Below are 144179 nucleotides of genomic sequence, written 5' to 3' on the forward strand. Positions count from 1 at the left end.
ACAACAAGCCCCTATTTTTTTTCTTCTGTTGTGTTTCTAAAGCAGCCTGGTAGAATGGATAGCCCAGATTCAAGTTCTGCCTCCTGCCACACACAAACTGTGTGACCTTAGACAAGTCTATTAACTTCTCAGTGATCTAGGCAGCTGTCTAAGACTATAAATTGAGGGCATTTCCTAGGCTAATGAAATTACAGGTCCAGGCCCTATTCCCTTATTAGACTATCAGCTAACATAATGACAAAGCTTGGACGAAGGAAAAATGCAATTCCCTTCCTTAATTGCAGAGATGAGAGGTGATGAGTTTGGACTATTGCATATTCCGTCAGACTTGTTAGATTTGTTGACTGGTTTTGCTGAACTACATTATTTCTCTCTTAAAAAAATCTTTCATGCAAAGGAAGAATCTTTTTGTGCTTTGCAGCTAATCTATGCCACTAACTGATCAAGCCAGTGAAGGTGTTCTAGCCTCCTGTGTCTGATTGTGATGGGGTGGACTCTCATCTCTGATACCCACACAATGCTGACAATAGAATTATGAGACTATCACACATGTGGCGTTGAGAAGCTATCAGTATTGCCTGTACTCTATAGTCTTGCCAAACTGTTTTCTCGGTTTCTCATACATAGTATTAGAAATATTCCATTTCCCACCTTTGCCCGGAATGCAATTCCTGCCTCACATCCGTCTCAGAGACTCCCTTACTTCCTTTAAGTCACAACATAAATAACACCTTTGACATGCTAGTGTCTTTGTATTGATTCTCTATGTATTTATATATGTACATGGTGTTTCTCCCAATATAATGTAAACTTTTAAGTAGTTGTTTTTTTCATCCCCAGTAGATCAACTAGGATTTATTAATCACTAACTGTGTGCCAGCTAGGTGGAGAAGCTGATACTGTACTTGGCCTGGAGTCAGGAAGACATCTCCTGAGTTCAAACCTGGTCTTAGACACTATGTGACCCTTAACCTTGTTTGCCTCAGTTTCCTCATCTGTAAAATGAGCTGGAGAAGGAAATGGGAAACTACTTAAGTATCTTTGCCAAGAAAACCCCAAAAGAGGGCATGAAAAGTCAGATACAACTAAAAAATGACTAAAGAAGTCCTACCTGCCAGCCTACACATGCTTGTTCATCCCATCCCCTTATCTCTAATCTCATTTTTTATGATGTGGTGATAGGAGAGGCACTGAGATGAATGGCCCATTCTCTTTTATAAATGTGTACTTGTCAGATTTGTCTTTCTCTTATTACAAAGTTGTTTTTAAAAATTGCTGGTGTCAAGATATTAGGAGACACTCTGTTTAGAGGTAAGGCCCAGCAAAACAGGCTGCACTCCAAGTTTGATATAACAACAATCCTTTGCACTCAGGCACAGCAAAACCCCGGAATTGGAACTTGTGATTTCTCTATTTCCCAGGAGATCCTGGCCTGAGAGCTGGGGCTACAGCTGACACGCTATAGCAGAAAGTGATCAATCACATCTCCTGACACTCTGAACAATCCCTGTACCTGTAATTGCTAAGTGAACTGAACCAGGTTATGCACTTCTGTTCCCACCATGCTAACTCTGGTTCTGTACCCTACTGAATGATCACAAGGCTCAATGACTCTTATGACTTGAGACGATCACAAGGCTCAATAATTCTAATAACTTGGGGACAGTTCCCACAGAACCCAAGAATGCCTATACTGTCCAAAAAATGCCTGCATGCATGGGCCTGACATGGGAACTGTTAACTCAAGACCTAAGAATGACTGTGTTAAGTCCTGCCTTTTTGTGGTTTTCATGCTTAGAAACCCTATACCAGCCATAAGCCATAAGCCTTCCTTCTCAGGAGGACTTCCGCTTGCAAGCATTTTCCTCACTTTGAAATTAAACTTCTGTTTGATTCCTGACTCTCCTGTCTGTGGCCTGCTTTGTTTGGCTCTGGCCACCCACAGGTTAAGAGACCTGCTCTGGTCTGGTTGGCACTGGTAATTTGAATCCTGCAATAATCCTCAGTGATCAGCCTGGCAATGTGTTTTCTGCCTTGGTATTATTTAACAAAATGCTTTAATGGACAGCTAGGTGGTGCAGTAGATAGAGCATCAGCCCTGAAGTCAGGAGGACCTGAGTTCAAACGTAGCCTCAGACCACACACTTGACACTTACTAGCTGTGTGACCCTGGGCAAGTCACTTAACCCTAATTGCTTTTAAAAAAATGCTCTTAATTATTTTATTTTTTTTAAAGGCACCTAGAGACCACAAGATAGGCCTCTGCATAAGCACTATGGGCAAACATGAGAGGCAAAGCACAGTACAAGGACCTTGGTTTCTGCATTAGTATCATTCCTCGTAGAAATGATGAAACGCTGCTTACAGAATGGGCAACAGGTCCATAATACACACAGGACTATCACAACAAACAAAGTTGCAATAGCTGAATGAAGAAACCCAGTATGGCTGTAGCTTTAGGGGTGTGAAGACCTTTGGCAGGATCCATGATGTTCAGGGGTCTGGCAAGCACTTCCTATACATCTTTCAAACAACTGAGTTTGGATAAGGGCAGGCTTGTAGAAGCATTTCCTCAACCTATAGAACTAATCTTCACTTCATTGAATTTTTCCTTCACCGTTAGCACAAGTTTTTATTATGTAATTCCAATTAATTGCAATACCGTTACCTTGTTACTTTTAGGATTCTTAAGAAAGCTTAAAATGTATGATCTGTTCCAGTACCTTTTGGTGAGTTTTGCTTGTAGTTTACCTAAACAATTAAATTCTGTTATATCATTCACAGAAGAAAATACAGTGGCAACACAAAATATTCTTCCAAATTAAATTTTACTTACTTTTAAGTTGCTCCCTGATTTAAACAAGCTTCTTCCTTTTCATGGTCTATAAAAGAGTTAATAGTAGGCAGTTCTTAAAATTTAAACTGCAAACTCATTTTTTTCCTTCATTTTGGAACTTTATTGATACTACTTTCAAACTAGCTTCCCCCTTCCCGTCCTTCTCCCCTCCCCCCAATCAATGAAACCGCTTTCCTCCTTTGTACTAAAATAACAAATCTGTCACTCTCCAGGGAGAAGTATGATAAAAGGCCTAAGTGCTGTTTCCTTGTAATTTTCACAGTTCTTTCTTATTTGTCCTTAAAACAAATTCTACAGAGTAGCGCCCCAAAACTCACTAAGACATTTCAGCATTCATAAAAACATTTAAACTACAATTTGAAGATTCACAATACAGAATTATATTTCAGTCACAGCTTTAGTCTCCAATTAGTTTTTAATGCCATAATTCTCACAGAACGCCTCCCCCACCCCACACTCTCACCCTCAGGCCACTCAGATAATCCTGATAGGCATGTATTTCTAAGTGGGGATATACTAGTGTTATCTCAGAGGTGAGTTTACAATCCTGGTAGAAGCAGATTTCTAAAAGAGGATCAAAGCACATGAGACTGCCCTTTCCTATGCTTGGATTGCTATATTCCGTGGTCATCCCTGACAAGAGGGCTAGGATTACAACTATGAAAGGGGGTGGGGCATCATGGGCTCACTCAAGTTAACTAGGTGGTAATGGCTAAATTCTACACAGTGATCTAGAGTAGAACAAGAAAAAAGCCTTCTTAGTGTTCATTACCCTTCACACTTGACATCCTATTTCCATTCTCTATGCCTCTGTCCACAGTCTGGGTTTCTCCTTCCCTAAACTTAACAGAATATCTTCCTTTCTATAAGTCTCAGGTTAAGTACCACTCCTACATAAGGCCTTTCCTGATTTGCACTCCTCTGGTACTTTACATCTGATACTATACTTCCCCTTTTAGGGAAAAAATTAGCCTAACCTACATGGTGGTGGAGACCCTGGTAGATATTGATCCCATCACACTTCGTATTTATTTTGTATATTTATCTATATCTATCTATCTATTTATCTATCTATCTATATATACACATTATATATATATGTATATGTATATATACATATTGTTTCCACTGATGAAATACAAATTCCATGAGGGCCCAATTATTTTTGTCTCTGTACACCTTGCTGTGCCACATAGTAAACCTGGAACTTAATAAAAATGGTTGTTGATGGTCTGAAGTACACTGCCCAAATAGTATTGTAAGGTAAGTATATGGAATAATGATCTGTCTAGTGAATATGCTCCTTTCCTTCTTTGTTTCTCAGAATCTCTACTTTTCTTCAAGGTTCAGCTCAAGTATTTTTATTTTTTTTTTTTTAGGCAATTGGGGTTAAGTGATTTCCCCAGGGTCACACAGCTAGTAAATGTCAAGTGTTTGGTCTGAGGCTGGATTTGAACTCAGGTTGTCCTGACTTCAGGGCCAGTGCTCTATCCACTGCATCACCTAGCTGCCCCTCAAGTATTTTTATGTAAGGCTTTGATTCCCTCCCACCTCCTCAGCTGCCAGTCTTCCCAATCACTTTTAATCCATTCTGGATAATTTGTATATACATATATATGTGTGTATGTGTGTGTGTGTATCTGTACAAACACATACACAATTAACATTTTCGGGGAAAGCTGAAAGATCTAAAATAAATACTGATGAATTATCAGTATTTCTATATACTGCCAAAAAAAATACAGCAGGAAAAGTAAAAAAGAGAAATTCTATTTAAAAATTAATAACGACACAAAGTATAATCATCAAAATAACTTGGTCCTGGATAAGAAAGAGAGAGGGCCATCAGTAGAACAGATTAGGTACACAATATATTGAAGCAAATGAGCACAGTAACCCAGTGTTTAATAAATCCAAAGATTCTAGCTACTGGGCAAGACCTCAATATTTGAAAAAAGCTGTTGGAAAAACTGGAAACCAGTTTTACTGAAAACAGGTATAAATCAACATCTCACACTATTTACCAAGACAAGCTCCAATGGGTATGTGACTTAAACATAAAGGGTGACATTAATAAAAATAGGAGCATGGAAGAAATAACCTATTACATCTATGGATGGGGAATAGTTCATGACCAAACAAAATATAGAAAGATTCACATTAAGTAAAATGGACAATTTTGATTATGTAAAAGTAAAATGTGTTTGCGCAAACAAAACCAATGCATTTAACATTAGAAGAGAAGAAGGAAATTGGGGAGAAAAAAATCTTTGCCAAAAGTTTTTCTGATAAATGTCTCTTTTCTAAGATACATAGGGAAGTGTTTCAAATGTATAAGATTAAAAGTTATTCCCTGACTGATAAATGGTAAAAATATACAAATAGGAAGATTTCTGAGAAAAATATATGAGCTACCCATAGCCATATAAAAAAAATATTCCATATCTCTACTAATTAGATAAGTGCAAATTAAAGTAACTCTGAGGTGTTGCCTTACACCATCAGACTGCTAAATTGACAAAAAAGGAAAATGACAAAGTCCATCTGGAGTGTGGCCTGGAGAGAACCAAGTATGACTGCCTTGTGTGCCCTCCTTCAATGGAGGTTCTAGGAGTAGCCATCCAAATCACAGGAAGAGTAGAGGCAGAGGGGTACTTCTAATGTGTGGATTCTAGGGATGGAGTGAGCTTCTGGATGAGTTCAGGCATGGTAGAGGAATTATAGAGTATCATCCGGGGAAGAGTGAGAGTTCCAGCCAAACTGCTCTACCCATTGCTCACCACGAAGAACATGCCATTCTTTGTCTCTGTGCCTTTGAACAAGGCTGTCCTTCAAGCTGGAACGCACAACCTTCTCGTCCTTTCCTCTTTTTTTCCCTTTAATTTTGTTTCATTGTCAAGCATTTATTTTTCTTCCTCCCTCCATCCTGAAAAATAAAAATGAAACTTTTATAACAAATACAATCAATGAGTACAACAAATTCCCGTAGCGATCATGTCCAAAATGTGTTTCATTCTTAATATTAGTCCATCACCTCTATGTCAAGAGGTGGGTAACGTTCTTCATCCCTAGTCCTCTGGAATGAATCATGGTTGATCACGGAATTGATTAGAGTTCTTAAGCCTTTCAAAATTGCTTGTTTTTATAATCCTAGGAGTCTCTGTGGTAGTTTTGGGCAGGAAAGGAATTGTTTCTGAGTTTAGTTCTTCTGCCCTACGACAATTCATACAGTTTTCTTTCCTGGACACATCACTTTCAGTGCCCAAATCTGGGTGAGAATCTAACTGGTGGATGGTCTCTTTTCCTCAGCCAAACACTAACATGCTCATCATACAGAACAGGAGGCTTTTCAGGCAGAATTTGAATCCAGATCTTCTGACTCCCCGTTGAATTCTCTATCCACAACACCTTACTGCTTCTGTCTATCTTGAAGAAGTCTTCAGAAGTCTATTGCTATAAGTTCCTTATGAAAATGGTATAGGAAAGAAGAACCAGAGAACATAGGACGCTTCCCGAGTCACTTGAGTGATGCTTTACTTGGTGACTTACTGGTGTTTGGTCTGGACAAGATTTATGTAACACAGCTGAATTTTGCCTATGCTTTTCTTTTTTAAAATTAATTTATTTTGATTTATCAACCATCACTTCCACAAGCTTTTGAATTTTAAATATTTCTCCCCCTTCCTCCATCCCTCCCTCCCCACCGTCTGGTGCACAATCTGATATAGGCTATACATATACATTCCTATTAAACATATTTTCACATTAGTGATGTTGTAAATAAGACTTAGAACCAATTGGAGGAACCACCAGAAAGAAGAAACAAAACTCAACAAAAGAAAAAAATAGTAAACTTCTATCTGCATTCAAACTCTATAGTTCTTTCTTTGGATGTAGATAGCATTTTCCATCACAAGGCCTTTGGAGAGGCCTTTGGCGATGTCTTGGGTCCTCGTATTGCTGGGAAGGATTAAGTTTATCAATATTAGTCATTGCACAACGTTTGCCTATGCTTTTACATGAAGTATAATCAGGGTTCATACTGGTTGCTCAGTCCTGTCAGAGTCTTACTTAACTCTTTTTGGATTTCCTTGGCAAAGATATTGGAATGGTTTGTCATGTCCTTTTCCAGCTCTTGGGGCCAACAGGGTTAAGTGACTTTCCCATGGTCACATAGCTGGAAAGTGTCTGAGGCCAAATTTGAACTCAGGAAGATGGAAGATGAGTTTGATTCCAGACCTGGCACTCTATCCACTGTGCCGCCTAGCGCTATTCAAATAATACTAATGATTGACATTTGAATAGCACTTTAAGGGTTTTGCCTTGTCTATCTCATTCCGGCAGTATTCCTGTGAAGCAAGGCACTACTGGCCTCATTTTTACAAATTTGGCAACTGAGGAATAGAGAGGTTAAATGACTAGCCCGGGTGTGAAGTTTGGATTCAGTAAAAGGGGTGCACTTGAGGACCCAGAGGGCCACGTGGGGCCTCCGGGCTGCAGGGTCCCCACCCCTGGACTAAGATGGTGAAAGTCGGCAAACTGAGGTCTCCAGACTTCAGCCCCACACTGCGTCCTTTCCACCGGTCTGTCTACTCCTCAAGCATACCAATCAGGGGCCTCACAACGCAATGCAATTAGAGCGGGCAGGACTAGAGGGCCCTGAACACCTCCTCCAAACGCACCTGAGTCACGGCCTCTGGCGGCGACGCAGCCCCCCCGCAACTCCTCGCCTCATTCCAGGTGGAGGAACCTCACGTGACGCTGCCGCGCAGGCGCAAACAGCCGAGGCCGGTGGCGGCCATGGGGGACGCTACCTGCGTTACGGCGGGCGGGGAGGATCCCTACCGGGTCAGTGAGGAGGCCCAGGTGGCTCCGCATCTTTCCCTTTCTTTTCCAGAGCCTTGCAGCTGTTTATGTTATTCCGTGTCTAGGAGACGGCTCCACATTTGAACTGCCCTGCTCTGGTGGCGGCCCAGTCGTGTTTGTGTAAGGGTGGGGGCGGGGTGGGGGAAGCGGAGGCTCCCGGGATTCCCCGAAGGTGCGGGGGGGGGGGCCAAGGAGCGGAGAGGGGAAGGGGGCGCCCGGACCTGCCCGGCCTGGTGGCACCTTCGGAGAAACACTCCTCTTGTTTGGGGGCGCCCTCGAAAAACTGCCTTCTTCGGTTGTTTGGGGGACCCCAGCGAAAATCAGCCTTCCTAGTTTGAGGGGAGTGGGGAAAGGGGACCGGCCGGGCTAACAACCTTTTTAATCTTTGAAATGGGAGATGGGGAAAGAACCGTCCTGGGCGGCCTGATATATTTATACTTTTCGAACCCCCTGTTGTTTCCGGTTATTCTACAAATAAAAGCATTTGTATTTTCAGAGGCAGCAAAGTTTGCACCGTTACTCGGTGATGCACACTGGTGGGAGTTGGAATCCATTTATACCTCATTCTGTGTGATTCTTGTTTATGCACTTAAATTCTCTGTTTTTGAAAACCCAAAGTGGATGAGAGGCCAGCTTTGGGCCTGATTCCTTAGGGGGACAACCTAAGGCCATTCGTGAGATTTTTTTTTTTCTTTTTAACCAAGGAACACTTAGAGACTGTGAATGCAAACCAAAGTCCGTGGGGCATTGTTATTTTTACTGTGGGAGTTATGAGATGGGAAAATTCATTCAAGAAATGGTTGTTGAACATCTAGAAAAGGAAGTGTTGATTACAGAGAGAGTTCGTTAAGAACAGGCTGTGCCAGACTAATTGCCATTTATGATAGGGTTACTGAACCGGGAGGTGAGGAGAATGCTGTAGAACTCATTTGCACAGATTTTTAGCAAAGCTGATAAAAGTATATCATGCTATTTATGTGGAGGAGATGGAGAGATGTAGATTAGCTGATAGTACAGTTGGATGATTCAGAACTTGGGGGGGCAGCTGGACTTACTTGTCAGGAGGACTTTAGTGATGTATTTTAGGAATCTGTCCTTAGCCTTGTGCTGTTACATTTCAATCAATGACTTAGATAGTAATACAACTTTCTTGTCAGATTTGCAGGTGATATAAAGCTGGGAGGGATAACTAACATACTAGATGATAGAGTCAGTATCCAAAACAAATCTTGACAGGTTAGAGTAGTAGAGTAGAATCTAATAAGATAGAATGCAGTAGGGTTAAATTTAAGGTCGTATACTTGGGTGCAAGAAATCACGTTCACAAATACAAGTTGGAAGAGGCATAGTTTTCCTTATCTAAAAGAAATCTGGAGATTTTAATGGACTGTTAAGTGTAATACGAATTAGCAATCGTATATGTCAGCCTAGTGTCCATTGAGAGCCGCTATGCTGCTGCAGAACCTCCCTGGAAAGGGTGGGGGGGCGGGTGGGTAGGAGGCAAAGGAGGGAAAGGTGTCTGCTTCATTAGTGCAAGCTACAGTCCAGGTGATGAGCAAGAGCAAGCTGCAGACCCCCGGGCAGCCCTGACCCTGACACCAGCAGCTGTGCATAAGATAAACCCACAATGTAGGTCTGAAGGTTGGGTTCTGGATCAGAGGTTGTAATGGACTTTCTTACACTTTAGAATATGCCAAGACAAAAGGAGAGTCTGATGAAAAAGTTGTTCAGGATGGAATTAGAGTGTTCATTGAAAAGAAAGCACAGTTAACAGTATATGGCAGCCTTCAGAGCTAAAAAGAGCTTGTGCTACATTCATAGAAACATAGGAATAAAGAGTTGATGATCCCACTAGGCAGTTAGGTGGCAAAGTGAGTAGAGTGCTGGGCCTGGAGTTAGGAAGACTCATCTTCCTGAGTTCAAACCCTGCCTCAGACACTTACTAGTCAGTGTAACCCTGGGCAAGTCCCTTAACCCTGTTTGCCGAGTTTCCTCATCTATAAACTGAGCTGGAGAAGGAAATGGCAAACCACTCCAGTATTTCTGCCAAGAAAACCTCAAATGGGATCACCAAAGATCGAACATAACTGAACAACAACAATAACAATGCCACTGGGTTCTGCCCTGCTTAGATTTATCTGGAACGTTATGTTCTGTTTTGAATGTTGAAGTTTAAGAGGTTGTTGATAAACTGAAGAATACTCAGAGGAAGGCAGTGGAATACTAAAGAGCCTTGAGTCCATGTCATATGAAAATCTGTCAAAAGAACTGGGAATATTTAGATTAAAGGAGAAAAGACTCAAGGAGGACATGATAGCTCTCCCCAAGTGTTTGTGGAGTTGTGTAGAAGGATCAGATTTGTTCAGTTTGGTCCTAAACAGTAGAACTTGGAGGGTAGAGCCCCCAGCTGGTAGAAGTTACAAAGAAGCAAATTAAGATTTGATGTCAGTTAAAAGTGTGATGAGGTGGTGGATTTTCCTTCCAAGGTCTTCAAGCATAGGCTGTGTGACCATTTGTCATGCTTGTTTATAATAGGAATTCTTTTCAGGTATAGGTTGGACCAGATGGTCACTGAAGTCCTTGCTCACCCTCAGATTGTGTCAGTGTGATTCTGTGTGTCACCCACATACTTGCTGGCTCAGTGCAACACACTGCTTTCTGGGCAAAATGGCACATAGATAATAGGGAGTATGTGAAGTCTACTGAGGTTGACTCTACTATGGGTGAGCCATGAATATTGTATAATATGTGACGATGTGTTACATAAATAGTACATATATATCTAGTGTGATTCACAGGGGCTGTTTTTTGACTGGGAAGATAACATGATGGGGACGTTAATTTTACCAGCTCTTCAGGGGCAGCAGAAAAGCTCCTCTGTTCTACAGGCATACCTTGGAGATATTATGGGTTTGGTTCCAGACCACCACAATAAAGCAAGTCATGAATTTTTTGGTTTCCCAGTGCATATATTTATACTATACTGTAGTCCATTAAGTGTGTTATGTTTACATTAACAATGTACATACTTTAATTAAGAATACTTTATGGGGCAGCTAGGTGGCACAGTGGGTAGAGCACCGGCCCTGAAGTCAGGAGGACCTGAGTTCAAATGTGGCCTCAGACCAAACACTTGACACTTACTAGCTGTGTGACCCTGGGCAAGTCACTTAACCCCAATTGCCTAAAACAAAAACAAAAACAAGAATACTTTATTGCTAAAATAAATGCTAACCATCAGCAAGTTATAATACTTTTTGCTGGTGGAGGGTCTTGCCTTGATGCCAGTGGCTGCTGACTAATCATAGTGGTGGTTGCTGAAGGCTGGGATAACTGTGCCAATTTCTTAAAATAAGACAGCAGTGAAGTTTGCCACATTGATTGAGTTTTCCTTTCACGAAAGATTTCTATGTAGGATGCGATGTTGTTTGATAACATTTTACCCACAGTAGAACTTATTTCAAAATTGGACTCATTCTCAAACTCTGCGGCTGCTTTATCGACTAAGTTTGCATAATGTTCTTCAGTGTTGTGTCTCAGAGAATAAAGAGGCCTGAGGAGAGGGAGATAGGAATGTCCAAAGGAGCAATCAGAACACACACAACATTTATTGAGCTTGCTGTCATCTATGGGTGCAGTTTGAGGGGCTCTGAAACAATTGCAATAGTAACATCAAAGATCACTGATCACACACCATCATCATAATGAAAAATTTGAAATATTACAAGAATTACTAAAATGTGACAGAGGCATTATGTGAGCACATTTTGTTGGAAAAATAGTGCTGATAGATTATCTTGATGGTGCCTTTGAATTGTAAAAAAAAACCCCACAATATCTGCAAAGGGCAATAAAATGAAGCACAATAAAATGAGGCATGCCTGTATTCGCATCTTCTTCTGGAGCACTGCAGGCCACCTATGAAATCTGTAGCAAGACTTTCATGAGGTCATAGACCAAGAGCTAACAGAGTGACCTTGAGTGATTTGCCCAAGGTCATTGTTAGCTGGTGTTTTGTTTTTGTGTTTTAAAGAATATAGTTTATTCTGTATTAAGCAGTTGGGGTTAAGTGACTTGCCTAGGATCACACAGCTAGTGTCAAGTATCTGAGGCCAGATTTGAACCCAGGCCCTTCTGATTCCAGGGCCAGTGCTCTATCCACTATGCCACCTAGCAGCTGCTAGCAGGTGTTTTAAAATCTAAGTCCTCTGATTCCAGAGTCAGTGCTCTTTCCACTATATCATTACTGCTTCTATCAAATGTACATGTGGTACAGATATTTCAGTAGGGTGTCAGTTCATTGGTCCCTAGAAAAAAGACAGCATATTTTAGAGGATCAACAGTTAACTTAGCGTTTATAGATCTTAGTACTCTCTGCCACCTTTTTCACCAGTCCATTACCTTTATTGTAAAAGTGGCACCAGATTGTATATGACTGAGAGCCATTACAATTTTTTCTCTATTTTATAAGTTGTCATGGCCAAAAAATTCAGTGGCTAATCTGTGAGCAACGAATGTCTTCTTACCACACAGGTCTCTAAGCCATTAAAGCTTGGTAGAAAGTGCTAGAGTTTGCTTTCCCATGGCATAGCCTTTGAAAACCCAGTGTTTCTTCCATGGAATTGAAACAAGACTTTTGTGTAATACAAGAAAATGTTCATTTTATAGGATTTTTTAATATTCTGGTTTTCAGGATGTAGAGATCTTGTTTACATTTTTCAGTGTTCCTTAATGATTTTTATTTTATCAGTTTTTATTAGGAAAGAATTAAAATTTTATGAATTAGCTGAGTCTTTGGTAGAAAATTTAAGAATCCTCTCTACTATATATTTTTAATTTTGAAGTTGTAAGTTTTGTTTCTTACCAAAGGCAATTTAAGTTTAATTAAACACCTACTTTGTACAATGTGAGGTTACAAAGTTAAAAAAAAAAGAAATAACTATCCTCAAAGAATTTATGTTTTTAAAAAATGTCTAGAAAACAAAAAAACAAGAAAAAAGTAATGGAAAATGATTATATGGCTTTTGTTTTTACATATTTTAATTATTTGTCTATCTTGGATATCAGATCTTTATCAGAGGTCCTCGATACAAGGATTTTTTTCCCCAGTCGACTGTTTCCCATATTGTCCTATTTGTACGAATTTTGTTCATTACAAAGCTTTTCAATTTCATATAATTAAAATTATATGTTTTATAATTTGTAATTGCTTCTAACCTTATTTGATTAATAATTTATTCCTTAGACATTCTATTTATTTAAAGGTATGATCTTTAGTACTCAGATAATAGCTATATTTTGAATTGTGTCATATCTTCCCATGCCTCCCCCATATTCATCATATTTATTATTTCTTAGAGTACAATTGTTTCATTACACTAACGTACTGCAGTTTGTTAGCCATTCCCTACTCTACTTTGTAGATACTAGTGTAAACCTAATTTTGACCAGACTGCTTTCCAGTTTTCTCAGCGATTCTTATCAAATAGGGAATTCTTTCCTAGATGATTTATGTTTTCAAATTTATAGAACACTTAGTTATTGAATTAAATTATTTGATTCTTTTTCTAGTTCCATTGAACTACACCTCTGTTTCTTAACATACCAAATAATTATGTTATGTTATATAATTATGTTTACATTTTTTAATAATAGAGTTTGAGAACTGGAGATGCTATCTTCCCTTTAAGCCTACATTTTTCACTAATTCTCTTGATACTCAAGATTTTTTGTTCCACAAAATGAATTTTATTATTTTGTCTAACTCTTTAAAATATCCCTTTGGTAATTTGATTAGTACAACACTAAAACTGTAAATTACAGCACATTGTACTTAATGGTTGTTTAATGACTTCATATGTATAGTTACAAGCAATGCATATATTATTATTTTGTTTCTGCTTTATTCACTGCATGCCATGTAAGTTTTCCACATTTCTTTGTATTTTACATATTTACTGTTCCTTTCAGTACAATGGTATTACCTTATATTCCTATCCCACAAATTTTTCAGCCATTCCCAAATGATCAGATTCATAGTTTATTTGCAGCTTTTTGCTATTACAAATAGTGTGGCTATGAATATTTTAATAGATATATGTCTTCTTGTGTATCTGTTTACACCTCCTTAGGGTGTAAACCTAACAGTAAAATCCCTGAGGCAGAAAAGGTCTGTTCAGGTTTTATTGCTTTCCAAAATGGTTTTACCACTCTACCAGCATTTTTTCCACAGCTCTTCTGGCATTGAATTTTAAAATCTTTTACCATCTTTGTCAGTTTGATTTGTCAATTTGATGTTTCTCAGGTAAAATATCTCAGTTGTTTTAATTTGTATTTCTTTGATTATTAGTGACTTTTGACACTTTCAAATGTTTGCTAAAAACTTCTTTTTTCTAATAACTAGCTCATCATTTTTAATATTACATTACAAAATAAAGATACGTACATGAAGTTCTTTACATTCATTTAACAATCATATATGAGTTTCTTAAAAGCATATATCCAGAAAAATGCAAAGAAAAATATGCAGAATAGTAAGAAATATGAGAAACATTCCAGTTCTCAGAAAAATAAAAAATGTATAGAACTGTATTTGGGCCATGGATAATCTAAAGAGAGGAACAATGTACATTCTTTTTAATATTTTTCCATAGTTTATTTGACATGTACTTTTTGTGTTCTCATAAGGAAAATACATTGCTGAGATTTCAGTGGTCACTTCTATCAGCAAACATATTCATCATATAGGCTGCAGATTATGTAATTCTTGACTTTTTTTTAATTAATTAATTAGTTTAGTTTTAGTTTTCAGCATTCACTTCCATAAGATTTTGAGTTCTAAATTTTCTCCTCCCTTCCCTGCCCCCTCCTCAAGATAGCATGCAGTCTGATATAGGCTCTACATATATAGTCGTATTAAACATAATTTCACGTTAGTCATGTTGTAAAGAAGAATTAAAACCAATGGGGGGAACCACAAGAAAGAAGAATCAAAACAAAATAACAAAAGAAAAGGATAGCAAATAGTATGCTTCCATCTGCATTCCGATTCCTAAGTTCTTTCTCTGGAAGTGGATAGCATTTTCCATCATGAGTCTTTTGGAGTTGTCTTAGATCCTTATTTTGCTGAGAAGAGCTGAGTCTATCAAAGTTAGTCATTGCATAGTGTGGCTGTTACTTTGTACAGTGTTCTCCTGATTCTGCTTACTTCACTCAGCATCAGTTCATGTAAGTCTTTCCAGGTTTTTCTGAAGTCTGCCTACTCATCATTTCCATTACATTCATATACCACAGCTTGTTCAGCCATTCCCCAATTGATGGACATCCCTTCAGTTTCCAATTTTTTGCACCACAAAAAGAGCTGCTATAAATATTTTTGTACATGTGAGTCCTTTTCCCATTTTATGATCTCTTTGGGATACAGACCTAGAAGTGGTATTGCTGGGTCAAAGGGTATGCACAGTTTTATAGCCCTTTGGGCATAGTCCAAATTACTCTCCAGAATGATTAGATCAGTTCACAACTCCACCAACAGTACATTGGTGTTCCAATTTTCCTACATCTTCTCTTGACTTTTCTTTTAACTAGTACCTAAAACTTACAGTAGAATGATATATAAACAGTGTAATTAGAAATCTTATCCCTGAGGAATAGAATAAAAAAATGCCTCTTTAGAAAATTCGGACAAATATTTTTCACATTCGAAAACTATCAAAGGAACACAAGTAGAACAAACAGTACACATTTTTATTCTAAGTAAATATCAAGTTTGGTTGCGTTCCCTCCCACCCCCTGAGCCCAGTACTAGGGGTGTGGAACCTGTGGCCTTGAGGCTACATGTGGCCCTATAGGTCCTCAGATGTGGCCTTTTGACTGAATCCAAACTTCACAGGACAAATCCCCTTAATAAAAGGATTTGTTCTGTAAAACTTGGCCTCAGTCGAAAGGCCGCACCCAAGGACCTAGAAGGACACATGTGGCCCTGAGACTGCAAGTGTCCCACCCTTGGAGCCTCTTTGAAGAAACTAAAAATCACCAAATGACATTGAAATAAATAATATTAGGCATTTTCTTTTTCTGTATTTGAAAACCAGGTGAAAAAAGTCTAAGTAGGGCATCTAGGTGGTGCTATGGATAGAATACTGGGCCTAGAGTGAGGAAGCCTCATCTTCCTAAGTTCAAATCTAGCCTCTGAGACTTACTAGTTGTATAACCTTGGCCAAATCACTTAACCTTGTTTGCCTCAGTTTCCTTATCTGTAAAACATGCTGGAGATGGAAATTGTAAACCACTCAAGTATCTTTGCCAAGAAAATCCCAAATGGGGCTATGACGAGTCAGACATGACTGAAAACAACTGAACAATAACAACAATGTCTAAGTGGGAAAAATACTTGCAAGATGGCCTAAGTACTTTAGAAACACATTTATAATTAATTTGTTTCATGTGCAATTTGACTAATCTGATTTTATATTACAGTTATGTAACTTGTGGTAATGAAAAAAAGTCATCAATATACTACCTGTAAGATAAATTATTTAAGGATACACACAAATAATATTTATTATAGTCTCTTGGATAAGCCTTCATCATTGTCTTTTTTCTGCAGTATTTCTGTATTCAGCAAAAAAAAGTCTGAATTGTGAATACTGCTTGTGAAGTAGACTTAGTGGCCAAATGATATAATGGAGGAAAGTGCTATAATTTCTATGTGTGCTGGGATATTTACCCATTTACTAAATTTCTTAGCTACTTCACAGTTATTTCTGCTAACTTTGTTGCCATCATTTTTCCTGAACTGACCAAATACATTGTCCTTTGTTAGTATCCTTAATGTTTTCTAACAGAGTAAGGGCTGTATTTATTTAAATTTGCTTGAAGGAATTTAGAGAACAGTTGTTCATAGTTAGCTAGATAAGTAGACCAGTCTTTCATCATGAAGATTTCTGAGGTCAGTGATTGCTAACTGAAATCTCAGCAGGCTTAGAGCTAGCAAACACTTCACATTGTATGAAATCTAAGTGAAATTGCTGCATAGTTCCTTGCTTAAGTTTTTAACACTATCAAAACCTCAGCATCATATGTGACTGCTCATTTTTCTCCACCCCATATATCAAAATCAGTTGCACAGTGTCTATCTCCCCAATGTCTCTTAATTCTGACCTCTTCTAACTCATACAGTTACCATCTTATACCATTTTTACCTATTGCAATGGTCACTAATTGGTCTTTTTTCAAGTCTCTCACAACTCCAGTACAGATGGATTCACTACACATGGCTTTTCTTTTCTTTTCTTTTTTTTTGGTGAGGCAATTGGGGTTAAGTGACTTGCTCAGGGTCACACAGCTAGTACGTATCAAGTGTCTGAGGCTGGATTTGAACTCAGGTCCTCCTGACTCCAGGCCTGGTGCTCTATCCACTGTGCCACCTAGCTGTCCCATGGCTTTTCTTTAAGCATGGATTCAATCATGTAACATCCCTTTTCAGTCAACTCCAGTAGTTTCTTATTGCCTCTAGGATAAAATATAAACTTTAAAAAAGCTTTTAAAACCTGAAACAACTGAGCCCCAAATGACTTTTCTGTCATTGTTTTTTGATTCAGAGAATCATCTGTGTAGAGTTTATCATTGAACCCGTGGGAACAGATGAAGTCACCAAGTAATATAGTATAGAAAAGCAAGAGAAGACACTTGGCAGTGAATGAACATGATCTGGAGGACAGTTAACAGCAATGCAATCTGTGGAGTGGTCAGACGGATGGGAGAAAGTGTCCACGAAAAGAGGGTATTTGTCAGAGTCAAAGGAGAAGTCAAGAAAGATGAAGACAGAAAAAGACATTAGACTTGGCAATTGAGAGATCATATCTTTGGAGAGGAGTTGAATGATGAGATAAGAAGCCAGACTACAGAGTGTTTAGAAAAGAGAGAAAGGAGAAGCATTTATTATAGATATCTTTCTCATAAAAGGGAGGAGAGACGTAGGACAATATCTGGTGGGAATGGAGGGATCAAGTGAATTTTTTAAAGATAGGGATGCTTGTAGGAATGTTTGTAGAGAATGAGAGTTGATAGAGATCAAAGATTTAGAAGAGGAAGAAGAAAGCCAAATTACCAGTATCAAAAATGAAAAAAAGGTAAATTTGCAGCTAGTGAAGAAGAAATAAAAGCAATTATTATGACTGTTTTTGCCCAACTATATATATGCCAATAAAACCGACAATCTAAATGAATGTTTAAAAAAATATAAATTACCCAGATTAACAGAACAAGAAATAGAATATTTAAATAACCTGACCATAGAAAAAGAAATTGAACAAGTTATGAGTGAACTCCCAATGGGGGGAAAACAGACATAGATGGATTTGGGGTGAATTCTACCAAACATTTAAAGAGCCATTGCAATACTACATGAACTATTTGAAAAAAAGGTAAAAAGGCATCCTACCAAATTCCTTCTATGACACAAATATGATCTTGATATCCAAACTAGGGAGTGTCAAAACAGAAAAAAAGCTACAAATTTTCCTAATGAATTTCGATGCAAAATTTTTTAAATGAAATATTGGCAAGGAAATTGCAGCAATATATTTGAATTATATAAAATCGACCATATTAATAACAAAAACAAAAATCATATAATCATTTCTGTTGAAGCAGAAAAAGTTCTGACAAAGTATAACACCTGTTCCTGTTAGAAGAATAGGAATAAGGGGGCAGCTAGGTGCTGCAGTGGATAAAGCTCCAGCCTTGGGGTCAAGAGGACCTGAGTTCAAATGTGGCCTCAGACACATGACACTAGCTGTATGACTCTGGGCAAGTCACTTAACCCCATTGCTTAGCCAAAAAAACCCCCAAAAAACAAAAAAAACCCCACAAATGGGGTCATGAAGAGTCAGACACAACTGAAATGACATGGTGCATGTAGAGGGAGGGATATGACTTGGTAAGAAGGGTCACTTCTTCAGTGGAAATCAGTGTGAAGGAGAAGATAACGGAGGAAGGTTTTTGAGTGATTTGAAATGAGAAGGATAGAAGGCAGTGCTCTTGGTAAACAACCCTCAGCTTTTTCCAGTGAAGCATGAGATGAAAGCCTCAGCAGAGAGTATGGGAGGAAGCCTTATGGATAAATCGAAATGTCTGGAAAAGCATCTGTGTAGAGTGAGATAGTAAGTAGATCAGGAAGGAGCAGAGTGAATGCCTCACTGTAGTGAGGGCTCAGTAGAAACGAGATAACAAATTTATAGTGGACTAAGTCAATACAGTTTCATGATTTTCTCCAGCTTTTTTCAGCAGTACAGTAATAGTAGTGAAGGAGCCATACAAGGTTGGCAGGATATCATCAGTCATAAAACAAGGGGTCAAGAAATTAAAGAGTAAAGGATAGTATAAAGTTTATCTGGTTCATTATGGGTCAAAATATGGAAGAGAGGAGAGTACATAATTAAGGTTATAAGGATCACAAACAGTGGTAGGGGTTGTAAGGCACAAAATGCAATGATAAAGATTATAATTGTTTGTTTTGGTGAGGGATTCAGGTTTAAGTGACTTGCCCAGGGTCACACAGCTAGGAATTGTCAAGTGTCTGAGGCCGGATTTGAACTCAGGTCCTCCTGACTCCAGGGCTGGTGCTCTATCCACTGCACCACCTAGCTTTCCCAAAAGATTATAATTGGATAGATGAATTTTTGAGTTTATATACAGAGAAGTAGAGCTTAATGTCAATGCCATGGCCTTCTCTGTGTGGAGCTGAGGTAGAGTAGCAGTTATGTCATGGCATCCAAGTAAATTTAGGAACTAAGTATGTTTGAGAGAACTAAATATGTATGCTGAAGTCCCCTGGTATGAGAGTAGAACTTGTGAAGAGAAAGGCTATGAGCTAGCCCTGAACTCGTTGAGAAAGGAAGAATGTCCTAGGAGCTAATAGATAATAGATACGATGATCTAGATTGGATGACGAATTAGGATAGTGAAGACCTCAAAGGAAAACAGATTGGTGAGTGATGGTGGTGGAAGGAAAGTCAGGAAGTGATAATGAAGAATAAGGAGTATTCTAACTCCTCCATTGGACCACTGAGGCAACCAGGGAATTAATCATCTTTGACCACGTACTGAGTCATATATACCCAGAAATAGGGATTATTTGCAGGTAGGTGGTTCAATGAATAGAATGCCAGGCCTGGAGATAGGAACACTCATCTTTTTTTTTTCATTTGCTTTTTGGTGAGCGTTTGGGATTAAGTGTCAAGTGTCTGAGGCTGGAGTTTAACTCAGGTCCTCCTGACTCCAAGGCTGGAATCCACTGCACCACCTAGCTGCCCCAACGCTCTTCTTCTTGAGTTCAAATCTGGCTTCAGACACTTAATAGCTATGTGACCTTGGGCAAGTTACTTAACCCTGTTTGCCTCAGTTTCCCCATCTGTAAAATGAGCTGGAGAAGGAAATGGCAAACTGCTTAAGTATCTTTGCCAAGAAAATTCCAAAAGGGGTCATGAAGAGTTAGATACGACTGAAAACAACTGAACAACAACAACTACAAAAGAGAAATGATAATTGAAACAACTCAGGTACCATATCACCTATCAGACTGGCTAAATTGACAAAAAAGGAAAATGACACGTTTTGTAGAGTCTGTGGGAAAAAATGTACTTTTTGATCCAGTGACACTGGCCTCCTGGCTCCTCCACAAACAAGACACTCCATTTTTTTCTTGAACAATGTCTTTGACATTCCATTTCTCATCTCTAGGCATTTTCTCTGTCTCCCGTTCCTGGAGTACTCTCCCTCCTCTGTTCTGACTACTGCGCTACCTGGCTTCCTTTGGGTGCCAAATAAATTCTCATCTGTTACTAGAAGCCTCCTCCAACCTTTACTCTGTTAATTATTTGCCATTTGGTCTTTATATAACGTACTCTGTGTACATTTGTTTGCATGTTGTCTCCCCCATTACATTGTAGCCTCCTTGGGGGTATGTATTATCTTTTGCCTCTTTTTGTATCCCCAGTGCTTAGCACAGTGCCCGCCATATAATACGCACTTAAATGTTTGTTGATTGATTGAATGGCTGAACAAGTTATGGTATGTAAATGTTATAGAATATTACTGTTTTGTGAGAAATGATAAAAGAGATGATTTCAGAAAAACCTGAGAAGACTTGTATGAAATGATGCAAAGGGAAGTGAGCAGAATCAGGAGAACAATTTATATAATAACAACAATATTGTGAAGACAACTTTGAAAGACTTAGGAACTTTTATCAACATAATCATCACAGATTTCATGATGAAGTATACTATCCACCTCCAGACAGAGAAGTGATGGACTCAGAGTGGAGACTGAATTATCACTATCTTTGTTTCTTCCTTTGTTGTTGCAATTCACTTTCTGCATTCATATTTTCCCCCCTTAATTTAGGGAGAAATATATTAAATTTAAGAAGGCTATGTATACTTTATCCCCAGTTCATACAGTTATCAAGGTGTTTGCTATATGCTCTCTTATCTTTATTTGTGTAAGTTTTTTTACCTCCTATATTAAGCTGTTTTTTCCTCTAAATTCTTTCTTATTTAATTTATGATATACTTTTAGCTGTCATTTCATCTCTTCTAGGAATTCTAATAGAACTCGTGGCCAACCTATAAATTTATCTGAGGCTCTTCTTGGTAGTTTCTGTGAGTTACTTTGTTCCTCTTGACATGTCCTGGCTGTCACTAGATGTCATAGGCATCTTCTGTTTATATTTACAGCTTTACTTCCCAAAATGGAGCTTTTTGTCAGGGCTAGGCTCTGATTGCTCCTGTATTTTGAAAGGATGGCGGACCCCTGTTTCCTCTACATTAGTGTTGTCTAATTTTGGTTGCTGGACCTTCTGCTGGTATTTGCTGTGCACAAAAGGTTGCAGTTCCTAGGCTCACTCATAGCCTCATGGTGCAGAGTGCTGAGCTCTTCCAGGCTTTTAGTGGTAGCTTAGATAAGTGCATATAATCTTTAAGAGCCACCAGGATGAGCAGACTGATCAGTCACCTTCTTGGTAAAAGGTTTGTTGCTCTGCTGTCTCCTATCTCTATTTCTGAACCTACAGCTCCGTAAGTGCTTAACAACATAGGGGTTTCCTTCACAGCAGAACTTAGGTCTTTTGATCCTGGAATCTGGGTTGTCCTTGCCCTGCCTGGGACTTTCCAAGATCTCCTGGTTCCTGCATCTGGGGACTCCCAGGTGGGACATTCTGAGTTGTGGGAGTTGCAAGGTCTCTCAATGATATGTTTGCCTTATCCGGAGTATCTGTGCTCCATTTTTTAGTGCCTGCAGACTTCTGAATATCCACTTATACTAATAAGTGGACCAAGGTACTTACTGTAGTTTATTTCTTAATCATTATTAAATTTGGTTTTTTTTTATCTTTTCTTGAGTATGTGTATGGGGTTAGTACTGTTCTGCTTTTATTCACTCTGACACCTTGATTAAAAATTCCCTACTTTAATTTTTAATAGGTGGATACTAAAGAAGAATTTGTTCAAGTCAGAAAGAGAGAGCTAGAGCGGCTGACAACAGAAGTGATGCAGTTACGAGACTTTTTACCCAAAATACTAAATGGAGATATGTTGGAAAGCTTCCAGCGACTGGATGCTGTAGAAACAAGTAAGTCCTATTTTACAGAAATGGCAATAACAATTCAACAAATAAATGATATTATTTTATATATGAAAATAATCATAAAGAAATTTGTGATTTATTACCAAACTCTGACAAGCTAGAAATTTATGTTATGTTCCATTTTCCACTTCCAATTTATTATGTAACCTTATGTTTTGGGTTTTTTTGTTTTTGTTTCTTTAAAAATTTTTTTTGTTAAATACTAAAACTTAAATACACAATGAGGAAAGGAAAAGAAGCATAAACTTAAATATTGAAACGTAAGTATAAAATAAGAAAAGAAAAAAAATATTGCCATGTGCACAGCAGAATGTAAGAGAGGATTCAAAATATGTAGCAATAAATTTCCATTTCAAGAAAGCCTGTTTAGTAAGTACTACATTGTGTTGAGTGCTGTCCCTCATTTCTTTGCTTCCTTGTAATTTTTCTGCTGTGTACTTTTTATTTTGTTTTTTTCCCCCTCCTCCTCCCCTCCCCCCCATGAAGGCAACAATTAATTGCTGATATAAACGTATATACACATATACATATATAAACATACACACAAAGATATATATACATACATATAGTTACATGCACATGCATATACTTAAATATCTATAATCATACTCATATATAGACAAATACATTCATATGCATTTATGGAAGACTGTACCATACTTAATTGTCTTCTGTTTCTCTGAGGGTGGATAACCTCTTGATAAGTCCAAATCTCTCCACAATTTTCCAAGTCTACCAACTTGTCGTTTCCTATACCACAGCAATATTCCAGCCATATACTGTCTAGTTATTTTAGGTAGTCCAAAACAACACTGATGGATATGACTGACACGTAGTGTAGTTGCCCTGTGTTTCTCTTTTGATTAAATCTATTTTAGCCTTAACTTTGTCTGAGATCGTGATTACCACCCCTACTCCTTTTTCTCTAACAAATTCTACTCTTGATCTTTATTTTATATTTATGCGTATCTCTTTCCTATCCCTCCTGACTCCTCTACTTTACTTTTACCTGCTACCTTACTCTCCTATTACTTGAACTGCCCCCACCCCTCAAGGATGACTCCCTTATCCACCCATTCCCATTAATCTAAACTCCCTTCTATACCCCCCTTTATTCCTATTCCCTCACCCTCCCTTCTAAAGGTCCCTCCCTTATACTCTCCCCCTTCCCTATCCCTTTAGCATTTTATTTCTTTCTGAATTTAGAAGGCTTTTATACTCTTTTAGATATATATGTATTGTTTCCTCTTGAACCCATTCCCAGTGAAAGTAGGTTTCCAGAACTACCAGCCCTACTCTCTTATCTAATTCCTCTGTGTCAGTTCTTCCTCTCACACCTCATTTATATAAGATAATTATTCTTTTTAGCTGTTCCTAAATGGTTTTACTTTTTAAAATCATATGATACTCAGGTCTACCCCAATCTTTTTTTGTTGTTGTTTTAGGCAGTTGGGGTTAAGTGACTTGCTCAGGGTCACACAGCTAGTACATGTCAAATGTTTGGTCTGAGTTTGAACTCAGGTCCTCCTGACTTCAGAGCCAGTGCCCAGTCTTTCTTATAAACTATCCAATTACTAATAACCATTTTAGACATATGCTTCCTCGTATAAAAGGTAAACAGTCTTGTCCTTATTGAGTCCTTTGTAATTAGTCTTTGATAAGTACCTTATATTTCTCTTGGATCTTATATGTCAAATCTTCTATTGAGTTCGGGTTTTTTTTAAACAAAATCCTGAAAGTCTGACAATTTATTAAATGTCCGTTTTTTTCATTCAGGATTATGCTTAGCTTTGATGAGTATGATATTTTTGCCAGAACCCCAGTTCTTTTACTCTTTGATATATAGTGTTTCAAGACCTGTGGTCTTTTAGTGTTGCCGCTGCTGTATCTTGTGTGATTCTGATTGTGGTGCTGCTATATTTAAATTTTTTGTTGTTATTGTTGCACATAATATTTTATCCTTGACCTGAGGGTTTCAGAATTTGACTATGCTATTCCTGTGAATTTCCCTTGTAGGATCTCTTCCAGGTGGTGATTGGCGGATTTTTCCTGTTTCTACTTTCCTCTTTTGTTCTAACATTTCAGGACAATTTTCTTCCATTATTTCTTATATCAAGATTCTTTTTTTGATCATAGCTTTCAGGTAGTCTTATTATTCTTATGTTTTCTTTTCTTGATCTATTCTCCAGATCAGTTGTTTTTCTTATGAAATATTTCATATTCTTTTCTATTTTTTCATTCTTTATATTTTGTTTTATTATTTCTTGGTCTCTTATGACTTCGCTGGCTTCCCCTTGCCCAGTTCTGGTTTTCAAGGAGTTGTTTTCTTCCTTAAGATTCTGGATCTCTTTTTTTAATTGGCTGCCTTTCTTTTTATAATCTTGTTTTTCTTAGATCTTATTTCATTTTATTTTTTAGTTTTTCCTCAATCTCTCTCATTTGATTTTTAGTTTTTTTAAAGTCCTATGAATTCTTATTGGGCAAGTTGATGTTATTCTTTGAGGTAGGAGAAAAAATTACCATTTTTTTGCTTTTGTATCCTTCTCTGAAGAGAACCCTGGTCTTCTCTCTTCCCGTAGTAACTTTCTATGGTTGGATTCTTTCTCCTTTGCCTGCTTATTTATTCATTTTTTTCTATTTGTAGCAGCTTATTTTTGGTAATTACCTCTAGTTTTGGGGTATGAGGATTGGTGCCTCTGGCTTCAGATCCTTCTTCAGTTCTTCCCTCTGGCCTGGAACTGAAACCAAGACTTCCATCCTCTAGTAAGTGCTCACAGCCAGTGGTATCCCTGCCCCACTGCTTCTGCCCTCAGTGCGTATGTGCTGGTTTCTTCTCGCCCCAACCACATCTCCTCAGCATGACTGGGTCTGATGTTCCTTATCAGCAGAGGTTCTTCCCCTGGCTTAGGCACCCAACTGCCCTCACTGTCCCAGGAGTAAAGTTCCTCTGGCTGGGGCAGAGGCTGCCTCCCAATCCAGCTAACCCCAGGGTTTGCTGCTTGTTGTTTAAGTGGAATTAGCCTGGAGGTGTTTATTCTTCACAAGGACCAAACTTCTTCCTGGGATTTTTCTTCAGCTCTTTTCTGATTGTCCCAGGGAGACCACTGTTCTGCCCCTACTTTTATTTTTACTGCTTTATGTTTGCCCTGAGGTGTTATTTTATCTTGTTTTTGTGGGAGATATTTGGAGAGCATGGAATTTTCTGACCTACCTTTCCATCATCCTGAATCTTCTCCATTTTTGTTTTTTAAAATTATATTTGGCTTTGTTAATTTACTCAAGCATGAGTTTGGTGCATGAGGCATAAAACATGGAGATGTATGCTTGCCAAAGTATTCACCATTGTGATGGAGGAGACATAGTACATTTAAAGAAGGAATTCCCGGGGAAGTTTGAGGTCTTTTAGGTTCTCAATTTGTGGATGGCATCTACATCAAGTCCCCCCTGAATTGCAGAACCTCTTAGGAGAGAGCTTTAATTACTCAATGTAGTTTGGCCTTTCCATAAAAGCAAGACCTATAGATGAAAATAACCATTGTCCAGATTTCAGCATGAATTTGGATGAGACACTGTCTTGAAATTATCCCTTAGTATATGCTATACATTTGAGAAATATTGTACAGTTAGAATAATGAGTTGGGCTCAGAGTTGAAAAGGAGGGGAATGGGCTGGATTGCTTTTGGGAAATTTAAAAATTCTTTTACTAACCCACAAGCTTCTCATGAAAGCACAGGTCTATCTTTTCAGTGCCAACATTTAATTGGTAGGTTTCCAGAGACTTGGAATACCACTGCCTCTGAAGAAGTGAAGATGAGAATCACACAGAGGGCAATGGAGAAACTTATGAGTGTAAGCAGACTGTACCATATATGGTATATAACCAGTATATGACTACACCATATCACCAGCACATAACCAGTAGGAATTCTGAAGAAGAACATGAGTAAAGGATGTCATCAATGAATTGTTTGACAAGAAGAGAATATAGCACAAAAGCAAGTGGTGGTGGGTGGACAGCCAGAGTGCTGTACTGGTATCCTTGTGATGTTGGGACAGTCAGTCAATTAAACATTTATTAAATGCCTGTTATGTGCCAGGCATTGTGCTTAGCACTGGGGATACAAAAGGAGACAAAAGACAGTCTCTGTCCTCAAGAAGCTAATAGTGTAATAGAGGGAGATATCAAGCAAACAAAATGTACAAACAAGATAAACATAGGATAAAAAGGAAGTAATTAAAAGAGGGACAGCACCAGAATATATTTATTTATTTATTTGTTTATTTTGGTGAGGCCATTGGGATTAAGTGACTTGCCCAGAGTCACACAGCTAGAAAGTGTTGTGTGTCTGAGGCCAGATTTGAACTTAGGTCCTCTTGACTCCAGGGCTGGTGCTCTATCCACTGCACCACCTAGCTGTCTCCTGGACAGCACTAGAATTAAGAGGGACTGGGAAATACTTCATGTAGAAGATTGAATTTTAATTGGGACTTGAAGGAAATTAGAGAAAGCCATAGGCAGATATTAGGAGGGAGAGCATTCCAGGGATGAAGGACAGCTAGAGAAAACTCCCCAATCTGAGAGATAGAGTATCAAGGGTGTTATTTGAGTAAGACAAAGGCCAATGTTACTGGATTGAAGAGTAGGTTGCAGTGTGTAAGGTGTAAGAAGACTGGAAAGGTGAGGTAGGCATGGAGAGGTTTGTTATGAAGGTGCCAAACAGAGGATTTTATGTTTGCTCTGAGAGGCAATAGGGAACCACTAGAGTTTATGGAATGGGCGGTATCAACAGGCTATATCAATGGGGATGGGGGAGGGGTGAGAGATAGTGAGGAATCAAGGATGACATATGCCTAGGTTGAGAGCCTGAGGGAGTGGGAAGATGGCGTTCCCCTCAACAATAATAGGAAAGTTGTGTGTGTGTGTGTGGTGGGGAGAGTGGTTTAGGGGAATAAGTTTTGGACATTTTGAGTTTAAGAAGTCTATTAGACATCCGTTTCGAGATTTCTGAAAGGCAGTTGGAGAAGCAAAACCGGAGGTCAGCAGAGAGATTAGGGCAAGATAGGTAGATTTAAGACTTGTCATCATAGCCATCATAATTAAATCCATAAGTGCTGTTGAGATCACTAAGTTAAATAATATAGAAGGAGAAGAGAAGACCTGGGACAGAACCCTGGTGGAGAAATCTACATACAGTTAGAGGTTTTGACCTAGATGAGGATCCAGCAAAGAAGACTGAGGAGAGATCAGATAGGTAAGAAGAGAACCAGGAGAAAGTGGTGTACTCTAAACCCAGAGAGAAGAGTATTAAAGAAGAGAGAGTGATCAATAGTATCAAAAAGCTGCAGAGAAGTCAAGAAGAATGAGGGTTGAGAAAAAGCTATTGAATTTGGCTATTGAGATAATTGGTAGCTTTGGAGAAGGCAGTTTCAGTGGAATGATGAGATCAAAAGATGAATTGAAAGAGTTAAGAAGAGAGTGAAAAGAGAGGAAAGTGGAGGCACCTATTATAGATGACCTTTTTGAGGAGTTTAGCTGCAAAGAGAGGAAGAGAAATAGGATGATAGTAGGGATGGAAGGGTCAAGTGAGTTTGGTTTTTGGGTTTTTTTTGAGGATGGGGGAGACATGGGAATATTTGTAGGCTGTAAGGAGGGAACCTACTTACCTACTCTAGAGAGAAATTGAAGATAAATGTGGGAATGACAGAAGAGGCTATTTTTAAAAAATATATTTCATTAAATATTTCCCAATTACACTTAAATATTCATTTTTTAAAATTTTGGGTTCCAAATTCTCTCTTTCCCTTCTGTTGTTTCCCCACCCCTTGAGAAGGCAAGCAATAGGATATCAGTTATCCATGTGAGGTCATGCAAAACATATTTCCATGTTACTCATGTTGCAAAAGAAAACAGCCCCCCATACAAGAAAAATTAAGAAAAATTAAAAAATATGTGTCAGTCTGCACTCAGACTCCATCAATTCTCTCTGGAAGTGGATAGCATTTTTCATCATGGGTCCTTTGAAATTGTCTCGGATCATTGTCTTGATCAAAGTAGCTAAGTCTTTCACAACTGATCAGCATTACATCGTTACTGTTACTGTGTACAGTGTTTTCCTGGTTCTGGTCACTTTACTCTGCATCAGTTCTTATAGATCTTCCCAGGTTTTTCTGAAACCATCCCGCTCATCATTTCTTACAGCACAATAGTATTCCAACACAATCATACACCACAGTTTGTTCAGCCATTCCCCAATTCATGGGCATAGAGGGGGAAATCTGTTGAAGGGGATAGAGTGGGATGGGCTTACTTGTACAGGTGGTGGGCTGTGGTAAGGAGTAACGCTGCCTCTTTGTGTATGACAAGGGCGAAGGAAGAAATAGTGATATCTTAGTGATATGAGATAAGGAAGAGGAAGCTCACAGTGAATGGCCCCAGTTTTTTTCTGTAAAATATGAGGTTCTCAGCTGAGAAGGGAGGAAGGGGAGTCATGGGAGATTTATGAAAAGATGAAAAGCTTTGAAAAAGCTGCTGTGATGTGTGTGACAGTGAGTTGATAAGGCAGTTATAGAAGGATTTCCTTGTGACTTTGAAGGCCTTGTTGAGGTTGTGTAACATAAATTTGTAGTGGACACTGTTGGAACTGTTGTTTGATTTTCTTCATCTGCATTCAACAGCACACATGTAGGAATAAAGGTAACAGATGGTTGGAGTGATCTAAGGCTGAGTGAGGTTTGGTAGGGTGCATTTAGTGATATGATAAGGAGACCAGGGACTGAAGAGAAGAAGACAATGTAGAGTTGAAATGGTTCATCAAAGGATCAGAGGAGGAGAGAGATGACCTGGGAGACAAGAGAGAGGGATTGGAGATGGTGGTGTGGACAAAGAATAGGGGTTGGTAAGGAAAAGCAGAGGAAAAGGTTGAAAGCCAATAGATCTCAAGGGATTTCAGAGTTCTTCAACATGGAGGTGATACATTTGTGGGTGATGGCAAATGCAAGGGTGTGACCATTTTGGGGTATGGCTGAATTATGGTAGAAGAGTAGGTAATAGGAAGTGAGTAGTTTGAGGAACTGAGTGGTTAAGGTGTTTGAGAGAGTTACTGTGTATGTTGAAGTTCCCTAGTATGAGAGCAGGAATTGGAGAGGAGAGAAAAATTATGAGCCATGTACCACTCATTGAGGATGGAAGGTCTGTAGACAGTAACTACCAGGATTTTGATTGAGTAGTAATAGGAATAGCATGGACCTCAAAGCAGGAAAATTTACTGAGTGATGGAGTTGGGGGAAACCTGAAAGTTGCAATGGGGAGCAGGGAATATTCCAACTTCCTTGCCTCAGCCAAGGATAATGAATGAAGATGCAGCCAGTACTGACACAGAGACAATATGTCATTGTGAAGAGCCAGATTTCAGGGATGTACAGAAAATGGAAGGAGTGGGAGAGGAAAAGATTCAGGATGAAGATAAGTTTGTTGCCTATGGAACAAGTATTCCAGAGGCCTCAGTGCAATGGGTGGGTAGTGTTAGGTTGTACTTTGAGGTGGAATAGTTGAAGGGGATGGAAATAAGGAATTAGAAGATGAAGAATGGGGTTTGGAGGATGACTTAAGGGATTCAGAAAGACTTGGATGTGTAGAGTATGACCTTATGTGAGAATATTCATCACTGAATGGAAAGTGCTACTTCTCTTCCCGGGAGGAGGCTGGAGATCAGGCAGGAAGCAAGTGCAAGATGAGATGGAAGACATATGGTCAGATGGGAGGCCCTGTTTCACTACTCCTCTTCCCTTTGAAACCTGGATATTAGGCAGGAAAGGGAGCAGTAGGAGATAGAAATCAAATCTGCACAGCAGGAGAAGGAAGTCCTGCTCCCCACTGACTTTCCTCTTCCCTGAAAAGACAGGTGCAGAAGGAGATGGAAGATTTGAAGTCAAAGAGAAGGTTGCTTCTCTTTGCCCCAAGTTCTCCACATCAGGCTGGCTTTAGGAGGTGGAAGTTATCTTGTGCTGGCACAGATAGAAGTTGTTTCACTAACCTCTAGTGTCCTTCCCTCAGGGGACAGGCAGCAGGAGATGGAAGTCTCCATCAGAGGAAGTTCTCATTCCTCTTCTCATATGAGGCTGTAGATCAGGTGGACTCAGCAGGAAGTGGAAATCTCCTGGTGCAGGGGGAAGTCTGGTTGGGATGTAGCATTTTCTGTAGCAAATTTTGAGAGAACGTAGACAAAAGTCACACAGATTGGGCTGTCATGGGGCAGTGGGATATACTGTATAAGAAGGCTGGAAAGGTTGGGGAGGGGGAAGTTAGGTTGTGAAAGACTTTGAATGCCAAACAAAGGCAGTGTGTACCAATCTTTTTTAGTCCATGACATAACTATATGTAAGAATTTAATTACTAGGGCATTTGTCTTATTTTTTTATATATTCTTTTTATATCTCCAGGTACTAACTGATGATATACATTCAGATATGCATACACATATCTTCTCTGTCCCATTGGGAAGGGGACTAGGGGCAATTTTGTGACATGACAGATTGTCATGTTAAATTTCATGAAGAATTGATTTAAAAATATTGGCCAATAGCATGTCTTAATTCTATAGTCAGCGTATTGGTTTGTTTTGTTAAGTTGAGCTTTTTTGCAAGGGGTTCTATTGTATATGTGGGGATTGTGATTAAAAGTAATAGCAATGTAAAAAAGCATCAATAAAACAATTTAGAAGTCTCAATTTCTCTTTAGATAGATATTTTTCTGTTTCATATGAAAAGATTTTTAATAGACTGTTTTTAGGATTATCATAAAATAATGCTTATTAAATCTTTTGTGCTCCCATCATTACTTCCACAGATCTCTAATCTCATCAATATGAGTACATCATTAGTGGATATTGTAGCCCATCCACATCCCATTATATAAAATTCTTGTCCATGGTTTCCTACATAACTTTTTAGGAAGATTTACCCAATATATGTGGAGGTATATTTTATGGGTACCAGTCTGGTACTCACTTTGGCCGTATTTTTGTCCTCTTAGCCAATCTCCTTCCATTTGTCATAATATATTTTCTTATGCTACTTCTATTGAATGATAGCTTATATTTGGAAACATGTCATAGTAGTCTTTTTATGTGTACCGTGAATCTTTCCATTGTCCTGTGGATCACCTGCAACTTCTGTTCTCATATTCATTATATAGCATTATATTTTCATAAATTGCATAGCATCGTAAGGAGAATATTTAAGTTGAAAAGATGGACTTTGGGGGTGGGCTCACCTTGGGGTTGTTGAAAGCAACCACATGATTTCTTTAACTCGCTTAACTCTCCATCTTATTTTATGTCATAGGCTGTACAATAGGTATTCTTCATCAATTTAGCAATTGATCATGTTTTTCCTGTAGGAATTGTTAGGAATTCTTTTTGCCATATCTTTGAGGAGGCCCTATAATATTTTGAGGTTTAATGTAATCAGTACAAGCAAGGTTTTATAGGGATTTCAAAAGTATGTCTCCCTTGGCACAAATAGCATGTTTTCTCTGGACTGTATCTCTCATAAGGTTTTGAGACAAACTTTGGCCATCCAAAGATTTCTTTTTTTTTTACTTAAGAGACAGAAGTAAGGAAGGGAATACATTTCAGGTATGGGAGACAGCCTGTGCAGAAGCACAGAGAAGGAATATACGATCATAAATATTGAGCTGGAAGAAACCTCAGACATCTTCTAAGACAGTAGGACCAAGGAAGTTAAGTTACTTGCCCAAAGTCATGCAGGTAGTAATCATTAGAAATGGTATTTGAACCCAGGTATTCTGACTCCATTCTGGATTGAGTGTTGTGTGTAAGGAACAACAAGAAGGCCAATTTAGGTAGACTCCAGAGTGTGTGAAAGTGAGTAATTGATTAAGTGTGGAAATCTGGTTTGGAGCCAGGTGGCTGAAAGCTTTAAATGCCAAACAGAATCAGTGAAGAAACTAATCAAGACCAATTAGTAGCTTTATGTTTGATTGTAGAAATAAGGGAACTGCAGGAGTTTAGTATATAGAGGAGTGACATTGTCAGACCTGTGCTTTGGGAAAACTATTTTGACATCTATATGGAAGATTGAATGGAAGACAGGAGATACTTGAGGCAGGGAGGCCAATTAAAAGGCTGTTTTAATAGTCCAGGTAAGATATGATAAGGACCTGAATTAGCTTCATGGCTATGTGAGTAGGGAAAAGTGAATGGATATGAGATATGTTGTAGAGCAGTGGTGTTAAACTCAAATAGAAATGGGGGTCACTAATCTGTATATAATGATCCCTGCATCCCTCACTAAGGGACACATGTTGACTTATTTAAAAATATAATACTAGCTGTATTTTATTGTATTTTTATTTCTTTTGTTAAATATTTCCCAATTGCATTTTAATGTAGTTTGAACTGTACTTGAGAGTTTTGTGGGCCACATGTAGCCCAGGGATCTTGAGATCTGAGAGGTTGAGACCCCTCAAAGACTAGAGTACAGGACAGGGTCATCTGGAATGAATTCACAGATTCAAGCATTCTTTAAGTCAAGTTGGCAAAAAGTTTATTGTTACGCTTTTCAGTGGGCAAGGATTCTTAAGGAACTTGTGAGAGACTGAGGATGGAGCTAGGGTATATATGGAAAGGACCATGGGAAAGGAATACCAGGGATACTGATTAGGTAATCTAAAGGTCCAGGTGTCTTTGGGAACTATGGATGGGAAAGTGTAGGGAGTATACCAGACAGGGAGGGAGATGTCAGAATCTGGCAGGAGGAAGAGTCCCTGGGCCAGCCAGGGACAAAACTCCTTGGGCCAGACAAGACACCCCTCTCTCTCTGCCCTGATTAGAGAATGCTCTGCAGCAAGGGAAAGTTTTCTGACAAGACAGGAGCTTACTAAGGAATTGGGAGGCTTCCAGAGACTTGTTCTTAGGGCTGAGGCCTGAGCAGCTCAGCACTCTCTCACCCAGCTTTGTGTAGCTGCACCAGAGAGAGAGATAAGGGTCTTGCTGGGGCCCACTCATGAGTCATTGCTAGGTACAGTGCCTTTGGGCTGGGGAGAAATTGTCAGAGACAGTGTTTCTGAGACTAGGGAGAAATTGGGGTCCAAGTACAAGCACAAGCATCCAAGCACCCCATCAGCGCCTTATTTTTTTTTTTTTAGGCAATTGGGGTTAAGTGACTTGCCCAGGGTCACACAGCTAGTAGGAGTCAAGTGTTTGGTCTGAGGCCGGATTTGAACTCAGGTTGTCCTGACTTCAGGGCCGGTGCTCTATCCACTGCGCCACCTAGCTGTCCCTGGCGCCTTATGTTTAACACCTCTTATAGAGGAAGAGTCATCAGGGTTAAGCAACTGATTTGAGTATATGGGCTGAGGGAGAGTGAGGACTTGAGGATGACTCTGAGCTTATAAACTCCAGAACATATGGTGCACTTAACAGAATTAGGAAAGTTTGGAGGAAGGATGGGACATGTTGAGTTTGAGGTACTTGTGGAATATCTAATTCAAAATATATAATATGGCAGTTGGTGATAAGAACCTGGAGCTCAGGGGAGAGAATAGGGTTCAGTAGCTGAATCTGGGAGTCACCTTCATGTAGATGGTAAGCAGACCTCATGGGTACTGGTGAGGTCATTTAGAGGGAGTATATAGAGCAGACCTGCATAACCTGGCAACTAGATAGGGGCCAAAATTAAAACGGGCTAAACTTCTTTGGGACACAGATCAGTTTTTAGTGGTTCAATTTCCAAGTAAAAGGTATAATTAATGATTAAACTATTTTGCAAATAAACCATATTTTAAAAAGGGGAATTTCAGTTAATATCAATTAATTACACCTATTAAGATTTTTATTTATTATGAAATCACTTTAATGTTAAAAAATTACTTTGCTAAGCGGTACAAGTTTTAATCCATTTTTCAGGTTTTCTTACTGTTTACATTTTAGTTAATGAGACTTATTACTCTTCTTGTAAGCACTCAGTTTATTGTACTCCGGAATCATGTTTGAAATCAATGTTTTCAAAATATCTTCCAAGTGTTCATCGGTTAGAGTTGATCATTGCTTATTTTTATTCAAGTTCATAATGGAGGTTTGTTCACATATATATATATATATTCGCTCCCAAATGTGCTGAAAATCTGTAAAGCACTGTCTCACAGATTTTTAAACTTTCCCTTGTCCAAACTCTTGTAGAAGTCTTGAAGGCTGGTTTCTCTGTGTTTATTTCAGTGAACTGTTGAATGCTGAAGTTCAATAACCTCTGGCTGTAAATACACAGGGAGTTCCTGTGGATCCACAGAGAGAGGATCTTCAGTTAACTTAAATTTAATGTTACCTTCTTTGGATAGTGTCAGTCTTCTGTCAAGTTTCTGGATCAAAAGTTCAATATTTTTCTCCTAACTTGAAGTGGCACTTTCTCCTTTTGACAGTTGGCTTTTTAATAGCTTCAGTTTCATTTTGAAAGCCTTTACTGCGGCAATAATTTGAAAAATAAGTTGACTTTTCCTTTGAAGTTGTAAATTCACTTCATTTAGATGGCTTGTGATGTCACATAAAAAAATACAGGTCATTATTCCAAACTTCAGTATGCAGCTCTGGGAAATTTTTTGTCTTTCTCTAAGAATTGAACAATTTCTTTCTTGAGAGCAACAAAATACTGTAATACTCTTCCACAGCTCAACCAAAGAACTTAGAGTACATTGTTGCAGGTGGCCCCAGCCTCTTCAAGAAATGCTCAAAATGACCTATGTTTTAGTTCCCCTTGAACAAATATAGTTTACAATCGAAAGTACCACTGACATTACATGGTTGAAATTCAAAACTTTGCTTATTACACTTGCCGATTTACAATGCAATGATACTTAGTTATTTTTTTTTGCCAGCAAACTCTTCAACAAGAGGTACTGCACCAAGGTTTTTCCCCCACAAAGATGGAGCGCCATCAGTGCAAATAGCCACTAAGTTTTCAAACATTGTTCCTAACTTTTCAGTTATACACTTGTTTACTTGATTTGTGATTTCTTTTCCAGTAGTTTGACCTCGCATGGGGTAAAAACCAGCCAGTTGCTCCGTTACTTCAAAGTTGTCATCAACACCTTGAATGAAAATTAGAAGTTGAGCAGTGTCTGTCAAATCAGTGTTCTTGTCCATCACTAAAGAATAATAGCTGAATTCACTTGCCTTCTGATTTAACTGATCGTTAAGTTTATTGGATATATCAGCTACTCTTCTCTGCGTGGTCATATGGAACAAATTTCTATTCTCAAAAACACTTTTTTTATTGGGACATAATTCAGAAACTGCAATCAGCAAACTCTTCTTTATGAAGTCTCCTTCAGTAAAAGACTTCCCAGCAGCAGCAATTTCTTTAAAAATCTGAAAACTAATCTTAGTGGCCACCTTATTTTCTGAGTTTAATGTCTTGAAAAACCATTGTTCACCACTGAGATTTTTCAACAATTTGGAAGCTTTAATTTATTTTTCATTGGTGTCCAATTTGCTTAAGTCAGGATGTTTCAATTTGAAATGACAAAAAAGATTGTATTCCTTTAGAATGGCTGTTCTTGGCAAATAGGGCACAGTATTTTGTCTCTTGTGTAAGTAAACAAGTATCTATTTGTCCGCTCCAGGTTAAACACTCTATGTTCTGATTTTCTCTTCTGTTTCTTTTTATCACCAATTTTAGAAATTTACCCCAAACACTTTAATTTTAGAACCAAAAAATCTCCACAAGGAACTGCTTACATACAAAGAAATACTGAACTGAGTGTCTGACCTTGTAGAAAGTGCCAGTTACTCATGTAACTTGGAAGGTGATCGAGCAGCAAGGGAGGGCAAGAAGCCCTCGAGTTGTTGCCACTCATTGCATAGTGGGCAGCAGCTATGTTGGCACATGGCTGCGCTCACTTTGTTCTTGTTAGACGGCAGCAACAACTGAAAACATAGTGAAAAGATATGACTTCTGCTCCTCTCAGACTAGAGACAGACTGATGATGGTTGGTTGCTGTGGGTCATGTGACAAACAAGAGACTGCATAGGGGCAACCCACCTGCCAAGTTACATGACGGGCAGAGTAGTGACTAGTGGAAAGCAAGTTAAACGGGACATGGACAAAGCATTGGTTACAACTTTACTTTCTTTTACATCCTCTACATTTTTCGTGGGCTGACTGAATTGCTTTGGTGGGCCACATGTTGTGCAGGCCTGATGTAGAGAGAGAAGAAGAAGAAGATGGTAATGATGGTGATGATAGTTGCTACCATTTATATAGTACTTTAAGAATTACAAAACATTTTACAAATATTACCTCACTTTATCCTCCTGACAACCCTGGGTGGTAGATACTGTAATTATCCCTATTTTATAGATGAGAATACTGAGGCAGACAAAAGTTTAAGTGGTTTGCCCAATGTCCTATAGCTAAGTGTCTGAGACCGGCTTTGAACTCATGTCTTCCTGAGTTTTTAGATCCAGTGCTCTATCTATCATATCAAATAAAAAGGTTTTAGACAGAACTGAGGTTGTGGTTTGTATATCCATTCAGATCATTTATCCATTGGAAATTTAATATTATATGTATATTGTAATAAAATCACCTAAATTTAATTTCTATTAATATACTTTCTGGTTTTATTGTAGGTCTTGTGGACCTGGGTCCTTCTGTGTTGACTTAGGTTCTTCCTCAGCTCATTTGTGTTCTCGGGTTTATTGTATTTGATTGCTTCTCTTATTTTCCTTGATTCATTGATCTATTTTACTACTTTTGAAATGATTATTAAATAGTTTTGATAAATCACTGCTTTATAGTATAGTTTAAAATCAAGAATACAATTCTCTCTTCATTTCCTGCTTTCTTTTAAAGTTATTTTCCTTGACAATCTTTGGGATTTTCTCCTTCAAATAAATTTTGTTATTAATTTTGACTTTCTATAAAGTGACCACTATGTGGCTTGATTGGTATAGGAATAAATATGTAAATTAATTTTGTATTAATGTTGTTTTTATTATGTTAGTGCTGTCAACAATAAGAAATTAATGTTTCTCCAATAATTCAGTATTTCTCTATTTCTTTAAAGAGTACTTAACATATTTATGTAAGTCCTTAGAATATCATTGTAGATTGACTCCACATCATGCATTTTGTAGTTATTTTGAATGGTATTTCTCTTTTGATCATTTCTTCCTGGTTTTTGTTAGTACTAAATACCACTGATTTTAAAAAATTTATTTTATGTCATACTACTTTAATTAAATTAATCAGTTGTCTTATTTAATTTCTTCACTAATTCTCTGAGGAGTTTAAAATGAACTGTTATGCAACCTGCATAGAGTGATAATTTTGTTTCTTTTTTGCCACTTTTTATATTTTTATTTCTTTCTCTTATCTTATTGCTATATTTATAGAACTGTATCATTTAATAAAGGAGCACCTTTGATTTATTCCTGTTCTCATTGGAAAAGCTTTCAGTATTTTTCTATTTCAGAAGAAGAAAAGCACTTTCAGGCCTACTGTGCATTTTTAAGATTTCTAACATAAGTGAGTGCTGTATGTAAAAGAAAATTTTTTCTAAGCCTATTATTATAATCCTATGGATTTTTTGATCATTTATGAGTAATTATATTGTTTTCCTAATAATTGAATTTTTACATCCTTGGCATAAATTCAATGTAGTAGTCTTCTTTTTTTTTTTTTTTTTGGCGAGGTGTCAGGGTGAAGTGACTTGCCCAGGGTCACACAGCTAGTAAGTGTCAGGTGTCTGAGGCTGGATTTGAACTTAGGTCCTCCTGACTCCAAGGCCAGAGCTCTATCCACTGTGTCACCTAGTTGCCCCTCAGTGTAGTCATAGTCGATAATCTTTTGTAGACATGGAGTCAGGAAGACTTGAGTTCAAATTTGGCCTCAGATATTTACTAGCTGTGTGACCATGGGCGAGTCACTTAACCTTGTTTGCCTCAGTTTTCTCGTCTGTAAAATGAACTGGAGAAGAAAAAGGCAAACCACTCCAGTATCTTTGCCAAGAAAAACCCAAATGGGGTCACAAAAAGTTGGACATGACTGAACAATAAGAAGTATGGGAATTAATTAGTTTTTAAAAATTTATTGGAATTCACTTATAATAGCCATCTAGACCACCTCTGATTTATTTATTTATTTATGTATTTTTTTTACCCCATTCTACCTCTCCCTTTCTTCTTCTCCAAGTATAATCCTCTCTCATCCCTTAATTTTATTCTCCAGATATGACCCCTTAATCTTCAGCTCACCCTTTGTGCCCTCTAGCTATCTATCTACATATACATACATATAATTTTTTTCCTCCAACTACCCTGATACTGACAAAGGTCTCATGAGTTATAAATATCTTTCCATGCAGGAATGTAAACAGTTCAATCTTAATAAGTCTCTTATGATTTCTCTTTACCTCTTCATGTTCCACTTGAGTCCTGTATTTGAAAGTCAAATTTTCTATTCAGCTCTAGTCCTTGTCATCAAGAATGCTTGAAAGTCCTCTATTTCACTGAATGACCATTTTTTTCCCTGAAGGAGTATGCTCAGTTTTGCTGGGTAAGTGATTCTTGGTTGTAATCCTATCTCCTTTGCCCTCCGGAATATTATATTCCATGCCCTGTGGTCCTTTAATTGTAGAAGCTGCTAAATCTTGTGTTATCCTGATTGTGTTCCCACACAGTACTTGAACTGTTTCCTTCTGGCAGCTTGTAATATTTTCTCCTTGACCTGGGAACTCTGGAATTTGGCTACAATATTCCTAGGAGTTTTCCTTTGGGGATCTCTTTCAGGAGGAGATCTGTGGATTCTTTCAATTTCTATTTTGCCCTCTGGTTCTACTATATCAGGGCAGTTTTCCTTGATAATTTCTTGAAAGATGATGTCTAGGCTCTTTTTTTGATCATGGCTTTCAGATAGTCCAATAATTTTTAAATTCTCTCTCCTGGATCTGTTTTCCAGGTCAGTTGTTTTTCCAATGAGATATTTCACATTGTTTTCTGATTTCGTGATTTCTCATAAAGTCACTGCCTTCCAGTTGCTCTATTGTAATTTTTAAGGCAGTATTTTCTTCAGTAAGCTTTTGGACTTCCCTTTCCATCTGGCCAATTTTGCTTTTTAGGGCATTTTTCTCCTCATTGGCTTTTTGGACCTCTTTTGCCATTTGGGTTAGGCTATTTTTTAAGGTGTTATTTTCTTCAGTATTTTTTTGGGTCTCCTTTAGCATCACTCTCAGTTTTTCCTCTACTTCCCTTACTTGCTTCTCAAAATCGTTTTTGAGTTCTTCCATGGCCTGGGACCAATTCATATTTTTCTTGGAGGCTTTGGATGTAGGGGCTTTGACTTTGTTGTCTTCTTCTGGTTGTATATTTTGGTCTTCTTTTTCACTAAAGTAAGATAATATAGTCTGACTCTTTTTGTGCTGCTTGCTCATGATCCCGGCCAATTACTTGAGTTTTAAACTCTGTGTTAAGGTACGAATCTACTTCCAATGTGGAGAATGTACTGTCCCAAGCTTCGGGGGTTTGTACAGCTGTTTTCAGAGATACTTGTAGGGACCTGTAAATTTTCAGTTTTCTTCCAAGGTGGTATGATAAGGGGCGAGGTGTTTACTCTTTTCCTGGCCTGTGACTACAACTACTCCTTTCTGTCCTGTAACTGTGAGGAGGGGCTCCTCTCCACAACCAGTACAAGCTCCACCAAGCCAGCGCTCCTCCTCATCCCAGCACCACAGCCTGGAACTGTGGCCCAGATCCAAACATGGGCAAAGCAAGAGATTCCTGCCTCAGCACTGGCAAAGAGATCCCTGCAATCCCTCTCTCATTAGCCACTGGATTCCCCCTCAGTCTGTGGGCCAGAAGCTCGGGAAGCATCTACACCACAGGGCCACACTCTTGGGGAATGGAGCTGAAACCCCGCCTTCCTTTCTCAGCACTGACAGAAACAGACTTTTTCCACCGACCTTCTAAGTTGTCTGTGGCATTGGTGGATTGAGGATGCTGGAAACCTCCACAGCTGCCTGAGATTCAGTCCTCTAAGGCCTGCTCCAGGTTTGCTGCGGCCTGCGCGCCCACTCCACGCAGCGCTGTGCTCCCAGCCTGGCATGATACACCTTTCTGATCAATCATCCAGGTTTTCTTGGGCTGGAAATTTGTTTCACTCTGTCTTTTTGTGGGTTCTGCTACTTCAGAATTTGTTTAGAGCCATTTTTTTATGAGTATTTGGAGGGGTTTGGAGGAGAGCTCAAGCAAGTCACGCTTTCACTCTGCCATCTTGGCTCCGCCCTGATTTATTTTTAAGTTTCAAAATGCAGAATATGTACTTTGAAGTGGGGCTAAAAGTCTATCCCATTTACCATATGATCAGACCTTGGCAGCTTCAAATTTATGGAATAGTCAAGAACCAGGAAGTAAGCCAAAGAGATTTTATCTACAATAAAATAGAGATGACACAAAACACATGATACATTTTCTTTCCAAGAATGTACCCACGACTTGTCCAAGGCAAAAGTCTGGGAGGTTCTTCTCATACCCTATTCTTATTGCTTAATTCCTCCATTCCCAGCCTCCATATCTCTAGTTTTTTCATGTTCCTTTAGCTATCCAGAGCTGGTTTTTGAAATAACCTTTTCAGATGTGACTTCTAATTGTACAGTGTTTCCAAATTACCTCTCTTTATCTTTCTGACATGAACATTCCCATTCCTAATTGGTTCAGTTGGTAGAACTCTAGATTTGGAGTCAAGAAGATCTGAATTTGAATCCTGTACTAGACACTTAGTATGTTACCCTGAGCAAGTTGCTTTACCTCTTTCAGCCTCAGTTTCCTTGATTGTAAAATAGAGATAATAATAGCACCTATCTTATAGGGATGTTGTGAGCGTCAAAGGAAATCACACATTATTTGCACTTTGCAAATCTTGAAAGCTATACAAATGCTAGCTAGCATTTTTTAGCTGTGGTTGATCTCAGCTAGTTGTTAGGTAAATATCCTGTGTAAGCCCATTTCTCCTGGGGTGCAAAAGACTCTAATCATCTTCAATCGACCTCCTCCAAGATTTATTAAAAAGACAATTAAAATAAAACCAAAAAAATCTCTAATTGGTTGAAAGCATGACAGAATGAACAATTTTAGGCAGTATGGATGACTCTGCACACTGTATATTTTATTTACCTTTGTATGAATTATTCAGGACTATTCTATATTAGGATCAGGAAAGTTACAAGCTTTGGACAGGAGGTTAAAATTTCATTGGTGTATTGGGGTAAAGCAGCAAATTAGATACACCTAATCTAAATCTTTTTTGTAAGCCCAAATCCTATAATTTGTAGCTGAGATAACTGAAGCCCAGAGATGGTAAGTGGTTTGCTCAAGGTTCTCCAGCTAGAAAGTGGCACTGATCATTCTGTTCATGTTCATATTCTCTAAACTTCCTAGCACATATGTAACGCTTATATCAAAGGTCTCTCCTTCAGGTCTCTAGTGATTGCTACTGTCTCTTTAAGAGCCAGAGACGTTGAGAGAATAATAATGTTAACTAGTCATCTGTTACAGATTTCTGTCACAGTTGTGGAGAAACTGAGAAGCTAGAGTTTTAATAGAGATGTCTGAGAGAAATTAGAGAAGACAGCATAAAAGAAATTGGGCCTTTTTTCCTGGTGGAAGTTTTAACTTCCTGTAAAGGATAAAGGGAATCTTTAAGAGGAGACATTGCTTGGTATCTTGAGAGAAATTCATAGAGGGACTGTGTTTTCAGAAGTCAGTTTATTAGAGTGATATTGAAAGTGACTTTATGATCTTTCTTCTAGCTTGAAAAGTGTAAATATAGCCTGGACATGGCTTCTGCTGTGTCACATGCACCCACCTTTTCTCTCTTTGGGCTGGCTCATTCACTTCACTGGTTACTGTGGGGGATTTTTCCCTGTTGTGGCTGGCCATGGCTACCACACTGTTACAAACTACTCTCAGAGTCCTAAGAGTAACCCTTATATGGGGGAATATATTCCTGCTACTTGCTGCTGTAGTACCTGAACCCCCACTGGTGTACTTCCCACTTGCACAAATCGGTTACAGTAACACCATTAAGTCTTAAACAGGAAACATAAACTAAATGAGAAAGCAAAATCAAGAATGATCATCACACAACACTTACTAAACAGAAGGCAAGGGCAAGAATAATCAAAGCAAAATAGTCCATACATAAACATGGGTCACATTCTCCAACCCATACATACAGTGTCTGGGGCAGAGACTAGGGCCTAGTCTTCCACATCCTTGGATGCATCTTTTGACTGAATCCAAGTTTTACAGAACAAATCCTTTTATTAAGGGAATTTGTTCTGGGAAATTTAGCTTCAGTCAGAGGGCCTCACTTGTGGACCTAGGACACATGTGGCCTCGAGGCCATAGGTTCCCCACCCCTGGAATAGGCACAAACTTACAGAAACGTAGCAATGAAACATATGAAGAGAGAGCCCGTGTTTTGGGGGATGGAGAGCAACTTGAAATTCTGGACACCATAGGCCAGGTTGTGTGCAATCTTTTTAGATAACAGTTAATACCACAGATCCTCTGCTGGGCCCGGCTGTACTTCTCCTCTGAGCCTCTCCACTCTCCTGCTAATCAAAGCCACTTCTTTGCTACTCAAAAGCACACTGAAGCAGTGTTAAGCTCTTTTAGCTGACATCTCTTTAATCCTGGGATCATAAGAACTTTGAAACTCTGTTCTTTGGCCATACTTTGAGGGAACATGAAACTCTTTCAGTAAAAAGGAGTTCGCTTAAGCCTAGGATCCACAAAGCTTTTCAGATCTGCCTTCTACTTATTAACTTTGAGGAGTTTTTTCTCTTTGAGCTATAGAAGGCAATAAAAGCAATGTAGTCAAGTCACTGGAGAGTTTACCCTCTTCCAAGCTGTAGTAGGTACTAGAAAGCAAGTTATCCTTTCCCCAGCTCCCTCTTCACACAGTACAGGATGTAGTTGGTGACACAGTGGATCTATACCTGCGCTTGGAGCCGGGAAAAGTCAGGAAGACCTGAGATCAAATTTGGCCTTAGACACTTACTAGCTGTGTGACCCTGGACAAGTCATTTAACTCTGTTTTACTCAGTTTCCTCAACTATAAAATTGGGATAATAATAGCATCTACTTTGCAGGGTTGTTTTGAGGATCAAATGAGGTAAGATTTGTAAAAGGCACCTAACACAATGCCTGAAACATAGTAGGCACTATATAAGTGCTTATTCTCTTTCCTTCCCTTTCTTCATTCAGCTCCCAACATCAAAGCTTGCCTTCAGTCAGATCAGCTTTCTCTATCAAATGCAGAGCCTGTCTGTTTATGGTAACCTGGTCTCAGCCGTGCTTATCTGTATAAATCTTAATGTTATAGGTAATGTAATACCTATAATATAATAGATAATATAAGAGACATAGGTAAACAACAACATATTGTTGGATTCTGCTTTCTAATCTAGTCTGCTTTCCTCTTCCAATTTATGGGAGAGTTAGTTCTTCCCATCCACATTCATGGTTATGATTGTTAATTGATTATTTCTTTACATTTTGTCCTCTTACTTTTTCTTCCTTTTGTTCTCACTCCCCTCTTTACAAATATGAAGGTAATGAAAGAGAGATAATTTGCTTGACACTTGTGATCTATAGATGAAGTAGTCTGTTTACACTTCATGGTCCCCATTCTTCTTCCAGTAGCTTCACCTCTGATCCCAGTCAAAATGAGAGGCAGAAGCAAAATCTGTTATGCTTCTACTTAATTAAAAAACAAATGAGAGTATCAATTGTGGTTTCAGATAAGGCTGTAGTAATTATAGATAAGAGATAAGCAGAGAAATTATATTATGTTTAAAGGCACCACAGATAATATACATCTTTTACCATTTGACCAGTTCTTATTTTTAAGAAGTTATCTTCTTCAGTATTGTTTTGTGCCTCTTTTACCAAACTCTTAATTCTCTTTTTATATATTTTTTTGCATTGCTCTCATTTTGCAATCTTTCCTTTACAAATCTTTTTTGATTTTAAAAGTTTTTTTTTAAACCTGTTTCTTTAGCTTTTCTAGGCATTCCTGTGCTTTTGTGCCTGATCTGCGTTTTTCTTTGCGACTGTAAGGTTTTAAGTCATTGTCTTCTGAGTTTTTGTCTTGAGCTTTCCTGTCATCATAGTAGCTTTTTGTGGTCAGGTTCTTTTTTTTGCTCATTTTTCTAGCCTATTTCTTGACTTTGGGCTTTATGTTAGTGTTGGGTTCTGCTCCCCTCTGGGAAGTGAGGGCAAGTCTAGTCTAAGCTTCTGTCTTTCATGAGCTTTTGCTGCTTTTGTAGCTCAGTGGGCACCTCTAAGTTTTTATTGCTTCCAAAGTGGTATAATCCAGGAAGAGGCATGGTTGGTCACTGCCCTCCTGGTCTGTACTCCTGGTCCTTACACAGGTAGGGTCCCTGCTGACCATTCCTCTCCAATCTGGAATTATGACCTGGAACTGCATAATGGTCAACAGACCTGCCAATTGGCGCCAAATCCTGTGCTCAGTGTTAGTGGAGGGGTCCCCTGGTCTTTTTGGAACTATGCCCAAAGGTCAATCAAACTGTGCATACCCTTTGATTCAGCAATACCACTACTAGATCTGTATCCCAAAGAGATCATAAAAAAGGGAAAAGGACCTACATGTACAAAAATATTTGTAGTACCTCTTTTTGTGATGGCCAAGAATTGGAAATTGTGGGAATGCCCATCAATTGGGGAATGACTGAACAAATTGTGGTATATGAATGTAATGGAATACCATTGTGCTATAACAAATGATAAGTAGGTAGATTTAAGAAAAACTTAGAAAGACATATATGAATTGATGCTGAGTGAAGTGAGTAGAACTGGGAGAACATTGTATACAGTAACAGTAATATTGTGCGATGATCAACTATGATTGACTTAGCTCTTCTCAGCAATACAGTGAGCCAAGACAATTCCAAAAGACTCATGATGGAAAATGCTATCTATATCCAGAGAAAGAACTGATGGAGTCTGAATGCAGATTGAAGCATACTCTTTTCAGATTTTAAAATTTTTTTGCTTTTTATTTTCCTTCTGTTCTGTTTCTTTTTTCACAATATGTGGAAATATGTTTTACAAGATTGCATATGTATAACCTATATCTGATTGCTTGCCATCTTGGGGAAGGGATAAGGGGAAGGAAGGAGGGAAAAAATTTGGAACCCAGAATCTTTCAAAAACTGAATATTGAAAATTGTGTTTACATGTAATTGAAAAAAATAAAATGCTATTAAATAAAGAAAAAAAGGAAGTTAAGTGACTTGCCCAGGGTTACATAGCTAATAAATTTTTTTATGCTGGAGTGAACTTGGTCTTCCTGACACTAGGCCCAGCACTCTACTGCACCACCTAGCTGTCACCCCTTAGTAATGGGGGGACTCAATGTATCCCTTTCAGATCAAGATAAATCTAACTGAAAGATTAAAACAATGTTAAGGACCTGAATAGAGCTTTAGAAAAAATAGATGTGATAGATCTGGTGACTACTGAATGGGAACAGAAAGGAGATTACAGATACTGAGATGAGCATGACACCTTTACATAGCTGTGCATAGTACTTTTACAAAATGTGACTATGTATGTATATAATATATATATGTATGAGCACCTCATCTAAAATTCAGGAAAGTAGAAATACTGAACACATCATTTATTGACTACCATATGACAAAAGTTATATTCAATAAAGAGTCTTTGAAGAAAGACTCGAAATTTGAGACCAAAAAAAACTTTGGTGGGTCAAAGAAACAGAAAATTTCATTAAAGAAAATGTCCATAATGAGATAATGTATTAAAACGGCTAGGATATAGTTAAAGCAGTCTTTTAGGGTATAATTTCTATCTTCAATGCTTTCTTTAGCAAAAGAAAGATCAATGAATTGAACACAAAACTAAAAACGCTAGAATAAGAAAAAGAGCAAAAAACAGGATAGAAAATTTAAATATTAAAGAAAAGGTTAACAAAGCAAAAAAAATCTCATTAACTTGATAAATAAGGTGTTTTAAAAAAGAATACAATAGATTAATCTCATTAAAATAGAAGGAAGACCAGATTATATAAAAAATGAAAAAAAATTGTTATAGTTGAAGAGGAAATAAGGAAAATTATCAGAAAGTTTTGTTTAATTATATACTATCAAAATAACAAGAAATGGATGAACACTACAAAAATACAAAGTACTCAGATGAACAAAGATAGAAATAGATTATTTAAATAACCACATCTCAGAAAAAGAAATTGAACAATCCATAAATGGACTCCCAAAGGAAAAAAAATACCTACAGGACTAAATGAATAAGGAAATATATTCTATCAAATATTAAAACAACTAATTCTAATATTACACTATTTATAATTATAGACTGTTTATAATTAGACATCTTTAACTGGATATCCCATAGATATTTTAAATTCACCATATCACAAACTAATTTCTTTATCTTTTTCCCTAAACCTTCCTTTTTCTGAACTTCCCTTTACTGTTGAAAGTACTTCCCCCAGTCACCCAGACTTGTAATCTAGATCTCATACTCTATTCCTTCCTCTCCTGTCATATCCAATCATTTGCTAGGTCCTTTCTCTCTTCTGATACTACCATCATTCTAGTATAGACACTTATTACCTCATACCTGGACTGTTATAATAGCCTTCTACTTGGTCTCCCCACCTCAAGTCTCTTTCCATTTGATTCTGTCCTTCACTTAGCTGTTAAGTTGATCTTCGTGAATTTCAGGTCTGACCATATCACCCCCCCACCCTTCTATTCAGTCATCTCCAGTGGTTCCCTATTACTTCCAGGATCAAATATAAAATCCTATTTTAAAGCTCTTCATAACATGGCCCTTCCTACCTTCCCAATTTTCTTGTACCTTATTCCCACACTAGACTGTGAGCTCCTTGAGAGCAGAGACATTTCTCCCTCCTTCTTTGTATTCCTAATGATTAGCAAGGTACTTGGCACTTAGTAGATAACTTAACAAATACTTGTTTACTAATAAAAATAGGAAAGAAGAAATTTACAAAATTCCTTCTATCTTGATACTTAAACCAGGGAGAGACAAAACAAAGAAAAAAAATTATAGGCAAATATTCCTAATGAATATGGATAAAATATTTAAAATAAAATCTTAGCAATTACCATAAGATTTCATAGATATGATTTTTCTTTCAGTTTTTTAATGTAATTCACCTTTATTCTATCAATGTTATTTTCTCTGCTTAGGTAACAAAGATTAAAAAATAAAATTAATAACAGTTTGAGATTATTTTAGAATTGCAGGAAGATTTTAAGAATGTTGTATATAGGCAGTCCACACTTTTAATCCTAATGTAATTTTTTTTTGGGGGGGGGATAAGGCAATTGGGGTTAAGTGACTTGCCCAGGGTCACACAGCTAGTAAGTGTCAAGTGTCTGAAACCAGATTTGAACTCAGGTCCTCCTGACTCCAGAGCCCGTTGTCTATCCACTGTACCACTTAGCTGCCCCTAGTCTTAATATATCTTAAAGATGACACTATAAAGCAAATTATTATAAGAAAAAATCTCGCCTGTGTGTTGCCAAAATTAAGCAGAAACCATTGAATGAGCAAGTAAAGATATAAGGTTTTATTAGGCAAGATTGAATCACTGAAATCCCAAATGTAAGATGGTGAAAAGGGGGTATTGCCTGTAAATGGCTTGTGTGGTAATGTTTACAACTGGCCACAAGGAGGAGGCATTATACAAATGAAAAAGTTTAAAAGAGCAGCCTCCCATTTGTCAGCCAAACACGAAGAACCAAAAAATGTTAGAGATAGTAGAGATCTTAGAGGGTCTTAGTCTGATCCTGTTACTTTTATAGAAAAATTAAATACAGGCTTTTCTAACAGAAGAGTCAAAAGTTTGAGCTTATAGAGATTAACTGTTTGAAGACTCTCAAGAATACCTTTTCTTCCTTCTCACCAGGCCTGGAAAAGAAAGAGCAGGAAGTAGAACAGATAAGAATGGATTGTGAACATTTTAGAGTCCGACTGGAAATAGCACAAGCAGATAGCATAAAAGAAAAGAAGGTATAGTAGTTGTTAAAGAAAAAAATTAACCCTCCAAATCTATGCTTATGTTCAACAAATAGTAGAGTATTTCAGTTTTGCATAAGAAATGAAAAGAATTGTTATTTACCACTCTTAAACCTCATTAGATAATATTTCTCAAGTTTTTTTTTATTCTGAGTGAATTGGCAAATTGTTTGTACAGTGGGCTTTTATAGTTAAGTAATGTGGATATTCATTTTATGCCTTTCAGTAGCTGCTTACAATTAATTTGGTATAAAAGATTGTTCAAAAACATAAAGACCTATATTGTAATAAAAATAATAAAATTAAAAGGCAGTCCCAGTAGTGATTTACAACCAGACTTAAAGATATATTTAATCTGAAGTATTCATCTCTTTTTGGTGAGCTATTTATTGGTAAGAGGCAGAGAATGCATTTGAAAATTGTTGGAGGTTAAATTTTTTTATAACAAACATTGATATTCGCTTTATGTCTTTTAGTAGCTGATTACTATTAATTTAGTATGATTGTTCTAAAACACACACACACACACACAGTCTCTCTCTCTCTCTCTCTCTCTCTCTCTCTGTCTCTCTCTCTCTGTCTCTCTCTCTCTTCTCTCTCTCTCTCTCTCTCTCTCTCTCTCTCTCTCTCTCTCTCTCTCTCTCAAAGCCCCACCTTTGACTCATGTCTCAGGACCGGCCTGAACTCAGAACTCCACTTTCTGTAGTCTATAACTGAAAAGGACAAATGAAAAGCACCAAAAATCCAGTTCTGTTTTTTGGCACCAATTGTCTAAGGGGAGGGAGAGATAGCCCTCAGGTCTTCTCCTCCAGTACGTGGTGTCACCTGCTTTGAGTGAATGAGTCTTTCAGCCCTGGAGAGAGAGAGGAAGAGAAGGAAGAGAGGGAAAGAAGAGAGGCTGTGCCCAATCACATGTTAGGCTGAAGCAGAATATCCATATCTGCCCCCAGTTTCATGATATTCGCTACCTAGGTTCCTCCATTTTAGTTGATCTCAGCATGCTCCAAATACCCATTACATTTATGTAAGAAGAAACCCCCTTTAACTAATATCTTTATAGTATTCAGTTAAAGCTGCAAAATCTGTTGAATCCCAAGGAAATAGAAGTCACTTTTACCTTGGTTAATTAAGTCTATGTTCCATTTAAGAACAGTCTTGGGCAGATATCTGAGAGAAGAAATTAGATTTGGGGAAAATGGGCAGAAACCATTGACTAGGAAGCAAATGAAGTTGTATTAAATAATCAGTCTAGAGGTAAGGTCAAGCTGGAAGTTATAGAATCCAAGATATAAGTCAGAGGTCAATTTAAAAAGTCAAGACCTGGTAGAAGTAGTTGCAGGAACACATTGGAATAACTTAGAAGATAATTTATTTGAAGATTATTGTTCCTTGTTCTCTGTTTCTTTTGAGTCCATGTCTAAGCTTAATTAGTCTAGGAGGCAAATTTGGGCTCTTTAATTTAAGGATTTGCACTTGTGTTAGGAGATGGGGAATTTTAGGTTTCAAAGCATAGAAAAACTGCTGAAGTGTCTTTGAAGCAGAATTGTATATTCTGACAATGTACCGCTAGTTTAAGCCTAAGTATGGTTTTTTATAATGTTGACTACTTAAAAGTTTGTCTGGAATTATACAAAGATCTTTTTTAGTGTCATCCTTATATAAAAATATAGAATCAGTTATTTCCAGGGCTTCAGTGTATCGAAATTATCAAGGATGTGTTTAAAGAGTGTGCTGGGAGTGCCAAGCAAACTCTGTCTTTTAAAACATATCTTTGTGTTTTAATTTAATTGTATAATATTATCTTTTACTTTAAAGCATAGATTTTTATGTTATGCAGTAAGCACTGACTGCCATAATATAGTTATTGTTGAAAATGTATTAAAAGCTCATGTTTACTTAAAGCATGCATCTCTACTTCTGTGGCAGAGCATTCCTATTGTTACTCCTCTTCTCTCACAACTATTGTAAAAAAAATTTGACCTATATAAATGGCTTGGTATGGCATGCCTAGTGCATTGTAGTGTTCGTAATCTTTGTCACCTCTATTTTAATGAAATAACATATCCAGCTTGTGGCCTTACATTCATTATAGTGGTACCTCTTTTAAATTTTAAAGCATAGATCATTTTGATGTTAAGATGAGAAAAGGAATAAACAAACTATTAATGAATAGGCTGATATTCATACAAATACTTCAGCCTCATTGGTTAAGAACTTACATGAAGATAATACTACCACCAGTTCTGCTGTGAGCCACAAACTGAATAATTACCAGTAGAAACAGATTTTGTACTTTAGTTCAGGTTAATATAGTTCCTAATCAAAGTTATCAAACATCCACCCTATTGATTTGTTCTGTGGTATTCCAAAAAATAGATTGGAACTCCATTCCTAATTATCCAGAGGTCCTTGTCAGCTTCTATTAAGTAAAATAGGGAATAAAAAAAGTTTTCAATATCGTATGAAAAAGTACAAGTGGTTAGAATATAGTTCATCAGAGAAAGCAGTATTTTGGTTTTAGTGCTGTTTCCATTTCTCTTTTAATCTAGTGATATGTTAATTCTAAAACTTCCATAGAGCTAACAATTTTTTAAAAAGAAAATGACTACAAAATGTAAAAAAAAGTCTGAGTTTCCATTCCAAGATACACAAAACTATGTAAATATAATTACAAACAATTGTTTACAGAAATAAAACCAGACCCAAATAATTGGAACAATACTAATTTTTCATGGTAGAACCAGTCAATATAATGAGAATGATGATGCTATCTAACTTTATTTATTTATTTTAATGCAGTACTAATCAACTCACCAAAAGATTACTTTATAGAACTAAAAAAAATAAATTAATATGGAGAAAAAACAGGTCAAGAATCTCAAGAGAAATGAGAAAAGAAATGGGAACAAAGGGGACTAGCAGTTTCCAAGTCTTGAACTTTACTACAAAGCAGTAATTATTAAAACAGTTTGTTACTGGTTAAGAAATAAATAGATTGAGCAGTGAAACAGATCAGATATACAACATACAGAAGAAAATATACCTAATGCTCTAGTATTTGATAAACACAAAGAGGACTGTTGCGATGAGGACTTACTATTTAACAAAAATTATTCAGAAAATTAGCAGTATGGAAGAAATTAGATTTAGACCAACACTTTATGCCTTATACAAAGATAAACTCCAAACCTAGATATAAAAGGGTCACATCATAAACAGATTAGAGAAAAATGGAAAAAATTAACATATTAGATCTATGGATAAATAAGGAATAGAGTTCACAGAAAGTAAAAATGGATAATATTGATTACATAGAATTGAAAAGTTTTTGCACAAACAAATCCAATGTGGCTAAGATTAGAAGGAAAATAACTGGGAAAAAATCTTTGCAGCAAATTTCTCTGAAAAGGGTCTCATTTCCAAGACATATAAGGAACTAATTCAAATTGATAGGAAATAGAGCCATTCCTCAATTGATAAAGGATATGAACAGGCAGTCTTCAAGGGAAGAAGAAACCCAGGCTATCTATTAGCCATATGAAAAAATGCTCCAAATTAGAGAATGTAAATTAAATTAAACCTCATACCCATCAGTTTGACAAAAGTGACAAAAAGGAAAATGATAAATTTTAGAGGGATGATGGGAAACATTGATGTGTTATGAATGAGTATAACTTTTGAATGGGTGAAAGCAGTTTGGAGTTACACACAGAAAGTTACTAAACAGTGTGTCCTCTCACCCAACAATACCGCTGCTAGGCCCATGCCCAAAAGAGATCCAAAAAAAGAGGAAAAGGTCATTTATATGTATGAAAATAGTCATAGTAGCTCTTTTTTATTGTGGCAAAAATGTGGAAACTAAGATAATATATAACATTTGGGGAATGGTTGCATAAGTTGTGATATATGAGGGTGATGGAGTAATATGTTGAAGAAACGAGGAAGTAGATTATTTTGAAAATACAAAGGAAGACTTATATGAACTGATGCAGAGTGAATGAAGCAGAACCAGAAGAATAATTTGTATTATAACATCAATATCATAACAATGAACAGTTTTGAGAAAAACGATGAAGAATGAAGTGAGCAGAACCAGAAGACCAATTTATAAAATAACACCACCACTGTAAAAACAAACAATTTTGAAAGCTGATTAATATTGAACATTCATGATTCCAGAGGACCAATGATGAAACATGCTATCTATGACAGAGAGATGCTGCATTTAGGGTTTAGAAAGACACAAACATGTTTGCATGTATCTATTGAGGGAACTTATTTTGCTTGATTCTGCATGTTTGTTCCAAGAATTTTGTTTTTCTTTCTTTTTTTCCAATAAGGTAGGAGTCAGAGAGTAAATAGATTTATGTTAATTGTTAAAAAAATAGTGAGATAGAGGGATACTCCATATATGAAACGTTGAATGCATTTTCAGATGAGGTCACTGGTTCTTCTTGACTATTTTATTTTGTTACAAGATATTTCTCACAAAGTGGGAGTAATCTGTGTTTGTAATGTAAAACAAAAAAAAAACAATTAAAAAAACACCATCTTTCAAAACCTCATGTTCTTAATGGTCAAATTTAATGAATGGAAACCTACTATTTTATTGTTAGATGAGCACAAACAAGCTTATCTGTCCAAGGAAGAAGAAATATGCCATAATCAAAGAATAATGCAGCTCTTGATTGATTCTGTTCTGTATTGGGCCAAAGGGTGGAAACTATTAAGGGAAAATTATGATACAATGAAAAGCTGACAGTTTTTAAAAAAAGGTTTTTTTTATAAATCTTGACAATCTACCCCCAAAGTATGGCCTTGTAATGTTAAGGTATTTGCAACACTCTCCTCAAAATACTGCCTTTCTCATCTAAAATAGTCTAATTATGGTCTTTCAGAATGTTGTGCTACAAAAGATTGTGATTTCACTAAGTGAAAAAATGTTTTCAATAATTGCTAATGTCACTAGTGACTGGACACCATGAACCAATATTCTTTTTATGATATTTTGACAATGAAAAATATAGTTCATTTGGACATTTTGTTTCTGTTCATACTTTATTTTTGACCAATTAAATGATGTCCTTTGTATTCTCAAAGTCGACTAGTCATCAGTGATGTCTGTCCGTTTGGATGACACATTGACTATATCTGGATGTATTGTGAGAGCTCAAATGAAAGTGAAAAAAGAAACAGTGAAATATTCTTAGCATATTGCTATGAACACTGTTTGAACATTATCCTAGTAGTTTACTTCAAGTAAACAAAACAACTGTTTTTATTTTTAATTTTTTTTGGTGTTAGACTTTTTATGCCTTTGTGGGGAAAATTTCACCAGGACCCAGGTTGAAAGGCTTTGAAGTTCCTGTCAAGTGCAAGATGGGCTTGCAGAGCAAAACCAATGTCTGTTGTAAAGCAAAATTTAATCCATCATTTTATAAACTTAACAAGAGCATAAGAAACGACTTACCTTTCTGAAGCTAAAATGAAAGCCAGAAGTCTAATCCATGAAATCAGTTTATTCAAGTTCATTTTTGCCGTTCATTTGATATATTCTATATTCTGGATAGTAGTAAATTAAGGTAAATTTAAGTGTCAGATCTTAGCTTATTTACTGCAGTAGAAGGGTTGGAAAATTCCCATTGCTCTGGTCATGACAAGTGTCCCTGAATATTTTCAATCTATTAAAAAAATTAATTTTAGTGATATTTTTTGTTTTTAGGTCACTCACATTTCACAATGTAACCTTTTCCCTCCCTTTAAAAAAAGTTTTAGGTTTAGTTCTCTCTGTCTCATCCAGGCTTGAGTGCAGGAGCTACTCATGGCCTACCTACTGATTAGGATCAAAGCTTTGACCTGCTTCCTTTTTGACCTAAACTGGTTTGCCCCTCCTTAGACAATCTGGTGGCCCCTTGCTCCTTCGAGCATTACCACATTAATGTTGAGCTTAGTTTAGACACTGCATTAGCAGAACCCAGTGCAGCTCAGAACTCCTTTGCTCAAGACCTGCCAGCCAGTAGCTGACATATAGTACCATATAGTACCATACTCGGCTCAGTCCTGTTCGGCATGAGATCAAGTTGGTCACTTAGGATTTTGTTCCTCACTGGGATAGGCTGACAGAAAATCTGGCATGGCCTCTAGCTCCTAGACTTCAAGTGGCTTGCTCTCCCAAGCTTTTGAAGCATACAAGGTTGCAGTCTGTTCAAATACTTTTTTTTTTTTAAAAATCTAAGAACCAAAAAACAACCAAAGAGGCAAAGAACACAGGCCTGTATTCATGGGCCACATGTTGGTCCAGGTAGGGAGATAGGCAGTTAACAGCAGAAGGCCACTGCTGCCTCTTTATGCTGCCCTCAGAGTTGTGGTAGCTGAGAGCCAATAGCAGCCTATCCTTGCTCATACCGAAGAATGAAAAAGGGCCACATCATCCAGTCATTGTCTTTTGTACACATTCTCATTATTTGCTCAACAGCCGATCTAAAGATTATTCTTTACTACATGTGATGGGGACAGGAAATAGTCACAATACCTGGGCACTCTCTGAATTGGAGAGTAGGAGCCTTCCATTGCATGTGATTTGAAGCAAGTTCCTCAGTCTTTTTTTTTTTTGGAGATGGTAGCAGGCAGAACAAACTAATTGCTCTGATAATGACAGGCCTTCATTATACATAAAAATAACCTTTTTGTTTGAATATCTAATTAGTGTTGGCCTTTAAAGACAATTTAAAATCCTTGGATGTACACTTAATGAAATATACTGCGCACACCTATCTCTGCAGATTATTTACAATTTGGAACCATAGTCTAGTTGCAAGAGTTCTGGATTTTCAGAATCACAAAATCAGAAAATCATAGAATTTGAGAATTTTTTATTAATTTATTTTGGTTTATCAACAATCACTTCCATATGCTTTGGAGTTTAAAATTTTTCTCCCTCTTCCTTCCCACACCCTCCCCAAGATGGCGCACAATCTGATATAGGCTGTAGACATATACATTCCTATTAAACATATTTTCACATTAGTGATGTTGTAAGTAAGAATTAGAACCAATAGGAGGAACCACTAGAAAGAGGAAACAAAACTCAACAGAAGAGGAAAAAAAATAACAAATAGTATGCTTCAATCTGCATTCAAACTCCATAGTTCTTTGTTTGGATGTGGATAGCATTTTCCATCATGAGGCTTTTGGAGAGATGTCTTAGATCCTTGTATTGCTGGGAAGGGTTAAGTTTATCAGTATTAGTCATCGCACAACATGGCTGTTATTGTGTACAACATTCTCTTGGTTCTGCTCACTTCACTCAGCATCAAACCATACAAGTCTTTTCCAGGTTTTTCTGAAGTCAGCCTGTTCATCATTTCTTATAGCGTAGTAATATTCGATTACATTCATATACCACAACTTTCTCAGCCATTCCCCAGTTGATGGGCATCTTCTCAATTTCCAGTTCTTTGCCACCACAAAAAGAGCTGCTATGAATATTTTTGTACATGTGGGTCCTTTTCCCGTTTGTATGATCTCTTTGGGATATAGCCCTAGAAGTGCTATTGCTGGGTCAAAGGGCATGCACATTTTTATAGCCCTTTGGGCATAGTTCCAAATTGCTCTCCAGAATCGTTGGATTATTTCATGACTCCACCAACAATGCATTAGTGTTCCAATTTTCCCACATCTTCTCCAACATTTATCATTTTCTTGTTTTGTCATCTTGTCCAATCTGATAGATGTGATGTAGTGGTACCTTAGAGTTGTTTTGATTTGCATTTCTCTAATCAGTAGTGATTTAGAGCATTTTTTCATATGACTGTACATGGCTTTAATTTCTTCCTCCGGAAACTGCCTGTTCATATCCTTTGACCATTTATCAATTGTGGAATGACTTGTATTCTTAGAAATTTGACTTAATTCTCTATATTTTTTTGTTTGCTTGTTTGGGCAGTGGGGTTAAGTGACTTGCCCAGGGTCACGCAGCTAGTAAGTGTTATGTGTCTGAGGCCAGATCTCAACTCAGGTCCTCCTGAATCCAGGGCTGGTGCTGTATCCACTGCATCACCTAGCTGCCCCTTAATTCTCTATGTATTTTAGAAATGAGGTCATAGTCTAGTTGCAAGAGTTCTGGATTTTCAGAATCACAAAATCAGAGAATCATAGAATTTAAGATTTGGAATCTACCTCAGTGGCCATCTAGTTGAACCTGTGCATGAAAGGATCCACCCTATAACACTACCAAATATATGATTTTCCAGCTCTAGCTTGAAGACCTTTGAAGAGGTAGAATTCCTATCCTCTTTACACCCCCACCTCCCAATAGTCCATTTCATTTTTGGACAGCTCTAATTATTAGGAAGTTTTCCCAGACAAAACTTATATTGACTTCTTTCTAACTTCCACCCAATATTCCTAGTTCTGCCCTGTAGGAATAAATGGTAGAAGTCTAATATCCTTCACAAATACTTGAGAATAACTGTGATGTTCCCCCTCTTTTTCAGGCTAAACATGCCTAGTTCCTTAACTAATCCTCATGTGAAATGGACTCAGTGCCCTTTAGCATCCTGGTTGTCTTCCTGTGCATACTCCTAAGCTTATCAATGTCCTTTTAAAACTTTGGCATTCAGAACTTACTTCAAATAAGATCTGAAATAATGAAGATAATTAAAACAGGGTACAGTGAGACTATCATTCCCCCTATTACCAGAAGGCATGCCCCTTTTAATGCAACCCAAGATCTCATTAGCTTTTTTTGGGCTGCCATCACATTGATGATAAGTATTGAATTTATAGCTCATTAAAACCTGTAGATCTTTTTTAAGAATACTTACTGTCATCCATGCTTTCTCCATCTTTATGAATTTAATTTTTTGGTGCCCAAATGAAAGATTTTACATTTATGTCTATTCTATTTTAACTTTTTTGGTTCAACTGACTATTCTAGTCTTTTCTGGATCCTGACTCTTGTTATCCAGTATATTAATCATCTCTCTCAGTGCTCTGTAAATCTGATGATCTGTGTCTTTATTCAAATCGTAGATTTGTTAAACATCATAGGGCCAAGCATAGATCTGCAGCAACTTGCTAGAGATTGCCTGTCATGGTGACATTGGACCATTAACAACTACTCTTTGAGTTCTTTTAATTCAAGTATGCAAAAAATTTTAATAGGTTCTATATTACCAACATAACCTAGCAGGAATAGCAAAAAAAAAAAAGAAATTACTCTTAAAATAAGTGTAAAATATTTTATTAACACTTGAATTGAACTACCCTGGCCATGTTAAGTCCAAAACTCAATTTCTTTGGTTCTTGCTATTGACTTAATAGAGGTCTGATGTTCAAGAGATACTGGGAATGGTTGTAAAAATAGAAGAATAAGAACCATTTCCTAGTAGATAAATGCAAAAGGATATGAACAGGTAGTTCTTAAAGAAAGAATAAGCTCTCAACCATCACATATAAATATGCTCCAAATAATGAATATTGAGACAAATATTAATTAAAACATTTCTGAGGCTCTACTTTACATTCTTCAGATTGACAAAGATGACGAAAAAGGATAAATGACAATTATAGGGGATGTGGTAGGATAGGTACACTGATGTTTTATTTGTGGATTGTGAATTAATGTAGCCATTCTGGAAAACAATTTGGATTTATTTCTCAAGAATCACTACACTTCATTGGAACCACCACATTTAAACTGTTAAATGAGGAATGACATAAAGATGAATTTGGGAGGAGAAAATGGATAGACCATATAGATACAAAGGGAATCCAAGTTGAAGGTGATATACTTTTTAAAATATTAAGGAATTGTTTTTATTGATTGTATTTGTTGTATCTCATTGAGAGGACAGAGTAACAAAACATGGATAAGCTCAGGGATGCTGTTGTTATGCCTTCCTCCTAAAAAAGTAACTGAGAAGATGTCTATAATTACTGAATACATATGTCTATTTTGTCATTTTTATAAAATGTTATGAGAATAGCCTATACACATATGGAGAGTGTCTTTAATGCCATTTTACAGGGGACAGACAGGCATTTCTACGACAGATCATTTTTTCATAATTATATAATTGACTGAAAAGTATAGAAAATATAAGATCCTACTGGGCTTGTTGTTTGCTGGTTGCTTAGGCTTTACTGACCTTATCTACCATATGGTAGGCCAGGAATGTGACTATACTGGTAGATGAGACAATGACTTTGCCCCTGGACTTATCTTTGACTCTGCCTTTTTCGTGCCCACTTATCTACAGGGGAGGATGAAAGAGGCTTGGAGTTGAAAAACTGGGGAACCTGGTGCCCAAGAGCCTTTACATGGATAATGATGAGACATAGTTTAGGTTTTAGAAGTTAAAATCAGGAGATTTGCTTGCCATAAGTGAGGTCTCCAGAGATGCTAAAGGCTATTTAGTCCAAAGGAAATGTAGATTTTAGACTGAGGGTACTAACTCTTTAGATAAGAGTGTCCTTTCTCCTCTTTGTTTTAATGAACTTGATGCCTGGAACTGATAATTTCTAGATAGAGTTTAGAAGTTTCATAATTAAGACTCTTAAGGAAATGAGACAGGTTAGTCTGTCAATACTGTTAGTCTGGAAATAAGAAGTATTTTTTCATAGGACTTCTGCTCATCAGTGGTTAGGGTGGCTGTTTTTCTAAGAACTACAAAATTATCTTTCTGGCTTTGAGCTAAAAGATCCAAACAGAAGTAGCCCTAGAGATTGTCTCAGCTGAAGCCAGACAGTCTTCAGTCAGAAGCAGGCAGAAACTCCATATCCATGTAGTGTTCTTGGGATTGGAACTGGCAGTGCTAAGTGAAGACTGTGATTAAGCAAAACAGCTTTTGGAGTTGACTGTGTTTAATAGAGCAGTTTTCAGTGGACCAACATCTAGTGGAGCTTATACATTCAATGTCCAGAGTCTAGTAGAGCAGTATCCAGCTGAGATTGTGTGTTAGAGTGGGGAGCAGGCCAGATGGGGCAGTGTGATGATATCACCAGAAGACATCAGTCTCTCTAAAGCATCAGAAGCATGAGTTGTCCCTCTCTACATGTATCTTGGCCAAACATATTTCTTACATGTTGCCTTTTCCACTCACATTCCATACATATATTCATGTTTCTCACTGATGGTATGTGTTTGTGAGAGATTTTATTGCTACTTTTCTTACTATGAAATTTCATTATATATTTTTACTTTGAACTAATTGTCACGTCTGACTATTAAAGGTAGGGTATCTGAGCTATTGTTTTAGGGAGTACAAACAGGGCTTTTTATGTCTTCAAGTTAATAAATACTTTAAAAATAAGTTGCACATAATAGAGACTTACTGTTTCATATACAAATCTCTTTTTCTTTCTTTGTATGTGGCCGTGTTCTTATTTGTTGCTGTCTGTCAAATTCATAATTTAAAAAAAAGAAAATTTTAAAAGATATAGAACAGTTATACTCAGTAGTATCCTTCCTTTTCTGAGCTTTGTTTGCCCTGTATAGTGGCTCTCTATGAAATAATTTTGATGCGTCAGCCTTTCTGGTTAATATTTACACTTAACAATTCTAGAATTTTATTTTAATTTACTATTACTTATGAACAAGGGTAGAAATAGAATGATGTTGTTAATCTTCTGATATTTTATTCTGATATTAATTTCAGGAGAAACTGGCTCTTAGACAGCAGCTGAATGAATTGAAGCAGCAACTCTTGCAGCAGGCAGAATATTGTACAGAAATGGGAGCAGCAACATGTACCCTTTTGTGGAGTGTCTCCAGCAACGAGGAAGTAGTAAAAGCCATCTTAGGAGGAGTAAGCATCCTATGTGAACTAGATCTGGTGTTATAGCTTAACATTAAATAACTTAAAGGACATGGTAGTTATGTTAATACTTCTATATAAAATACCCAGTTCTTTGTGTCTTTTTTCCCCAGGCACCAATGGAGTGAAGCAGGGTTGTTTGCTTGCTTCCGTGCTTTTTATTTATTTTTTTTTTTGGCTAGGCAGTGGGGTTAAGTGACTTGCCCAGGGTCACACAGCAAGTAAGTGTTATGTGTCTGAGGCCGGATTTGAACTCAGGTCCTCCTGAATCCAGGGCCAGTGCTCTATCCACAGCGCCACCTAGCTGCCCCTCATGCGTTTTAGCATGATGAAAATTTTGAATTCTGTGGATAAGTTCACTTACCTTGGCAGTATACTTTCCAGGGATGTACACAGATGATGAGGTTGATGCATGCATAGCACTAAACTAGCTCAGCATTTGGGAGGCTCCAAAAAAGGTGTAGGAGAAAAGAGGTATTAGGTTGTCTACCAAACTGAAGGTCTACAGAGCTGTTGTGCTGACCTCATTATTGTATCCCTGTGAAACCTGTACAGTATATGAGCACCATACCAGAAAAATGAATTGCTTCCATTTGAATTGTCTTAGGAAGATTCTGAAGACCACCTGGTAAGATAAGGTACTGGACATTGAAGTTCTTTCTTGAGCTGAAGTGCCAGTCATTCGAACTCAGTTGCAGATAATGCAACTCCAGTGAGCTGGCCATGTTGTTTGAATGCCAAATGTATTTTTGCCTAAAAGTCTATTTTACTGACAACTCATATAAGGAAAGCCTCACTTGGAGGTCAGAAGAAGTGCTACCAGAACACGATCAAGATCTCTCTGAAGAACTTTGGAATCAATTGTGAGGCACAGGAGACACTGGCACAGGATTGTCCAGCGTAGTGTGCCCACATCAATGAAGGCACTGTGCTCTATGAGCAAAGCAGAATTGTGGAAGCTCAAAAGAAATGTGTGAGATGTACATTTTTATTGATAGCTTCCTTCCAAATGGTCATACAGATTATTTGTGCATGACCTGTGATAGAGCCTTCTGGACTTGTATTGATATGATCAGCCACAGCCAGACACACTGTAAGTTGACCCCAATATCATGATGTCACTTTGGTCTTAAGAACGAAGGACAAACAATGGGAGGCACAAAGAAATAGTATAAGATTTTCTCTTCCCTTAAAAAACCTAGAGCTTAAGCTTTTCATGGAGATGAGACATGGACATAACATCTGTAATACAAAATCATATGTAATAAGAGCTATATGTTATAACATATTTAGTATAGGTGTTAAAAGAGAGAGTACTTATAGTCAGAGCGAAAAGGGAAGGAGATGACATTTGAGCTAGACCTCAAAGGGTAGGTTGGATTTTGAGAAGTGGAGATGATAAGAGGAACATTTGAGGAAGTCAAGACAGCAATGACTTAATGACCTTCTTCCCCTCCCCCCCACTGCCCTGAGGGTGACACTGGCATGGACTGTTTATGTGGCAGGTGATAAGGCTAGGAAGGCAAAGTCATTAGCTCCTATAAAGAGTCATAAGCAAATTTAGAAGTCATCTCATAGTCCTACTCCCAGAAATGGATTTCCAGAGAAGTATGTATTGATTTGTTCAAGGTTGTACAGGAAGGAAGTAGCAGAGCTGGAATTTCCTTTGCCTCATCACTCTGCCTCTCATCTCTAAAATATCAACCTCATAAATATGAGATGGGGAGGTATAGCTAGATTACAGTTCATCTGAAAAAGATTCGTAAGGTTTAATAGATTAAAAGCTCAAAATGAACCAGCGGTATGAAAAAAGCTAATGTGATCTTTGGCTCCATCAAGAGAAACTTGGTGTCTAGTAATAAGGAAATGACATTTCCACTGTTCCACATCTGGAGTGTTCTGTTCTGCTTACATAAGATGTGCCACATTTTATGAAGGACATTGATGAGCTGGAGAATATTTAAGGAAAGAAGTCAGGGTGGTTAAAGACCTCAAGTTTATGCCTCAAGTTCAAGATCTATCAAAGGAAATGGAACTTTTTAGCCTGGAGAAGAAAAAAATATAAGGGGAACATAATAGTTGTCTTCTAAGAATCTGAAGCATTGTCACATGGAACAGTCTGTTCTAGATAGCAGACAGATGTGGTGCAGCAGATAGGGTGATTGAAGTCAGGAAGACCTGAGTACAACCCAGCCTCAGACATTTCTAATTGTGTGACCTTGGCCACTTCACAACCTCGCTGAGATTCAGTTTACTTATCTGTAGAATAGGAATAATAACAACTGTAATATCTACCCCCACAGAGTTGTTGTGAAGTTCAAATAAGACAGTGTGTATAAAGTACTTGGCAAACTTTTTTTTGAGCAGCTGGTTTAATGACGTGATTTCTACATGCACTACATGAAATTAATAAATTTCATAATTCATTGAAGTACAGAACATTAAATTCCAAACCCCAACAGCATTAGTGGTGGGTGGTCCTTTCCCATCCCAAGTCCTTAGTAGGCAGGCAGACAGACTGGCCCAGGTTGCTATTAAAACAGGTCTTTTGTTTCCTCATACAAAGAATCCAATCGAACCCACATTTAATTATTTATTTGTTTGTTTGTTTGTTAGGCAGTGGGGTTAAGTGACTTTCCCAGGGTCACACAGCTAGTAAGTGTTATGTGTCTGAGGCTGGATTTGAACTCAGGGCCTCCTGAATCCCGGGCTGGTGCTCTATCCATTGCACCACCTAGCTGCCCCCTAATCCACATTTATTAAGCACGTACTATGTGCCAGACACCGTGTTAAGCACTGGGGATACAATTAGTGAAAAGAGAATCCCTTCCCTTAAGGAGCTTACAATCTAAAAGGGGACACAATACACAAAAGGAGGCAGGAAAGGCGGGGAGGGGAAAAGGGGAGATAGAGACACCAGTGGATATCTTGTTCTGTGGAGGTGAAACCAGACAAAACAGCAGATACAAAGTGGAGTGATCTGAGAATCCAGTTTCTCCTCTCTATAAAGGAAGGCATTGGGAGGTGTTTGGTACTCCTCCCTCTAGCCCTCCAATCAGAGGGGAGAGGAGGCTGAGGGAGATTGTGTCAGTCAGGGCTTAAGTTAGCAGTATGGTGGTGAGTTTGGAAGTGATGAACTCATCTTGTTATATGGAGTGGAAACCAGGCAGAACCATAGATGCAAAGTAGAGTGCTATTATTTCTATTAAAACAGGTTCTTTGTTTCCATATACAAAGAATAACTATGATCAGTATAAAATTGTATTAAAAATCAGTGATGCAAAAAGCTGTAGGATCATAAACACCTTCCTGGTACTACTATTGCCCAAGACCCCACTTGATACTGAAACTACCATTTTCCCACTTGGTAAACTTTTAAAACACTGCATATATGTATCAGTACTTATTATTGCTATTGCACCAGCAAAAGACTCAATGGGCAGGAAAACCAGGAGGGCATTGCAGTATTCTAGGCATGAGGTAATTTGGGTCTGAATTAGTATGGTGGCAGTGAGAATAGGAAGGAAATATTAAGATAATATGAAGATCAAATCAGTGGGACCTAGTGATGTGTTGTAAATAGAGATGAACCATACAGGAAACAGAAATAACTACGGTTTCAGTAATTAGAGGTATGTAATAACAGAGATACAGACATCAACTGGAAGAGAAAGTTTGGGGTATGGGTATTGAAAGTAATGAGTTGTTTAGATTTTTGTTTCTAGAAGTCAGTATTTTACTTAGTGTATGGTTTAATACATAGAATAAGCATAATAACATTTTCTGTCATATCTATTGTAAAAGCAAGTTGTTTTCATTTAGTCTTATCTTTTCCATGCTGTGAGTTTCCTAATTTCTTTACTACAAACTTCTTTAAAACACTGAGAATAAGTGAATGAGGCCTTCTCCCCTTATTCTATGTGACCTCATAGTTTTTGATACCAGTTAGCCCTTCCTTCTGGATACCATCTCCTTCCTTGGTTTCCCTGACACTCTTAGGTTTTACCTATTTGACATCTCTGTCTCTTTTGCTGGATGGATCCATACCCCACCTCCTAAACATGCAATTCCTCAGGATTGTCCTTGGCCTTCTCCTTCTCTGACAACACTCTCTTGATGACATCATCAGCTTTAGTGAGTTCAATGATCTTCTTTATGCAGATAACTTTAAAATCTATCCATCCTAATCTTTCTCCTGAACTTCAGCTCTTTATTACCAGCATCTCAACTAGATCTCAGTAGGTCCTAAATATTCACAGTGACCTTATAAATCCATTTGTCTTCTGAACTTTCTGTTGTGGGCATTGTAATTCTTCTATTTATCCCAGATTTACAATGGCAGAGTAATCCTTGACTCTTTTCTTTCCCCCCTCTCCCATGTCCAGTAAGTTGCAAATTTTTGTCAATTTTACCTCCATGTCATCATTTACATCCACTTTTTTTTTCTTTACTCATGCAGCCTCAACCCTAGTTATGGCCTTAAAATTCTCTTACCAGGACCATTACAATTTCATTCTAATTAGCCTCTCAGTCTCTTGCCTCCCTAATTGATCTTCCACACATTTGTCAAGTTGACATTCCTAAAACATATCTGACAGCATCACTGCTCTACTCAAGACATCCTCATTGGCTACCTACTGCCTTCAGGGTAAAATATTCTTAGCCTGACTTTGAAGTCCTTCAATATCTGGCTCCCATCTATCTTTCCAGTATTATTTCATCAGACTCCACTTTGTGTACACTCTCTTTCAGTCACAGTGGCCACTATGTGTTGCTCATACATGACATTCCAACTCTTCCTTCCTGCCTTGCCACAGGCTCTTTCTCATGGGTGCCTCAGAATCCTGCATTTCTTTCAGAACCACAACTGAGGTGCCACGTCTTATGCAAAAGCCTTTCCTGATCCTGCCAGTTGTTGGTATTCTCTCCTTCCAGAAATTACTTAGTATCGATGTTCCATTATCTGTGTACATGCTGTATATCCCTAGTAGAAAATAAGCTCCTTGGTGGTAGGTACTGTTTTGTTGTCTTATAATTTAAGTGTTTTACACTGAGTAGGTGCTTAGTATTTGTTTAATTGATTTAATTGGTCCTGGAAAAAGACGAGAGTAATGTTCCCTGCTCTGTTTTTAAAAGCTTTCAAGGAGTATGACTCTTTAATTGTTCTTTCCAAACTTTCAGGGTAAGGCATTGAAGTTTTTCAATATCACTGGACAAACAATGGAGAGTTTTGTAAAATCACTGGATGGCAGTATAAAACAGGAGCTGGATTCTGATGAAAATCAATTTGTATTTGCTTTAGCTGGAATTATAACTAGTAAGTAATTTTTTGAGTTCATTTATCTTTACATATACTGTCTATAGAGAATGTATTATATTGACATGGTACTGGCCAGTATATTTTGTTCAGTTACATATGCACACAAAGATCTTTTTTATGATATGTCTCAAACCACAGAAGTTTACATTAAAAAAATCCTGAAGTTAACATAAAATTTTATTGATTTTGTATTTAAATGAGGAAGTACTTTAAAAATCCAGAGTTTCAACTTTTTTCAAATTAGCCTCTTATATTACCACGTTTAAGCTGTGTACTAATGTGCATGCTAAGTTAAGTGCTATTTTAGTTTTTCAAAAGGCTTCATAGAGAAGTCCTCTAAATTCTAAAATGAATATAAGGAAACCACGCTGTTCTTAGCCAGGCCAGATGCAGGCTAATATGGTGGTTCAGACTCAGGACTGGAATGAAATTAGATCCTTACAGACCATTTAACAAGAAATCTGGATGTGAAAAAAATCACTTTAAAAAACTGTCCACATCACTTAGAAGAATAGGGCATAGTGAAAATACAGAGAATCTACTAGTAATCTCCCAAGAGAAACCCCAAAATAAATACTGTCAACAAGGTTATAACCAAAGTTTAGAACTCCTAGATGAAAGAAAAGCAAGCAACCAAAAAAGAAAGAGTTCAAGTACCAAGGAACCATCGTCAGGATCACAGAAGACTTGGCTGCTACTTTTTTAAACAGGAGATTTTGGAATGTGGTGTTCCAAAAGGCAGAAGATAACAGTTTACAAACCAGAATAACCTGTTTTGCAAAATTGAGTACAATCCTATCAGGGGAAAAAGGTATATCTTTTTCTTTATTTTTTTGTGAGGCAATTGGGGTCAAGTGACTTGTGCAGGGTCACACAGCTAGTAAATGTTAAGTGTCTGAGGCTGAATATGAACTCAGGGCCTCCTGACTCCAAGGCCAGAGCTCTGTTCACTATGCCACCTAGCTGCCCCTAAAAGTATATCTTTAATGAAATAGAAGACTTCCACATATTCCTGATGAAAAGGTCAGAACTTAGTAGAAACTTAGAAATCCAAATTGGAAATCAGGAATAGCAATCATGATTTAGAAAAGGCAGCCATAAAAATAGATACTATATTATACTTACAGGCACCTTAAACAATGAATATCAGTACTGTATGTGCCTGAATGCGTGTGTACAGGCACACGCACACATAACCAAAATAGACAATAAAACTGTAATAGTGGAGGATCTCACTGTATTCCCTTCAGGACTAAACAAATCTAACAGAAACCTATTTATTTTGTTTTTTAAATTTTGGAGAGCTGTAGTGTGATGAAATGAGGATTAGGAGTAGGGTAGCCAAAAAGAGAAAGAAAGAAAGAAAGAGAAAAAAAAGAAGGAAATGAGAATCATTGAAATATTTTTTTAAAAATGTACAGAAGAGAACAGAATGGAGGTCAGAAAGAATGACAGACAATTAGGACCATTTAAATTACATATTGAATTTATCATATATAATAAAAACAATCAAAATTTTATTCTAGATGCAGAAAAGGTTTTTGACAAAATCCAATCATTGTTTAGGTTAAAAATTTTGCAAAGTATAGAAATAAATGGACCTTTCCTTAATATGATAAATAGTATTTATCTAAAACTGAGAGCCAGCATTATCTATAAGGAAAAACAGGAAACCTTTTAAATAAAAAGGGTAAAGCTATTGTTCATTGTCATCACTATTATTTGCTATAGTTCTAGAAATTATAACTATACCAAATAAGTCAAGAAAAAGAGAAGTCTGAGTAATTGGAGAGATATGAGTTGCCCACACAAAATTGATGTCTCACCAATTATTTGTCTGTTAACAAGTAATACATTTTAATAATATAGGAAACATATAATAAAATAACGAATAACAGTAATGATAATGATAGGTGACATTACTACTTAAATTGACATAGTCAATGCTGTTAACAGTCAAACTACAAAAGAGTTACTATATAGAAATCGGCAAAATAATAACAAATGTAAAAAAAAGGTAGAATGAAAGGGGGCATTTGATTCTACACTCCCCCTCACCACCCAAGGTTATGTAGTGATGAGTAGTTTTAATGCGTAAGAAGGGTGTGTCCTTTCTCAGTTCAGGTATTAAATCTCTGATTTCTAGGAGAATGGAACAAATAAGCTAGCCACACCCGTGGAAAATTTTTAGGTGTCTGGGTCATGGATGAGTTTTAGACTTGGGAGAGTTGGAGGCCATTGTGCAAGAAACCCTCATGCCTCTCCCAGAGGGCACACCAGTTTATTTGAGACATGAATACTTGTGTACTGATATATGTTATATTACTCTGTTCATTATGAGTTTAGAAGCTATATCAACAATTTGGATTTTGTGGTAGTTCATCCATGTTCAATTTTTGGTCCTTGTAAGCAGGCCTAGGTTATTAGCTTTTATAGTGTCGTGATTCTAGACAGTTCGTTTGTGGTGCTTATAGGATTTGCCTGATGACGTAGAAACTCAGAGTAATAAACCCCAAGTGCTTTATCCCTTTATGAGCCCTGTACCTGTCTGAGGATTTTATGAATGTTTTCTTTTTAAGTTGAACTGTTTGACCTCACTGTGGATGGCCCTTTGTGTTGCAGGTGTGGAATAGGGAAATTTTAGGTGCCCTATGTAATGATGACCTAGAGAGAATTTTTTGCTTGAACCTTGAGTTGGATTGCCTATATGTTGCCAGAATCCCTGGATAAATATTGGATACCCTTATTTTTTCTAGCGACTCACATGAATTTTTATCTAATAATTATAACAGCAATAATAATAATAGTAATAACTACCATTTATATAGTTTTTTAAGGGTTTGCAAGATACTTTGTATATATTATCTCTTTTGATTCTTACAACAGTCCTAGGAGGTAGGTGCTGTTATTATCCTCATTTTACAAATGAGTAAACTGAGGCTGAGAGAGGTTAAATAATGTGTCCAGGGTCACATAGATAGCCAGAGCCAGCTAAGTGGTACAGTGTATAGAGCACTGATCCTGGAGTCAGGACAACTTGAGTTCAAATACAGCCTCAGACACTTACTAGCCACGTAACCTTGGGCAAGTCACTCAACCTCTGTTTGCCTCAGTTTCCTCAACTGTAAAATGAGGATAATACAGTACTTACCTCCCAGGTTGCTGTGCAGATCAAATGAGATATTTGTAAAGCACTGACTAGCATAGTGCCTGGTACACAGTAGGTGCTATATAAATACTTATTCCCTTTCCCTTCCCTTCCTCTGAGGCAGAATTTGAACTCAGGTCTTCTTAACTCCAAGTTCAACACTCTAGTACATCATCTAGTTTAGTTTCTCACTTGAAAGGTTTACATTGACTTCCAGTTAATCCCAGATTCATGAATACCTGTGGCAAAGCTTCACATTTCTAGGAGCTTTATAAGAACTCACAAACCACAAATACCTAAGCATTGGTAGATGCAAGGGCAGCCAGGTGGCGCAGCAGATAGAGTGCCAGACCTGGAGTCAGGAAGTCTCATTTTCCTGAGTTCAAATCTGGCCTAGGACACCTAACTATCCATGTGACCCTGGGCTAGTCACTTAACTCTGCCTCAGTTTCCTCATCTGTAAAATGTGTTGGAGAAGGAAATGGCAAACCACTCCAGTATCTTTACCAAGAAAAATCCAGATGGAGTTACAAAGAGTTGAACACAACTGAAATGACTGAACAACAACAAAGGGGGAAACGTGCATATCTTCATGCCAGATATATTTTTCTTATTTGTAAAATGGGGATAATAGCACCCATTTCCAAGAGTTGTGAGAATAAAGTGAGATAATATTTGTAAAGCACTTTATAGACCATAAAGTACTATATGCATGCTATTATTATTATTATTGTGGTGGTGGTAATAGTAGTAGTAGTAGTATTTGACATTACTAACCCATATAATTAAATTTTGTCAGTAGTGGTGATACTTTCCCTGTTTTTCTCCTGGTCCCATTTAGTAACTTGTGACTTTATCATCTTGGTTAAAAGTCACTAGTAAACCCAAATATGTTTTGAGGCAGATATTCTCTTCCTTGGCTTTGCTATATGGTAGTCAGCTGGCTTTTCCCTCATCAAATATTCAAATACTGATAGTTTAACAGACATTTAGTCTGGGAGCATAACGTAATATTTATTCTGCTTCTGAATACATGCTTTAATTAAAGTAAAACAGCGTTTCATTGCAAAAGGAGTTGTTTGTTCATCACAATAGGAATATCTGACTTACCTTAGTTAAAATGCTATGGTTGTCAATTCAGCTTTATGGCCTGTCAATTCTTGGGCTAAAATAATTTTTAATCGACTTTTTAATACATTCTGTAGTTCTGAAACTGAAATCAGATATTATTATGCACTAAGAACAACCTCTTTTAACTATTTAAATCTTAGAACCATGTAAAATTTAACAGTGAACTTCATTTTTTTTCTGTTGCAGATGTTGCTGCCATAGCTTGTGGTCGTGAATTTCTAGTTAATTCAAGTCGTGTGCTGTTGGACACAATAATGCAACTTCTGGAAGACTTGAAACCAGGACAGTGCACCAAACTCAAAGTGTATGATGGATAATATTAAAAAGATGAAGCTTATTTACTTACTGATTAGAATGTATTGAACTAATCTATCTAATTAAGCTCAATTCACTTGGGAATATTTTTTTAAAAATTGAAAGGATAAATTTCTTGGTGAGTTAAGGGAGCACTTTCTTGTATATGTATGTGTATGTGTATATATATATATATGTACATATTTGTATGTTTATACACACATACATATGTATACACATACCATATATGCATGTGTATATGTGTGCATATACACATACACACATACCTAGGAATATGGACTGAATCTGTGATTCATTGAATTGGGAGCTCCTGGCTGAGGAAACTCCTTCTAATATGCAGGTCAGTACCTTCTTTGCAGCTTACAGTATTAGAGAGTTACCTAGAGCACAGAGATGTTAAATTACTTGCCCAGAGGCATGTAGTCAACCTGTGTCAGAGATGGGCTTAAACTCAGTCACATCTTTCTGGCTTCAAGGCCAGCTCTCTATGCATTCTGCTTCTTATATATATGATGAAATATTAAACCTTAAAATTGCAATAAGACTTTTTGGACACCATATATACATACATACATTATGTGCATATGCATAATACATGGATATATATGCATATACCTACTTGCTCACATCTACATATGCACATTATACATTATCTGTCTCTCTCATGTGTGTTTGTGCATATATGCACCAATGCAAACATTGAATTCAGATTCATTCATTCAAATATAAATTCAGATTAATTCAGGTTCTGAACTTCAGTTCCTTAGGCTAATCACTGATTTACAAAGAGGGTTTTATAACACCTCAAGGTAAGACATAGTGAATAGAATGCTAGATTTGGAGTCAGGAAGACCTGAATTTGAATCCTGCCACAGACAGTAATTAACTCTGTAATACTAGTCAAGTCACTTAACCTCTGTATGCCTCGAATTTTTTTTATAAAATGAGAGAGTTGAATTTGGAGTCCTTTGGAGTCCCTTCCTACTCATAAATTTATCCATATCACCATGGTCAAAAAATTAATTTTAATCCATTTTATTTAAAATACATGTATGTGTGATATAACACAAATGAGGAATGTTTCTAGAATTAAACCAAAATTTTCGTATGTGTTAGAACTCCAAGGTTAGTAATCACTGCCTTTGATGATACAACAGGGAAAAATATTCAAGTTCAGATTTACTTTCTTGCTTCATTTCATTTGTTTTAAGTTTTGTATTCAGATTCGACCTGTCAAATCAGATTATTTCACTTGATAATCAGTTTTATTTTTTATTCCTTTTTGCAAATGCAAAGATAATTAGTGAGGTTGCAAATATTTTGTTCCTTAGTCTCTTCTTTATAGTTGTAGTTACTCTTTGGGAGTATTTATAGGTAAAATAATCTGTTTACCTCTGTTGTTGTTGTTACTGTTGTTTTGCAGCAATTCCCCAAATGTTTCTTTTTTTTTTCTTGAATGTACATCTATTTCATTAATGATTAGGCTCAGTTTTGTGGCGTGTTATTGCAGTTCTCTATTTTTGGACCGTATTATTCCATTCCCTTCTCTGATTTCTTATAGCTTAAAACTAATTCTTTCTTATTTGAATTGCCTTCATATTTAAAATCTTTCTTCTGGATGTTTGCACATTTTGCTGTTTGTACTTAAAATTGCTTAGTATAACCACTACATGTCTCAGAGTTTGGAACAAAGGAATTTTATTCTGGTGGCAGTTTGTGGGTTCTCTAGTTGATGTTTTATTGTCTATATTCAAACGTTTTTAGCAGTGCTCTTGTGTTGTTTCCTGTAGTATAGTATTTAAACTTTTTGATTTGTCATGTATTTCAAGGAGACCTGTGATTCTTAAGTTATCTCTGCACATCCTCTCTTAAAGGTCAGTCATACCAGCTTATGTAGAATTCATTTGTGCCATTGATTTGTTGCCTGTTGCTTCTCTTTGGCTAAATTTTCCTCCTCTGCAGTATTTTTGTGTTCCAAATTTGTTAACCTATTTTTCAAAACTTCTGTTTCTTTAGAGAGATTCTCCCTAATAGATTCAGTTTTTCTTATTGTGCTGTTTTATAATTCTGGGTTGAGAGCTTTAATTTCTGACCAGAATTTAACTTCTTTTATGAATACATTTCATTTTTGAACTGTGATGTCATTGGTCCTCTTCAAAAACAAAGGAGGGGGGCAGCTAGGTGGCGCAGTGAGTAGAGCACTGGCCCTGAAGTCAGGAGGACCTGAGTTCAAATCCAGCCTCAGACCAAACACTTGACACTTACTAGCTGTGTGACCCTGGGCAAGTCACTTAACCCCAATTGCCTAAAAAAAAAAAACAAAGGAGGCATAACAACTTTTAGCTATTTAAGTTGTTCCTTATTTCTTTAAGGAGCACTTTGTAATTGAATCTCCACAAATCATTTATATGCTTTGATAAATCGATTGCCAAATATTTTATATATTTTGTAGCTGTTTTGTTTTTTCGACTTTAACAATCTTTTCATTTTAAAATGTCCTATGTGAATGCTCAGGCTTCCTTTATCCTGCCCTATATCAGCTTTTGTGTGAATGATCCTTAACTCAGAGGTCTTTCTTGAAATTCTCCTACCATGGACCATTTGACTGGAGGTCAATGAATCAGGAATCAAAGCTAGAAAATTTAAAAAAGGGTTTTTTTGTTTTGTTTTGTTTTTTGTGAGTCAGTTGGGGTTAAGTGACTTGCCCAGGGTCACACAACTAGCAAATGTCAAGTGTCTGAGGCCAGTTTGAACTTAGGTCCTCCTGACTTCAAGGCTGGAGCTCTATGCACTGTACCATCTAGCTGCCCCCAGAAAAGAATTTTTAATAACTACTAGCTGGTGGGCTGTTGTTGGGTGGATAGCAATAGCTCTGAACAGCAAATCATTGCATTTATCATCTTATTGAATTAAATACAGACTGAAGATCTGTCTCTTATTTATGTAACACTGTAGCTCCTTTCTCTGACTTCTAAGCTTAATTTTTTGGGGAGAAAACTTCCAGACAGCAATGCAGGCAGTATATAGTCCTAGTAGAAAATTGTCCCATTTCTGTACTTCAGCTGCACATAAGACCTGGAATTCCATCTAGTAGTGAGGATAGATCAGATTTTAGCCCTAGCACAAAGTCCTGAGTTAAGAACTGATGTTATAAGTAGATATGAGCAAACAGAAAAAAAAAACAACCAAGCCTATTGTAATGAAGATATGGGTTAAAATAATCCTAACAAATCCTAGAGGAAGGAAATAATTCAGAAAGGAACAATCAATTAGAAATTAAAAAAAAAAGAGAAAGAGAGAATGAATTGGCTGTAAAGACTCTTTAAGAGTAGATGTAAGAAATGGAAGACATGAAATGAGATTTTTAAAAATTAAATTAGAACCCTTAGAGGGTAAACATCTTAGAGTGAAAAGTCACAACCTTATTCAAGTAGTCAGTAATTGCCCCTGTCTTCCCAAAATAGAAATAATTAAATAGAATTCAATGATTCAATGAAGCAACGAGAAATATTAGAGTAGAATCAAGTCAACAAGGTCAAAAATTAGAGCAATTAGTTTTATATCTACTATCACAAGCAACTGACCTAAAAACAGGATGAGCATTTAAGATTCACTGGACTTCTTGAAAACCATGGCTAATAGCACTGGTAGGTCTATATCCTAGAGACATCCGAAAAAAAAAAAAGGGGGGGAAAATGACCTGTGTGTACAAAAATATTTATAGCAGCTCTTTTTGTGATGGCTAAGAATTGGAAATCAAAGAGATGCCTATCAATATGGGAATGGCAAAACAAGCTGTGGTATATGACTATAATGGAATGTTATTGTGCTATAAGAAATGACAAGCAGGATGATTTCAGAAAAACCTGGGAAGACTTACATGAACTGATGCATAGTGAAGTGAACAGAACCATTGTACACAGTAAGAGCAATATTGTTAGCTGAATTGTGAATGATTCAGCTATTCTCAGCAATACAATGATCGAAGACAATCCCAAAGGACTAATGATGAAGCATACTATCCACCTCCAGAGAAAGAACTGATATTTATTGAATACAGACTGAAACATGCTATTTTTCTTTTTTTTCTTTTATTCGAGTCTTCATATATAAAATTACTAATATAGAAGTGTTTTACATAATTGCACATGCGTAACCTGTATCTGATTGCTTGCTATCTCAAGGAGGGAAGAGGGTAGGGAGAAAGAGGGGAGAAAATTTGGAACTCAAGATTTTAAATAAAAATGAAAAAGAAAAGAAAAAAAACTCATGGCTAGACAAAAAGCTAGATACCATGTTTCATGAAAACAGAAAATAAAACTCAATCTATTAGAGCCAGAGGCAAAGTAAAAATAGAATCTATCAGTTACCTCCTGAATGAAATCTCAAATTGAACACACCCAGAAATGTTATATCCTGACACACTCTTCCTCTCTCTCTCTCTCTCTCTCTCTCTCTCTCTCTCTCTCTCTCTCTCTCTCTCTCTCTCACACACACACACACACACACACACACACACACACACCACACACACAGGTATAGAAATACATTAAGTTCAGAAAGTTTTTTTTTAAACTGATGCAATAAATGAACCATTAGCTAATCTGATTTTTTTAAATGAGAGGGAAACTGTATTTCTAGTATCAAAATTGAAAAAAGGATGTCATATTAAATGAAGACAAAATAAAGGAAATAATTTGAAATGTTTTGCACAAATATATGGCAACAAAATGTCCCTTAAATGAAATGGATGAATATTTACAAAAATATAAAAACCCCATACAAGAAAACAAGAAATATGTAATTTAAACAACCGATTTTGGAAAAATAAATTGATTACCCCATAAAAGGAATTCCCAAAGAGGGCAGGAGGAAAACAACCCAGGACCAGTGGACATACAAATGAATTCTATCATTCTTTCAAGGAGAATTAAATCCAATATTGCAAAAATAGGAAAAGAAGGGATCCTACCAAACTCCTATTATACAAATATGGCCTTGATTCTTAAACTAGGGATATTTAAAGCAGAGAAAGAAAACTATACCAATATTACTAGTAAACATGGATGCCTAAAATTATTAAATATAATATTGGCAATCAGGCTGTAATTTTGTCAACTTTTACATACATTTATTTAATAGTTTCTCCCAATTACATGTAAAAACAATTTTTAACATAAATTTTTTAAAAATAATATTTTTCTCCCTAATTATATGAAAAACAATTTTTAATGTGGTTTTTTTTTTTAAGGTTTTGAGTTCCAAATTCTACCCCTCCTACTCTACTCCTCTCCATGAGATGGTAAACAATCTGATATAGGTTATACATGGGCAATCATGCAAGAATCCTCCCTTTTCCTTTCCCCTTACCCTCTTATTTCTTGATCTGCATGCCCTTCTAAGAATCCCTCCTTTATCCTGTCCCCCCACCCTCCTATTTAGCTGTAAATTAAGAAGACTTTAATACCCTTCTAGATGTATATGTTATTCCCTCTTTAACCCGGTTCTGATAAGAACAAGATTCTAGTACTACCAGCCCACCACCCCCTCCTGCCTCCACTGTAGCAGTTCTTCCACTTACATCTCATTTGTATGAGATAATTGCTTCATTTTACCTCTCCCTAGTGAGTTTTATTTATTAGGATCATTCTATCATACTCAACTCAACCCCAACCCTTCTATCCATATATTCTCTTTCAAACTACCCAAGTAATGGTAACATTCTTAAGAGTTACAGATAACATTTTCCCATATAAGAAGTAAAGATTTTGACCTTATTAAGTCCTTTATAATTGATCTTTAATGTTTACATTATGTTTCTCTTGAGTCTAGTAGATCAAATTTTCCATTTAGTTTTGGTCTTTTTTTCACAGATACCTGAAAGTCCTTTAGTTCATTGAATATCCATTTTTCCCCCCATTCAGGATAACACAGCTTTGCTGAGTAAGTTATTCTTGGTTGCAAACCTAGTTCCTTTGCTCCTCAGAATATATTCTTCCCTCACCTTTTGTTATGTAATGTAGAAGTTGCTGCACCTTGTGTTATCCTTACTGTAGCTCCACAGTATTAATTTTTTTTTTCTCTAGCTGCTTGTAGTATTTTCTCCTTGACCTGGGAGTTTTGAAACTTAGCAATGATGTTCCTGTGAGTTTTCATCTTGGGTTCTCTTTCAGGTGGTGATCAGTGGATTTTTTTCAATTTTATTTTATTCTTGCATTCTAAAACTTCAGGTCATTTTTCCTTAATAACTTCTTCAAGTATCTAGACTTTTTTTTTTTATCATAACTTTCAGGTAGTCCAACAATTCTTTTATTGCCTCTCTTCTGTCTGTTCTCTAGGTCAGTTGTTTTTCTAATGAGATTTTTCATGTTCTCTTCTATTTTTTCATTCTTTTGAATTTGTTTTATTTTTTTTTTGGTGTCTTGTGAAGTTATTAGCTTCTGCTTGCCCAATTTTTTTTTACTTGCCCGATTTTTAAGGTGTTGTTTTCTTTATTTTTTTTTAATCTTTTTCCAATTGGTTGACTTTCTTTTCATACTTTTCTTGATTTTCTTGCATTATTCTTTTCTCCCCTAATTTTTCCTCAACCTTTCTTATTTGAGCTTTAAAGTCCATTTTAAGATCTTCCTAAAACTCTTTTGGGGTTTGTGACCAGTTTGCTTTTTTCTTTGAGATAGAAGTAGCTGTCTTAACTTTACTGTCTTCTGAATTTGAACCCAGATCTTCTCTATCACCATAGTAGCTAATTGTGGTGGGTTCTTTCTCTTTTGCTTAATTATTATTATTATTGTTTTGGTGGCTTATTTCTTCTCTGTGGACTTTGTGTTAAAGTCTGGCTCTAGTCCAGAGGTGTGGGGGATAATATCTCAGGCTTCAGGTTTTTTGTGCTATTGTTTCCTTAGCTCTATACAGTGGACTCACTTCAGGTATTCCTCTCTGTCCCTGAGCCATGATCGGGGACCCCCACAAATGCTCTTGTTCCCTGTGGTCCCTCCCCAAGCTGCAAGCTTCAGCTCACCTCTCTGCCCTGGAACCAAAACCAGAGACTCCACAAATGCCAATAGCCAGCAGGGTCCCTGTGCTCCATGATCACACTCACCCAGCATGTGCTCTGTCCTCCTCACCCACAACCACAGCCTGGGACTTCAGGTCGGTACACCTGGGCTGGGTATTCAGCTGGAATTGAGAGCCCTGCAATCTTCCCCTTATCAGGCATCTGACTACCACACCCTGAGGGGAAAGTTCCTGAAGCTAAAATTGCAGCCTACACAGCTGGCCACAGGGCTTGTTGTTTCCTTGATTGAGCAGTATTTGCCCAGACGTATTTGCACTTCAGTCAAGTCAAACCACCAGAGGTAGGGTCTTTCCTAACATCCTTTGAAGTTATTTTAGGCTGACAGCTGCTTTACCCTGACTTACAATTATTTGTGCTGCTTAAAGTTCCCTTTGAGGCATTATTTTATATTTTTTGTGGGGAAGTTTAGAAGAGCCAAGTAATTTCCTGCCCTATTCTGCCAACTTCCCAGAATCCTCCTCCAGGTTTTAAAAAAATCATAGTTTTCATAGAGTCCAGTGATTCTTTAATTTTCTCTCCTTGGCTTATTTTCAGTTCTTTTTGATGTCAGATATCCTATATTTATGTTCACCTTTTCAGCCTTTTGATTTTGTTAAAATATATCTTGCTGTCTTATGAAATCATGGATTTCTGTCTAGTCTATTTTAGTTCTCGGGGAGTCCATTTGTTGGGTAAAGTTTATGACTTTTTCATTGTATCCCAAGTGCTTAGCACAGTGCCTGACATATAGAAGACAGTTAATCAATGTTAATTGATGGAAAGCACTAGCTAACTATGAATTCCATGTATACTACCAACCCTGCAAGACTAAAATGGATTCCTATGCCCTGTCGCAAAAGCCATATGACACCAAAACTATGGTGATACCTAAAGAAGGAGTGAAAGCCTAATGTGATACCCGTGGAATGGATAGAAAAGTTCTTAATCCCTTTCCCACTGACCCCCATCTTTAGAATATGAGTATCACCAGTCTTTTCCAGCCACTCTTCCCATTGGGAGTGACGGTCTCTCTAGTCACTGTCCTCAGCTAGACCAAAGGATCAATGGGAGCATCAAACAGCCTGCTGTGGTGGCTCACCCTGTTGTTTGCAAAACAGAAATTGCTGCTTTTGTCTTGGGGAAAATCAGATTTATGCGTTTACTCTGCTATGGGAAGTTAACAATAAAATTTTCTTTCGTTTAGTTCCGAAGTCCACAGTCCATTCATTCAATAAACATTTTAAAGCGTCAGCAGTTCTGATATAAGGTCTATTTTCTCTGTTTTTTTCTGTGTATATATTTATGTAACATGCCTTTCTCTCTTGCCTCTCATTTCCACTTATGAAACACAGAGAAATAATAAATTGCTGATGTCAACCACCTTATTTTCTGTTTTTGAGTTCTCTGTATATTTATTGTTTCACAGCAAAATGCCCAACACAGATCATAACTGTGATCAGTTATGTAAATTCAGATTCAGCTGTGCAAAATAGTATATATAGTGCTTAAGTATAAGTGGCAGACATTAATTTTTTTTAAAAAATGCATATTTAACACAAATTTATGATCCTTATAAAATAGCATTGAAACTAGATGGTTTAGGTTGATCTGCATCCTTGGATTCACAGAAACTTATTTTCCCAAAAGCAATAGAATCATTAGTGTCATTTTGTGAATAATGGATCATAGTAAATAAGTCTCTATTTCTAAGAGTTTTTCTTGGCTGTTCTATAAACATGATCTGGCCTAGAATAAAGACAGCAGGAATCCCTTGAGAATCAAAAGTCCAAAATGCTAACTGTGGTTAAATATTCTACGTAATCTGTTTTCACCATTTCCATTTTTAGTTAGGATTTCTCAAATTACTTTCTTCTATTCATCATATAAGACAAACACAAAAGCTCCATCCATGTCTCTAAGAACATTGGACTAGGCACCCTTGAAGAAGATTGTGACTCCCATGTTTAGCAGTCTTCATTCAGCAGTCAGTTGTCCCAGTATACATGATATTAGCTCCTTGTGCCTAGACTAAATCATCTTTCATCACTTTACTGTATTGAAGTGATAGGAGACGCCTTCTACAACAGTCATTGATTATGCAAACATGCAATTTATTGCAACATGATTGTTCATAGGATCTGGGAGCAAACCTTTTGTGGTATCATGGATTCCAAAGTGGGCTGCTCTGTAAATAATAATATCCTGTATTGATCCATGGAAGACCTGAAACAAGCCATGAATTTCATCAGACTTGCTGATGTTCAGAAGGCATTTTCCCAGGCCTTTCAGTTCTCTCTCAGTGTCAGATTTCCCAGTATCAGCAGCAAGTGGGTCCTTGAAAAATCCAAGGAGTAGACAAAGCAGAGAGTGGCTCCAGCTGTACCACCAGGGGCAAGATTAGCAGCAAAATACCTTCAAAACTGAGTGTGCTTGTCTACTTCTCCCCAAACACCTGCTTATACTTATCCTTAAAGGCAAAGTTAAAGGCCTAGTAGGGAAATATTTGATGACATTTGCTAAGTTAGCATACCAGAAGAAAAGCACCTCTTGTTCTTTTGAAATTCCAACTATACAATGATGCCTGTGAACTGCTTAGCAGCAGCAGATTGATTACTTGAATGATGTATCTGCAGTAGTAGTTTGACACTCTTGATGGAGACTATTGAGCTCTTAAAACAGTTGTTCCTAGAACTAGCTATTCCACAATATTTACAGAGGGAGCAGGTGATAGAGTTGGAGGCAGAAAGCCTGTGTGAGAGGGCCTAAAGCCAGGGAACATGTTGCCTACATAGCCCCTTGCTGCAGATTGAACCAAAGAAGCAGCCACCCTTTTTTCTTATGCCTACTTGCAATACCAATGCAACACTGATCATGTTGGCCCCAACTGCCTGAAGGCCATGTATATTATATTTCACCTCTTCCGTAGGGTTCTCCTGTGCTGTTAAAAGTGTTTGGGGGTTCTAGGTTCTCTGTCATTGATTTCAGCTCCTACTGATGTTGTTGCCCTGAGTATTATAGGATGGAGGGTCCACCCCCCCAGTTCCATTTAACCACTAACAGTTGGATTAATTTTCACAAAGAAATATTTACTTCAAAAATACAATCACAGATGTGTAAACTTACTCCATAACATGTGGGGCTTCCTCCTGTCCAGCCCTTGTACTACCTCATTCTCTGGGGAAGAGAAAGGGCTTAGATTAACATGTTAGTTCAGTTCCTACAGGGCACAGTTCCCAGTTTCCCAAAGTCCCCTTTAGGCTTGAATACCAAGCACCCTGGCTTCTCAGGGCTACCTTGCCAGGCTGGCTAGCTACAATATCCTACCTGGAAATGTGCCTCCAAGGTTGCCCTGGCTTGAACTCCTGATCTGGTGAGATCATTGCCAGCACCTGAAACTGAGAAGGACAAAAGAAACAGAGCAAGACAAACATTCCAGGAACAGGGTGAAAAAATGGGGAGGCAAGAAGATATCCCTCCTTCTCAGTTCAGTTCATGGTGCCTGTCCTATGAGTAAACTATGTGGGATCTTCACTGTCTGGATGCAATAGGAAAAAGCATGTGGGAAAAAGAATGAAATGCCCCAGTTTGGCAGCTTTAAAGACTCAACCTATTCTGGTTATTGCAGACAATTGAAGAAGGCACCTCCATTGTAGGGGAATACAGAAAAGCAGAGAGAGTGCAGCAATCTAGACATACTTCAAAGTCCCATTACACACTTTGCTGTATTTGAAATTTGCCATGAGCAAATAGGTAGGGGTGCTTTTTTTTTTTTAACTCAGTCCTTGTCACAAGTGCAGAACAGTTCTTCATGGTCTATGGGGAGGCAGAAGCAATGTTTTTTCACTTGCTTCCCCAGTGCCATATAGTAAGGTCAACCTATAAGCAAATGAAAGAACAAAAACAAAAAAAACTGGCTTCCCATCTCAGAAAGAAAGTTGGTCCCCACTGGGCTTTTCAAACTACGTGGAGTTTAGATTATTTCCTTATAGGGATTGGGGACATAAGTCAATAGGTGTTACCACTTTCTTAGATGAGAAACTGTTCTAAGTGAAAACTCTTACATGCTTTTCTCAGTGCAGAAGGCCCTTCAACTTTGGTTTGGGCAAAAAGTGCTCCTTTCTACGTAGGGATACCCACATTCTTTAGGGGTCCCTATAGCATAGGTGGTTCCCAATAAGTTTCCAATGGTCCAAGTAGCTTTTCCTGGGTCTTTATTCCAAAGGGCACCCCAGATTTTCCCCAAGGATCCTTGCCATTGCAAGGGTAAGACAATTACAGCTGAAAACTCACACAAGACAAGTCAGCTACTTGTGAATTTTAGGCATAGGTATTTTTACCATGAGAATTTGTATGTTTTAATATGCCTATTATTCCAAACCCCACTAACACTATTTCCATTTTTTTTGGTCATTTTTGCCAATTTGCAAATTGTAATGTGAAACTTCAGGCTTGTTTTGATCTGCATTTCTCTTATTAGTAATTTGGAGCATTCTTTCTTGTAGTTGTGAATACTTAGCAATTCTTCTGAGAACTGTTTGTACCTATCCTTTGACTACTTATATTATTGTGGAATAGCTATTAGTTTTAATACATTTATTAATTGCTTATGTATTTTGGATACCAACCCCTTATTAGAAAAATTGATATAAGGATTTTTTTTTCCTATTTGACCATTTCCCTCTTTATCCTAGGTGTTGCATTAATTTTGTCTGTGCAGAAGCTTTTCAGTTTCGTGTAATCCATTTTATCTGTACTAATTGCCTCTATGTCTAATCAGTCAAAGAACAGCAATAGTGTCATATTCAAATAGAAACTTATGCTTGTATATGGCATACTGACTTAGAAAACCACAAATTAACATAATGTATGTTGCATTGTATTTTTATTTATTTTGTTAAACATTTTCCAATTATATTTTAGTCTGTTTTGGGCAGTACTTCATGTATGCCACAAGTTTGGCACCTCTGATTAAGAATACTTGTACTCATAGCTGTGAGAGGCATATAATCTGCTTCTTTTCTAATTTTTTTTATAGTGTGAGCTTTAATATTAACATCACATATCCATTTAGAAAACAATGTGGAGTATGGTGCAACGACTTTTCCAGTTTTTTTGGCAGTTTTAATCAAATAGGTTTTTTCCTGAGAAATTGATCTTTTCTACTTTATCAAACATTGGATTATTGAGTTTCATTGTTTCTGATTCTCCTCTGTTTATTCTGATCCATTAGTCTATCTTTCTGTTTTTTAACCAGTACCAGATGGTTTTGATCACTGCTGCTTTATAATATAGTTTGAGGTCTGGAAATGCTATTCCCCCTGTATCTTTACTTCTTTTCATTATTTCCCTTGATATTCTAGATATTTTGTTTTTCCAAATGAATTTTGTTATTATTTTATCAAATTCTATAAAAGTAACTCCTTAGTAATTTGATTGGTATAGTATTAAAAGTATACTATTGCCTTTGGTAATGTTGTCATTTTTATCATATTGGTGTGGGCCTAGCCACGAGCAATGAATATTCATCTATGTAAGTTGTTCTTTATTTCTTTAAGTAACACTTTGTAATTGAATCTATATGTCTTATATGTCCTATGGTAGGTCAATCTCATTATTTTATGCATTTTATAGATATTTAGAATGTGAGATACTTTCTGTTTCTGCTTCTTATATTTTATTGTTGTTATATAGAAATATTGTTGATATGAATGGATTTATTTTGTAACTGGAGACTTTACTGAAGCTATTACTTGTCACAGTAAGTGCAGAATTGTCTTGCATTATTCAAACTTATTTTCCTTTTATTTGAAGGTCTTTCTCCTGATCTCTTATAGAATTTGCTGTTTCTGAATTGAATTGTTAAATTTAACCATTGTATATCTTGGAGTTTGCAGCCTTGGGTTGTTTTTTTGTTTTTGCTTTTTTTTTTTTTTTTTTTGAAGTAAACTGTAAATTCTTTCACTTGGTATTTCATTTTCTATGTTTGGAAGTTCTGGTCAGTTCTCTTCTATTGTTTCCTTCATTATTCTTTCTCTTATTATTTTTTTGTCCTGTCCTGTTGTTCTGGGAGACTTAAAGTCTTAGGTTGTCTCTGCACATCTTACTTTCAAGATAAGTATGTTTTGCTTGAATAGGGAGCATATTTTCCTTTAATGTTTTTTTTTCTGCTTTTTTTCTAGATTGTCCTTCAGTTTTATATATTTGCATTAGCAATCTATTGTGGGGTTTTTTTTGTTTTTTTTTTTTTTTGCTTCTTTGGTGAGGCTTAGCATTGCATATTCTAGTTTTTTAAAATTCTACCTATTATTTTTGCTGTGCAGGCCATAAATTCTGCTCTCATACTTCCCATTTCTCTTTTGAACCACTCAAGAACAGCATGTTGTGATTCTGTATTCTCCTCACATTCCTACCTCATCAAGCATTATATCATTTTCTTTTGTTCTGTTGTACTCATTTATAGATGCCTGAACTTATTTACTAGATCTGGAGGCCATATTTCCTTCTTCTGTTAATGTTTTTTTCCTACTGATGTATCTGCCTTCCACAATGTTTGAATTTTCTTCTCCCTGACATTTTTGGTAATTTAAGTCTTCCCTCCCCCCCCCACCTTATTTTCCCTTATGGCTCACTTTCTGACTTTCTCCCTTCTGAAGGTAGTTTCCCTGGGGGCTGGATCTCAAAGTGTCTCAACCTCTTCCCATGTTTGGCAATTCATGGTTTACCAGTCTAGATCTCTGCGTCAAGTAACTTTTGGAAAGATAGAAGTGGCTGTAACTAGATGCTATGCTCTTTCCTTCAAGGTTAGTCGAGTGATGTACAGTATATACCATTCACTACCCACACGCCCCTACCCCCTAACACACACAGAGTATCTTGTCCTGATGATTTGTCCCACTCTCTCTGTTTCTCCATTCTCTGACCTCCACCAGCAGTTCAGAGTTTTGCAGCTTCGTTTTTCCCAGCACTGGCAGTTCAGAGCTTTGCAACACTGATGGTAAAGGATTGCAGCCCCAAGCAAGCTTTTGCTCCTGAAGGTCTATGGCTGAGCTGTCAAAAGTTCCACAGCCTAGAGTCAAGGTCTCCATAGCACTGGAAAGAGGAAGGATTTTTTGTTGTTGTTGTTGTTTTTGTTTTTGTATGCCTGTGTCAGGTCCTTTTGGCTTCACTTCTAATGTGAATGTTCATATGGATATGATTCAATTCTGAGTATATCAATTCCTAAGTCATTGGATAAGTAATCTTAGAAGTATGAATAGTTGTATCAATATTTGTAAATTAATATTTGGTCTAAGATCTGTTTGATTCTAATAGAAAGTCCATTAGATGGTGCTGAAAGCCATTTTGTATTTTTGTCGAGTGCTATATGTGACCATTATCAAATAAATTTGTCACCTTAACTTTCTAGTGATGAACCCCACCATACTTAGCTAGGCTGATCCTTAGACACCAAGCATTGTCTGTTGCTGAGCCTGCGTTCAAAGTGGTCTACCCTGGGTGAACCCGCTAGAGTTTGTTCTCTGTTGGCATAGCTTTTGAAAATCTTCCTTCTTCTTTATTCGGTTGTGAGGCATGGTAGCAGAACTTTGTGAAGTAATACTGACTACATAGCAAGTCAATAAGTAAGCAAAATGGATCTGTGATTCTGTCATGTGTGCCCACTGCAGCTTTAATATAGCCAGTTATATGAGTCCGTAATCCTGTAGTTTTTGTAGAAAATGAATATTTGTTTTGCCTTTCATTGTATATAAATAGTATTTTGGAATTATAGCTGATTTTCATTATCTAACTATGAAGAGCAGAATTTCTAAAAATATGTTGACTTTAGGTGTTTACTTAGAATTTGTTTTAAAGTATCCCACAAAGTACCATTAGAAATGGGGAGGAATAACATATAATCAGTTTCTTCTATTGTTTACCTTAAGACCTATAACTCTATAATCCTTTTACTTAGTTTTTGATTTGAGGTAGAATGAGTCATTATCAGGATCTTAATTTAGAATAACCTAGGTTTTATACTATTTGTACCCTAATTTTATTAAATTTTTCTGTTTGCTATAGATTTCTGCTACATATGGCAGAAATAGCTTTAAATTCTCAATAATATTTTATTTTATACAAATTGCCAAGTATGTTGCTATCCTAATGAATCTAATGAAATAAACTTCTGGTGAAGAAATTGTACCATGCTTTTACTCCATTTTCTTTCAATTTCAGGTTAATGCTGATGACACTGTACAATATAAGTATCAACTTGAAAGGCCTGAAGTATATAAGTGAAAGTCCAGGTTTTGTCTCTCTATTGTCATGGCTCTTGAAAGGTAAGGGCTTTGAATAAGCTATATATGTAAACTTCTTATGTGATTGTAGATTTTACTATTAAAATTTTTGATTTAATATGTTGGGATATTTAGTTTAGATTTTCAAGAAATTCCTTGAGAGAAAGATAACTCAAAGGTATTTTATGAATATTTGTTATCTTGTTATCTAAGGATAGTTAGTACAGGTAAAAAGACCACTTAAATCTTCTTAAAATGGTGACAAACATTTCATAGTAAATACTGAAGAACAAGTTTGATTAGGACTTTTATCTTGGAAAATAAAATTATGAAAATAAGTTTATTTCATCTTATATTTTAATAAATTTATATTCTAATTGCAACCACTCTAATTCTTAAAATGAACAAAGAATGAATCAAGTATTGAATGGTTTTGAGGAACATAATTTTTCTGAGAAAATTGCATAATACAATATATAGCACAATATAACACTTCAGATTTGACTTCTGGGCACAATCATAAAGAGTCATTTTTATTAAAGTATTTAAGGGCTTAATCAGTTTTCCCAAGGGCCTCTCTCCATCCACTGATGCTCAAATTATTCTCTTTTGAGGCACCTACCTAAAATCAATGAGACACTGACAAAGTTGTTGACTACTTGAGTAGTAATAGATGCTATTATGAGCATCTGTAGATAGTTGCAGACAAGGATATTTGATGAAGACTAATTTTATATGTGATTTATTTGTGAATATTTTTCTGTTTTGATGACTTCTCTTCACAACATTTTGCCTCCCCTCAATTCCCTTAGCTTCAAAATGCAGAGGGAGTTTCATATACCAGTTGTAGTGAGTGCACCCTGGCCCCACTCTCCAAGGGCCAAGCAGGCTACATCTCCCCTCAAAGATGCTGGTATCCTGAAGAGTTGGGGGTTGTGGAACTTTTTTTCTAATGCCATTGACTAATGTTCCCATCACCCATGTTTTTCCTCATTTGTTAGGGGCCTGTGACTAGCATCCCATTTCCATTCAAATATGACATCAATTCATATTTATTTCAAAGATACAGCATGAAAAAAATGTAAATATTTTTGCCCTACAACGCTTTAGGGGTATGCTCTTCCCTATAAAACCTCTGTATCTGGGGAAGAAGGCTTGAAACTTAGCTCAGTTACCACATAGCTTTGATCCTGTCAGGTTTATTTCCAGATACATATTACAACTGCTAGATGAGTGTCTGTGTCACCTGTTGCTGGGCCACAAACCTGAAGGTCACTCCCAGAAGTTGCCCTTTGTGGCATCATTGTCACACTAGCTGTGAAACCTGGCTTGGCCTCTGACCCTTGGATTCCAATGCACAGATTGCTGTGGTTTGCATTCTGGACCTTTCAACATTCCCAAGTTTGGCATGGTCTTCTGACCAGATGCCATGAGCTGAATAAAGCCGAAGGAAAACGAGGCAAAAGGAAGGGAAAAAAAAAAAAGAAGAAACCTGTCTCTGTAAGGCTTTTTTGAATGCTTTTGAAGGCAATTAAAGAGCCTTCTCTTCAGCAGGTGGTCAAATGGAACTATCCTGCTCCTTCACCTGTTGCTGCAGAAACAAAAATAAAACAAAGAACTTTTTTTTCCTGACATACTTCCATCTAACCCTATCTTTCTCATCTTGTAGAAGACGAATTCGATTTTTTAACCCAAATATAAGACTTTAAGACATAGTAGTCAAGATGGTGGTAGTTGTTTGACTTGTCTCGCATATGCTGCCTACTGTCTCTCCCTTAGGGTATTTTGCTTCTTTAGCTAGGCTGATTTGATATGAAATAACAATAATAATAAATGATAGCTTTATATAGTACTTATTATGTGCTAAGCATTTAATGATATGAGAATCCTATGGAGTTAATTCATAATTAATGGAAATAATTAAAACTTCAGCAGAGTTTGAGGCAAGGTGCCTTGCTACTTCATTCAGTCTGGCAGACTTGCCCTGTGTGTATCAACCGGCTGGTATGTAGTGGGGCTGGCTTCTTCTTCACAGGAGTCCCCCAGTGATGGTCATGAGGGCTGGGCTAGAAGCAGGAATGGTCCTCTGGGTGGTGCTGTCACTCTCAGAGTTCTTGTGCCTGCTGGCGGCTGTTGGTCAGAAGTTCTTGACAATAGTGATGAGGAAGTTATACCCTCTCCCCACAATGATTTTTCTTCTCAGTAGGTTTAGTGACTTAGGGGCCATTGTTATTCTCAAGACTCCAGGGTTCAGTGCCCTAAACCATCCATATTCCGGTCTGAGGGAAGATGGTGCTGGTTTGTTGAATTTGCTTTTCACATGCTGCCTCTGTGTGTCCCTCAGGGAGCCTGGCTGTTTCGGCTGTGCTAGTTTAATATGAGGTGATATGAGAACCTTAGAGAGTCTATTAAACATTAATTGAAATAATTAAACTTCAGCAAAATTGATAACTAGTCTTATGTAACATAAATCCTCATAAATCATCAACATTCCTGTATATTCCCAACAAAAACCAGCAGGAAGAGCTAGAAAGAGAAATTTCATTCAAAATAATACAGAACCTATAAAATATGTGGGAGTGTGTTGTCCAAGATTCACCCAGGAACTTTATGAATCCAAGTATATGCTCTTTGCAGAAATAAAGATAAACCTAAATAATTGGAGAAACAATTATTTATGGGTAATTGAAGCAAATATAATAAAAATGACAGCATGCCCTAAACTAATTCTTCTCAAAGAATATTTCATAGAGCTAAAAAAAATAATGGAATTCATTTGGAAAAACAAAGATCTCATCTCAAGGTTAATCATGAAAAAAAAGTAGGACTGTATGGGCTCAATAGTACCCAGGTCTCAGACTATACCACAAAACAGAAGACATCAAAATTTGTTACTGGCTGAAAATAGATAGGTTGTTCAGTGGAACAGATTACATGTTAAATATGTAGAAGCAAAAAAAAAATACAGTAGCATTATGTTCAGTAAACCCAAAGATTCCAGTTATTAGAAGGGAAGATATCACTCTTTGGCAAAAACTGTTGAAAAAACAAGATTACAGAAATTATATTCTAGACTAACATCTCATATTATATACCAAGGTAAACTCCAAATGGATATTTGTTGTAGACATAAAAAATAACATCATAAACAAATTAGAGAAGCAAGGAAGAAATTACCTTTTTGACCTATGGATAGATGAAGAGTTCATGTCTAAACAAGTGATAGCATTACACAAGCTAAAATGGATAATATTGATTTTATAAAATTTAAAACATTTTTGTATAAGCTTATCTAATGTCTTTTATATAGAAGGGAAATGGATAACTTGGAAAAAATACTTTCCACAATTTTCTTTGATAACTGATTCATATGTATAAGATTTAAGAGCCATTCCCCCAGTAGATAAATGGTTAAAGGATATGAAGAAGCAGTTTTTAATGGTATTTCATTTTTTCCCCAGTTGCATGTCAAGAAAATTTTTAGCATTCATTTCTATAAGATTTTGAATTCCAAATTTTTCTCTCTCCCTCCCTCCCTCCCTTCTTTTGAAAATGGTAGGAATGGGGCAGCCAAGTGGCATAGTGGATAGAGCACCAGCCCTGGAGTCAGGAGGATCTGAGTTCAAATGCGGCCTCAAACACATAATACTGAATAGCTGTGTGACTCTGGGCAAGTCACATAATCCCAATTGCCTCGTTAAAAAAAAATGGGAGACAGTTTGATATAGTTTATACATGTGCTGTCATGTAAAAAATATTTCCATATTAGTCACAGTTGTGAAAGAAGAAACAGATCAAAAGAAAAAAAATGAGAAAGACTAAAGTAAGTGAAAAAAATAAGCTTTGATCTAGATTCAGAGTCGATCAGTTCTTTATCTGGATATGGATAACATTTTTCTTTATGAGTCCTTTGTACTTGTCTTGGATCGTGTTTCTGAGAAGAGCTGAGTCATTCATAGTTGATCATCACACAATGTTGCTGATACTGTGTATAATGTTTTCCTGGTTCTGCTCATTTCATTTTGTATCAGTTTGTACAAGTCTTTCCAGGATTTTCTGAAATCTGCCTATTCCTCATTTTTTATTTGCACAATAGTATTCCATTATATTCATGTACTACAGCTTATTCAGCCATTCCCCAATTGATGGGTATCCCGTCAGTTTCCAATATTTTGTCACTGCGAAAAGGGCTGCATAAATATTTTTGCACATGTAGGCCCTTTTCCCTTTAGTGGTATTGCCAGATCAAAGAGTATGCACAGTTTGGTTGCCTTTGGTCATAGTTCCAAATTTGTCTCCAGAATGGTTTAATCAGTTCACAACTCCACCAACAGTGCATCAGTGTTCCAATTTTCCCACATCCTCTCGAAAATTTATCATTTTCCTTTTTTGTCATATTAGCCAATCTGATAGAAACGAGGTGGTATCTCAGGGTTGTGTTAATTTTCATTTCTCTAATCAAAAGTGATTTAGAGCACTTCTTCATATGCCTATAGATAGCTTTGATTTCTTCTTGTGAAAACTGCCTGTTCATATCTCGATTGGGGAATGGCTTGTATTCTTATAAATTTGACTCAGTTCTCTATATGTTTGAGAAATGAGACCTTTATCAGAGATACTTGCTGTAAAGATTGTTTCCAGCTTTCTACTTTCCTTCTAATCTTAGTTGCATTGGTTTTGTTTGTACAAAAGCTTTTTAATTTAATGTAATCAAAATTGTCTATTTTACATTTTGTGATGCTCTCTTATCTCGTTTGGTCATGAATTATTCCTTTCCCATAAATCTGACAAGTAGACTATTCCTTGCTTTTCTAATTTGCTTATGGTGTCACCCTTTATGTCTAAATCAGGTACCCATTTTGACCTTATCTTGGTAAACAGCGTGAGATGTTAGTCTATACCTAGTTTGTGTCCTATTATTTTCCAGTCTTCCCAGTAGCTTTTGTCAAACAGTGAGTTCTTATCCCAAAAGCTGGGGTCTTCAGGTTTGTCAAACACTAGGTTACTACATTGACTACTGTGTACCTAATCTATTCCAGTGATCCACCACTCTGTTTCTTAGCCAGTACCAGATAGTTTTGATGATTGATGAAGAAACTTTATAATATAGTTTGAGATCTGGTATTGTGAGGACACCAAAAAGCAGTTTTTAAAGGAAGAAATCCACTCTAACAATAACCCTATCAGGAAAAAAAAAACCTCACTGATAACATGTAAATATCTGCAAAGAAATGCAAAGTCAAGCAACTTTTGACATTCTACCTCATACCTATCAGACTGGCAAAAATGGCAAAAGAGGAAGTTGACAAATGTTAACAGGACTGTGGGAAAACTGTGCACTGTGAGTAGAGCTATTAATTGGTCCAACCATTATGAAAAGCAATTTGGAACTATGCCCCTGGATTTACTCAACTCTATATACCCTTTGACCCACATATACTGCTAAGAAGTTAAATGGACCCAAATGTATAAAAATATTTATAGCAGCTCTTTTTGTAGTAGGCAAAATTTAGAAATAAGGGGGTTCCTTCTTACTGGGGAATGGCTAATTGGTAGAATATATGTTTAATGAAGTGTTATTTTGCCATAATAAATGATGAAAGGGATAGTTTCAAAGAAAACTGGAAAGACTTCTATGAACTGATGCAGAACAAATGAGCAGAAGTTATACAATTTATACAATAATAGAAAAACAACTTTGAAAGACTTTAGAATTTTGATCAACAGTGGATAAGCTGTGAATCCAAAAGAATGAAAATGAAACACACCATTCATGTCCTACCAAAGAAGTGATAGATTTAAAATATAGAAAGTGTAATACATGGCTTGCCTAATGTGGAGATAGCTGCATCCCCAACCACATAGCTGAAGTAATCTTCATTGATTGGCTGCCTCCATCTTTAAAACTGGTGAGACAGAGCTGGTCTCTCTCTTTTCACCATCTTTTCAGCTGTAATCTTAGCCGCTGTGCCCAGCATGGATGCCATGAACTGAACCAGAAAGGTGGAGGGGAGGGACTTGACCTTTCCCTCCTTACTCTTTTATCCCCACACCCTCTGCGAAATGGGCTCGGGGTGTTTGTTTCTGCTTTTTGTTATTTGTCCTCAGTTTCATGTGCCAAAGGTGATCCTCACAGACCAGGCCAGAATTCAAGCCATGGAGACCGTTGGAGCCACGATTGCAGGCAGGGTGGTGCAGCAGCTGGCCATCTCAGCATGGAAACTCTGAGAAGCCAGGGTACCTGGGACTCAAGCCAAAGGGGGGTATTTGGACTTGGAATTGGGACTGTGCTGTTAGGGGAACGGAGCTAAGCTGTAGCTCTAACCTCCTTCCTTTTCCTAGAGACTGAGGTGGTATAGAAGGGAAGGAGAATTATGCCTCCTACATGTGGGGGGGAGCATGTTTGTATATTTGTGATTATGCCTTTGGAAGCAAATATTTCTGTATAAAAGCTCCACTGTGTTTTATTTATATGTATTGGAGGCTTTACTTTTTATGATCTTAAAAAATTTTCTCAACAGAGGGAATATTGGGAGGGGCAGACTAATAAAATAAAATAAAAATAGCAAGAAATGAATGTATTATGTTAACAAAAAGCATTAGTAAAAATTTTAAAAGAAGCTAAAAGAAAAGAACACCTGGCCCCTTTGTGTTGAAGTTAGGTTCTGAAAAAAATTTTCTAACAAATAAACAGTGGAAGATAACTTATTAATTGATAACCAAAGGTGCTTATTTTTAGAAACCAATGCTGTTGACCTTAAAAATTGTACGTGTTCTCCTGTTAATTCTACCACCCCTTCCTTATCTTCCCGACCTCCAGTTTGGTAATCAGTGTGATGAAAACAGGAATGTGATTACTGTATCCATTTTGGCATTCCGTTTTGTTCTTGGTAGCTCTTGACTTTACTCTATAATGATTCCACAAGCCAGCAGTAAAGAAAAAGGAGATTGTATCTTAATGGCCATATACCTAGATTAACAGCTTCTTGTACTCAATGTTGCCTAATGGTAGAAATTTTTCTGTCTCTGATTGTGATGTTCATTACTATCCCCTCCCATCTTTATGCTTATTTTTTCCTCATTTGCCATGAAATCTCCTCTCTGGGTTTATTAATTTCCATCTTTTTGCATTTCATTGCCCCCTAGGGGATCTTATTCCCCTTCTCCCAAGATAGAATGCTATCAATGAAGGCATGATACTCTGAGAAGTAGTGATTTCTCGGAACACCAAATCCCTGCTGATTATACACATTTAATGTCCATATCTCCCATTATGGATTCTTTGTCCCTCCATGGTAGTGTTCAGGTCTTCCTGACTCCTGGCCCAGTGCTGTATCCACTGATCAAGTTTTCTGCCTCCCTTTCTCCTATTTTAACCCCCACCCCACTTTTTTTTTTGCATCTCATTCTCCTTTAGCTCCTCCTCTTCTTAAGTGACTAAAGAGTTATTTTCCCTTCACTGTTTACTAGTGATCCGATTAGGGTACATCACATATCCCCTTCTATCATTTTCTTGTACTCTTCCTTTTTGTGTACCTTCTCATGCTGTAGTTTATCTCCCCCCAAAAAACATTGATTTACCCACAGGCAGGGTCTTGTCAGGGTTAGTCCATGGTCCTTATCTCCTTGTGTACTTTTAGAGATAATCTCTAAAAGTGGTCCCCTTTTGTTGTTTTTTTTTAACCCCATAGATGTCTTTCTCTTTTTTTGTCTGCTTTTTTTCTGGAGTAACTTGATTTCTTTATTTGTTTAACTTTCTTTTGTTTCTCTTGTCTGGGGTGTCCTAACGCAAATTATCAGAGCATATTTAGTGTTTTTTCTAGGAATATTTCAAATGCCTCTTTTTTATTGAGTACCTATCCTTTTTCATTGATTATTAGGTTCAGGTTTGCAGGTATGTTGCCTTATGTTGTGTTTTGGGCCCATTTTGCTCTTTGTAATACATTATTCCATTTCCCTCCTGGATTTTCTGTTGAGTGCAAATAGTTCTGTATTATTTGAATTTTCTTTCCTTTAAATTTGAAAATCTTTTTCCTGTCCTTTGTAGAGTTTGTTGCTTGTCATTGGAATTCTTCAACTTAACTGCTATGTGTCCTGGAGGTCAAAGCATTTGATTTTGTTTTCTAGAGGTGAACAGTGTGTCAACTGGCACATTGTTATCTGTGTTTAGAAGTTCTGGGCTCTTGTATGATCTCTTGCATTTTAGGCTTCTCATGTTCTTTTTGAACACCTATGATCTTAGGTTTTCTCTATGGATTGGGATCAGTATGTTTTGCTTGTATCGAGAATGCTTTTTGATTTTCTTCTCCCAGATTGTTTTTATTTCTGTTTATTTGTATTCCTAACCAGTTGTTCTCTCTTTTGTTTCTCTGTAGGCCATAAATTATGCCTTCATCATTCTTATTTCTTTCTTGAACTATTCAGGAACATCCTATTGTCGTTCCATGCTCTTTTGGGAATCTGCAGGGTCTTCTGTCAATGAATATTGATTCATTTTCCTTTGTCTTGTAATATTTATTCAGAAATGTTCGGACTCATTTAGATGTCCTGCAGGCCATCTCCTATCTTGTTATTAATAACTTTCCTGTTGATTATCTGCTTGGGCTCAAGATTTTGCTTTTTTTTTTTTAAACTGAGTTATCTTCCTGAAAGATTTGATAATTTCAGTATTTTTTTCTTATATCCATCTGTTAGCTTTACCACGAATTCCACAAAGCCATCGTTTGGACCAGGGAGAAACTTTATTAGTGGCCTGGGAAGGCCAGGGGTACCACATGTGAGAGCACGCATATGAAAGCACATGTGTTGACGGATACACACCTTTTTATTCCCTATTCCCAGTCAAATTTCCCTCCCTTGTTTCCCCATTGGCTGGGTACTATAGAGGTTACAGCTTAGCTGAAGCACTTAATTTCCCCGTGTGAATCTCTGCCTCTAATTACATCCCACAATTTGGGGACCCCTGCCCTTATTTACTTGGTTATGCCCATACCTCTTTTGCTTGGGATGTGGATATGTTAAACTGTACCTAACCTCAGAACTAGTTTTTGCTAGTCTGTTCATCCACCAGTTCCACTTTATAGCTTCCTTTGTTCAACTTCTACCTAACCCCTAGATTGCATTTTTGTGGAAATGAAAACTAGCTATTTCTCACATTCTCTCCCAGTTTAAACTAACGCCAGTGTTGTCACATAGGTGTCCACTCCCTGATTGAGGGATATGCAGACGAAACATCCCCAACCATATTTTTCACACCCCTATTACTCAGTTTCTGACACTTTCCTTTTTGATATCATTTTCTCTGAGGGTTGCACCTTAAATCTGTCTCTGCCTCCTCCCATGCTGGGAATTCACCAGCCTCAATTTACCCAAAATGACTTTTGAGGGGATAGAACTGACCCCTCGATAGATTTTAGTCCCAATTCCTTCATACTTGATGCAGCCTACAACCTCCCCCTCAAATATCATCTTGCCCCAGTTACCCCTGTTATTTACTTTTCGGTGGGGAAAGAATTACTGAATAGATTTCAGAGCACAAGTCCATGGGTCCCATTTTGCAACCCTTTCAGAAAATGGGCACTTTTGGGGGAGAGGGTGTTAAGTGAACATTTAGGGATTAGGGATTAATGAATTCATCATGTTATTACCTCATTAGGGTTCTTAGTGTCCCAGTCTATGGAGACAGCTGCATTTGCTTTTCCTCTTGTGCATAATTCTTATTCAGGAGAGTTTTGAGAGTTTGTGAGGATTAGAGAAAATGCCCTTCATCTTGTTAGTCATATGACTTCATTCCTTTCAACATTATAACTCAAATCAATTGTGACCTATTTTTAATAGTAATATTTTATCTTTATCAAGAGTATTATTATTAATGAAACAGTTAGATGGCTCAGTGGGCCAGGAGTCAAGAAGACCTGAGTTCAAATGTGACCTCAGACAGAAGCTATGTGACCCTGGGCAATTCATTTAACCTCTGTTTGCCTTAATCCACTGGAGGAGAAAATGACAAACTACTCCAGTATGCTTGATTAAAAAAACCCCATGGACAGCATTGGCATGCTATCATGAGTTGGACGTGACTGAATGACTGAAAAACAGCAACAACAATTATTATTAATAAATATGCTTTTTCTTTACTTGGGTAAAACATGGAAAAGAAATGGATTTATGATAGTTAAATGTTCTAGTGACATAAGCCTAGTATATTTTGAGCTATTTGTACTTCATGGCACTAAGTGCACAGTGTGAATGGCTCATGTATGGGTCCAGTGATAGTGAAGCTAGCCAAGTTCAGAGTGACCCATCACAAGATTGAGAGCATGGTGAAGAAACTTTCATCAGTAGTAACTCTCAAAGCATTTTTGACAGTAATAAAACTTTGATAATTCCAGCAATTGACAAATTGGTTTACTAAAACATGATATGACCTTGATGTTGTAAACGTTATTCCATGTAGTGCTCTTATTGGTGCTTATTACTAATTCTGAATTTGTCATACAAAGGATCCAGTTCTTGAACTTAAGAAGAAAAATGCTTTTTTTCTGAAGTGAAACCTAGGAGGATGTAAAGTAAATATTCCATTTAGGGGGTGAGTGGTGCCACTGCAGTTGTTGTATAACTCATTTTGAGGGTTGTATCATAGTTTACCTCATGCTAATGTAAGCTTAATACAATGTAGACATTGTAACTGATAGGAGTTATGGCTTGGTTTAAACTCTCTTAAAATTAAGTAATTAAATAAGCTGAACAGCAAGGTGTGAAATGATAAGCACAGCTGTGACACAAGGGAAATAGGTAATGGAGGACAGTAAATTTCTGCAGTTAACAGTTAAGTGCACACATTGCTGCATGCTCAGGTGTTAAATCAGTCCATCAACGAGGTGTTTTTGTTTGTTTTGTATGTGGCTTAGAAGGGTATGAAATGCTAATCACTCTTAAGGGATTCAAGTGAGTCTCTATGGACTTAAATTTTTTTGGTAGGGAACCCTGTCCCTACCCTCTGTCTCAGCTGCAAACCTTAGACCTGGATCCTGCTCTGGGGTCAGCAAAATAGCTTCAGGGTCACTCTTAGTCTTCCTTCTCAGTTTGCCATCTTATCCCAGTGTAAGATCTAAGCAGCAGAGCTATTCCTGCTCCTTGTCCTATACATAGCCAGCTGCAGGCCTCAACCCAGTCCCTGTTTTGGAAAGCTCTATCTTCTTGACTGTCTCTCCCCTACTCCCTACCCCATCCTATCCCCAGTGCCCAAAGCGTTCTATCTCCTTGTTCTGACATGGGCAGTAAAAATGACCCATTGTGGTTTCTTCTTGGATTTCCTGATCACCGCTAAGTTTGGTGATTTTCCTTGATCCTTGTTGGATAGTTATACTGTGCCTCAGTTTCTATATCTATAAGATGGATCTACAATTATCATACCTGTTATTAATATTTTTTAAAATGAGTGTTTTGTTCTGGGTAAGTGCATTATAAGCTATTAATTTACATTATGTTTTAGACTATAAGCAAACATGAAATTTCTGAAAATAGAAAATAATAATGCAGATGGTATATTGGTACAAAAAAAGGGAAGGAATTTTTATCACCAGGTATATCTAAAGACCAAATGCTCAACTGTCCCACAGACATAAACAATCTATAAAGCTGTGTCCTGTTAATGCTGTAATGAAACTCACTGGAGCCAGAATCTAAACATTTTCCTTTGTAAGTCAGCATTTTTGATTGAGAAATTCTAACACTTTCTCAATTAAGGTATAAAAAGGAATAAGTGTCCAAAGAGCTGTCAGTTGCCATTTGGAAAGAACAGCTGTTTCTTCTTCATGTCCGTGAGTCCTCTTTTTGTGAGTGCAGATTTCCTGAGCAGCTTGGAAATATGAAAGTGTCTCAGTGCCATAGCCAAATTCTTTGGTCTGAATCAACAATAAATTATGCTGATAATGATGGGAATTATTGAGAAGGGATTTTTGTGTGTGTATGTGTGCAAGCCTTTCCTTCTGCCTAAAGACAAATGTTTTTAGACAACAGAAGGGCAGTTGATAGTAGTAATAATAATAATCATAACAATAGCTGATATTTATATAGTATTTTATTTTAGATATTTAATATTTAGATATTTATGTAGTACTTTAAGGTTTGCAAAGCACTTCACATAAATCTTCACAGGTAGGTAGATGCTATTATTAACCTCATTTTACAAATGAGGAAGCTGAGACTTAGAAAAGTTTCACTTGCCCAAGGTCAAGCAGATAATGGTTGAGTTAGAAGTCAGACCCATGGTTTCTTCATTCCAATTCCAAGTCTCTATCTACTATGCCATATTGCCTTTCTCACTGATTTTGTAAGTGTCAGTAAGTCAAAATAAACTTGTGTATGTGAAGAAGCTACTCAAAGGCCTATAAGGAAACAGGAGCCCTCAACTGACATGCTGGAAAGAAAATTGAAATCTGTAACCCATACAAAGGAGGTAGTTTTTTTTTTTGATAGGAATCATTGTGTTGAAGGACATTGATATCCTAATTTTCCATCCTGGATTTATTGGTATCCACCATAAATAAAACTAACAACTCAAATGCATCAGAGGAGGAGCGAGGGAGGCAGGGCTGCTCTGGGACAAGCAGCAGGAAGAGCTGGATGATGGTGGTCCAGAGGACGGGCGCAAAAAACCTGAATGCCAAAATGGATAATTGTTTCCCCACAGCATTGGTAATTGCTTGTGTGGTCAGCCTCATTTGTACTATCTATGGCAGCATCAGTTGGCACAGATTTCTGGTATGAATATCGAAGTCCAGCACCAGAAAATTTCAGTGATTTAAACAAAATCAGGGATGAATTTTTTGACAGTGATCCTGACGAAAAGACTTATAATGACTTACTTTTCTGGTATAATGGCACAATGGGATTGTGGAGAAGGTGTATCACTATGCCCAACAAAGGCACACCAAGGTACACTTGGCTCAGTAAGTTGCTATGTTGCTGATATTGAACTACTTCATCAGAAGCTTCAGCTGCCTGAGAATGTGGAGGGTGCATTTGGTTGGTCTTCTGCTTGGCCTGTGTCTCAGCTCCCTTGCAGTTCGTGGCTGCTGCCCTTTTCATTTGGGCAGCCCATACCAACCGAAAAGAGTACACACTAATGAAGGCCTATCGGGTGGCATAGATGGGCACAGTGCAATTATAGTTTGCTGCGCTATGGTATTTTTTAATATCCATCTTATTCTCATATTTTTCTCCTCCCTCCCCTGCCTTTTTTGTCTACTCTCCCCTGCCTTTTTTCTCCGCTGTGGACACAATTCCATTCTGGATGTTTACTTGCATTGTTTTCTTACCCTTAACTTTAAATTTGTGTGGTGGTCTTTGAGAAATCACACCCTTCATATGTCCAAATAGACCTGGATCTAGAATCCAGAAAAGAGAGATTAGTGGATAAAGAACATAAATTTAGGTAAAGAGTATCTGTCACCTGAGTGAGGCTGATGTAAAGCACAATTAACAAATAACAACTTCTAAGAGACTGAGGTAAAGGTACTCTATTTCGTGTTACTCTATTTTAAAAGTCTCTTATTATTGTCATAATTTTAGTTTTGCTGTTGTGTAGAACCTATGGTCCATGAATATTAATGCTGTTTTCAAATGTTATTTAAACTTTATATGCTGGAGAAAAGATGAGTCAGATTTCTCTAACCTTTGAAGTGTAGCTTCATCTAAGGTGAAATACAGCAGCTCTTTTAAACTGCACTGTGCATAAAATCTTTGAGCAAGGATGTGAAAATAGATACTTTAGTTGAAGCTGTGTTCATGGATCTGTATTATCAGTACTGAAAGTTAGCTCAAACAGCAGAGTATTAACTTTTTTGCTTCCTTTAAAATTTCAGTGTCCTGGATCACTTTCCTCACACACAGTCCTACTGAAAGATAACAATGCTTTCTAATAGTGTGTTGGGGTCAGGGAATTGAATGCCCCAACTGCCACCTGTCAGTTAAGTACTCTCTCAGAACATTTATCCAGAAGAAGGTTACTTCTCTAGATCTAAGGCTTTGGCTGCCTGTTAACAACTGTAGTCTTTATTTCCTGTGATGGAACGAGATGCCTTTCCTCACCCAGAACTCTTCATGGACATCTCAGCATTGTTTAATTTCTTCTAATTCTGTTATTTTTATAAATATGTGTATAAACTTTTGAACTTTTAAAATCCTATTTATTTATTCCATTTCTGTAGAACATAGCAGGTTTTTTTTTAAAGAAAATATAACAGTAATTTCTTACCATGTCCCAAATCTGTTGTTTAAAAAAATAAAATTGGATCAGAAAAAAAAAACCTAACAACTCTATAAATACTTTCCTTGTGGTGGTACCACTCTTCTCACTGTTATAGATCATCTGACAACAGTAAATCCTTTGTCCAGGTGGCCAGAGAATGTTGTGGGCACATGTGAATTGAGTTGGCCCTGCATGTAGAGTCAATTGCATCTAAGCTGTTTAGCACTGATGTAATGCAATTACTTAAGCCTAACTATGGAGAACAATTTGCCAGAGAGCCATGTTGCAGATGACAGATGTGACTGAGAATCTGCCTGCTTTATCAGAGACTTTTGTCAGTAACACCAAATAGCAGTGTTAGCTGTGGAGAGGGCATCTGCACAATGAAACTCTTTCATTACATTGTTTTAAATTACATCAGTGCTTTGTAATTGTGGTAAGAATTCTATTATTCCTTCTATTCAAGGTCATTAACCCAGGCAGGGAACTAGAGTATTTTTCCCTCTTCAGAATTGCAGACTTGGAATCGCTAGGTGAGAAATTAGTTTGCTAATAAACTGTCCACATTAATGGTTAACAAGGTTCACAAAGAACTTGATTAGAAATAAGGATTACAATGACCACAAGCATTTCTGACAGTAATAAAACTCTTGTCAGTTCTGACATTTGACAGATTGGGCTGCAAAACACAATATGAACTTGAGGTTATAAACATTGTTCCATGTAGTGATCTTATTAGTACTTCTGCATTATGATTTGTTGTACAAAGTGTCCAAGTCTTAAGAAGAAAAAACGCATTTTTCCTGAAGTGAAGCCTAGGAAGATCATAAAGTAATTATTCAGTTGTTTAAGTGAGTACTGCTCCTACAAATGATAACTTATTTTGAGGACTATATCATGGTTTACATAATGGTAAATGTAAGCTTAATGCATTGTAAATAGTTTCATTGTAACTGATAAGAGTTATGTTAAATGTTAAGTACAGCTAGGATAATCACTTCCCTGCCCCAAACCCTTCCATTGCCATATATGTTTTAGTCTTGCCTGTTCTTGACTGTTCCTTCTTAGTCCCCTTTGTTAGCAGGATATTGTGATTTTCATTGTAGCTAGCTCAGGCTTTTGGTGGGGGTTGATTTTTATGAAAAATTATTCCTCAATTCCTCAAAGTACTAAATTGAAAAACTAACAAAAAGTAGAATACTATGTCTTTTTTATGTTGTCTTATTAAATCAAGATGATAAGCAAAGGGCTTTCAAGGATATTATTTATAATAGTCATAGAATATTCATATAATAGTCACAAAAATGGATAAAAACTAATTACCCTGAACAAGTGGATTGCTGATTTCTATAAGATTAACATATATCATCAGTAGCATTACAATTTCTCAGTTCTTTAACTCAAGAGTGCTGTGGATGACCTCTTATCCTACTAAGTAGAGAAATCAGATATGTCTGCTGTAACTAGCAGAACTATAACTAGCTAATTTTGTGTCCCAGACAAGAATATAAAATTTTGCACCCACAAATTCATACTAGAATGGGATACTTAGTATGGGATAAATGTGTAATACTCCTTAGAGTTGCCAAGGAAGTAGGAGTTCTGAAGATGATTACTTGCTGGAATCTTTTAGCATTTTCCTCATTGAGTTCACAGAGTTAGTTCTTCCCCTGGACTAATGCAGGCAGGTTTGACTAATAAATCCTACACTCCAGTTCTAAGAAAGAAAGGCGTGACACCTTAGGGACAATAGAGAAACTAAGAAGGGGGCCAGAGCATACCAGCATTTGTGGGAAATCTAGTGCTAAATCATAAGTACATGACCTACTTCTGGGTTCTCTCCCCACTTTGCATTTGTTATACTGTAACTGTGGAGTTTGTGCTCTAAAAGGGGAAAAAGACAGGTATACAAATAATTGTTACTCCTACTTCAGAACTTCAGCATCTATGATTTCATCTAGGTATTCTTTAAGAGTTTGTAAAGTGTTGGAGAAACTAGATTTAAATGCTACCTCTGATACTGCATGTATGATTTTGGGTAAGTTACTTAGCCTCTCTAGGTCTGTTTCCTGATCTGAAGATGCAGTGAAGAGATTGGACTAGTTGACCTCTGAGGTCTCTTCCAGCTCTACCTCTAAAATTCTAGGTTTTGGTTGTCTTGGTCATAAGCCTTTTTAAATTTAGCTGGGCTGGTTCTTGGATATTGTCCATTATCATTAAGCCCATACTCAAAGTCTTTCCAGTTTCTTGAGATCTGTTAGACCTTATATAGCCTTTGACCTTACCTACCACTTTCTCATTAAACACGTTAAAGCAATGGAATTGTACTTTAGTAGAGGACATATAACTGTAATGCACACTAATATATTATAAGTGCATTACAGAGGTATACAAGAAAAAAGAAAAAAAATTAGTTGTGAGAACGTTTTGCTGCTTGAAGTGTTTTTCTGACTATCTTTTGTCATCTGTGAGGTATTTGGGTGTGAAGTAAGAGTATTGATGAAATGTTATCTTTATAAAAAGAATTTGATTCTAGTGTAAAGAATTATAGTAAACCTGAAGATAATAAAGTTATTTTTGAGTTCACCATATTGAAATTATGTGATCATCAATAACTTCTGGTGATGAGATTGCTGATTAATATTCAGAATATGGTTGAATTTTTTCTTATTTCTCACAACTTGTGTTACTAATTATAGAATTAATCTTTCATTTATAGGAAAAAAGAGACTATTCCTTTAGTTATAGAAACTTATATAAGGTTGAATGAGAACTTCTGTTAAATCAAAAGTTTGAACTTTTTTGTTCTGTTTAGATCCAGATACAGAAGTATGTCTTCATGTTCTTCGGCTTGTCCAGTCTGTGGTTCTGGAAACAGAAGTCTTCTCCAAGTTAGCATCACAGTTCCGTGACTCCATGCTCCTTCAGCATATCATAACTACATCTAAGAGTCAGAATTTCAACCTGCGGACACTAGCTCAAGAACTCTTAGAAGATTTTAAAGTCCTAGAATTTGAGTGTAGAGATGCTTAGAAATTGAAGTATTTTGGTTATAGATATCATTGTTTCTGACCCTTTCCTCTTTCACTCCCCAACTTTGCATTTGTTATGCTCTAGCCATATTTTCCACATGGTGAAATACAAATGACTAGAGAGGGACATAAATTTATATGTGAATCTGGATTAAATTCCTCTTGGCAAAATATAAGCATCTAAAAATAGTTGGGTGATTCTGCTAGAGACATGTCAAGAAGGCATATCTTGTTCATTTCTTGAATTGTTTCTGAATATCTGAACATCTTGAAAATGGCATTTCTTGAAGTGAATGATTCATTAAATTTCACTAGGTTTTCATTAAGCCTTTAGTTTCCCAATATGATTAAAAAAGGATGTACCCTATAGGTCAGCATTTTCCTTGGGTGCCTTTCGTGTGTGTGTGTTTAAAGAAAAGCAGAAACAAGTCACTTCAATTCTCTTCCAGTGATTATAGCCATTAAAAAAAAATAGTAGCATTTGGTTATTGAAATATTTTGGGAAGTCTCTTATTTAAGGACATTGCGCATTTTAACCCTGTCTTTGTTTTCTAATGCATTTGTTGTTGTTTTTTTAATAAATGAAAATTACAAGATTGGTAGATATGTTAATATCTATTAATATATAATATAATATAATAATATATCTATTGATAAACATACACACTATCATCTATTTAGGGTAGGGTGGGGGACCCTTGAGGAAAAAGGAGAAAGTTTTGAACAGCTGCTGAGGGGGATGTGATGGAGTCAGTGAGGGAACAATAAATGGATTGCTATTAAGCGGATCCAGCTGGCATAGTTGTGTGAATTCCAGTTGCATGTGTATGTGTGGTATACACGTACGTGTGTGTGTGTGTGTGTGTGTGTGTGTATTGGGGTGTGTGTGTGTGTCTGTCAGTAGATAGATACTAAGTACAGGCACTGGGCTAAGTGTTTTGCAAATATCTCATTTGATCCTCAAAACAACCGTGTGAGGTAGGTGCTGAGGTACACAGAGACATCAGAAAACCGTGAATCTGAACAGAAGTGGGTATCATCATGTGACCCAGTAGCAGAGTGGCAAAGGCCAGCCCAGTAAAGTCCTTTTCTGAATGGAATCCGGAACCGATGGTATCCTTCCACATTCCTAGTAGTATCCTATAGTCATTGAACAACTCGTCCTCAAAGAGGGCTTGGGTGGCAGTGCCATTGTTAGGAGGTGGTTTATTTTCTGGTGACAAGGAAAGTGATAGTATCTATCCAGCTGCTTCAGAAGAAGCTGACAGCCCCTCAAAAACTTCTAAATGGACAAAGATTTGGTATTCCTCCCCCACACCACACCTCCCCAGGGATGATGAGGATCTGGCTGTTGATCAAGGTACACAGGGTATAGGGTGAAAGGCAGATTCAAAGCAGATCTAGAATAAACTATATCATGCCTAAGGGGAACTTCATAGATAGCCCATGAAGGGGAGAAAAGGCCTTCTAAACTGCATTTGTCCTCTGAGCTTGAGCCCACTTTCACTTGGGCTTTGTATGTACTATTGGGAGACTGTATCACAGACTTTTGGGTGTGTGTGTGTGTGTGTGTGTGTGTGTGTGTGTGTGAGAGAGAAGAGAGAGAGAGAGAGAGAGAGAGAGATTTTATCAGTAACTATACTACCTAAGATTGTTGTTGTTCAGTAGTTTCAGTCATGTCTGACTCTTCATGACCCATTTTCTTGGCAAACATACTAAAGTGATTTGCCATTTCCTTCTCTAGCTCATTTTACAGATCAGGTAACTGAGGCAAATAGAGTTAAATGACTTGCCCAGGGTCACACAGCTAGTTAGTGTCTGAGACTAGATTTGAACTCAGGAAGATGAGTCTTTCTATCTCCAGTCTTCCTGCCTTTAAGCATAGAACTCTATCCACTGTGCCACCTTGCTGCCCACTACCTAAGTACATAACTCTAGTTAGGTCTGATTAATTGTCATCAACTGATAATTATTAACAGAGACACACCGATGGGAGTTTTTATGTAATAGCATTAGAAAAACCACCCCTCACCTCTAGGGTTGCCACTCAAGTCCTGATTGGGGATGAAGCAGCTGTGCTTTGGGGATTCTCTGCCAGTGTTAGTGGAGGCTTGGGTGAGTAACCCTGGAGCACTTGCTACAACAGCTTGAGGAGATATTAGGGTTGAGTTAGGGTTTTACAAAAATCAGGAAGACCTGGGCGTGTTTGTAGGAATTAGAGAAGAAACCAATGGATAGAAATTAAGATTAAAGGGAGGAAATGATTTAAGGGGCAATATGTAGGAAGAAATGGGTTGAAATAAATGGAACCTGAAGGGGGATGTGCTCCTGCCAGAGTGGACCAAGGAGACCCTCTGATTATCCTCCCCCCCCCAACATTACACCATCCTAGAGATGTTTTTTGAAGGATGTACAGGAGTAAGTAGAAATTAGCAGCACTTATGTTCATTCTGCTAGCCCTGAAGTGAGAGCTTCATTCGTTATATTTGGCCCTTAGCCTCAGCTTCCTGCATTCTGAGGTATGCTGTACACCCTACTAATAACCAAAAGTGCACGCTTACATTCTAGATATTATTGCGGTGCTGAACCAGTTCAAAACTCTCAGGAGCAGAAGAGATTTTTATATTTCTTAGGAGCTTGGTGGCAAAACACTGTCTCAGCTGGGTTTCTTTTCATATTTTTTCCCCCTGAAGCTAGTTTTCACAGGGAAGAACAGTATATCCGAGCTGTGACTCAAGGTTGGGACTTTATCACAGTTTCGGGATGAAATCTCTAATGTGGACTTGTATAGTACATATGTTTAAAAAAAGTAGCTGGAAGAAGCCAATTCTTAAGAATTATATGAAAACTAAAACTTAAGAGTGACTTCCTTACCCCTAGAGAGGTAGTGGAAGGTGAAGAAGTAGGAAAGCAGAAGTAGGAGCAGAACTCAGGTTGACCCCTTTGACCTGGCAATAGCACTTCTAGGGCTATAGCCCAGAGAGATCATACAAATGGGAAAAGGACCTACATGCACAAAAATATTTATAGCAGCTCTTTTAGTGGCGGCCAAGAATTAGAAATTGAGGGGATGCCCATCAGTTGAGGAATGGGTAAACAAGTTGTGGTATATGAATGTAATGGAATACTATTGTGCTATAAGAAATGATGAACAGGCTGATTTCAGAAAAACCTGGACACTTGTGTGGCCTGATGCCGAGTGAAATGAGAAGAACCAGGAGAATGTTGTACACAGTAACAGCCACATTGTACTATGACTAAGGCTGATAAACTTAACCCTTCTCAGCAATACAAGGATCTAAGACATCTCCAAAGGTCTCATGATGGAAAATGCTATCCACATCCAAAGAAAGAACTGTGGAGTTTGAATGCAGATTGAAGCATACTATTTGCTATTTTTTCTTTTTTTTTTTTTAAGGCAGAGTTAAGTGACTTGCCCAAGGTCACACAGCTAGTAAGTATCAAGTGTTTTGCTTTGAGGCCTGATTTGAACTCAGGTCCTCCTGACTTCAGGGCCAGTGCTCTATCCACTGTGCCACTTAGCTGCCCCTATTTTTTTCTTCTGTTGTGTTTTGTTTCCTCTTTCTGGTGGTTCCTCCTATTGGTTCTAATTCTTATCTACAACATCACTAATGTGAAAATATGTTTAATAGGAATATATATAATATATATCCTGTATCAGATTTTGTGCCATCTTGAGGAGGGAGGGGGAGAAAAATTTAAATCACTTATGGAAGTGATTGTTGATAATTCAAAATAAATTAATTAAAAATTAAAGTAAAATAAAATAAAATTAGGCAAAAAAAGAAAGGTACATGACCACCATACTATGGAGTAGTTCCAACACAGATGGAGCTAGATTGGAGTGTAGTTTGACTAGACCATCCAGTTAATGGAGGGGCATAACATGAAATAAGATTGGATTAATAGCATCCCTCCATATTGTGGTGGGCCTTAAAATCGAGTAGAGACCTTTGAACTTCCATCAGTAGGCAGTAGGTAGCCATTTTTGAGCAGAGGAGTGGTATGACTAGATTTTTGTATTAAAAAAAACATAATAATGAATATGTTTAATTCGTTGTGCTAGAAGCTGGGAAGATGCAAATATAAGTAAGACATGGTTCCTATCCACACAGGACTTACATGAAAAAAGAAGCAAAATAGGGGAAATATAACAAATTTTATTAATATTTATTAGCATGAGGTAATATTTATTTGTCTCCAGAGGCAGAAAAATCTGGCCCTGAAAATGAGGAGCTCTATTTTAAAAAAAAGAGAATATGTACAGATACTTTTGGTTTTTAGAACACTGAGTAAAACATTTATAGAGGTTTTTCTTTTTCTCTTACAAAAATTGTATTCTGCCACAAATGTAGCTTAGATAATGTGTTTGTAATCTATAATACTTTGCCATTTAATTTATCTGTCTTTTAAGCTCAGATGAAAATGTGATAGTTATAAAATATTCTAGGTTATAATTATGGATCTAATGAGAGTCTAGTCCTTAGCATGTACACAATATCCACATGGAGGCTTGGGTGACCCTGGTTGGAAATATAGGGCCATTTTCCTCTCCACTTTGGAGCATGTGCAGTAATCCTCTAACTATGTGTAAGTCAGAAATCCTTTTAATTGACTGATGAACTGGAAGTGAGTATGCATACAAAAACTAAAAAAACCTGACTTGCTCTTTCTTCTCTGGTGTTGAGCAAGTCAAGACCCGTTGTAAGCCTAGTGATAGAAGAAGAGGTGGCAGCCATAGCCTACCTCCTGCCTCTAGCTGCCTTATCTCCCCACTTGGTTGACATGTGGTTGTGAAAACATGGCACTACTGTTTCTTTTGTCTCTGCCATATTTCTTCTTTCTTAATTTAAGGTGACTGAATATTAGAGAAAGAACAGAGCATGTTACATTGCTGTGAGGTTCAAAAGGTAAGAAGAGCCATCAGAGATCTATAAACCAGGGACAGTAGCAGAGTCTGTTGGTAGATACAATAGTCAAGCCCGGTAAGGAGCCAGCCCTAGGAATGATTTGTTTGACCAAGACCAGTGATATCAGCTCAGAAGCCAAGACGCTCTGTTCTGCAACCGAGAGAACGAGAGAACGACACTTCCATCAGCTATACCACGTCTAGAAGTGACTTTGTTGGAGAAGTGTTTTGTAGCAGTTTTATGGCCACTTCAAGTTTCAGCCCCACCCTCCCCAGGGGTTGAAGTGGTGAGGAAGAGTATCTTCTCAGTTTGGGATATTGTTGTACTTAAGTCCTTGCTATACATTCATAGTCAATATCTCTTTGTAAAAGCTAATTGATATTTGTTTAAGTAACATTGGGTTGATTTTAACTGGTCAAAAGTTATGGGGGGGATACACTGGATGGGGCATATACTTTCCAACTACCCACCAAACCCCTCAGGATTATCCCTGGAACCCAGAGAAGCATCCAAGCTCTGAGGACCCAGGCTGCTTGTCCAAATGTGTGTCAGGAAGGTGACCCTCAGTGCCTGTACCACATAGGTATTTTACAATATTTTAAGCATTTGAGCGTAAAGGGTTTGTTCTTTTATTTTTCAAAGGAGTATGTCTGAAGTATTGCTATGTGTGTGAGGGTGTCTTTTCAATGTCTTTCACTACCTCTGCTACAAACCAATTCTGTGGTATTTATGGGATTCTTAGTCCAGATAATCACTGGACCCAATTGTCTCAGTGTCTTGTTCCAGCTTGAGAGCTGTATATGTGTCCAGCAAGTCTCCTCCTGGATATGCCAGAAATATACTGGGGCTTACAAAATGTGTAAGTCCAGGCTTTATCTGCCAAGTTGATTTTGCACTTTATGGGACTGGACCATTGTTGGGAAGTTAACTACTGGGGCTTTACTAAAGCAGTTTTAATAAAGGCAGAGTTTGCTATAAGTAAAGATGTTTACTCTCCCTGCTATTTTTGTATAGTTCTGGAAATGCTAGTGTAGCAATAAGACAAGAAAAAGAAATTAAAGGTGTAAGCTTCAGCAAAGTTGAAGGCCTCAAAATAAATCCACAAAAATTGACAACATTTCTGCATAATAATAATAAAACCCAGGAGGCCATGATAGAAAGGGAAATAATTTTCAAAATAACTATAAAACAAATAAAATATATAGGGGTCATTTTACCAAAGCACACAAAAGGCTAGTATAGAGCCAATTGCAAAGTGTTCCATAAAGAACTACTTAAATAGCTAGAATGCTTATAGCTGGGTCATGACAATGACAATATTACCAAATTAATTTACTGTTTTAATAATATTCTAATGAAACAGTCAGAGGGGCGCTTTATAAATATAACCCCAGTCCCAGAGCCCATTTGGATGAGACTCTCTCCTTAATGATGGAGATGAAGGCCCAGTTCTGTATAAGGGGCAGGGCAGAGTTGGCAAAAGCAAGAATGAGAGAGGAGATCTCATCTGATTCTTCAGTCTTTATTGAGTTCTTGTTGAGGCACTAGAGCCTTCTTCAAATTTTCTTCAAGTTGCTTTGGGCTTTATAGTTGCTTCAGTGTTGAGAAAAGATGGAGAAGGCCAAGCCATCTTCAGATTGCTGAAGGAAAAGACTTGGGGAAGACATGAGAGGAGTTAGCAGTCTCCATCATGTCCTTGTCCCCACTTACTGCACTAGAGACTTTGGGGGAACTTCACTTTGGGTGAGATCTAGGACTCTGTTGGTTGAGCTGAGATACTTCTCTTCCAGTGAGAGAGCTCCTTCACTCTGTATTGTCTGATATATATTCTCCCATTTGTACTTTCTCTGATTTTGGCTTTGCTTCTGATTTGGATAAATTAGTTTGATAATTTCTATGTGTATTCATTGTGGAACTGGTGTTTGGTGGGAAGGAGATCAAGTCTTGGATATAAAGCTTGAGATTCTCCTCCCCCCACTAAATGAAACAGTAATCAGAAGTTAAATTAAACCTGAAAATAAGATCCTCCAGACTAACAATATTTAAGGGAGCAGAAAGATATAATTCTATCCCAGTACTGCCTCTCTCTGAATAGCCTCTGGCCCCAACCTCCTACTTTCCTTCCTGACAGGAATGAAAATCTTCCTTGGAGAAGGGTAGGGGAAGAAGAGCCTAGAGATATCTATTCTGCCTCCCTTCATCCATACAACTACATTACCATGCCACATGCGGTGGAGAGCCCTCAGTCATGGGCCCACACGACACGTGAGGCCTCGCTACATAGAATTTGATTAAAAAAAATGTGGAGTCCATCTGAAGAAACAAAAGATCTAGAATATCAAAATAACAATGAAAAAATGTAGAGATGAAGGGAGAATTGCACTTGCAGACATCAAACAATATAAAATAACAGTCAGAGGGGACTGAGTCAAGATGATGAGCGAGAGGAGGCATTTTTGCTTAGGTCACCAGTGTACTTTCTCCACAAAAATACTAGAAAATGCATTAGACTGGATTCTGACTGAGAAAGCCAAGAAAAAGTCACAGTGGATCATTTTTCCACTTCAGGGTAGCTTAGGAAAACAGTATCTGCAGACTCTTTGGAGGTGATCTGGCCAAGAGTGCTCACTGCAGTAGCAGCAAGGAGCATTCCATTGCTCAGGGACAGAAAGGGTACTGAGGCAGAGTCCTCAGGTAGGAAGACCAAAGCTGAAATAAATCCCAGGAGATCTCAAAACTAGCACAAGGTACAGGAACAGATGCCATCTGGCAGCTCTATGGCCCATTACTCAGTTCTGGTTCATAGATCCAGACTGGAGAGGAGTAGTATGGTCACCTGAAGCTACTGATTGTATCCACATCTCTATGGACTTGCAGATGAAGTTTTAAAACAAATGTCTTTGCTTGCTTCATCTTCCCCTTTCCATTCCTGGCTAGTAATAGATACTGTGATATACTTTGCTCACATCTTGCTTTCTCATTTTTGCCTCAAACATAAAGAGGCAAAGAGGTAAGATAGAGAAATAAAACATTTTAATTAGGGCAGATGACCAAAACTTTGTTGAGATGTTAAGACTTAACAGGTTTCAAATCGGTGATTATATATGCTATATATCATATATACTTATCATTTGATATAAGCATGTTAAAATGGAGAAAGTGACTCGTTCTTGGAGAGGCCCAAACTAACATCACTATATTGGAATCAAGCTACATTGTGTCCAGCTGGCTGATCAGCTCAGAGTGCTCTACCACATGTCAGACCACATGAACATTTGGAGTAGATTCTCTAAATTTGCTCATCTCCTGTTTCTTTTGAGCTATTTCAATTCTGCTTTGTTCATAGAGCATAGCACCTTCTGTGATGAGGGCACGCCATGCTGGATGGTCCTGTGCAGTGTCTTCCATGTCATGCATTTAGTTCCAGAGTTCTTAACATAAGACCTTGAGAGTGACCTTGTATTGCCTTTTCTGGTTACCATGTGAGCTCTTGTTCTGTATGAGTTCTCCATAAAATAATCTTTTAGGCAAGCATACATTTGGCATTCAAAAAACGCAGCCAGCCCATTGGAGTTGCACTCTCTGCAGTAGAGTGTGAATGCTTGGCAGTTTAGTTCAAGAAGGGACCTTAGTGTCTGGTAATTTATCCTCTGAATCTTTCTAAGACAATTCAAGTGGAAGCAATTCAGTTTCCTGTCATGGTGCTGGTATACTGTCCAGGTTTCACAGGCATACAACGAGGTCGGCACAATGGCTCTGTAGACCTTCAGGTTGGTAGTCTAATACCTCTTCTCTCTCACAGTTTCTTTTGGAGCCTCCCAAACACTGAACTAGCTCTGGCAATACGTATGTCAACCTCATTATCAATGTGTACATCCCTGGAAAGTATGCTGCCAAGGTAAGTGAACTTATCCACGTTATTCAGAACTTCTCTATTTGCTGTGATTGATGGTTCCACATATGGACAATGTTGTGTTGACTGATGGAGCACCTGTGTTTTCTTGGTATTAATTGTTAGACCAAAATTAGCACAAGAGAATCAATCCAGATTCTATTAAGTTTCCTCCAGCTAAAAAGTAAGCTAATTGTTCTAACAGGGTATAGTTGATTAAATCTTCAGAGAGAAAAGGAGTAAGGAGAAGAGGGCATTGGCTAGAGAAAAGATCACACCCCAAGCCTAGGAGAAGACAAGAAGTGCCTGAGAGGGATTCAGCTCTGTCCCTATCCAGCAAGGAGGATAGAATGTAAGGGACTGAATGCTGGCCAGCCAACCCTACAGTCTACAGTGTTACCCACAGGTGTTACAATTTGAATAAAGATGTTTGGGTCAAATGGGAGGGATAAGTAAGTATGTGGTCAGACAGTAGACTTCCAAAGAATGGTTAGAGAGTAGTTTACTTTGTCTCCCTGTCCTAGATATGGATATTTGGGTTGGAACAAAATGGATGGGTTGGAACACAAGGATGCTTTGAATTTCACTGCCTAGATCATAGTTAATTTTTTTTTGTAAGGATGCCATGTAATGATGAGAAATATGCGTGTTCTTAATAGTACTATTCAAAAGAGACCATAAATCTGTGAAATGTTCAGTTCTGTATTTTCTATTTTGTTTATTTTTCTTTTAGATTTGTCCAGCTCTGAGACAGGAACATTAGTTTCCTATTATTCTGTTGCTATCTGCCTTTATGCAATTCAGTCAACTCTTTCTTAATTTAGATACTCTGACATTTGGTGTGCATGTGTTTCATTGTTTATGTTATGACTTTTCCTTGTTTATCTCTAGATATTGTGAATTTTTATTTTTGTTTTGTCTAATATCAAGGCTATAATTTTTGTGTTTTGGGATTTATCTGATATGTAAGAAATTTTGTTCTAGCCTATCATTTTGATTTTGTTTCTGTTTTTGCTTTTCAGATGTGTTTCTTATATACAACAAATTGTGGGACTTTATTTTCTTATCCATCCTGCACTTTTCATTTTATTGTATTGTTTAGTTCACTCATATCATTTCCTCCATTTCCTTGGTATTAATTTTTTTATTCATTCCTCTTTTAAATTAATAATTTGTTCCTGAAATTAGTTTTTCTTAAACTATTTTGATACACCTCTGTTTTCACCGGCTTTCTTTTCCCTATTTCCCTGCTTTCAATTGTCGACCTTTTCTCTAGTTTTGTAGGTTTTACTCAAATTATGAATTCTTTTTTGTTTGGTGAACTATTCCCCTCTTTTACTTCTTCTCTTTCCCTTCTTTGTTAAGTGACTAGTTTAAAATCCTCCCTCTTTTCCTCCTCCTTTTAAATTCTTGTGTTTATTATTGTTCTTTTTTCTGCATCTTTTTCTAGAAGTTTTTCTTTGCTTCTCTTTTCTTCCTGTCTGTTATGAAATTTTGATCTCTCATTTATGGGCTACCCCCTTATTTTTTCCTTCTGTAATCTTTCCATGTTCTTTGTGGGGCTAAAGCTTCTTCTTCTTCTTCTTTTTTTTTTTTGGCTAGGCAATGGGGTTAAGTGACTTGCCCAGGGTCACACAGCTAGTGTGTGTTATGTGTCTGAGGCCGGATTTGAACTCAGGTCCTCCTGAATCCAGGGCTGGTACTCTATCCACTGCACCATCTAGCTGCCCCTTAAAGCTTTTGAAATACTGGGTGTGGGCCCCCTCTTCTAACCAATTTCTGTTATTGCCTTTATAAATTTCTTCTCATCATACTTTTTCCCTGCTAAGCCTTGTAATTAGAATGATCAATTTATTAGAGAAGTAAAGTTAAATAGAAGCAACTCTGGCCATTAGAAATTACCCTGTTGCCCAAAATATGTGGTCCGATTCTACCCCTTGTCCTTCTCATTAAAGTTTTCTTCCCATTGGTTCCCAGTGATATCTCATCTTTGAATACATATTCCCTGTGTAGGATGAATATCATCCCTGACATGTAGGTTGGGCTGGATTTTCCTAAGGCCCTTTCCCATGAAGGCTAAGCTAGGTGATTTTTGTTTGTTTGTTTTTTTAAGACACCGAAACGATCCTTGAGAATTAATTGACCTGAGGAGTGAATGCTCAGTCCATTAATATAGCTTCCTGGTGGCGTAAGAACAAAAGTCAGTACATAAGGAGTCAGGAGCTCCTTCCTCAGGTTTAACATCAGTGTACCACCATAGCAAATAAAGAGGCATAAATCAATGGTATATCCAAACTGCATATCCTTTCCATGCTATGACTCAACTTCCTTCTGTTGCCTGGTAGATGATCTATGAATATATATCATTTTGTTCTCATTCTGAACTTGGACCATTTTACTGGTTTGACTCAAAACTGACCTACAATATCCCCCTGAACCTTCTGAGTTGCCAGATGGTCCCAAGAGCTCACACATCCCTTTTCTTGGGCCAGGATGGTCATGCAATCACAACATTATCTCCGAGAAGGATGTAGGGTTCACTGGTCTTTGTTTCTGTCCTGAGTGTCTTAGGAAAGGGACACGACTAGATCTAGCCAGATTTCAGTTTGCTTCCTTTCATGACTCTTGCAGCAATGTACCCTCGTCCTCTGACTCAGTTCTTCTCTGCTCCTTTTTCTAGCTGGACAGAGTCAGCATCTGCCCTTTTTTGCAGGAGAGAAACGGGGTATAGAGGATGCTCTGAGCAATGTCTCTGTAGTCTTTGGGGTTGCTAAACGAGGGCTAGGCCCAGTTATGTCAGGATGCAAGACCTCCTCTCTCCTTTTAGACACCCTGTTTTCCAGAGCCCAGCAAATAAGCTGTGCCTTGAGCTTGGCATAACAACAATCCTTTGTGCTCTGGATGAACTTTGCTGCAACTAAATCATGCAACTGATGGTCCCTGAGCCCCTGGAAAGCACCTACAAGCCCAGACATGAAGCTTTTTGTCACCATGCAACCTTGCCTTACTGTTGCTGTTATGCCTCACTATTGTTGTTACACTATACTGTTTGATACTTTATCTAGCCACAAGTATATAAATGAAGGTTTAGTCCACTGCCTCAGGTCTCCCATTAGAGAAGGCCCTGACACATATCTAATTTCTCTTCCCCAATTGAATAAAGAAGCTTTTTGTTTTTAACCTGTATGAGCTCTTGGTATTTGGGGAGCTAACAGTGGTTATAAAACCTCTGTCATTTATTTGTTGCCAGAGCTGACAGTTATAAGGCAGCGTGTTTTCAGGCCTTCCTCTCTTATTTTATTTATTTATTTTTTTGCTAGATGTGGCTGGGCAGTGATGGTTATGTGTATATGTGGTGGGCAAAGATAGAGTTGTGGCAGATTCTCTCAGCCGGGGCAAGGTAAGGATTCCAAGGTGGGTCCCAGGCGCAAGCCAGTGAGTTAGCTTTGGTCCCTGATGGCACATTTTCATCCGGGTGGGAGATGGGTGATATGTGAAGCCTCTGAAGATTAGAATTCTTAGGTGTTAATTCCTAAGGATTTTAACTAGTTGAAATTTTCTCATTACCTTCAAGATTGAACTGCAATTGCTCTACCTGTATTGCATAGTTCCTCTTCTGGAAGGTTAGAGAAGGCATCCAGAAAAGGGGACTAATAACCCATCTTGCTAGTCACGTGACTAGCAATTCTCTCCATATCTCAGCATGCTTTGACAATTCAAAATGACAAAATGCAAACCCAACGTGGTGAAAGGGACTAGAGATTGTATCTTATGAGGATCATTTGAAGGGACTAGAGCTATTTAACCTGAGAAGAGAATTTAGGCATAGATTGTCAGGAACCTTAGAGGTAAGAATCTAGTCCTCCCAGATGAGAAATTCGTGCCCAGCAAGAATAAATAACTTGTTTAAAGTTAAGCTAAGATTTGAATTTATGTGTTCTGACAAAGATCTTTCCACATTGTCTCTTTTAGGGGAATATGTTTCATGCCTTCAAACATCTGAAAGGCAAACATGTGGAAGAGACTTGTTTTCTTGCTCCAACAGGCAGAACTAGTACTAATGAGTAGAAGTTGCTGGAAGGCAGATTTCTGATCGATATGAGCAAGAGTTTTTCATAATCTAATAGTGCAGTATCCTTTTTAAAAAAATTTATTGAAGTAACCTGAAAGTATTGGAGCTAAAAAAGGCAAAGATTTTGTAGAAGATTTCTTAGGTGAGGTGGTACACTATAAAAGATAGCCTTGATGCTCATTCTTCAAAGAATGACACAGTAGAACCATGGAAGCTTTCAGTAAGAGATCATGGGGCAAAAGGTCAGAGGAAGAATCAAAGGGTAGAAGTAGTTGGTGATTCCTTGCTTAGGGGTGCTGAGGTAGCTACTTGTAAAACTAATCACAATAATAAAGAAGCCTTCCTGGGGCAAATACCGAGACATGACAGAGGAAAAAAATTGCCTACCTTTTTTGCCACACAACAAGTATTTATTAAAGATTTATATGATAGGCACTGTGCTGGGTAGTACATTGTGGCGATGGTGGTGGTGGTGGGCCAGGATTAGGGGAGAGTGGTGAGAAGAGTTCTCCCACGGTGCTTATTAGATTGTAAACTCCTTGAGGGCAAGGACACTGTCTAAACTTATACTTGTATACCTAGCACCTAGCACTGTTCTATGTACATTGAGGCACTTAATAAGTGTTTAATTGAATTGCTCTAATTTGTCATCCTAGAGGGAAGTGGCTATATTTGGCTAGTAACTAGGGAAAACCTCACAGGTAGTGATAGATTAGAGAAACTTGCCTGTATTTGTTAGGGCTGTCCTCTAGTTTTTCATATTTTATATTGATTTTTTTTCTCCTGATTATACTACAGGCCAAGAGAGGAAAAGCAATAAAACATAGGTTTTTCTCTCTGTAAATAGACTGAAAAAAATTTTTCCCCTCCTCTGGAAAATATCCTAGTCACTTACACACATGAGGGACCAACTTACAAAGACTCTGGGCTTTGAAAATGAACACGTATGCTTGCATGGGAACAAGAAAAAGAAGTATTTACAGCAGAAGGAACATGTGGTGGGACTCAGCTATAACCCTTATAGTAGAGGAAATATGCAAACTTAGTGCTAGCAGGAGGTATTTCTCCAGACATTCTCACTTCCTTGGAAACAGTATGTATTTATTTCCTTGGCATAGAGCAAAGCAATACCACAGTCTGAGGAACCCGCCCAGGGTGGGAACTCTGGTGCTCCAGGGGAATTTAGAAGACACTGTATAGGCTCAGAGAGAAAGAGAACATCACTCCCATTTGAAGAATGTTCCCTGATGGAGCTGAGATATTCTACACCCCCACAAGTTAAAACTTGTAGGATGAGAGGCAGAAATGCTCTTAGTTATTTAGGGCATGGGTGTTACTACCATAAGGAACAGGTGGGAATTTCTTTTACTATTTAAATTTGCCATCAGGCAAAGATGAGAGGTCCTGTATAAAAAAAGCAATTTACTTAAGGAAAAATTGTACGGTAAAGTTTGAGAGTCTTGTTAACTGCAGGTTACATTAATGCCTCTGTCACATGGTGGCCAGGCCCTAGCAGAGACAATATAGTCTTTATAAGTTGTTTTAAGATCACAAAACTCTGGGAGCATAAAATAATTCAATATTAAATTTTACATTTGAAAGATTATTTAGCCCAACCCCATCAAATAGGGAAAATGAGTCCCTGAGTGGTAGAAATTTGATGCCTGAGCTAGAATTAGAATGCAAGTAATCCCAGCTCCCGGTCTAGAGCTACGTCTTACAGGATGATATTGGCAAGTTATGAGAATGAGAGATGGATGGATGGATAGGGCTTCTGTTCAGCACCAGGATTTAGGTACTCTGTGTGTGTGTGTGTGTGTGTGTGTGTGTGTGTGTGTGTGTGTGTACACCGTATGTTAGATTATATGAGCTAGTAGGGGATTTAGCCATTACCTTGTTCAACATCTTGATTTTAATGATGGGGAAGCAAGCCCAGAGAGGTCACAGCTCACCAACAATCACACAATCACTTATCCAAAGAGCTAGAACTAGAACTTAGGTTTCTTTAGTCCCAGCCTCCTGCTCTTTTCAGATCATGAAAGAAAAAAGAAAGGTGTGACTTTGTTCAAACCTGTTTGATGTAGTGCCTTGCCAGGTCTTGAGGCTCAGTCATTGTTCATCACTATTACTCAATCTGTGACTAATTCCTTACTGATGTAAGCCATTTATTTTCTCCTGGTATTTGGGTCCTCCCCCTTTCTTGCTCTAATATTCATGAGAGTGGAATATTTTCTCTTTCTACAAAGGTCTAGCACTATTTGGGCTCCACCAACATTGCTTTAGATTGTCTCTTTCCATGGCAGTTGCTCCTTATACCTGCATGTCCTTTGTCTCTCTCCGGATAACTTCTTCCCTGCTGTTCTCCTAACCCCAACACACACATTTGACCATGATGTCACATGTTATGAAATCCTGATGGAGTCTCAACATGGAGAGGGAAATCTTATTTTGTTCAGTGCTTCTTCCTGTTGAAGATACGTAAAACATTACCATGCTTAGCCCCTTCCAGCATGAAGGAACATTGTATGACTGAATTTCTTTCCTGTTTCCTGAGATTTACAGAAAACAAATGAAAAATATTTTCTTGAAGCCCTGGGATTTGCTTTCTTAGTCACACACACACACACACACACACACACACACACACACACACTCATGCCTTCAGGCTCTGTTAAATTGAGTATCTGGGTTCAGTGATTAGATCCTTCTCTGGTCTAAATTTATCTCTTTCCCTTCCTCTCCCTCCCTAGGAAAGTGATCCAAGAACACAGTAGTCTGCATGTTAGGCCTTCAATAAATGTTTGTTAAATAAAATTGATTTCTCATTTCAGTAACAAATGTTGTACTATCTTCACTTTTGCCTAGAGTAGGAGTGTGGTATAGTGACTAGAGTACTGAACTTAGAGTCAGGAAGACCCAAATTTAAATCTCACCTTTGAAAACTTTCTAGCTGTATAGCTTAGAACAAGTAACTTTAATTTTTCTGAGCCTTAGTTTTCTCATCTGTAAATGGTGATAATAATATCTATAGTATCTAACTTACATGGTTGTTATGAGGCCCAAATGTGATTTTATATATATAAAGTGCTTTGCAAACTTTAAAGTGCTATATAAATGCCAGTTGTTATTATTATAGTCTTAATAGTCCTTGGCTGCAAATTCCTTTTCGTTCCCTCTCTGCTTCAAACTGTTATCACATATATCAAGTGGGACATATTGTTGTTTCTTATCCTATCATTGGTAAATATCACAGAATTCTTTAAAATTGTCTTTGCCAAGTGAAATTGGTGCAGGCACTTCCTGAAATATATTCATCAGGTTGTAATTTCCTTCACATCAGATTACCTAAAATTTATATTCCTAATCCTTGTAAATAAGACCTGATAAATGACTGCTCATTTCCTCTTTTTTCTTTCTGTTCCCTTCCCTCCAGTATCTTTTGCTATGATTCCAACTAGTTTGCAGTTCTATTATATTTCCTCCACTAATTAATTTATTCCTAAATTACTAGCAATCTGCATTACCAACTACCTATCCCCCTCCCCCACACTAGTAATTCATTGACTGATCCACAGGGTTTAGGCTTTACCACTTTGTGATTAAAAAAAAAAAGTCATCTTTGATTACCACTATAAGTACAATAAAATCTGTACAAATTAGGTCTCAGGACAAAATTCCATAATCTCCATAAGGGTTTTTGTACCTTTGATTGTCAGGATCATGCAGACTCTGACCAGCCCCAGATTTGCCCAGGAGTCACCTGGGAGCATCCTAGGAACACCTTGTCCTCCTCTATTTCTTGTAGCTCAACTGCTCTGCCCTGAAGAGGCAGTTTTGCTATCTTGTTTCCCCTTCTGTTAAGATGATCATCTCACTTATCACATAAGAATGGTCTAGGAACATTAATATAAAGGTCCTGAGTCTCCTTACTTTTATTAACTAACTGCAGTTGATGCCTTCCATATTCCTGCAGTTCAATTTCCCTGCTTCTCTGTGCTGTTTCAACTTTGTCTGTAAGAAGCCTAATGAAAGTTATTTTCTTTGTTTCTTCATAACTTAATTGTCTGTCTTCCATCACCCATTGGTGTCATGCTTTCCCCTATGTGTTCTCTACTTTCCATGCCCAAAACACTTTCGCTCACTCAGCCCGTCAGACTTCCTCTATTTGTCATATGGTAAGTGCCTGTTTATTTCCTAAATATGCCATGTGATTCCTTGGGTTATTCTTTCATGAGCACACTCGTGGTTGTGTCAGACTAAGGTTATTTTGTTGTTGGAATGCTGCCCTTAAGTGCCTCAAGAACTGGAACTTCAGTAATTCTCAGAGGAATCCCAGACCCTTTTGTGAAGCTGCGAATTCAAGATTAGGGAATTGAACCTGGGAAAATGCAGGGAGCACTGGAGAAGACAGACAGTTTAGAAAGGAAATAATTATGGCCCTCTTGGAGTTCTCTATGAGGATGCTAGGAGGAATAAGACACATTGATAACTATAATAAACAATAATACATAAGTGCAACAGAGAAAGGAAAAGATATGCTGTTCTTCTAGCATTATTCTCTTCTTTTGGCTCTTCTATGGATGGAATGGTATAGCAGATGGAGAACTGGCCTCAAAACCAGGAAGAACTGTGTTCATGTCTACCTCTGATACATATTGGCTATTGTAGGTGCAGCTCTAACTCAAGCACGCTTTGGGTTCAGTTTCAACACTGAGACAAAATGAGGAACTCTCAATCACTGAACAGCTAAATGAGGTTTATTTCTCCTTAACAGTATGAATATGCAATACGAATGCAGTGAGCTCTTCTCTGGACATGGCCCCCCTCGTCTCCATCTGGAAGTGAGTCTGGTCAATAAGTTATCGGGGTGTGGTGACTAATGTAGTATCAAGTACCTACTAAATCTGAGAGGCGTGATGGGGCTTTTTATGTTCCTCGATGAGAGAACTTTATCAGGGAAGCTGGAGTTGTTAGGGAAGCTGTGCTTGAAGGAAGTGGCATCAGGAAAATCACATACCACCCTTTGGTAGCAGAGTTTTAAGGATCTTTTAGAGGACCTTCCACCATACTTGTAGTTTTTTTGTTTTTATTGAATAGGCCTCCTGTCGTGAGTAATATTAAAGGGGGGAAAAAAGGGAAAACGAAAGAAATAAAAACAAAAATGTAATGAACAAAAGCCAGAACTTCTAGGTCTTTCTTCCCCTCCTTCAGAAGGACCAAGTCTCCAGAGTTTTGCTGAACAGTACTCCTAGTGTGGGCAGCACTAAGGAAAAAAGAGGAACCAAAAAAGAACAAAAATGTAGTGAAATCCTAAACCTTTCCTTATCCCTTTAGGTAAACTAAGTCTCACATTCTGGTTCATGTGATGTGTGATGCCACATCTTTGGAGTTCAAAGTGGATCAAAAGTAATAATGATGAACCAGACCAGCATCAAGAACATGACAGCCCCAGCACAGATGATGATGCCTCCAGGGTAGTTATAGATTTCTTCATCTCCATATGTGAAGTGGTGATGATGATGAACAGAAACAGCCCCAGGAATACCAGGGCCATTGCACAGCAATTTCTGACGTAGTCCACAATTCTTCATACCACATTAGGGTGATCTGTAGGTAAGTGGCTAAGAGGTCTTAAGCCTCTTGCATGCAACTACCACAGGATCTAAGTTGATACTGAGGGTCTCCCTGTACTGCTACCCCCTCAGTATTCCCTGGCTCACCATCCAAAACCTCCCCCTGCACTGGAGCTACATCAGGAGGATCATACACAATCTTTAACTCTTAGATTCCTCTGGGGAGGGCTTCTCCCCTTCTTCCACGGTAGCTAAATAAGAAGTCTTTCTCACCCTCATCCAGTGACTCAGAATTACTACCAGGTCAACTAAGGGATCCCCTTTCTTTCTTCCAGGTAAATATATACTCACAATAGTTATATAGGAAAAGTTTTATTTTCCACATGCTACTTGGTCCTCTAACACCTTTCTGGGAAAAAGTTATTTGAACCATCCCAGAGGAAAGGAAGTCTTCCAATTGAGGGCAATAGTGACTACTTCTCCAGGGTTAATGGAGCCTTCTGATGGGGCAAATACCTTGAAGCTAAAGTGACTCTGCTGGGGAGGGAAAGGCTGGAGAGGTTTAGCCAGAACTATATTCACAGTCTATTCTTATCAGATCCATCTTCCTAAAGACTAGAATCCAAGAAATCATTGGACAAGAAAGTCCTTACCTCTTCCAGGGTAGCATTGATTTGTCACAGACGTGGCTTCTGGGAAGTTACACACCTGATGTGGGCAGTCAGATACATGATGAGAGAGTTCCATTTTGCCAGCTGGGGACAATTTGAGAGCCACTTGGATTAGGAATAACTGCCTAGTTCTTAGTGAGGGGGATCATATGGTCCTGTGCTCATCATAGCATGGAATCACCACCTAAATGTTTAAATTGGCACTAGACTCACTCCCCAACATCTGCTATTCTTGTTATATCTCCAATGTGGTTGTTTAGCATGTCTCTAATGGTTGCTGATATGCCACATAAACAACTCTATGTAGAGGGAGACATCAGCAAAATGTCTCCACTAGTCCTGGCCACAAAGAGGAAAGCCTTTCATTATGCAGTCCTGTGTTCTCCAGGTCCACTTGGCCAGAACCGTAGCCGCTGCCCAGGAACTAGTATAAATGAAGATATGCCTCATCCCTCAAAGTTCTTTCACATGCCAGCCATGCTTCTTGGACCTCAGCCAACTAGAAAGACTTGCCAGGACTCTAGATCCTACTGAGATAGGAGCCATGAGACTGGAGGAAAACATAGGGCAGAAACTGGGAAACTCCCATTCAGGGTATGAAAGCTTATCCTGTCACTGCTCCCAGGAGGAATACCTTGACTCCCTACCTGTGGGTGGACCTCCTCTACCAAGAAGCTAAGGAAGTTGCAGAAGTTCAGACAGAAACTTGAGGAGTCCTGGCTACTGTTCTAATGGAACCGATGCTGAAAGGCTCTCTGCTGTGGACTTTCATGGATGGGGGAAATATCACAGGATCTCTTTTTATAAAGCCAACTGAATTTATTAGGGCCTCCAGAAAGAGAATGTTCATAGTCCCTTTTTAGGTGGTTGAGTTGGGGAGTTATTTGGACCTGGTCTTATAAAGATGAATTCTCCTTGCAGCGAGGTTGCAGGTGGAGATCCATCAGGGAAGGCATGAAGTTTCTAATGGAAATAGGCTTAATAAATTGGATTTGTTCCCCTCCCTAAGGCCTGCAATACACTACTCAGCTTAGTCTCAGGAGCAATTACATTCTGGATAGAGCCGCACCTGAATGGCTTCTTACTTTAACTATGGATCTCCCCACCACCACACAACCATTAGTTGTGGCCTGATCAACTGGTGAAATTTAAGCAACAAGTGAAATAGTTGTGGCTTGGGCAAATACTGCTTTCAGTGAAAACAGACACTCTATCAATGGGAGGAGAAGTCACAGATCCCATTGCTACACTGATAGGTGGGCATATGGGAATGACATTATTCCTAGGAGGGAGCTTTGGGTGTGGTTCCCGAAACATGGAACTGATAAGAGGTCCTAGTTAAACTATATGGAGAAATCAAGCTTCAGGGCACTAGGGCTCTTTAGCCCCACCAAAGCCTCTGCCACATTTGGAACACACAGGGCATATATCCATGTCCATGGAGGAAAGGGGTGCTATGGGGTTAGGATTGAATGGGCCCTTTCAGTAACCTCCAGGCATGTTACTATGAGTAGGGTCAAATGGAAACCCTTAGAATTACCTGAACCATCCCGTATGGTTATCTCCATATAATATCAGATCTCCAGGGGAGTAAAAGATATTTCTTCCATAGTGATGAAGATGAAGAAAATTGCCATACTTCATTATACAAAATCTCCTTAAAACAACTTCATGTTAATTATTAGGAAGTAGATGGTACCTAGTAGCTTCTGTTGCTAAGGGGAAATGGTACATTAGAAATCATGATTGGATGGGTCCCCCTGGTGTTAGAGCTCTTCACAAACAGTCTGGTGATGACTGTGTCAGAGACTAAGGCCTCCAGTCCAGACCTTGGTATTCTGCCTCCTCTCCTGGCCCAATGGGCTCCCACCTATAAAGATTTGGCTCCTGAGGATTGCCATCTTGCCAGTTGGACCAATGGCTCCATCTGCAATGAGAGACATAAGCAACTGGACTTCAGCAGCTACTAATCTGGTAACAAGAAATACATTAAGGAGTAGGAGTCCTGGCCAGTCTTTCTAGGTGGCTGAGGTCCAAGAAGCATGGCTGGCATGTGAAAGAACTTTGAGGGATGAGGCATATCTTCATTTATACTAGTTCCTGGGCAGCGGCTACGGTTCTGGCCAAGTGGACCTGGAGAACACAGGACTGCGTAATGAAAGGCTTTCCTCTTTGTGGCCAGGACTAGTGGAGACATTTTGCTGATGTCTCCCTCTACATAGAGTTGTTTATGTGGCATATCAGCAACCATTAGAGACATGCTAAACAACCACATTGGAGATATAACAAGAATAGCAGATGTTGGGGAGTGAGTCTAGTGCCAATTTAAACATTTAGGTGGTGAATGGCAGGAATGGGGCTGCACACTTGTGGTGGGAGGGGGCCAGCACAAGTTCAAAGACACATAGGGGCCAGGGACAAAGAAGCAAGAGTAGCAGGATGAGGAATGCTGGTGGGGGGGAGCAGCCAGTGGGGACATGGCCAGAACCCAGAGGAAGAGCACGGGCAGGGCAGGATGGGGAGGGGAGAGACAAACACTTTACGACTCAATGTGGATACAAATAGGAGAGGACGGGCAACACTTGGGGGGCTGGACAGGATGACAGACATGCTGGGTTGACACCCAGGAGGGAACAGGGGAAAAGTCTCCTGTCTCGGCGCTGGAGGTCTCAAGCCAAGCCCTAGGTAATCTCTCTCCCCACACCTTTCTTCTGCTTTCATCTGGAGGGCTTTTTTTTTGGTGGGGGGGAGGGGGTGCAGTTAGGTTGCTTTGTTGATGTTGCTGAGGGGGCATGGAGAAAGAGAGCACAATACTGTACAGTAAAGTTGACGTAGGTTTGTGGTTTTTTTAAAATGTGGATGTCTTTCAGAATTATTTACATAAAGCAAGAACTGTCTGTAATTGTATCTACAAGCTATTCAAAGGAAGTATACCAGTGAATGCTTCTGACTGGGGCCCCTCAGTCCCTACTCCCATCAGAAGAGATCTCTTGACTTGCAGAGTCACCAACTCCATTAGCCACCCCTCTGCTTTCATTGCAGTCCCTGAAAGCTGAGAACACTTTCTAGCTGCAGCCAGCCCAGTTTACTTTCAGTATACTATACTGGCGGTGCAGTTTATGCATCAGTCAAAAACCTCGAGGGAATGCTGGCCATGGCACTCTCTTTACCCTCTGCCAGAATGGGAATTTGCTGCTAGTCCCACAGAGAGGACTCCTTATATAAGATCAGGAGGGCTCTGGTGACAGGGAGCCAGGCAGTCTCTCATTATCCTGTCACACAACCCTCCTCCTCCATATTGGCATAGCTCTTCTCCCAGCTCAAACATGATGTGATCCATGAGGCCATCTCTTCTTGTCCCAACCTGCCAAGACTATTCCAAATGTTTTAGGCATAGTTCTAATGCCAATACCTTCTTAGTTCAGGTTCAATGTTGGAATGAAATGAAGTACTCACAAATCACTGAACTTTTATCAAAGGAGGTTTACTTTGCCCTAATACAATAAGAGAATCAAACATGGAACATGAACGTGGTCCTTTGCTTCTTTGGGTGTGATCCCCATCTCCATCTAGAAACAAGTCTGGTCAATAAGTCATCAAAGTATGATGACTTTAAAGATCTCAGCACCCAAGAAGTTTGAGAAGCAAGGCTGGGCTTTTTATGCCCCTAGATCAGGAAGCTATTTTAGAGAAGCTAAGTCTGTTAGGGAAATTGAGGCTGAAGCAAGTTGGGTGAGGAAAATGCTGCTGTTTCTATCACAGTGGCTGTGTGATCTTAGGCAAGCTAGTTAAATGTTCAATGATCTTGGAAATTCTTCAAAACTATAAGTTTCAGAGAAGGTGTGGACCTGCATTCATAGAGGGAATTAAATGAATGATAAAATCACAGACCAAATCTCTTTACTAAGGAAAATAAAAATGAGCTGTTACGCATAAGTGAATTTTCCAGAAAATGGACATATACCATTATATGTGTCAAAATATTTGGTATTTAACTTATTTTTTCATGAAAATATTTATACTTTGATATTTCCCCTGCCTTTATAACCAGAATGTGTTGAATGTAGTTTAACCTTTTCTTGATAACTTAAGATCATCTTTTTGAACACGAGGCAGAATATCTCAGACTGCTATGCTTTTGTGTTCATATATCTCCTGGTTTTGTTTTATTTTTTCCTGTCCTCTTACTATCATATCAATTGGTAAACAGTTATTTAACCCCAATAGGCACTAGGGATACAATGATAAAAATGAAGCAGTCCTGCCTTCAAGGAGCTTAGATTCTGTCAAGAGAAATAACATGTATTCATATGAGCAAATGCAAAATATGTGCAAAAAATAATTTTGGGAAGTGCTCTAGCAACTAGGGAGATCATGAAAAATGGTCAGTTCCTCTTTCTTGCTACTTTCAATTGACCTCCCTCCTGGCCATTAATCTTCTAATTTGTTGCTTCTAATTTGAGATGGGCTAGGAAATCAGATGATAAAGGTTTTTTAGTTGTTGTTGTTCAGTCGGTTCAGTCATGTCCAACTCTTTGTAACCCTATTTGGGGTTTTCTTGGCAAAGATATTGGAGTGGTTTGCCATTTCTTTCTCCAGCTCATTTTACAGATGAGGAGACAGAGGCAAACAGGGTTAACTGACTGTCTGTAAGTGTCTGAGGCCAGATTTGAACTCAGGAAGATGAGTCTTCCTGACTCCAGACCCAACACTCTATTCACCATGCCACCTAGCTGCCTAATAAAGCTTGTTAGAATTGTGGTTGAGATGAAATTGTCAGAATGATGATTTAAGGAGTTTTCTATGAACTTGAGCGAAATATGAAACTTGTAATATAGACTTATTAAGGACCTAGAACTAAAAGGGAGATTAGAGATCATTATTCCTTCATTTTCCAGATGTGGACACTCAGGTCCAGACATGTTAAATGACTTGCCCAAAGGTCACTGAGGTTTGTTGTTCAGTTGTTCAGTCGTGTCCAACTCTTTGTGACTCCATGGACCACACACGCCAGGCCCTTCTATCCTCCACTATCTTTTGAAGTCTGGCCAAGTTCATGTCTGTTGTTTCCATGACACTATCTCTCCATCTCATCCTCTGCCATCCCCTTCTCCTTTTGCCTTCAATCATTCCCCACATTTTCTAACAAATCCTATCTTCCCATTATGTGGCCAAAGTGTTTAAGCATTAGCTTCATTTGACTTTCCAGTAAATAGCCTGAATTAATTTCTTTAAGTATTGACTGATTTGATCTACTTGCTATCCAAGGGACTCTCAAAAGTCTTCTCCAACACCACAATTCAAAAGCACTGATTCTGCAGTGCTCAGCCTTCCTTATAATCCAACTCTTATAGCTGTATATTGCTGCTAGAAAAACCATAGCATACAGACCTCTGTCGTTAAGGTGATGTTTCTGCTTTTTAGTATGCAGATTTGCCATAGCTTTCCTCTTAAGGACCAAGTATAAGTAGAAAATTCAAGATTTGAACCCAGATACTCTGATTCTAGAACCAAACTTTTTCCCCCCAGCTATATCATGATGCCAATATCTAGTATGACTGTATAAAGACCTTTTCTATTTACATCCTGCTTCTCAGATATGTTCTGGATAGTTGAGGTTACCAAATAAGTAATCACTAGATAGCTAGATAGGCGCTACATAAGCAATTACATGGGGCAGTGGATGTAGCACCAGGCCTGAGTCAGGAAGACCTGAGTTTAAATCCAGCTCAGATATTTACTAGACGTGTGACCCTGGGCAAGTCACTTAAATACTGTTTGCCTCAGTTTCCTCATTGCTGAAATGGAGACAATAATAGCACCTACCACCCAGAGTTGTTGTGAGGATCAAATGAGACAATGTTTGTAAAAAGCTTAACAAAATGCCAGGCACATAGTAAGTACTATATACATTTTAGCTAATATTAGTCAACTGATCAAAAATTATTTATTGTGCTCTTATTCTAAGGTTGGGCCCCAGATGGTAGTTGATTCTCCTAGGTTCAAGGGGGGTGTACTGTGGGACTCACTTTCTAAAACTATAGTTCATAAGCATTCACTGGTATACTTCCTTTGAATAGCTTGTAGATACAATTACAGACAGTTCTTGCTTTATGTAAATAATTCTGAAAGACATCCACATTTTAAAAAAACCACAAACCTACGTCAACTTTACTGTACAGTATTGTGCTCTCTTTCTCCATGCCCCCTCAACAACATCAACAAAGCAACCTAACTGCACCCCCTCCCCCCCACCAAAAAAAAAGCCCTCCAGATGAAAGCAGAAGAAAGGTGTGGGGAGAGAGATTACCTAGGGCTTGGCTTGAGACCTCCAGCGCCGAGACAGGAGACTTTTCCCCTGTTCCCTCCTGGGTGTCAACCCAGCATGTCTGTCATCCTGTCCAGCCCCCCCAAGTGTTGCCCGTCCTCTCCTATTTGTATCCACATTGAGTCGTAAAGTGTTTGTCTCTCCCCTCCCCATCCTGCCCTGCCCGTGCTCTTCCTCTGGGTTCTGGCCATGTCCCCACTGGCTGCTCCCCCCCACCAGCATTCCTCATCCTGCTACTCTTGCTTCTTTGTCCCTGGCCCCTATGTGTCTTTGAACTTGTGCTGGCCCCCTCCCACCACAAGTGTGCAGCCCCATTCCTGCCTCCTTCCCTCCCTCCCTTCCCCATAACCTGGGCAAATTTGCATTTCATAAAAATCCTTTACATAGAGGTCTGAAGAACAGTCAGACATTTATTAAAATGACGTTAAGAACAGTGGCTGCAAAATATTGGCTCCCCCTTAAACCTGGGATATACCGTCTGACAAATACACACAACATTCATGAGAAGAATAAGAATAAACTTAGAGTATAGTGGTAGTGAGGCACACATGTAGGGAATCCATATTGACAACTCCTGAATGGTGGGGTCTCAATGTCCTTTCCCTCCTTATGCAGTCCTCAGGAAGTACCTCCCTCCCCCCTTGGGTACAATGCCTCTGTTTTATGAGTTGCTCACCTGGGTTCCCAGGGTCTGCTGTTCTCTGTAGCCCAACTTTTGATTGCCAGGGTTAACTCTCTCTTGAATTCATAGCTGGCTCTTTTCTTTGTTTCCAGAGGTCAGGATCCTTGAAGGTAGCTCCTCTCTATATTCTATGTCTGCTACCAACTGTGCCTTAAACTCTCTCAGACTGATTCTCCTATTATTGGATCAGTGTGTCCTTCTGGCCAAGTAGCTCTACTTCTAAATGCTGTGGCTGAGGAAAGGAGGATGAGAAAAACTTGATCTATCTTGCTTCCCTTTGGCATACTTGCAAGGGTCCCTCTCCATCACTGCTCTGAGCCTGGACTGCCTCTGTTTTGAACTGTTACATAGTCTTTGGAAGGTCATCAGAGACCATGGAAAATCGCTGTCCAATGTTTCAGTCTTTCAATTCAATCATAGAGGAAGGTGTTCTTGCTTCAAAATGATATAGTGGGTATTAACACCCTGTTAACACATTGACACTTCATTCTCTATGATTACATTTGCATTAACTGAGCTAGAAGAGAGGGGACCAAATTTTTCTTTCCTTACATATTACAGAATCACAGAATTTCAGTATTAGAAGAGACCTCAATCCATTTGCATAAGGAATCTCCACTAGACTAGATCTTATACTAGATAAGAGGTCTTCCAGCCTCTACTTGAACACTCCCAAGAAAAAGGAACCCAGTATATCCTTTTTAACAGTCTTTTATTTTTTTTCTTATTACATGTGAAGACAATTTTTAACATTAATTTTTTAAAATTTTGAGTTCCAAATTTTCTCCCTTCTTTTCTCCCCTCCCCCCTACTTAAAAGGGTAAGAATTTTAAATAGGTTATATATGTGCAATCATGTAAAACGTATTTCCCATATTAGTCATATTATGAAAGAAGAAACAGACCAAAAGGAAAAAACCATGAAACAAATAAAGAAAGTGAAAATAGTATGCTTCCACCTGCATTCAGACTGCATTAGTTCTCTCAATTACTTGATAATACTATTCAAACTATTTCAGTCTTGCACCAATCTCTAGTTTATTTCAGCAATTTGCCCCACCTAGTAATCCATTCAATGAATTTGCTTAATCCTCTGTTATTCCATTTACCCTTTCTTATTTACCTTATCTTATCTTGCCAACTATCTTCTTCTTGTTCTTTGAATATACCAAATCTTCCTTTATAAGGTTCATTCTTCTTAATCCTTTTATATTCTCCTAATTTTCCTTGAACCTATTTCTCTTCATATCCTAAAATAGAATCCTGATTTGTATCTGGGTCTGGATATTGTTCTCCCTCAATTTTCTTCATATTTTGCCAAATTTCTTCTCCTCAAATTAAACTTCTGACCTACTTCACTAATCCAAACACTTCCAAGTCATCCAATATTATTTCCTTTTCCTTTCCTCTTCCTTTTCCCACAACCCTCTCCCATGGAAGTCAGAAGTAGAAATATACAATGCAATACGATATAATTCAAATAAAATGTTGTTGTTGTTGTTGTTTTTATTTGTCCTTCATTTTGAAGAGGAACAATGACATCACAGGTGATATCTTGACTCATGGGTGAATTAGATTTAAGTGAAGCAGAGTTACACAAAGTTATCAGCCTCACTCTCTCTTCTACAGTCACTGAAGTCCAGTGACAAGACAAGAGTCAGGATGACTGGTGATGGCCCAGAATACAGTGGGTGACCTGGGTGTATTTGATATCTGACCAAGTTCCAAGCACCCCACAGCGCCTGCTTCAGCCACCTTCATGGTCATTGGAATGAATTTTTCTCATTTACCTATTCCACCAGGGAAAGTCTTCACGTGCTTGGGGTAGACACCTCCCTAACTCACTGAGAGGTTTGTAACCTGTAGCTTACCCTCAACCTGGTTTTTACCCCATCTGGGAGATGGTCTACTGGGATGTGGCCCCTGTACATATGATAGCTTCTTGGAGTCACAGGTGAGAGTTGACCACCAGTCAACACCAAAGGTTGATGAACAGCCCTGAAAAGGGCTCAGCAAGCCCTCAGATCAGAGGTGCTAGTCCTCCTTAAACACCTACACATCCCAGTTCAAATAGAAGAAATGTGAACAAATTCTATACAAATGAATAAATAATATTCAAGGAGAAGGTTTTTGCAGCTGGGTAAATCTAGGAAAGGCTTTATGTAGAAAGCCAAGATTGATCTGACTTTTGAAGGAAACTAGGGTTCTAAGAGACTGAGGTAAGGAGGGAATTTAAAGGTATGGAGATAGAAAATGGAGTGCTGGGTGTGAGAAACATTAAGTGACCAGTTTGACTGTCTCATAGAGTGTGAAAGGAAATAATCTATAATATGGCGGGAAAGATTAGATTGGGGGCAAGTTGTGAAGAACTTCAAGTGCCAAAAAGAGGATTTTATACTAGATCCTAGAGGTAATAGGGAGCCAGTGAAGTTTATTGAGTTGAGAAGTAACATGGTAAGATCAGTGCTTTAGGAAAATCACTTTGGCAGTTATATCGAGGATAGATAAAAGATGGAAAAGCAGTTAGTTGGTAATTTGTGACTGGAGCTCCGGGAAAGAGAATAAGGATCTATATGTGTAAACACATACATATGAGATTTTATATTTATATAATACACACATATATATGCATTATGCAAATATATAAATATATGCATATATTAAATATGTATATAAACACATATACACTGGGAATCATTTATATCAAGATTATAATTAAGCCGATGGGAATTGATGAGGCTACCAAGTAAGTAAGTATAGAGAGAAGAAAAGAGGGCCCAGGACATAGGTTTGGAATGCACCTAAAGCTATGGGCATAGTATGGATGACAGTCATGCAAAGAAGTCTGATAAGAAGTGGTCAGACAGGTAGGAGAACTAAGAGAAAAGAACCCAGAAGAAGAGAGAGTATTCAGGAGGAGAGATAAGTTTGGTTCTCACTATAACAGTGAGAGCTAAAAGTGTGGCAAAGTGTGGGAGTTAGAAGACCAGAATGAAAATAATTAGAACTCTTAGCAATCATTCCTTAGATAAAGCTGAATGACCCATAAGGTCCATAAATAATGGTCTTTACTTTCAGGCCATTTGTATCACTTATTGGCCTGTCAGCTCATTTCTGTAATAACACTTCCTGCCCATTAATCTCAGGCTTTTAAAATGAAATCATGTATTTGGCAAAAGGGTTAGAGGAGGACTTCCTATTTGGGGGAATACAAAAGAACACAGGATCCATAGTGTACAGGAAATGGAAAGCTCTGATTTCCTGGCAAAGTTAGTAAAAGAACAAACAGGGAACATATTTCACAAATGCAGCTGAACATGTATGTAACTAAGTCCTAAGTCCTAGGGCTGAAGTCAATTAGAAAGAGTCACCTCCCAAGGTTAATCTCTAGTCCCAGATCCTGGACTGATATTGGGCCCTTATTACGCTATGCTAGGAAAAAAAGTCTAACTAAAAGGTAATGCTTTTCTAAAGGAGTTACAGTATTTAAAAAAAGAAAAAGAAAGCCCACTATTGGCATAAATTCTGATGCCAGGCTTCTTTAGAATAAAAAAATTATACAAGAAGACTCTTTAGATGAAGTAAGTAGTTATAGCTCTTGTGAAAGTCTGTGGCTGGAAATTTAATTCAGCTCAATTCAGTGTAATGCAATTCAATTCAACAAATATTTATTAAATATCTACTGCGTGCCAGACACTGTGCTGGGAGCAGAGGGAGAGTAAGATACCAAGGCAAAAAAATGAAAATCTCTTCCTTCAAGGAGCTTATATTCTCTTGGTTGCTGATATGAATTCTGAGGAATCATTCAATTCAACAATTCAATTCAATAGTGATTAAATGTCTAGAGAAGAAAAACATTTCAGATGAGATAAAGTTCCTGCCCTCAGAGACTTCATAGCTCTTTATTTATTTATTTATTTGTTTGTTTGTTTATTTATCTATATTTATTTATTTACCTATCTATCATCTATCTGTTTGTCCGTTTGCTCAGGTTGGTCATCCCTTTTATGTGACATAAATGATGTAAAACCGATCAGATACTTTTGAGCAAGAACCTCTTCTCACCCTCTAATGGCTCCCAGACATAAGTGCATTACCTGAGTCAGGATGCTGCCATGGTGTGGAGGGCACACTGTTGAATGAATCGATTTTCCCACATATCACTAGGAGCGATGATAGTGTAAATGAAATTTTTGCCTTTTATCTAGCCTGCAATTTTTAGTTAACTCAAAGCCTGTCTTCTAATAGTAACCTCACCTGATCAAAACCTGTCCCATGGGATATAAAAATTTATTTAAACATTCCTTAGATAAGCCTGAATAAGAATCTCAACTCTCTGTGACTCTTTGGCAACACATAAATATTCCATCCTTTTAGCTTATTCGTGGAACCTCTAAATGTGGCTTAATCTGTAACCTGACTTAAGTTACATATAGAATTTGTTTGATAAAGTTTGTTTCCTTAGAGGATGTACAAGATTATGATTCTGCTTAACTACATTTTTTTCAACTTTTATGACACTGAAGGAAAGATACTGTCATGAATCTGTCTTTTCTTTAACTTATATGACCCGAAAGGAAGGTACAAGATTGCAATGTGTAAAAGAATTATTTCTCTATCACTTTGGTAATTTTGCTTATAAGAGGACTTGTTAGAATCCTGATGGTTCAGATTTATTATTTTCTCTGAGGCCTGAACCTATTCTGGTGCATAGTAATAAAACCTAATTTTTTAACCTCTATACTTTCTGCACCATGGTAAATACATTTTGGCAGCAGTTACCTACCACATAAATTCATAGATAATGAATATATGAAAATAATAGCTTGAGAAAGCCAAGTCCCTGAGAAGCTTCTGGCAGGACCTTTCTTCTCTTGCTGTGTCCTGACCATTATCCCAACTGAGGCCTTGGTGACTTCTCCCCATCATCCCACTACAAAAACCAAGGAGCAATTTTACCCCTTCCTTCTGTTAATTCAGACTTGGATATAGTCGTTGTCTTGAAGCCATCTTTCTTTGTCCATTTCCTTATGTCCTGGGTTATATCATTTTAAGTCTTGGGTCTTACTGTGAATGAGATGCTTTTTACACTCTTTTGGACACTATTTTGGGAGTTGATTGTCGCATCTTTGGGTCTTAGAAAGCCTGCAACTCTGTAATGTGCTACACGAATATTCCTTTTTCTAGAGGTCTTTATTAGTATGATAAATTCTTATCCATCTAGGGCTAATTAAGTGGGATCCTGCAGGAGACAAAGGGATAGAGGTTAGCAGGCAAAAAAAAGAAAGAAAGAAAGAAAGAAAGAAAGAAAGAAAGAAAGAAAGAAAGAAAGAAAGAAAGAAAGAAAGAAAGAAAGAAAGAAAGAAGAAAGAAAGAAAAGAAAGAAAGGAAGGAAAGAAAGAAAGAAAGAAAAAGAAAGAAAGAAGAAAGAAAGAAAAAGAGAGGAAAAAGAAAAATAAATGAGTTCAAGTTCATACAACCAGGGGTAGTATCAAAAAGTCAGCATGGGCTACATTAGAAATTTATTTCAGTGGGGCCTCTTTTCTTGAGTTCCTCTTAATGTGGTTTCCTGGGGAAATCTTTGTTTCCTACCAGAAATAGGTATTATGGGGAACAGTGGGGGAGGTAGCAGTAAATGTGGCAAAGACAATGTTGAGGGTCTAATGACCTTTGAAAAATACTCTTTGTAAAGGTTTGTCAATAACCTTTTAAGTTTCTTCCAGGTCTGAGTTTTGTACTTTTTAGAAGGAGCTTCTCTTGGAAGATTCTGAGCCTGTTTGTTACATAAGGTTCGAATGTAACAAGAGCAATGATACATGAGGACCCAAGTCAAAACAACCATAAAAGGGCATCAAAACCTAGATAGTCAAATAGCAGAAAAAGCGTTACTGTTGGGAAAATTTGATTCCTCTGGCAGGAAAAGACCTCAGGGCGGTCAAGTCTGAAGGAGAAAGTGGTTTGTTTGACAGACTGAGGAAGGAGTGGCTAATTCCTTCACACATACCAGTTTACTGCTATTGTTTCCAGCCTCCTCTTTGGGAGAGAGCTGCTTACTAAACTAAGTGAATTTTAAAACTTTCCATTAGGGTAGCTTCGGGAATCCAATACCATCCCCCCACCTCCACCTGGATTTTTCAGTTAGTATATTTAGTTATATATTGTTATATATATTGTTAATTTCATGGTAATAGTTTTCAAAATGATGTATTTTACACAGACACACACGTACACACACACACACACACATATACAATCACTTGTAATATGTGTTTTATATATATAGAGAGAGTGTGTGTGTATGAGAGAGAAAGAGAGGGAGAGAGAGCGAGGGAGGGAGAGAGAGAGAGAGAGAGAGTGTGTATGTGTGTGTGAGAGAGAGGGGAGGGGTGGGGGCAGTGTGGCATAGCTGGCGTCAGAATCAGGAAAACCAAGGTTCAAGTCCTCTAATGACCATTGCTCCAGGGAACGTTCTCAGATAAATTTCAGAACAGTTGCTTATTTGCAAGTATAGGGCGTTTCCTCATCAGGAGTTCCTTATGCTAGCAAAAAATAGATGAACATACACTCATGTATATTGTATGTGATCTCACTTGAGCCACAATATAAAGAACTCTCCATTTAGTTAGAAGGTTTAAATTTGAATTGTGGTTCTGCTACTTACAAACTGTGTAATCTTGTGTAATTTACTTGGCCTGTCTAGACCTCTTTACTAGATGCTCTCAAAGGTTCCTACTAGTTCTATTATGAACCTAAGCAACAAACTAGTTTTTGCCCTTTGTCAAGTAGCCTTCTAGTTAAATATCAGGATGGATTTAATATTATTTGAAGGTTAATATTTTTGTTGTTGTTTCATTTCAGTCATGTCTGACTCTTTGTGACCCTATTTAGGTTTTCTTGGCAAAGATACTGGAATGGTTTGCCATTTCCTTCTCCAGCTCATTTGCAGATGAGGAAACTGAGGCAAACAGGGTTAAGTGACTTGCCCAGGATCACATAGCTAATAAGTGTCTGAGACAGGATTTGAATTCAGGTCTTCCTGACTCCAGATGTGGTGCTCTCTCCACTGTGCCACCTAACCTGCCCTGGTACTTTTGGCCCATCTTTAAATCACCAGGACAGAACTGGGAAATAAAAATCCTGTAATGTGAGGTCTCCATCACAAAATCATTTGATTCAATTTGACAAGTATTTATTAAGTGCTAGCTATGTATAAAGCACTATGGTAGGTACTGAGGATATAGAAGACAAAAAGGGAACAATCTTTGCTCTTGAGAAGCTTATATTCTATTAAAGGGATACAATTCTTACATAGAAAAATAAAAAACTATATAATTTACAAATTTTTACTGAGATTTCATTTCTAAACATATTCCTACCCCTCCTCTAATAAGTAAGCTATCCCTTTGTCAACTTTGAAAGCAAATGACCAAAAAGTTACAGAGTTTATGCAACCACCATTAATCCTGAAAATACCGAAAAGCTCACACAGGTTATCACAACCACAATTAGCTCTGAAAATTAAAATAAAATAAAATAAAAACAAAATAAAATAGTTAACTATGGTCACAAGCAAAAAGCTTTCTTTACTCTGTTGGAGGAATGGGTGTTGCGTATGCCTATATATGCCTAGTATGTCTAGTTCCCTATTGATGGTTAGATATTTGTTTTAGATATTAATTGAATAAATTCAAAATTTCTTCTTTTTAAGATTTATATATAATTATTCTGTACTCTTATCACATGGTATATTTTAGTAAAGATAGCATATGCTGTTGAGAAATATGTATATTCTTTTATATTTCCATTCTGAAGATCCCATTGGTTTTTTTAGCTTTAAACTCTCCAATAGTTTGTTTTATTCTATAATTTGTCTTTTGTTGATCTTTTTTAGGTCTCTCCAGCTCAGATAAAGAGACATTAAAATCTCCTACAATTATTGTGTTACTGTCTATAGGGGTGTATAGCCCTTTTCAGGGCTGCTCATCCACTTTTGGTGTCCACCTGTCACCCTGCTCTCACCTGTGGCTCTAATAAGCCATAACATGCACAATGGCCACACACCAGTAAAACTGTCTCGGCAGATGGAGTAAACCAAGTTGAAGGTAACCAACAGTCCTCACAGCCACCAAGGAGTTAGGAGTATGTCTACCCCAAGCATGTGAAGACTTCCCCTGGTAGAATGGGCAGATGAGAACAGCTTGCTCCAATAGCCACTGAGGCAGCTGAAGCATGTGCTGTGGCATGCTTAGAGCTTTGGTTAGACATTGAAGACTCATCCACTGCATCCTGAGTCATCACCAGTTGCCTTGATTTTTGTCCTGCTACTGGACTTGGAAGACTCTGGAAGTAAGAATGAGGCTAATTCATGCACAAGTCAAGACATCATCTATGATATCATTGGTCTTCTCAGAAAATGAAGGACATGGGCAGCTAGGTGGCACAGTGGATAGAGCACCAGCCCTGGAGTCAGGAGGACCTGAGTTCAAATCTGGCCTCAAACACATGGTACTCACTAGCTGTGTGACCTTGGGCAAGTCACTTAACCCTATTGCCTAGCAAAAAGCAAACAAGCAAAAAGAAAATGAAAGACAAACAACTACTATTCATATCTTTTTTACAATTCAGCTAACTTTTCTTCTATGAATTTAGATGTTATGCCAGTTGGTGCATATTTATTAAATATTACATTGTCTGTTGTTATTTGATCATTTCGGTTGTGTCCAACTCTTTGTAACCTCATTTGGGTTTTTTTTGGCAAAGATACTGGACTGGTTTGCCAATTTTTTTTCCAGTTCATTTTACAGATGGGAGAACTGAGACAAACAGGGTTAAGTGACTTACCCAGGGTCACACAGCTGGTAAGTGTCTGAGGCCAGATTTGAAATGAGGAAGATGAGTCTTTCTGATTACGGCTCCAGAATTCTGTCCACTGTGCTGCCCCATCTATATTGTCTATACTTAAAACATAATGTAGTTTCCCTATTATTATGAATTTTATTTTTGATTAATCTTATACCATGACTGTAGCTGGTGCTTTTTTGGATTCACCTAACACATAATAAATTTTGTTTTGACCACTCATTTTCATTCTTTATGTGTCTTTATTTTTTCATGTGTTTCTCATATGCTGCAAAGGTTGGCATTTTTTTCTTATTCATTTTGTCATTTTCTTATTGGATTATTTAATCTATTCACATTTAAGGTTATTTAACAATTGTTAGACTTAGTTTTTACTCAATTAATTTCTTTTCTATTACTTTTCTTTTTGGCTTTCTTATACTTTTAAGTTAGTACTATGATTAGTTTTTGAAAATTAATTTATTTTTAGTTTTTAACATTTACTTCTACAAGATTTTGAGTTCCAAATTTTCTCCCCACATCTCCCCTCCCCCAACCAAAGACAGTGTGCATTCTGAATACCCTTTTCCCTCATCTCCCCTCCCTTCTATCACCCCCCCCCCTTCTCTTATCCCTTTCCCTTTCTATTTCCTTATAGGGCGGGATTCCTATTCCCCATTGCCTCTATAACTTATTTCCCAGTTGCACATAAAAACAATTTTTCACATTTGTTTTTAAAGCTTTGAGTTCCAAATTCTCTCCCTTCCTTCCTCTCCACCCACGCTCATTAAGAAGGCAAGCAATTCAATATAGATTATACATGTATAGTCATGCAAAACACTTCCATAATAGACATGTTGTGAAAAACTAACCATATTTCCCTCCATCCTATCCTGCCCCCCATTAATTCTATTTTCTCCTTTGACCCTGTCCCTCCTCAAAAGTGTTTACTTCTGATTAACCCTTTCCCCAATCTGCCCTCCCTTCTATCATTACCCCCTCCCTCATCCCCTTCCCTTCTATTTTCCTGTAGGGTAAGATAGATTTCCATATGCAATTGAGTGTGTATGTTATTCCCTCCTTGAATCGAATCCAAATACTCATTCCCTCTCACCTCCCCCCTCTTCCCCTCCACTGTAAAAGCTTTTTCTTGTCTCTTTTATGTGAAATAATTTGCCCTATTCTACCTCTCCTTTTCTCCTTCTCCCAGAATAATTCTCTCTCCCTCCTCAATTTTATTTTTTAGATATCATCCCTTCATATTCAACTCACCCTGTGCCTTCTGTGCATGTGTATACATACATACACACATACATACATATACACACAGACACAGACACAGACACACACATTCCGTCCAACTATCCTAATACTGAGAAAGGTCTCACCCTGAGTTACAAATATTATCTTTCCATGTAGGAATGTAAACACTTCAACTTTAATAAGTCCTTCATGATTTCTCTTTCCTGTTTACCTTTTCATGCTTCTCTTGTGTCTTATATTTAAAAGTCAAATTTTCTATTCATCTCTGGTCTTTTTATCAAGAGTGTTTGAATGTCCTCCATTTCATTGAATGTCCATTTTTCCCCCTGAAGGATTATACTCAGTTTTACTGGGTAGATGATTCTTGGTTGTAATCCTAGCTTCTTTGCTCTCCGGAATATTATATTCCAAGCCCTCTGATCCCTTAATGCAGAAGCTGCTAAATCTTGTGTTATCCTAATTGTGTTTCCACAGTACTTGAATTATTTCTTTCTGGCTGCTTGCAATATTTTCTCCTGGACCTGGAAACTCTGGAATTTGGCTATAATATGCCTGGGAGTTTTCCTTTTGGGATCTCTTTCAGGAGGTGATCAGTAGATTCTTTCTATTTCTATTTTACCCTCTGGTTCTAGAATATCAGGGCAGTTTTCCTTGATAATTTGTTGAAAGATGATATCTAGGCTCTTTTTTTGATTATGGTTTTCAGATAGTCCAATAATTTTAAAATTGTCTCTCTTGGATCTATTTTCTAGGTTAGTTGCTTTTCCAATGGGATATTTTGCATTGTTTTCTATTTTTTCATTCTTTTGTTGGTTTGTTTGTTTTTTACAATTTCTTGATTTCTCATAAAGTCACTAGCTTCCATTTGCTCCATGCTAATTTTTAAGGAAGTATTTTCTTCAGTGAGCTTTTGAACTTCCTTTTCCATTAGGCCAATTCTGCTTTTGAAGGCATTCTTCTCCTCATTGACTTTTTGGACCTCTTTTATCATTTAGGTTAGGCTATTTTTTAAGGTGTTATTTTCTTCAGTATTTTTTTGGGTCTCCTTTAGCAATCTGTTGACTAGTTTTTCATGATTTTCTTACATCACTTTCATTTCTCTTCCCAATTTTTCTTCTACTTCTCTTACTTGCTTTTCAAAATCCTTTTTGAGATGGCCTATGACCAATTATATTGTTCTTAGAGGCTTTGGATGTAGGAGCTTTGACTTTACTATCTTCTGGTTGAATGTTTTGATCTTCTTTGTCACCAAAGTAAGATTCTATAGTCTGAGTTTTTTTTCTGCTGTTTACTCATGTTCCCAGCCAATTATTTGACTTTTTAACTCTGTTAAGGTAGGGCTATCCTTTGTGGAGGGTATACTGTCCCAAGCTTCAGGGGTTTTGTGCAGCTGTTTTCAGATATACTTCCAGGGACCTGTAAGTTTTCAATTTTTCCAAGGTGGTATGATCAAAGGAGAGATGTTTACTCCTTTGCTGGCCTGTGCTCTGGTCTATGAGTGACCACAAGCACTTTTTTCTGCCTTGGTACTGTAAGAAGGATTCTCTTTTCACCACCAGTACAAGCTGCACCACTCCAGCACTTCTCCTTGCCTCAGGACTGCCACCCAGGACTAAAACCCAGGTCCAAGCATGAGCAAAGCAAGAGGATCCTGCCTCAGCACTAGCAAAGAGATCCATGCAATCGCCCTCTGATCAGCCACTCAATCCCTGCTTCATCAATGGGCTGAGAGCTCCAGAAGTAGCCACCACTGTTGGATCAGAACGAGCTCCTTTCTCACCCAGGTCTAAAAGAACTTTCCTACTGACCTTCTAAGTTGTCCTTGGCATTTGTGGGTTGAGAAGTCTGGAAACTGCCACAACTGCTAGTAATTCAGTCCCCTGAGGCCTGCTCCAGGTTCACTGAGGCCCAGTTTTTGCCCGAGTGGCCCACACTGAACTGTGCTCCTCTCCCAGCTCATCACAACAGACCTTTCCCATCAACCATCCACATTGTCTTGGGCTGGAAATTTGTTTCACTCTGTCTTTTTGTGGGTTCTGCTGCGCTAGAATTTGTTTAGAGCCAATTTTTACAGGTATTTGGTCAAGCAAGTCACTGCTTTTACTCCACCATCTTGGCTCTGCCCCCCACCCCCTACTATGATTAGTTTTGCTTACATTACTTTAGGGCTAGTCTATTCCCACAGGCTTTCCTCCTTTCCTCTCCTCTCATTTGCCCACCTTATCCTAAGTTCTTTTAATTTGTTTAAATTGTTGATTTCTTTCTTTCATTTATTCAGTTATCTATTTCTCCCCTACTTTTGTCCTTTCTGTTTCCCTATACACTAAACAAATATTTCAAAATTATTCCTCCCCTCCTTTCCTATAACATTTTTTTTAAGTAATTTTGTCTCTTTCACAGCACCTTTTCAAGAAATTTTCTTGTTTTGTCCTAATTATTTGTCTTCCACCTTTTTTATTCTTCTTTTGACATCATCAGAACATAACAGAATCCCTCCCTGGCCTTCTGCCTAATTAGAATCTCTTTGTGAACCCTGATGATGATAGATTCTGAGGTATTACATATACCATCTTCTTATATAAAAAAGTAAGCACTTTAATCTGGTTTAGTTCTTTATGATTGATCACTCATGTTTACCTTTTTCATATTTCTTTTCATTCTTCTCTTTGTATATCACATTTTCTACTGGTCTTTTAGCTCTCATCTTTTCATTAGGAATGCTTGGAAGTTCTCTGTTTTGTTAAAGGTCCATTTTTCCTTAGTTTCGCTGAATAAGTTATTCTTGATTGTAAGCCTATACCCTTTGTTTTCTGGAATATCATACCCCAAGCTCTCTGCTAATTGAAGTAGTGGCCAATAAATCTTATGTAATCCTGATTGCAGTTCCTCAGTACTTGAATTTTTTCTTTCTGATTGCTTGCAGTATTTTTTCCCCTAAACCTGGGTACTCTGTATTTTGGCTATAATATTCCTGAGAGTTTTCATTTGGAGGTTTCTTTCAGAAAGTGACCAGGGAATTCTTTCTTTCTTTTTTTTTTCCAGTGAATTCTTTCTATTTCTACTTGGCCCTCTCTCTCTTTCTCTCTCTTTTTTTGACCCTTCAATTTCTTTTTTCTTTTTTTTTAATTAATTGATTTATTTTTAGTTTTCAACATTCACTTCCATAAGCTTTTGAGTTTTAAATTTTTTCCTTCTCCCCACCTCCCTCCCCAAGATGGCATGCAATTGTATATAGGCTTTACAAATACATTCCTATTAAACATATTTTCTCATTGGTCATGTTATAAAGAGGAATTAGAACCAATAGGAGGAACCACAAGAAAGGAGAAACAAAACAAAACAGAAGAAAAAAAGAGCAAATAGGATGCTTCTATCTGCATTCAGACTCCACAGTTCTTTCTCTGGATGTGGATAGCATTTTCCATCATGAGACTTTTGGAGATGTATTAGATCCTTGCATTGCTAAAGAGGGCTTAGTCTATCAAAGTTAGTCATTGCACAATGCATCTGTTACTGTGTACAATGTTCTCTTGGTTCTGCTCACTTCACTCAGCATCAGTCCATACAAGTCTTTCCAAGTTTTTCTGAAGTCTGCCTGCTCATCATTTCTTATAGCACAATAATATTCCATGTGGTACATGTACCACAACTTGTTCAGCCATTTCCCAATTGATGGGCCTCCCCTCAGTTTCCAATTCTTTGCCACCACAGAAACAGCTGCAATAAATATTTTTGTACATGTGGGTCCTTTTTCCATTTTTATGATCTCTTTGGGATACAGTTGCCCTCTCTTTCTAAGTTGTCAGGGCAATTTTAAAAAAAGACTTCTTGAAATATGATGTCTAGGCATTTTTCTTTTTTGGTCATGGCATTCAGATAGTCCAATGATTCTTAAATTTTCTCTCCTTGATTTTTTTTGCAGGTCAGCTCTTTTTCCTAATAGATTTTCTTCCTTCATTTTATAATTTCTTCATGTATCTTGGAGTCATTAGCTTCTATTTCAATAATTCTAATTTTTAAGGAATTATTTTCTTCATTAAGATTTTATACCTCTTATTCCAAGCTATTAATTCACATTTTTCTCTTCTTGCTCTCATTTTTCTATTTTTTTCCTCAAATGCTCTTTTTTTTCCAAAAAATAACTTTTTAGCTCTTTTTTTTTTTTAACCCTTGCTTTAACTCTTCTATGAAGTCTTACTGGACTTGTGTCCATGCCGAATTTTTTTTTGGGAGGTTTTGGTTATAGATGTTTTTTAGCCATTCTCTTCTTCTGGTTTTGTTATCTTGAACTTCCCTGTCACCATAATAGCTCTACATGGTAGGAATCTTTTTTTTTTTGCCTATTCATTCTTCAAATCTACTTCCTGATTTTGGAATTTACATTAGTGCTGGACTCTGCACACTTCTGGCAGGGGAGGGGAGCAGGAGTCTGGACTTAGTTTTGGCCTTCTTACATACTTTTTGCTGAATTCACAGCTCATTTTTGGATTCTGCTCCCAAATTGATGTGACCCAGGGCAAGGACTGTTCACTGCCCTTCTGGTCTAAACTCTGCAGGTTCCTGACTCAGGTTTGGGTCTGTCAGCTTCTCCTCGGTTGGGAGCTTCAATGGACTACTGATGACTCAGTCACTCTTCACCGGCAAAGAGGATCTGTGGGTTTAGAATGCTTGTACTTCTGGCTCTTCTTTGGTCTGGGGCTCTTGTTCTGGCTATTCCACTGCAGGTGTTCACTGCAGGTTTCCACCTGAGTTGCAGGCTAGACCTGACTCACCATTTCAATTCCTGAGATCGGGACTCCACTCTACCTTGGATCTGTGACATGAAACTGGGTAGTGGGCAACATAGCAGCCAGATGGCACCCATTCCTGTACCATGCACTAGTTCAGGGATATTCTAGGATCACTTTCTACCCCTGGGTTCCTGCCCTAGTGACCAGTCTTGGCTCTTTTTCATTCTCCGGACACTGGAATGCTCTGTGTGGTGCACTCCTGGCCAGATCTTATCCCCAGTGCCCATAAACCTCCTTCTGTTTTCTTAACTCATCTTAGGCTAGAAAAGTGACTCACTGGGATGTTTTCTTTG

General features: G+C 37.8%; 1 protein-coding gene, 1 long non-coding RNA gene and 1 pseudogene across 3 annotated transcripts; 2 read left to right on the plus strand and 1 right to left on the minus strand.

Annotated features, from left to right (window-relative positions):
* Positions 1–4606: 4606 nt before the first annotated feature.
* Positions 4607–7626, minus strand: LOC144454456 (uncharacterized). The gene is made up of 2 exons (XR_013482846.1): positions 7540–7626; positions 4607–5783 (listed from the first exon to the last, which is right to left on the minus strand). It is a non-coding gene; the product is annotated as an uncharacterized LOC144454456 (long non-coding RNA).
* Positions 7545–103443, plus strand: HSF2BP (heat shock transcription factor 2 binding protein). 2 transcript variants are annotated; one of them, XM_020973852.2, is made up of 8 exons: positions 7545–7705; positions 22210–22357; positions 48389–48492; positions 60159–60308; positions 65499–65634; positions 70103–70220; positions 85500–85603; positions 102631–103443. In XM_020973852.2, the coding sequence occupies exons 1-8, from the start codon at positions 7658–7660 to the stop codon at positions 102846–102848; spliced, it is 1026 nt and encodes a 341-aa protein (XP_020829511.1). In that variant the 5' UTR covers positions 7545–7657; the 3' UTR covers positions 102849–103443. The 2 variants fall into 2 exon arrangements, with proteins under 2 accessions (XP_020829511.1, XP_020829513.1); XM_020973854.2 differs by lacking the exon at positions 7545–7705 and adding an exon at positions 7744–7843.
* Positions 85638–102624, plus strand: LOC110199137 (claudin domain-containing protein 1 pseudogene; annotated as a pseudogene).
* Positions 103444–144179: the final 40736 nt, after the last annotated feature.

The sequence above is a fragment of the Phascolarctos cinereus genome, unplaced genomic scaffold, assembly GCF_003287225.1.
Source record: "Phascolarctos cinereus isolate Bilbo 61053 unplaced genomic scaffold, phaCin_HiC Scaffold_726;HRSCAF=1367, whole genome shotgun sequence".
Lineage (NCBI taxonomy): Eukaryota > Metazoa > Chordata > Mammalia > Diprotodontia > Phascolarctidae > Phascolarctos > Phascolarctos cinereus.

Coding starts and splice junctions, on each gene's coding strand:
- HSF2BP (XM_020973852.2), top strand. CDS start 7,658: ATGGGGGACGCTACCTGCGTTACGGCGGGCGGGGAGGATCCCTACCGG. Junction 60,309..65,498: donor TAAAAGCCATCTTAGGAGGA/GTAAGCATCCTA, acceptor CCAAACTTTCAG/GGTAAGGCATTGAAGTTTTT. Junction 85,604..102,630: donor ATTGTCATGGCTCTTGAAAG/GTAAGGGCTTTG, acceptor TGTTCTGTTTAG/ATCCAGATACAGAAGTATGT.